Here is a 121,418-nt window from a genome sequence, read left to right on the forward strand (position 1 = left end):
ACAGCCCATGGTGCAGACTTATGTTGCTTGTCCCAGAATTGAGTAACTCCGAATAAGGTGTAGAGTTTTCTGTAATGCCCGCCTAGGACTGCTGAGCTATGTCAGCTTACGACAAGCCCTTAGCCCAAGAGGAACTCTACAAGATGACCCTGTTCAACAAATAGCATTGAGATGACAACTAATTTAAGCCTGTTTCTGGCGTACAGATTCCCACAAGGCATTCACATATGCAATTTTGTGTCAGCTTTTCCAGTGGCACTTTCTGCAGGACATGTTTACATCCAGTCGCTACTAGAAACGAAGTTTCCACCTCTCTAGTGGCATCACTTGGCATTTTTGGATATGGTGGTGTCACAAGTTCCTTGCTTGGCTGTTCCAGGTGTGGTATCGTCTTCTGCTTACCCTCCACCCCCTGCCTACGCCACCAAGAACAATGCATCAATGGGAGGGTGAGGTGTCTTCCAAGCCCAGAAGCTCCTTTACAAGTCTTTCACCAAACTGTGCGCGGCTATACCTTGTCACGTGGTAGGCCTCTGACATTTTGTAGAGGATGTAGGCATTGTTTATAGCGATGCTGATGGCAAACCAGAATACTTGTTGCCAGGTCTTGTTTGGTTTGTGAGAAATGAAATACCTAAAAAGCCAAGAGAGAAGGGGAGGGAAAAGCACTGTTCAGCCAAACACTTGCAGCTGGGATGCAAGAAATAACCCCAGACAAAGATTCTGCAGTCCCAGGATTTAATACCTAGTGCAAGTATCATCTTAAACTTTCTACAATGTATTTGACAGTCATTTACAGTAAAGTTGCATAAGTTTGGAAATTTCTAGTAGTGTCTAAAACAACAGACTTCCTTGCTCTCAGAAGCAAAACCTTAGCAACCTCTGTACCACTCCCCATAGGTAAGAGTACTGATACAGACTCCTCGAACTTACCCGTGACAAACATCCACAGGATGGGAGTTGTGGGTCTGAATCCCTTCAATTTGTAACTAGAAAAAAGCCTCAGGCACATTATGTTACAGTTTAGGGAAGACTGCTGATGCTTCTCCTCTTGTTTTTCTCTATTGCAAGCAAAGAATTATTTCTGCTGCTGTCAACAGTAGGTGGGAGGATGTGGGGGTAGAGCCAGAGTGTGCAGTGCTGGTATGTGCAGCACGTCTCCAGAAGACAGAACTAAGAAGGACTGACATCCTTATATTTAGGTTCTGACTAATTCTAGGACTGCCAGAATATTCACTCTTTGGTCATAAAATTTCCCACTTTCCTACTTTCATTTTTTTTAGTAACCATTTAAATCTACTACCTCACCTCTTTTTCATACTGATTTCGTCAGCTCAGATCCCAACATCGGTCTCCAGCAACCACCTCCTCCTCTTTCATCTCTTCTACTGAATTCTTGCTGCCTTGCCCAGAATTGGCTTGTAAAATCCCTGCTGCTTTTTCTCTCTCCTCAATTTTTAGTTCTTGAAATCTTCTGCACCTCATTGCTATTCCCACAGCCAAGCTTCACCACTGCTATTCTTACTCGTTTCTTTTTCTCCCTGCTACATTGAGAGCTAACACTGAGGACCCCAACTGGAATTCAGGAGCCAAAAGATCTACATTCTGCTCTCCCAGATCATCTAGATCAGCTTTACATCCACAACTGAACATCCTTTTCTTCGGGCTCTAGGTGACACAAATATCACCAGGACAGACAATCACCTAAACACCATCTGCTGATAGGGGTGGAAAGCTGAGCTAGCCTGGGAGACTTGTGGGGCTGGTAGACCGTTGTTGAATTCTTTAGCCTTCAATTTGATGTTGCCAAGAATATCAGCCTGCTGGCTCATCTTCCCAACACTTCTTAAAAGTCATTTACAAGATGCTAAGAACATAAGTCTCAAATTGTTTTTGACTGGTGGATGGGTAGATAGAGCCAAACCAACACTAGCAACAACAACACAACCAACACTAGCAATGCAGCTCTTACCCTTGTGCAGTTATTCTGACCTTTGACCAAAACAGGAGTTTCATCAGAGATTAATTCTGTGAAAGCAGGATTGGGCCCTCGGCTGCAGCTCGACATGGAGAATTCAAACATTGCAGCAGAGGAGGAGTGAAAGAAATACACTCACACACATACACACATACTTACTTGCTGTATTTGTCATCATATTTGCAGATATAGCTAAGGTGAGCAGCAAATGCTTCAACAGCCAATGGGCATGGAATTTCTCCGCTTTTTCTCTTAATTATAACTCCTGCATCAATTAGAAACATAACAGTTTTAAATCCACATGACAGGTCTAGCAATTAAAAGATATGGTTTCTATATACGGTTTGTTATAAAATAAACCTTATTGACAGTTTCTGCCCTAAAACTGGGAAGTTATCTGTAACAGAGATGCTAATTTTATTTTTTTTTCCATTGGTAGTACATTGAGCGAGTGGAAGGGGAAGAAGAGGGATCATTTTTCAGTTGGAAATGAAAAGGTGTTAGACACAAACACTTTTACCGTATGTGCAGAAAAAAATACCCATTGCTTTAGTCCCAGAGTAGCCACCTACAGACAGTGTATTAGTCTCTCTTCTGCCGGTTCACAATGAGTTTTGGTCACCTCTAGAGCTGTGACTTGATATTTTATGCTTTGAGTTCTGAAGGTCCCAAATGAGTCCTTTGAAATTAAATCCTTTGCTTCTCTCCACCCACGGGGGCCAAGAGCAACAGTACCTCCATTCCACCGGGTGCTAATTGACAAAGAAAAGAAAATACAGTAAGAAAGAACCAACTGGCTAAACCCAGTCAAGACAGAGGTGATGCTGGTGGGTGAGTTGAAGGAGCCACAACCACAGTATCTTGGAAATGAGAAGCAGCCTGATTCACTGCTGTGGGGAGCCAGAGCTCAGATGTACGCTTAGGTTGCTCAGTGGAGCTAAGCACACATTCCTCTGCCTGCGAATGATGTTCCCTGTCCTGCCTGGTCAGCTGGCTAGATAATTCAGCTCATCATGGGGGGATGATTATCCTGCCTGCTGCAGAAATCTGTGGTAAGGCAACAAGTCCTCTGCAGCTACCTACTAACCACTCTCTCCATAGACAAAGACATAGTGCCTAGAGCAGGTTACTCCAAGAACGGGCCCTGTTCCCTTTGACCTGGCCTTCTCCAACACTACAGCAGTATTTGAGTCCAACGCTCTCCCAAGAAACTCCCCTAGCTCTTCTCTGATTTATTCCTTCTCTACACTGTGTTTTCTCCATCTGGGGGGAGCTTCTTGTAGGAGGGAAGGATAAGTAAAACAGACTTGTAGTACTTTATTAAGGTGCCTGTTCCCTAACTTTTGACTTTATGTCCCCACAGGGTTTGATGGTCAGGTCTCCAGGGTATGGACCACCTCTTGCTCCATGCCTATGGCACACTGTCTAGTGAGGATCTCTGCACTCACCCAGGCACAACGCTATTTTTCTCCAGGTCTAGAGAAGTGCAGGCTTGGTTGCATCCTTTCTCAGCATCGTTTCAGTACAGGTACAATCCTGGGCTCTCTCATTTCTCAAGCCTTCAACCTCTCATTGTCTTCCTTCTGCCAACTGTTTTAAAATCAACCCTAAAATGCTCCTCACGTTTTGATTACAGACTTCACCATTTCATTCCTTCAGCTGGAAGTCTCATTCCATCCATTATGTCTGTCAAGCCCCCTGTGCTGTCCTAGCTGGCAGGCTCTATTTTGAAGCAAGACATGACACAGACTAAATGTCATGTTACAGCTGAGCCATGTAGCAATTTATCTGGGATCTTTGAAGTCTGATTTTTCAAGAGTCCAAAATGATGTCACCTCTAAATTGTTCAACACACTCTTCTTTCACCTCTGCCTCCCCAAGCTGGGTGTAAATGTAGCCCAAGGGGAGGGGAAAAACCCCAATCAAATAAATAAATAAATAAATAAATCCTTCATTGCCTTCACATACTTTTTATAGTGCTTTTTTGATCCTTCTAATAAGTCCTACAAAAATCTGGCCAGCATAATGTAAGAAGGGCTGATATACCACCAGCCTACTGCATCAGTGCTGCAAAATCACTTGCTATCCCACCTGGGCAGGTCAGGAAAGGGGAAGTATGTTCCTGGTGCCAGCATTTTACAAAAAAATTTCCTTCTTTCTTCTCTTGCTCTCTTCTCTTTCTTGCCCCTCTCCTCCTCTGGAGGACTTATATTTCCTTTGCAATATGCTTTGTATTCACAATCCTTTAAAAAATACATTGTGATGGCAGCTATGTGGGTACCATATACTCCCTCTCACTTTCTATTATATTCCATGTAACATTCCTCTGTTTTGAGAATATAAATAGCTTTATGTGCACATTATTTTTGTAGCCTTTCCTAGGCTTGTTTCATCGCCATAGGCCACCTCTCCAGGGAAGACAACTGCCGGAGCTGGGTAGTTCCTAGCTGCAGGTCTCCGTGGCAAGCGGTCCCAAGTGGTCCCAAGCCAGCTGACTCACCAGCACATCCGATGAGCTATTTCCACTCCCGGTCCTCCCCCAGCATCGCTGTGTTCCTGTCCCTGGCAGCACTCCAGGGAACACACCGCCTGTGCTGCAGCTGCAGCCTGCATTTGCCTGCATGCTGGAAGGGGTGCTGGCTGCTGGCCACGATGCTGCCACCACGGACAGGCATCAGCTTTTAACCTTTTTTTTTTTAAGTTTTTAAGCTGTATGCTCATTAAGCAAAGCTTGGAAAACACCACCCCAAATGAAACAAGCAGAAAGACAAAGGTTTGTTTCCTCAAACAGTTATTCTAAGCCAATCTGTGACTTTAAGAGCTAGAATCATGCTTTTTAAAAACGGAGGCTCAGTAATACTAGCACTTGCATCCACCTTGGCAAGCACTGAGATTTCATAACATAATATAACTGCATGTTCCAAGTGCTACATGGCTTTTTATCAGGACTTAGATTTGCTACAGTTCTTTATCAGAATTGCGGACAGTCAGCATTGTACAAGGTCTGATGTTCAAGGTCTTCCCATCAGAGTCCTCTGGCCCCATCCCCACCCTCACCATACTTGGACACAGCCCCCTAAATGTAGTTTCACAAAGGACATGTGGAAATTTAAAGTTAAAACCCTAAGCTTCCCTGCCGTAAGCTTCTTTCCCCAGACTTTCCAGTTCTGGGCCAATCTCACAAGCTGATTTTCTCAGGTAACTAGACTGTCACCAGACACTCCTCACTCCAGCTCCTCCTGGGCTAAGAACCACACAGGGACTTACACAACTGCTTCATACAATTACGATGTCTCCACAACATCTCCCATCTTCTCACAAGTCACTTATGAGATGCCAACACACTATCTGCAGTCCTTGCATATGTGGCCCAAGCTTTGTCTTCTATCCTTAGCTATTGTCCGTTTAGCTTTTAAGTAGAGCTGGTTGGTGAAAAGCAGCTGTGAAAGCTCTTCTCAGAAAGAAGCTAATTCTTAAAAAGATCTTGGGTTCAATAAGTTTTTGCTAAAGATGTCATTCTGGTCATCCTGCTGTGCAGCAAGTGAAGTTGCTGCCTGCTCCATATGAAAAATAGAAAAGATTGTAGTCATTTCTAGATCATAGTAGTGGAGATGCTGGGAAAGTGGGCACAAGATCTAGAGTGGAAAAACGAAAATGCAGCCTTGTCCCACAGATGAGGAGGTTTGGGCCAGCACATAGATCACCTGCTTTAGAATAAGGGCAACTTTTTACACTCTGGGGGTCCTAATCTCTTTTGGCTTCTCACTTCTTCCGTAATACAGGTACAAGGAAAAAAGCAAACTCAAGTTAAAGCTTAAGGGAAATTAAAAACCCCACTGAATTTTGTTCTAGGCAGAAACTTCATACTTGATAGCAGAGTAAGCAGGACATTTTTGCAAGACTAAAGGAATAAGACTCATCCTTTAGCATCTGAGATGATGTATTATGACACATTGGTTCAAAACATCTATAATAAATAACCTCCTGCATCTAAGAATAGTATTCATAGATCAGGTCTGACAAGTGTACTGCCCTCCTGGTGCCTCTGGCTAGGGTGGGATTTGCACTCCGAGTACAGGCAAGATTTACCTTCTTGACTTTCCTTTAAATTGCAATAAATAGCTCATTATTAACTACATCCACCTCTTTTCTGATCCTAAGTTTTGTTTTGACCATCTCTTGCCTTCTGTTTTTAAGGTTTTCTCTTCACGGCCTCCTCCAACCCATCAACATTTACACTCAAGCAAGTGCAAACAAGTACCATGCACTGTCAGTCGATCACACTGGCGCCAGTCTCTGTCCAACTACCCTGCATGGGTTTTATTCCCCTTTGCCCCTACCTCCTCTCCTGTCTAGCACATGTGCTTAGCAGTTCTGTGCTACAGGCTTGCCTCAAGGAGCATAGATCCCTCCTCTTCCCCCTCTATATTTACATGCCTTAGAGGAGACTTTGGTGGTCCAGCTTCGAGTTGGTTTAAACTGGCATTGCCGCACTGACTTCAGAGATGCCAAATTAGAGGCAGGCAATCTGGTCTCCTGCGTTCCTACTGAGTCTCCATCTGCTCCCAGCTCTCCACCAGAGACTCTGTTCCCCCCAGCACCACTCTTTAAAAAGCCAGTCTCTGATTCACCGTGAACTATGTCAACTGTCCCAGCAAGCATTTGGTGAGCAATGTATTGGGCATGTCTTGCCCACCACCACACACATAGGTCCTAATCAGTGGACCTTAAACTACCTCACACAGGCAACCCACAATCCTGTCTATGCCAAAACAGACCCAAGGTCAATCACAAGCATAACAGCTCACACCTCCGCGTGCTGCTTGTAAAGGACACTGACAATGCAGAGTCTGCTTTTGGCCCCTCTTTTAAAGGGGCAGTTAACACTGACATTTACAAACAGAGTATTTTTCTAGTAATATTTCCTTCACACACGTATTTTCAGCATTGGCACTCAGACACCAGTCCATCCGAGTCACCAAGTCCTCGCTCTGCTATGGTGCCCGGCAGAATTCCTCAGGATCAGCCACGCTTTTGCTTTTGGCAAGGCATTGAGCAAAACACTAAGTCAACTTCTCAGCTTATCATATAGTAAATCAAGGCCTTAACTTTGCTTCTGTAGCCTGTACACACATGTGACAGTCACTCAGGACTCAGGACATGAGTATGAAAGATACCTTTGAATTGGTGTCTTTACATTTAAAAGTTTAGGTTATTCTTGTTTGTCTCAGGTAGTTATACATAATTCTGAATAATAAAAATGAAGAGAAACTGAAGCAACATTTTCACTGAAAGATGAGTTTCAAAGAGTTAGCTAATCATACTGCATCTTACAGGAGTTCCCAAACCTTCTTAAAAACATGTTTCAAAAAGGAAAAGATTTCCGTATGAAAAACCTCTTTTCAATTATTTGAACTGTCCAAGTTATCTGTTTTTGTTTCTTTTCATCAACTGCTAAAATCAATTTAACATAAAACAGGAAGCCTTAATCATATTTACTTCCGGCAAAAAGACATTTGTTTGTGACTAAGTTTTTACTGGACAAGATAAATTAATTGTAGAATCTGCTCAGAGTTTTAAGTACATCATGACACTTATTAATTTTTCTGTAGCAGCAATCCTACAAGATGCTTTGCAAATGGGGCTAGTATAGTCTTATACAACAACCCTCTTCCCTTCTCTGACCATCAGCAAAGATATAATCTTTATACCTAAAAGGATACTGCCTCCACCAGCTCAGGCAAAGGAGGCTGCATTAGCAGTAGGCTTTTAACCTTCGTATGGGAAAAAAGAATAGCTGTAGGAAAACACAAAGGGGAAGTCATCACTACTGCTTATCTAGGATAATATGATCAAGCTCTTTGTTCAGGCTTATTATCAAACTCGGTGACTCATCTTGCCTTGTCACATAAAGCATGTTGACTTTCCAGATGAACAGTAGGAATATTGCTTACCTTGTTGAACCGGTGAATAGGCATTGGTCAGAAAACGGAAGTGCCCTTTATTGTACCAGCAGATCAAGGACATGTTTCCCTTCATCCGTATTCTGTACTGTCCCCTGGACTGGGGAGTTTCAGGGTTGTTCAGCATGGATGGAGGTAGGCCTGTGCAGTCACTCTTCCTGGTGCTCAGCAACCCACAGCAGTAAATCTCTGCATGTGAACAAAAACGTTCCCTATCAGCAAGCCATTGCATGGACCCAGAAAGCAAGAGCAGTGGAGCAAGTCTGAATGACCTGACTAGAGAAGGAGCTTGTCCTACAACTTTCTAGTCCAACAGATACATTACCCAGCTGGCCTTCTCCTGTAATACCAAAGATTTGTGTCCTACATGAACGTCTCTGGAAACAGACAAGCGCAGAAAGCCTGCTCTCTTGATGAAATGTATTGACACCTCCTACACAGTCATGATGAAATGACAAGGAGAAGAATTCAGGGTATATCTTCCCAACAATAACATCTATAATATGTGCAATAGTCTTCACAACATGTTTAAAATAGGACTGAAAAAAAAAAAAAAAAAGCAGTGATATGCATTGTGGAACAAATCAGAATTTACGATTCAAGAGAGTCTTTGACGTTTAACTAATAATAAATTGTGGAGGGAGCAGGGAGGTAGGGAAAGCTATAGCATCTCAGATGTTAACTGAAATAAATTCTCCTACATGACTCCCATGATGCTTTTAATCACAATATACATAGCTGACAAACTCTGGTTTAATCTACTGCTTCACTGTGCTGCCCAGTTCTTGATTTTCAGCTCCCTTCTCCTTGAACTTGCACCATCTGGTTTGTTAAGGAAATGCTGCTTAAGCAATTAAGAACCACTGAAACCACTGGTTGATTTAAAAAATGCATGTGCCAGAAGGATGGATAAGATGGAAATACAAGTTCAATGAAAATGGATTTTAGGGAAAGGAGAAAAACCAAATAGTGCCCTAGTTGAGTGAGCACTGATCTTGTCCTGCACAGACATCAGAGTCTCTACAGGTTACACATTCGGCTGCTCACAGCTTCTTGGCCTTTTCATATGTGAAAAAGGCAATGAATAAAATCTAACAGCACAAAACACATCTCAATGCAGCCAGGTGGGCACAAACAAGATTTGGAAAGAACATTAATAATGACAACGCTTGAATTTGTTATTAGGCTGTGAAATAATAACAGCCTGTTTCTGTTAGTCCAAGAGAAGCAGATCATCTTGGATGGAAATTTCCTCAGTCTCCCTTGGTTTTGCATTAACCCATCTGAGTGGAAAAAACGATGGTCATGGAAGCAGATGACATCTGTGCACATCTTTCATATGGCAGCTGAGGCTTGTAGTAGTTTAAAGCTCATCGGTCAGCTAAGTCTGCTTGATCTGCTGAATTTTGCACATTGGATAACTGGATAACCTTACAAGGGAAATGCTAAGTCAGATTACCATGTCTGGCTTCCCCTGAGCATTATCTCTGTTCTTGGGTTTCCATTTATGTGGCTCTTCTGCCTCTGTCTTTCTGGAATGACCTAAGCTCTTGAGTGCAGGTGCAGCCTTTGTCCTTGGTTCATATAGTGCCTGGCATGCTGAGCATCCCCTCAACAGCTCACAGATACTACAGGAATACTAATATAGTAATTGCTAATACTCATGAATTGGTCCAGTTTCTGTGGGCAGGTCTACAAGGCACTAAGGGTCTTCCACCAGAAATTTAAGACACTCATGTCAGAAGAAGGTCAACCAACACAGCAATGGGGCAACTTCATTCTGAAGGAGGAAATGTCCACTCCATCAGTTATTTCTAATGAATGAATCGGTCCCTGGAAATCCGAAAGTTCCTGCCACAAAAGACAACGAGAAAGGCCTGATGGCAACAGGCTAATAATCAATATAGGAGGAACTGCACCTCCAATGGAAGGCTTTTTTTTTTTTTTTTTAATGTCTTGTCTTGCTAAGAGGTACACAAACAGTGTAGGTCATGTACCTGCAAACTTTGGCATTAACATAGCAAACTTTTAGAAAGCTTTCTTGTAGCCAATATTAAGGTCTTCTTGCTTGATAACAAGCAAGCCTGAGAAGAATTTCCTTAGCTGCCTAAAGTTTATGACTCACTGAAGGGTGATACTTACTCTCTCCAGGAGACTGCAATGCTATAAAATCAAGCTAATAACTACATTATTTTGCTAGCGCTTCAAAATAGCAACAGCCATCTCTGAGATCCCATAATAATTAATTGTAGCCTTTTCTTTAACTCAGGCAATAAGCCTGCAGAAAGCTTCCAGCAGATGTTTCACTCCTCATACAGAATAATGGGAACCATTTCCTCTCTCAGGAACACAGTGTGTAACCTTCCTGCTGTATAGCCTAGAAAAGTGCAGCGCTTCTGCAGATTTACTAGTGTCTCTCATCACGGATGACACCCTTAATCTGTAGAGTTTTTTAAAACCACCCAGTTACTCTAACAATAGAAGCAATAAAAATTATGTCCATCTGGCTCAATGAAGTTTTTGTGTGTAATTAAATCAGAATCACAACAGGTGTTTGCCACATACACAGGAGTCAACGGAGACAGGTTGTCTTCCTCTGGTCTTCTTAAACTTAAAAAATGCATACACCTAAGCTAGCTTAGGAAAGATGAGGACATGTGGTGTAGTCACCCAAGATTCATTCCCAAGGTCTCCAGGCCCCGGAGCACTTGTGCTGAAGCCTGTTTCACCACATCTTTGTTAGTACAATTTGCAAAGGCAGCCAGGCTTGAGGTAGTTCAGGCAAAAATACACATTCTGAAATCATTTATCCTGCATGCAATGCTGAGTCAAGTCAGAGCTAGGGCAACTGGGCTCCTGTTGTGGTGGAGATGAGAGCTTGCTTTAGTTCACGTGCTGGAGTCGCAGGATACTGCAAAGCTTGTGGGAGTGCCATGGTCACCCAGGCTGGCAACTCCTGCAGCTTTGCCAACCCCAGCCACTCTGCAGGACAGAGCCAGCTGCTCCTGCTGGTTCAGAAAGTGCAAAAGGGAGTTTCGGGGATTAGATGTTTAAGGGAAGCATGCAACACAGGGCTTTAGGAGATGCTGTCCTCTGTAAGGGACAACACTAATACTTAGAGGGGGAAAAAGGGATGTGCACGATGAATGAATGCCACAGCAAATAACAATGACAGCTGTCTGCTCGCAGAACAGAGAATTTGGGGCATTTCAGTGCAGGTTTCCAGTTCTATTCACAGGCCAGAGAAAGAAATGCTTTGTATGTCCCCTGAAAAATAGAAAAGAAGTCTATTCAGGTTTTTGATTTTGAAAAAGATCAAAGTGCTCTGTTTTATTTTCTGAAGTCTTCTCAGCTCTTGGTATCTTCACAGATCTTAGAATTATGTTCACCGATACCTCTATATATTACTAGGCATATATTCTCTACTGTGGTACAGTGAAGGTGCTACACAGCAGGCTTTCAATAAAGAACACCGCAGTTTTTGCAGTAATGCATGTGCGGGTTAGGAAAAGCAAATGATAGTTAAGGTTCCACAAAAGTCTTCGTAGGATCACAGGATCCCATGGATTAAAGGCTAATTCAGGTTGGAAGGCAACTCGGGAGGTCTCTAGTCCCATCCCCTGCTCAGAGTAGGGTCAGCTGTGAGGTCAGACAGTGCTGCTCAGGGCTTTATCTTGTCTGGGCTTGAAAACCTTCAAGGACAGAGACTGCACAACCCAGCTGGGCATCCTGCTCCACTGTCCTCAGGAAAACCCTTACACCTAGTCTGAACTACTTCTTTTGTTTGTTTATGTCTGTTGGTTTTCATCCTTCCACGATGCACCACTGTGAAGAGCCAGCTCCATTCTCTCGATGACCTCCTCAGGGTAGCGTAAGGCTGCTGTTGGGTCCCTCTCAGGCTGAACAAGCGCAGTTCCTTCCCCATAGTGGAGCATGTGGTCCAGCCCCTGGTCAGGTTGGTGGCCCTCTGCTGAACTTACTCCAGTTTATCAATGCCATTCCTGTACTGGGGGAGTGTTGTCCAAAACTGTGCTGAGTAGGAGGCAATAATCACCTCCCTTGATCTACAGGGATGAGGCTACACTCACATTAACACAGCCCAGTGTTGACCATCTTTGCTGCCAAGGCATGCTGCTGATTCATGTTCAACTCGCTGGCTACCAAGACCCTCAGTCCTTTTCATCAAGAATTTTGAGAGGAAATAATACATTTTTAGTGGGTGCCTCTTTCTAGAGTTTCCAGAATTTCCTTTAGTTCCCTTAAATGTCAGTTTAGGTTCCCAAAAAATTTATAGTTTCTAAGCATTAGCTTATTTAAATCTCCCCCTATTTCTCTGTTGATAGTCACAAAAAAGCCCCCAAACAACGTAAAGCAGTTAAGGTCAGCACCAATTTTTCAACAGGATCTTTCTACTGCTGATCCTCCTTTAGCCCAGAAACTAAATTTTCTTGAACAAGAAAAGTAAATTCATCAGTTTAAGAATGGGTCTTGAACTGTAATGACCACCTGAGCATAGATGCTCTTCAACAGGCTCTCATGACACTTCTTGGTCATGGTGTGGCCCTGTTCAGATTTAGTTGGCTAAGCCACATACAAAAAAAGCACTGAGGTCATTGCTGAGGGTGACTGTCTGATACATTAGGAGAGATCTCTCTGCTCAGCCCAGGCTTCTCTGCTTGCCTCTCCCTAAACATACTGCCAATGCAGTAGGATACCAGCAGGTGCTGGCAATACATCAGCTGCTTTGCAGCAGAGTCAGTAAAAACCATCTCCTCCAGGGCTCTTAGTGACTTCACAACTGCTTGACATCTCTAGCATCTCACTCCTCCCAGTGTCTCATAGTCCTTCCAGTTCAACATCCCCCTGCAAAACCTCTGAGCTAGCTCCTAGTAACTGATGGCAAATGCAGACAATCCCATGCCCTTATTAAAAAGAAACACTTTCAACATTCTCCCCGTGATCTTTATATAGGAGTGCCACGCTATTTTGCAAAGCCAATAAAACTGCTATCTTGGTGTCCGCCCCCCACCCCATAGCTTCACCCCTAGGAAGGTGATGGCATGTATCAGATCTGAAATTTAGTTTTGGAAGCAGCTGTCAAATATAATAAAAAAGTCTCATGAAGCCATATAACAAACCATGAACGAAACTGAAATTTCAGTATAGCATTAGCATATTTGATCAGATAGTAAGTCAAAATTACATGCTTTAAAAAGACATTACTGAATTTGCTACCTGCTAGAAACTGTTAATTTGAATGATCTGTTCAGTGTAAAGAACATTAATAATTCACGCCTATGAACAATCTGAATTATCTGTAAGTAATACACACTTAGCTGGTTTAGTAGCCATGCATCTTTTTCACCTGCATTATGGACCAACAGGGTCATGCCATATTGTCTTTATCCTTCCCTAGCTGAGCATAAAGGGTGCAACTCAGCAGCCAAGTTTTTGCCTGTCAGTCTTTATGTTTACACCTGACACATCTCAGGTACTAGGAGTATGTGGGTTATCCTCTGCATTTTTTTGAACCCACACTTTGCATCACTGCTTTGGCAGTCTTAAAAATGTAATGCTTATAATCAGCTTTGAAAAGAGTCATTTACTAAAGAACAATCTCTGCTCAGAGTGCACTATAAATATGCTTGACTTCTTTCCCATTTGGCTATTTGCAGCATTTGGGAAACCATGACTCTTTTGTGAGAATATAGTGGTATTCCACTGTACTCTGTGAGCTTCCAACTTACCTAAAATAATGTAGGAGCTAGGTCCTACATAGAGCTTAGAGACAGCCCTCAGTGCCAGCACAGTCTGAAGTGCTCAACTACAGCACTGGTGCAGCTCACTGATGTTCTCATTGTAAATGAGAATCAAGATATTGTCTCAATTTCCAGCCTTTCCCCCTGCTTTGGGCCATGTTTCATTAATATAATGCCCGAGGTGGGTTTAATTTTCTGCAATGGAAAACATGCCAAAAGCAAAACTCTGTCGTCAGGGGTGTGTTGAAAAGGGAAACGTCCCCGTAGCCTCCTCCTACATGATTTGTAATGGCAGCCTCCAGTCTTACCGCTACAAAGGATCTATTGTATCTACTATATCGACTCTGAAAGGCCATGCTGACTGAAGAACAATCCGAGAGTTATGTTGACATGACTTATAAATGACTGTCAAGAGCGCAGGAGCCTGTAATGTAAGGGGAGTCACAAGTCCTCAGCAATTCTGAAAGCAAAGTAACATGTGGCTTTTCCACACACAAGGTGAGGGGGCATTTGACAGAGAGAATGGCCTGGGATTACTCTCCACACTAGCAAGAAACTGGCTGGGAGAGCCACACTGCTGTATTGATGGACATTCTGCTGGCAAGTGTGCTTTTGCCAGTGTAGAATTTATTATGCTTTAAGAACTAAAAACTGTCCTACCAAGGCATGTTTATACTGGCAAAAAAGCGAACCATGCTAGGGCTTTTGCAATGGCATACAATGTCATCTAGAGAAGTCACATCTTTAACGGATATTAAACCAGCAAGGACTTCTAAGGCACACCTTTAAGGATTCATCCCATCCCTAGTCTTTCACAATGGGAAAAGAAAAACCACAGGCAGCTAGGAAATGCCTTGAAAAGTCCTCCAGGCCATATAGGAGATTAGACCTCACATTTCTAAGGCAAAGAACAAAAGCAAGGGCTTTAAATACCCTTATTAGAAACGTTTTTACATCCTCATTTTGAACTTTAAGAAGATTTAAAGAGGATGATTTGAAGAGCAACTTAGAATGTCCTCTGCATAGTGCCTTTTCATGAATTAGATCTTTTCTTAGAGATGACCAACTTATCTATAGAAGGAATTGAAGTCTCAGTGAAGCCTTTTGGGAGTTTTTTAAATTCAGTGGCAGGAGGGCCCTGAGGTCCGTCATCATTAAAACCCAGTGAGTCACTTGATACGCACCTTGCTTCTCAAATTCTTCAAAGAGGTTCAGGCTGGTAATGCTCGGGCCCGTGAAGATGATGTAGTTCTTCCCAGAGGCGTTCTGACAAAGGCTTTTGGCCACCATACTGTGGAGCTGCGGTTTGTTCTTCAAAGCATCCAGCCCATCAGCACCACTCCCTTCTTTGAGATGGACATAAATCTTAAATGAGAAGTGGTAAGAAAAGTCAGAAGGTTATAAATGAGTCCAGAGGGAGCAGATGCAATTGCCAACATACCTGCTTAGCTCAACTGGCAACAAGCTGAGAAGCAAGGCAGCAGTTACTTTTTATAAAGTGCTAATATCTAAAGCCCTTTTCAAGGGGCTGTTGCTTTAAAACCACCTCAGGTTAGCTGGCACAGCTACTGATAAATACAGTGTCCTTTGCCTCAGTTTAAGGGCTTCCTGAGGTTCTTACCACTGTTGTGCAGTTTGAAGATTGTTTGCTTGGCAGGAAAAGACTCAAGTCATAACCAAAATTATGTGTTGTACCGAATCTGCACAGTCTTTAATGCTGCCAGCAAAAGGAGAGAATGGGAACTTCAGTTTCAAAAAAGGCCCCTACAAGATGACCAGAAGGAAATGGCTCATTAGCTCACTCCAGTAATGTTCAGATGTATTTCTGTTGACAGCAACCATTAGGCTGCGACACAAGTGCATGTGCACCCCCATAAATGAGAAGAGCCAGCAATACACGTACCCAATCAGCCAGAACATCCTCATCAAACTCTCCAGGCACAGCACTAATTCTTAGATCATTTACTTAGATCATGATTTGGAGACAACCCACCAAAACAGATTGAACCAGGAACGAGGGTACAGCACAACATCCTGCTCTTAATAGGGAAATGCCTCGCTCATTTGCAACAGGCTGCAGTAGCTTTAGTGTGTAGCCTGCTACTGTGCAGTCCACAATGCTATGCAGTTCAAGAGAGCTGTCACCATCATCTGTAGGTGGACATGCATGTTTATGTTCGAGTGCAGGAACATTTATCCCTTAGTAACGTGACTATAATTAACTGAACACAGTCCAGCTAGTACACCACCAACTCAAAGAGCACTGAAGTAAAGCTATTCCTTCCTTCCTACAAGTGATCCCTCTAGAAGAGGAGTCTTCTGCATTATCATGCAGAGGGAGAAAGCACATAACCCTTCCTTTGTACACAAGCCTTCGATTTGATTTCACTTACAGTATTTTACAAAAGTATAACTTTCATCAAAGTTGAACACCTATTAAAACCAACTAGGCATCTGACCTTCATCTTGTTCTAAAAGTCAGCAGAAATAACCTGCTGGAAAGAGAAATGAGAAGAAGCAGACACTGTGCTCAGTCTCTCAAACAGTACTGTAACACCATGGAACTTGCAAAGATTTAAAAAAACACACACAAATGCAAATTTTTCAAAAAATTTGCCCAGGTCTGCCTTCATGACTTTGGGTCCAAAATACTCAAGTCTTTTAGGAATTCCAGAAAATTTTACACGTCAGAGAAAAAACTGAAACTTGCTCAGTATTCAGGGAAGGAATTTTGCCTTGTTTGTTGGAGTGATGTATCAACAACGAGGTTTCGTTAAACTTGCTTGAGACCTCAACCATCCAGAACATACAGCACTGCCTTCCTGCATATGCATCTGTTTCTCTTACCAGCACACTCCTTCATAAAAGAATGCTCAGAGAACAAAAAAGCTCACATTTGCTGTAGTACTCCCAGTAATTTATATCTCAATGATCTTAGAGGGGAACAAAATTCAATTAAACAGCTTCTCCCTACTTTAGGTGGTGTATCTCCCAGCACTGGTATTCTAGACATATTAATGTAATATTCCGTAGCAATTCATGCATCGTGGAACAGATCCCAGAGGAGTGTGTTATGTATGAAATCTCTGAGAAATGAGACATAATTTGTATTTTGAAGAAGTAATTGACTTGCTAAAGAACAAAGTTGGTGCAAGGACGAATACACGCTAATTCCAAATAGAAGTACAGCACATATTAAAAGGAAGTCTTAAATGTACATTATTTATCTTTAAAAAAAAAATTTAAAAATCCCTTTTGTGATAGAAACAGTTTCCAGATGAGAACAAAGGCAGGAATGTTTGTAGACTCCCTGAGCCAATTGGTCCCTCACCGTGGGCTGGTTTGGGTCTGCAAGCAGCTACTATAAAGCGCATGCCCACCATGCAACCATCTACTGAGACATCACTATTTTCCTACTAGGATGCTACCTACTCCATAGGTTTTTAGCAGAGTTCCCTGTTCACCTGGCACCCTTCCTCCACTCTCCCCTCTATCTCAAGGACCCTTGTAATGGCCATCTTGTGATTCTCATCCCCCCTTGCTCTGTTCACCTCCTCAGTGCCCTTTACAAAAACATCCATACCCACTACTGAACCTTCCCTCCTCCTCCAATGTTAAATATATCCCCCTTTTTTCTCCTTGGGCATTTTCCTGCCTATCCAAGCACAGCCTTTGTTCATGGCACAATTATTCTTGTTTTGGAGAAGCATCATTCAAAGCTTTATCATGCTCAGCTCTATTGGGAAGATGGGTGACAAGCAGCATAATGTTGGAAGGCATCAAGGCTGCTGTGAAACAGCGTCTGGGTACAGACAATTGGCAAAGGCATAGCTTCAAATATCCTTGCAAGTGCCTAGGATCCCATATGGCCTTTATTTTCCCTCTCCCCACCCTCTCATCCAACTTATTTCATGCTACCTCAAATCATTAAGATCCTACCTACTGAAGCCTGCAGCGTTCCCCCCTGTTCTGTAATGCATTAGGAGTGATATTTAACAGTTAGCAGTCTGTAGAAAAAGCAGAGTTGCCAGAAATTGGCTGCAAGACCTTCAACAGGCACAGTCAGAAGCTGCTCCCCAAAAATGTTTGTTAAAACTATTTACCAGAGCTTCTGGTTTGCCCTGTGACAGCATTACAGCTTTGTGCCCTTTCCATGTGCTCTAACAGCAAATATCGTCAGAAGTACAGGCTTGACAACTGCTGCTGGACAACAGATGGAGATGTTGGCAGCAACATCCTCTGCTTCTGTGGGTGACAGTCAAAGCAATGCTTCTCGAATATCTGCAGAGATCACTTTTACTGTGTATCTTTTTCTAGTGGCTACTGATCCATTCGATCTACAGCACCAAATGGGATATCTTTTATAGATCACAGAATCACAGAATCACTAAGGTTGGAAAAGCCCTGTAAGATCATCAAGTCCAACCATCGACCCAACACTGCCATGCCCATTAAACCATGTCCCACAATGCCTCGTCCACATGTTCCTTGAACATCTCCAGGGATAGTGACTCCACCACTTCCCTGGGCAGCTTATTCCAGTGTCTCACCACTCTCTCAGTAAAGAAATTTTTCCTAATATCCAGTCTAAATGTGATGTCATCTGTCTTAGGAGACAATTACAGGCTGAAGCTCTTTATCCTGCAGTGCTGGGACAGAAACAGAGCTTTCTCTAGTCATCCCTCAATTATTTGTTTCTTATCAGAACAGCTACACATTCAATTCTGCCATGTCTCTATCTACTGCAGCCCTACTGCACCAGACACTTTCAATCCAACATGTTTTAATCCCGTGTGCACAATACCAGCTCTCTCTTCTCACACCATTTAATTCATCCCTCAAACCTTTCTCTCTTCTGCCTTCAGTCTCCATGCAGCATCCTAACAGTCTCTTCCCTTTAAAAGCCTGACAGTAAGAAAAGACCTTCACAGTCTCTGGCTCATCTTTCCTTCCACCTACAACTGATTCTGTCTCCTCCCATCACAAATGCAAAAGCAGGTATCAATCAATACACCTGAATGCCTGAGCGACAGGGTATGGGTGAAGACTGTGCTGAGCTCTTCCAAAACAGGAAAAACGGTGCCAACTGTTCTGGAAAGACCGTTTACCTACACAGAAGCAATCAGAAAAGACATCACATTCCTGAGCAGGAGATTTCACATGTTGACAGATGAGACGCAAGTCAAACACCTGTCATTCAAAAACTCAAACGAAGAGTAGTAGTTTGAGGCTACAGAGACAGACTGCTAGAGAGAGTGCCACCAGCAGACGGGAAGTCTCAGAGTAAATATCTGTGCTACAAGCCAACAGGAATTTCCTTGCTCTGTGCTGGCAATTTACTCTATGGAAAACTCAGGTGGAAGGTTTGTAAGGGATCGCTAGAAACTGGGTAAAAAACCCGAGCACTTAGGAACAAAAGCTGCATCTTGACTGCACACTTAGGAGTGCCCTAGAAACTAAAATATTGGCAATTCTGTGCATATTCAAAGCTCAGATGGCAAATTGAAAGCACTTGTGAATAGCACATCCCAAATACTCCACATTCATACATAATTGAAGCACCCCAGGGTACAATTCTCAAATGAAAGAGATGACATTTGGAAGAAAAAAAAAAGGGCGGGGGTAATAATAAACAGGAGGAAGATTTTGAAGGCTACATTGTGCAAAATATCTCACAAAGGGCAGACCACAAAACAGAAGCCAAGTTTTTAGATGACACAGTTATAAAAGCAAGAGAACAAAGAATGGTACTGTCATACTTTTTGGATCCCAAATAGCTATCAAAAAGATAACTTCATTTTTCTATAGACTTCACAGCCAAATACTCAACTGCTCATTCCTAGCGCCACTCTCTAGATCATGCCTCACTCTGTCTTCCTCTCCCATCCTAAACCTCATCTCTAACTGTTGCCATTACCGTCGCTGTTGGGAGATCCTCCCCTCCAGCCCCACCCCAAACCTTCTGCAGCCCATATTCCCTCCTCCTTTAATGCCCTCCTTTCAGTCATCTCTTAGGTTTAGCTCTTCCTCAGCAGCTGTTGGCACCATTGATGGTGCTTTTACCGAGACCGGATCTTTTAATTGGTTTGAGCCTCTCTTCACTCTCTTCCTACTCCTTTAAAAGCTACTTTGAAAACAGCATTCAAGGGACACGCAGCTTCCCCGTGCTGTTCCCATCTAGCTCTTGGGGCTTCCTGCAAAGCTCTTTCCTTGGTCCCCATTTCTTCTCCCTCTGCCTCCTATTTTGAAATAGTTCAATCTCCATTAACACACAGATCCAGGCAACACCTGTGTGCTGAGGACTGGCAAATCTCTTTTGTCTGTGCATGTTCTTCAAAGTTTCTGACAAGATCGTGGTGAGAATGGCAGGGAGATGCTGGTAGAGTTGACAATGCAAGTCCAGTATGGCTAAAAATAAAGTCCCTTGTTTTCCTTCCCCTGAAATCACCCCACCACGTGATTGCATCATACTGGGGACACTATGACATCTTACCTGCATGGTGAACCTACTATCTGTGGATCACCAAATACTGACTTCTCTCTATAGCTTCTCCTAGGTCAGCCACATCTAAGTCAGGCAGCTTCATTATGTGCAACACCTCTATGATAAAGCCTTTCCTATTCTTTCAAATACCTAAGAACTGCCTGGATCTCCTCTCAATTACTGCAATCAACTTTCTTCCCTTTGGCCTTGCTTACATGTATCTTGACATCCAGACAACACTCCGCCCATCACTTGCCTAACCTTTTGCTTCAATTATGTCAGGCTTCTGCTGGTTCCCTCCTCTTTGCAGCATCAGATGGAAGTGGGGGTGGAAAATGGAGACTAGCCTTTGTCATTTAACCCTCCCTATTGAGCTCTTCCTACACCTTTTCAGTATACTGATTCCTGCTTGTGTTTGCCCTGTAAAGCCAGGCATCCAACCACTAATGCCAAACAAGGCCACGGCTGCTTCTTTCCATGCTGCCCTTCTCCTGCCTGGTTGGAAATCAGCGCTAACCTCTGCAAAGCTCTTTCCTTTTGCTCTTCAATACCTCTCTTAGAAAGGATGCAAACCCCACAACACAATTGCTAATCTGTGCATTGGTGCTGCTACCCTCTTAACACTGCTTCGCTGGGGTCCCTCTGTGTAACTGGCAGCCCAGCTCAGGACTGTCACCAAGGCCTCGCTCCGGTGCACGCAAGTGCACAGCCTTGGCTCAGTTTTTCTAAGAAAATTACTGTTGAGCTGTGAGAAGGGGTATAAGTGAGGTTATATGTAAGTGAGAAGGTATATAAATGATGCAAGATAAGAAAAACTATCGAAAGTGCTGTAACTGTTGAGGGGACACCATGTAGTAGCTCAAGGAGGAAAATACTTACATAAAAAGCTATAAAATCTTAAAAAAACCCCAGAAGATGACAACTCAGCAACACCAAGGACCCAGCTCATTTCCAAGGAGCAACAAGGCTGATGATCGCCTGGCCTGTGCAGGCTCACCGGGAACAGGGAATATACTGGTGCCTAGCAGTGTGTTGGTCCCAGCTCTCTGCTGCGTGCATTAGCCAAGAAATACTGCTGTACACATCGTGCTTGCAGAGTCTCTGGGCAGCCAACTGGTGCCCGAACTAAAGTATCTTGCTGTGGGAGGCTTCTGCCTCCATCTTGCATTTAGATGCTAAACTTGCTAGGGCAGGGATTGTCTTTTTGTCCTGCATACAGCACCCAGCACAAAGGGATGGGATCAGTGAGGGGTGTTCCTAGGGCAAAACTACTAAGTGGGGAAGAGAGGAGGCTCTGGGGCTTTTAGCCTCCTTCCTCAGGCAGACCTGCACTGAGTGAGAACATCTGCAGAAAGGAGACAACTACGCAGGTAGTTTTATCTTCAGAAACGCCAAGCACCGCAGACAGGTACTAAAAAATAACCTTCATTCCCACCTGAAAATAAGACACTGGGACTGTGTGTAAACTCTGGGAGAGATCTTTGCATTAGGTCACATTTAGATGTTTGGTTTTCCCATTCATCTAGAAACAAGGTAAGACTGTAAACTCCACAGAAATGAATGGGGCTGGCCCATCACACATCTGCAAAACTACCTTCCCGCTTAATACCAGTGAGCAAGGGGATAACTGACTTTTAATTGAGATCTGAGATTCTCAGATGCTGACAATACAGAACCACATGCATTAAAAAGCCAGTGCCTGGTGGGAGCCAGAGGAAGCAAGCAGATAGGATTTTCCAGGCACCAGTGACTGACAAATGAAGGCGATCAGATTTCCTGGGATCCTCCCCCAGCCAAAGTCTGACCTTGAGAACCTCCTCAGAGCAGCCGCTACATCTGTGCGCTTCAGATGCAACTGTTCCAGCAACAGAGAAATTATCAGGGCACTGTTTAAAGAAACCCAAGGGCTCAGGCTAATCTCTAAACAGAACTTAAACAGGCTGAAACACCAACATTTCTGAGCAGCTTTATTAAACAAATGCACAGATGGCTAACTTTCCTGTAGCTCTGACCTTGAAAACAAAACTCACTCCAGGCTTATTTACCCCTCCCTTTCCCAGGAACTAAATGCACTTACGTGGTATGTTGTGAAATTATAAATTCTTTGGGGCACCATCTCAGTTTCTCTAAATTCTGGAAGTTCTTCCTCTGTAAAATCAACAGGGTTATGAAGTATTCGAGCTGACGGTACTTACTTACCTTGTTTGAAATCAAGAATTAACTACAGCATTTACTATAAAAGCATGACATTTACATTGCTTGGGGTTTTTTGCTGCAACTGACAGCTCTGCCACTGATCTGTGGAGTGACCTCAGACACTCCCCTTCACTGAGACTGCTGCTCTTCAGGGAGAGAGCCATTTCTTACCCTCTCATGCAGGGGCCACCCTGATCCAGGTTGCACTCTTCAAATACTGCTGTAGTGCAAGTTGCTGATTGTTCAGTAATGTGGGAAGACTCAGGCTGCAGAGACACAGTCCTTTTCCTTAACCTGTTCTGACTAATCACTTCTTCAGGGTAAGCAGTGGAAGGTGGAAACTCAAATTCAGTCCCAGCACAAGGATCTAAAGGACTTCATAAATCTGAGTGACACATTTCACAGGGATATTAGTGAAAATGAAAAGCATTATTGCAAGAAGTTTCTGCCAGTGAATAAAAGCAATCGCAGAACCCATATAAATGGGGGCAGGGAGGGGGTGTGGGAAGGGAATAGTGTCCAGAATAGCCTCAGAGAACAAATTTCATCCCAAGAAATAGGAAAGGATACACACATCCATAAAGTCATCTCTTCTCCACCATGATATCACAGTTTTTTTAAGTGAATAATTAGGTTGATGAGCTAATTCCATTACCGCCTATCATAGTGATCAATTTTGCCCGACTGTCCCTTTGCAGTGCTCTCTACCATCTACATACTGCCTTCCATTCTGTTGATTGATGGGTCTTTGGGTCAGGGACTGTCTTTAGGGTTACGTTTGTGCCATGGGCCTGTGGTTCAGGACGAGGCACTATGGGAATAGCTTGTCCTGCCTGACTCCCCATGGGGTTCAGGGCATGGCACCAGCTTCCTGTGCTTCCTTCTCCTTCTGCAAAATGACCAGAAAAACCTTCTTGTGCAGGAGGAGCTATGCAAGGACTAGGCATCACATAGTAACAGTTACTCATGGCCACGTTCATTCCTTATGAGCCACACAAGAAAAGGGAAGAGAACATGATGTGTCCTACCAGGACAAAATAACTAGCCCTGATCAGATATTTGGGACTCTCAGCAGTTTTTGATGAGCTCTGTTGCTATATCTAAAAATGAAAAAGAATCCTACCAATCATATTTATGAACATCTTTTACAAGCAAGTGTTCCAGACTTTTTGAGAGAAAGAGAAATAAAAACTGACACAACTAGAATTTTGATTTAAATAGGATGACTTACTCAGCAAATACTCTAAGAAAGAAAGAAACACTTCTAAGCTACTGTGATCATTTAAACTGCAATCAAGATATTAAAATATTGGTTTGAAAAGCGTCTTAGTGGTACCACATATATAAGGAAATATATTGGAGGGAAATGAGGAAACCAAAAAGCAGATGGAGCAGAGAGGGACACCTGAGGCCCTGCAAGCTGAGTTGCTGCTCCCATTGAATTAGAAAGAAAGAAACGAGAAGGCCCAAGCCCTCTTCTGCAGCAGTAGCTGCTGCCACCTTGATGTCCAGCATCAAGGATGGGTGAAAAAGGCAACAGTATCAGAGCAGTTTTGCTGCCTACTTTGCCAAAGTCAGCTCTCCTGGGGCCCTTCTAACCCTCTGAAAGTTTTTGTTCACGTTCCCAGCTGCTGTAGATATATATTTACTTTGTTTGAATGATGTGTCCTTCCTGCATGTTCCCACCTGGCCAGCTGACCATGAAAAGATACTCAGCAACAAAGCTATTCACTGCAACAAGATGCTTCGCTTGAGAAATTCTGAAGTAGAGATGTGATCTGAAATTGTGCATCCATCTTAAAACAGAGACTTAACTGTCAGGGTGGAGTCAGGTTATCTGTATTACAGAAGACAGAAAAGTAGTCTAATATATATACATTATTTGTATTATGCATATATAAGCCTAACCACCTTCTTATATCCACAAGCAATATTGCGTTTTTATGCCACTTCTGTTCCATGAATGGCTTATTGGGCTGGATTTTTAACCAAACACCATTTGCTTAAAAAAGCAAATGATGAGCCATCAAACAGAAGTATTTACTCACACCCAAGAAAGTGATTCAGAGTTTTGTTCATGAGAACAAGCAGACAGAGGAATTTGGGGAGTCAAACAGCTAAAACTCCTAACATTAACAACTGCCCTGTGAGCTGCCAACCAGGAGTTGTTCACAGAGTAGCTCAGCATGTGGCTTCAAAATGCTGATATAAATTTTACATTAGGAAAACAAACCAGCCAACTCTTTTCATCGCAGGAAAAGCAGAGCACTGGGAAAACTGGGATGTCCTCAAACGGAGATTTTTTTAACTTCAGTCTCATCATTCAGGTTCAGAGGACCTTGCTTTTAGCCAGGAGCATCACAGACCTCTTGAGGTTCCTTCCATTCCTGAGAGCCAGTCATATGTAGCTCACTTCCCTCTTCTGCCTGGGCTGCCTCACCTTTTTATAGATATATATTATTCAGACTTTTGAAACTGAATTAGCCTGATTTATGAAGTGTTTATAGTCATATTTTATCCTGAATACAATGACCTCGATGTCATCATGTGGAAACAATGAGGGAGGGAAGTCATCCAGACAGTATTACAGAATTTCTACACATTTCCAAGTGGGTGCTGTAAGGTTTTTCTGACAGCAGACAGGTGATAGACCAGTCAGTCCTTAAGTATCACGCAACAAGTCTTTCCTTCACGATGGCAATTTCTCAAGAGATGGAGGGGAAGGTGTGCATATGAAGGAGGAAAACATTGGGTTTTCTTCTTGTTTAGATCAATTCTCTCCAGATGTTAAACACAGAAAAAACACCCCTCTGTTTTAATATGGTAAATAAACCAAACAACTACCAAATAAGTGCTTTGAATTCTGCAAGATCCCTTGTGTGACAGAAAATTGAACGTAGCATTTCAAGCATACCATAATTGAAGATCCCCATCCTCCCCAGACTAGGTTTTTCCATTTTAGCACGAACATTCATGTTCCTCTATATTCTTTTTCACCCTTCCCTAAGGTCCCTCTCACCCAATCATTTTAGCATGATGATATTTACAGCCAAGCCATGGACTGAAAATAGAAGGTGGCTGGTAAGATGATCCTGGATGTCATCTGGGGGCAAGTGAAGAATGAGTATCTAATTCATTAAGGGAGCAGGAGGATTAGGGTGGTGCTGAGCATCTATTCTGTTTAATTTGACATTCCATTTATTTACTCTCTCAATGGACAGGAGGGGGGGTGCAACGTAATTATAGCTCAGAATCTGAAACCTCTGGCATGTCTGAAGACTTATTAGTTTGGTGGCAGTTGGTTGGGGAGAGCATGGCAAGAAAGATCAGCAAACTTTGTGCTCGCTGTACCCATACGCTTCAATAATAAGCTGCGTGTGGCACTGGTGGAGTTCACCTTGGAGATATAAGGACACTGCCTCTGTGTAGCAAATGACTTTCCAAAAGCCTTGAGAGTAGAAACTTCCAAGGATGCTTCACAAGGTGAATCTACTTTGTATTGGACAAAACAACTGCTTTAAAACCTGGATGGAAGATGTATGATCCTAATTTTCTTCTTAGAGTGAATACCATTGCTGAAAACAGAAACCCCTATTCCCAGCAAGTCTCTTTTCTTGCATACCTACTCAAACAGTCATAGTTATTCATGGATCAAATTTTACTGTGAACGAATGTTCAACCGCAGCAAATCCACAGGCCCTGCAGTTTTGATATGCATTCAGCCTAAGCAGGCAGTGTGCACGTCCTACCTGCACCTCCAAACCGCTGCTCTGGAACATGCAGGACATCACGTTTTCACAGAAGCTCTTGGGAAAAAGAAATATCAGAAAGTATCTGCCCCCTCACCTCTAGGTATCAAAATAAATGGCCAGATTTTTCAAGAGCTCTCAAAATACATCAGCAATTGGGGAAACTGAGAATTTGAAAAGTTGCCCCCACTGCTTTACAACACTAAAAACAAACCCTTTAACACGTCTCCCACTCAAGCTCATATCTCACCTTGAAGGCACATCAGATTTTATTTCTTTGGTAGAGAAGTAGAGGTGTGAAAATAGATGTAATAGGAAACCCCACTAATACGTTTCTTGCAGAAAAATGGACATCTTGATACCATATTGATTTAGTCTATTGGACACCACTGGCTATCACAGATGCAACGTTATACTTAGACAGAGAAGCTGACTCATTAAAAAATGCAGAAGTCACAGCACCTAGACATTTAGATAAGCTTAGGACGTACAGACAGACCTTTTACCTCCATTTCAATTTAATTAGCTTAGGGATGGCAGCCAGATGGACAGTATTAGAGACAGGCACCCTCAGTTAAATTATACAGCAAACGGAGCACCAGGAACTTGTCTTCACCATCCGTTGGATCTAGTATCTGTGGGAGTCAGAGGCCTGCTGCACTCAGATCGTAGCCCCCGGCAAGGCAATGAAGAGAAGTGACTGTTACCTTTGGTTCTTCGATACGTTTAAGGGCCTGCTGGAACTGAATCAAGACATCTGACGAGGTAAAACTAACCTGGCAGATAAAACCAGTGGATGAGCACTGCCGAACCCAGAGACTGAATTTCCTCTTTTTCCTCTTGCGCAGCTCCCTCTCCGTGCACGTGGCAATGAAAATGGGATCCTCATCAATCAGGGGCTCATGTAGTACCTGCAATCGAGAAGAAAAGGAGGGAGGGGCAGGGAAGAAACAGAAGAGTACATGATTGCTGAAAAAAATGGTGCTTTAAATTCTTCCAAGGAAATACAATCCTTGCATTGCGCTTGTGCGCATCACCTCATACAAAGGAGCAAACCCACTTTTGTTTAATGCTACCATCCAACAAAAAACAAAGCTTGGCCAAGCACACTCCATTGTGGATGGCTGCTCTACACATGGTTTGCAAACATTGCAAGGCATGGCTCTCAGTTCTCACTATCAGCTACAGTTCAACATCCCTCCAAAATGAAGTGGGGAGGCGGGGGGGGGGGGGGTGGGGGGGGGTGGAGGATTGTTAGCAGCATCCTTCTCCAAGCTTAATCATCGGCTTCATCTTGTTTGGCAGAATGTCTTCCACCCAAACATGCCCTACAATCTGTTGTAAGGTACACTCCTTGGTTACAGCAAAGGAAAACACACAGCAATGAGGGAGAGAAGTTAAGGGAGAAAAAGATATTTTCTGCTGCCAGTTAAGGAGGTGGTAAAGAGACAGAAAACATTTTTCCTGGTGGCAGCAGCTTCAGGGAAGACTCTCTTGCCTCAGGAGCTGAAAAATTTGACAAAAGGAGACAGAAAGATAAAGGACCAGAGGCAGGAATGGAAAAAGACAAGGCAGACTGCAGCAAGTAATGAAAATCTGTGAAAGTGAAGCAATTTCTGCATTCTGCATCCAGATGATGTAAGTGGTTCCCTGTTGCTTATAGCTGTTTTGTTACACTTCTCTCCATTAATTCTGTAGCAAAGTCGTTAGGTTTTACACTATAGAACCAACCTACAGAAAAACACTACCATCTCCATGCAGCTCACAGGTAGCTGTGCATAGCATACACATCCCTGACTGCACAGCGTGTGAGTTGTCTAGCAAGTCACTTGTGAGAGTACAAATGCTTGGAAACTGTTGAAAGGTCTCAGCTGATGAATGCTGACCAAATTCAGACAACTAAACTACATCTAAATCAGAGCAAGTCACTGCAGGCTCCCCTCCTAGTACACGAGGGGAAAGCAGTCCCAGCAGGCCATAATTCATACCCTTTTAAAGCCATGTGTAAAGTAAGTCAGATGGGTTATGATCTAAAGGAGCCCATTCTTTTCCAGTGACAATCATCCCAGGAGATAGGCTCAGATATAGGTATCCACAATGCAGAGGCTCTCACCCTCAGACCAACCCTTTCCATGTCTCCATATGTGCTACTTCTGTGCACATCTGCATGCGGTCAGTGGCGGAAATGAGAACAAAGCTGCATTAAACCTGGGAGCAATGCTTGTAGAAGAGATGTGGTGGGCAGCAGTTAAGCACCAGTGATAAGCAGCTGCTGGCCTCCTGAATATGAGATGTTTGTCGAACATCACTCTGTCAGCCCAAAATAGGCACCCGTGCCCTCCCCACGCAGCAGCAGCTGCAGACTTTCATTTATACACACTCCACTTCTTAATGGCTCATAAAACATTCACAGGACCATCTGAAAGCACTCTTGTGAAATGTTCAAATTATACACCAAAATGCAGATGCGAGTAAGGAGAGCTGCACACAAAGCTATTTGTTCTTAAAGCTGCTGCTGCCCCATTTCCCCACTGGAGCCAAATCCTCTTCCTCTCTCAATGCCCACATGGAACACCGTTCTTCCTTTCCAAAGGCCACCTGGGGCATTTCACACTTCCACCTCAGGGAATTCCAACAGTGTTTTGCAAATATTAAACATGCCCTCATTTGCTTTTGCCTTTCTGCCTCTTCCATGCAGAGGGGAGGACCACATCCCTTGGGATGGGGTTGGATACACCATTAGGAATTCCTCAGCTTCTGGAAAGGCCCTCTTACCTGCCAGATCCCACTGAGTGGTGTGGTTCAACTCTTACAATCTCCCCCGCTGCAGGACAGAGAGCAGCAGAAAGAAAAGGCTGTATAAGCATCACTTCAGGGCATTTTCTACCCTCTGTCATTAGCTCAGCTCCCTCCTCTGCACCACAGCATCAGCTCTCCTCACAGCAGCACTACTGCGTCCTGCTTCCCCTTCGCACTCTTTCTACCTTCTAAGACACAGTAAGGCCTGTCAGCCTTAAATTTAGAAAGCAAATCTGAATTTTGAAAACCTCTCCCCATCTTCCTCTTCTCCCTGTCCACGGTCAGCCCTGCCTTCCCCTAGGACCAAGAGCTTCCCCTCCATTCCCCTATCCCAAATGTTTAAGTCATTTCCATTTCTCCATAAGACGACTAATGCTCCACCAAAGTCCCTACTGAACTGCTGGGAAGAGGGAACAAAAACGGAAACAGAATAGGGCAAGATTTACTGTTGCTGCAAAGAAGGAATGTGGACAGGCAGGGAAACTGAAATGAAAACCCTGGAGCTTGTTCGTCTTCCTTCCTCCAAAGCGGGTGGGGAGACAAATGTTGTCACCCCTCCATATGCAATCACTGCTTCAACAGCTGTAAAGGCCTTTGCAAGCAAGCATGGGCTGTTCATGCTGCTGGAACAGCTGATCCCCATGTCATTTTCAAAGGGGCCAATTTTTTGCTTCTGGCACTGACATGATTTTCTTATGACAAAAGTTAGCCCTGTTGCCACTGGCCAGTCTAATTAGTTTGTTCACCCTCCTCCATTCTCGGTCTCCTTGCTCCTCCTGTAATCTCAAATCCATCTCTTTGCCAAATCCCCATGCAAAGTGGTATTTGCTCCCTCCCCATTCCCCATTCCTGCTGTTGCTGCAATACCTGCTTTTCCTGGAGTGAGCTTACTGCCCCCATGGCATATTCTTTCCTGCTTCTCATCTTCCTAGATAAAAAACTACTTTCAGGCTTAGCTGACTCCTACATGTATTCCTGGCCACCCCTTCACCATCTTTGACTCCCTCCCAAAGCCCTCCTCTCTTCCTATTCTGCCTTCCTTTGATGCAAGATATCTTGTGGATTTCTTCATAGAAATTGTCCCCATTTTCTTCTCTCAAACCCCCAGTTTTGTTCAGGTCTAAGCAGCTCCTCATCTAGTTGCTTCGCTCCCCCACAGCTATCCCATTGGGGTTTTTTTTCCCCTCTTCTTTATAGCCATCCTCATCCCTGCTAAATCTTCTTGCCAAGCTTTCACTCTTTGTTTTCCCCTCAGTATGTACATGCACTCCAAGCGTTGGAGTCCCATCTTGGAGTCCTGCCTCTCCAGCAATTGCTCCATCTCACAACATCTTTTACTCACTGAGTAAAACAGCTAGCCACTGTCAAGAGTGCCTTTCTTTCTTCTCCATTTTAGATATCTCCAAAGCTCTTTCCACTCCACAGTTCCACCCATCCTGCTCTCACCACAGCCCAAACAGGCTTGTAGGCAAAGCCCAGAGCCACTAACTCTTTTGTACTTCGACTTCCTGGACTCCATTGCCTTAGATAATGAATGGACATGTCTGAGATAGCTCATCTTCTCTGAGTTCCATGGCCATCCCCAACACAAGCTGTCTCTTCAGCCTCTCTCCTAGAGAAACTGACTCAGCTTGCCTTGTCTCTGGCTTTCGGTGGGTACCATCCACTTGCAAACAGAGTCCCCTCGGTAACTGCACCTGTATGCACAGATTCATCCATTGAGTAGCTCGTGCTTCTGCTTCTTAGCTCCAAAGATCCTCCTGTCTAAACTAAATTCTCTGCTAGTATCTGACATCTCTGCTTACATATCTAGCTGTCAGTTCTGATTTTATTATGCTGCATCTGAGAGCATCTCCCTCCCCTTAAGATAACCGCTTATGATCTCCATTTTTGGTCATTGCAGACATCCCTCTCCTCCTCCTGCAGATCTCACCGGCCAGTGAATCTGAATGTCAATCTTTACCTCCAATTCCTTGCAAGGTCTTCTAAGCCAGGCAGTACCTGCATTTTCCATGCTTTCTGAGTAACAGCTCTAAAATGTTACTCATTTTAGAGTAACAACCCACCCACCCAGTCAAGTTTTCAGCCAAGCCCACAGCCATCCTGCAGCAGTTTTCCTTTTGGCCTCAACATAAGGCAATCCTGCCCTACAGATTGCTGCTGGAAAGCCATTCTCCTAGTCCATCACGCTGGCCACATCACTTTTCTATTTCTCTCTGATAGCTCTTCTCCAATATATCAGACAGATTCTTTCTCTTCACTTTCAAAGTCCTGTTTGGCCTATCCACATTTTAGTCATCTTCTTTGTCATCATTCAAAGGTTAACTCCCACCACTGGTGGAGCCATGATTTCACGCTTTGCTGCCCATTTGTTCAGTCTTCAGTTGACTCTCTTTAAAGAAAAAAAAATAATCAGTTCTTACAGCACTCCATTACCATTAGGTAATTTAAAAATAGCCATAAAGGTTCATAATTTTCTGCTGCCAAGCTCTCCCTAAAATCTGGCTTCACCATAGGATCCACTTGCCAAGAGCTACAGGACGTCAGAAATATACGTTGCTGTTCAATATTCTTATTGCTCTTCTGTCTGTCTTTCTCTTGCTCCATGTCTTATACTTGGCCAATGTCCTCTGAATACTTACATCTTTGTTACACTCACAGAAGCCCTAAGACAGAACAGTCCTGGTTTGGGACCAGCACCCCTACTCACAAAGAATCATTTTGAAAACAGGAAAATGGAGATATAGAGGTGTGACTTGAGCAAGATCTTCTAAGTCGGAAATGACCAATACCAAATCAACATTTAATCATGAGGACACAAAAGACCTACGAGTTGATCTGCCTGGTTTTGCCCCTCTACATTTTCAGAGAAGCTGTTGTCTAATGCTGTGAGCTGTTTTGGAAGAACTATGTTGACACTGCTTAACTGTAACCTATGATACCACCAAGAGTGAAACACAAACAAGCCCCCTAGTAACTGGCCAAACTTTTGCACCGTGCCCATGGAGCAAGAGGTTGGAGTTATGTCTCTCTTTTTGCCAGGGAGTTCACTCCTTCCTGAGGTAAGGACTTAAGCCGACTGTTCTCAGCTGACATTTCACTGGGCAGACGCAGAACTGTTTGGTTCCAAGATGCCAAAGAGAAGGTACTTTGGAGGGAGAGGGAAGAGGAGAGTGCCCGGAGTTGTGCTCCTGACCTGTCCCACACCAGTCAGGGGCAGCCAGAGACAGCAATCCTGTCTAGTCGCATCCCACTGACAAGCATATAAATATTCAGCAGGCACAGAAGGATATCTGAGCAGTGATGTTATTTTCCGGAGTTCCTCTGGTTTCTGGAATTCAGTGTATATCCTTGGCAGATGAGCACCCTTGAATTTGTTGCATATACCTCCTGAGCTCAGGCAGGGCATCCTCCCTGTCTTCAGGCTTCCACTTGTAGACAGTAGCACAGCTACAAAGCTAAGCAGCAAAGAGATGACACTGATTCCAGGAATAGACCCAAAACTCCACCTCTTGTTGCTCCGGTAGAGGCAGCAGTTATTTATACAGAAGATGCTGGGGAGGGATAGGATGCAGAGAATATGCCTGTCATTCCTATCCAATCTAGGTCAGAACACCATTTTTTTTTACTTTGGAAATTGAAGCTAGCACTGCTAATACACAATTATAATGTTCTGGGCTTTCAATACCTTCATGAGCTGGAGAGTAATTATTTCTTTTTGTTTGCTCAGTATATTTAGCAAAATAATTATAATTCACTAGATTGTTTTCTTTGTTTTGGTATATTGGCATCGTTCTCTCTCTCCCTGTTTCCTTTCATAGAAACTGTGGTGTCATTTTTGCATGCACATTTTTTTGGGGGGGTTACACATGAGAAAAAAACCCTAAATATTTTCTGACAGAAATTCCACTTGGAGAATCTTTTCTAGCTCTCCAAAAAGAAAAGATCAAATCTATAGAAGAAATAACTGTGAAGGCAGATGTTGCACTGCCCGCTGGACGCAGACTGTCTGCTCTGTCCATAGGGGTGACTTTAAACATGGCATCTTCCTAACCCACATTCTGTGAGTCCACACTGCCAGAGGAAGAAAGTCAGTAACAAGTCTACCTACAAGTCCAAACAGCCTTGCTGCATTCAACAGCAAGGAGCCCAAGTCATTCCTCTGCTAGGTGTCACTTACAAGACGTTAGCCTAAAGCTTGAGCATAGATCGCAGCTCAGGCACAAGCCACCCGGGTACCACAAGTCTCACGTTTAAGATAGAGGTGTACCCTAACCAAAAAATCCATTTTGAACTTGGGATTCCAGGTATCACTGATTACAGAAACCTGGGCTCCTCTTCCCACCACACTTTCAGAGGCAGCATATCCAAAAGCCCATCTGAATGGGTCTTTCCCCTTGTCTTTTCCCTTTGCTTCTGCGCAACTGTGTTATTATTTTCAATTATTTCTATTTTTTTCTCACTGGGCCTGAGATTCTGGGTTTGATGTTTACTGCAGTCTGCTAATCTGCACTCAAGACAATATCCAGGGAGAGGTCTTTCCTGCTGTTTTGAGCAGATGGGGTCCATGTCTCTTGAGACAGGTAGTGTGCAGCCCTGCCTGATGGCACCCAGGAAGGTGTTAGGCACAAGGCTCCTTTCCAGAGGAGGCCTGGAACATCCCCCAGTAGGCTACTGGCGCTACACTAGAGTATTTTTAACAACAGGTTCAAAACCTTTTTCTTTCTCACAGAGTTATTTTGGAAGCTGTATTTTAGTGCTTTTTGTTCTGCTCAATACCACTGAAACACGCTGTATAGAAATCACTGACATAAACACTGACAAGGGAGCAGACAAGTGGAGGGGGAAGCAAAAGAATGGGGCTGTCACTACTTCTTCCTCCCCGTTTTTTTTAAGGTAGCATCTCCTTACCGAGCTCAGCACAAGCATACATTTTCTTTGTGGAGATTTAAATGGTTTGCCACTGCAAACAGGACGCTATGATTTTTGTCAATTCAGTTCTCGAACCTTGCTTGGGAGAGGGGAAGGGAGAAGGGATATACATGCAAATCAAATTTTATCCTTTAATGGATTTGCACTCACAGCATGTCCCACAGCATACCATTATAAGCATTTACATTAGACACAGTGATCACATTTCTGATGCCTTTATCTTCCACCCATTGAAGTCAGTGGCAATAAGGATTAGATTTCATATCTTAATGAGAGCTCAGCCCCAACAATACTGTGTCTCTCACTGCCTGGTTTGTCTTGATGGAAATGCACCTTGCTGGCATGGCTTAGTGAGAACACTCCTCCCTCCTCTACCATAACAGCTTTTTAGACAGCTGTGTTGTCCTGAATTATACTAGTATGATTTTTATTGTCTACAAAATAGAAAAAACCTGTAATCACTCCCAATTTATTTTAGGCACACTTAAATGGATGTGATGCATTTATGTATTCATTAATGTTCTGCAGTAGGCAAAAATGTGATGCTTCAGAGAGGAAACAGGAAGAAAAAGAGGACAATGGACACAACATCCTTTCCAAATATCTAGGTGAAATCTTTATATTCTGAAAACAGAGAGTTGATTGAAAAGTTATTATTTCAAGCAGTAACATATTTCATGTTTATTTTTATTCCTTTTTCTGTCCAGACTTCTGAATGTGACCAGTAGCAACAGCTCCAAAAGGAGATCATTTACACTGGAAGAAAGTTTAAATAGTGTATGATGAATATTAAGAAAATATTTCTTTGCACTTTAAAAAAAAAAAGTTCAACTGTACAGCTGTAGTCAGACAACCACCAGCTACATAAGTTTCTAGATTTAGTTCCTTACATTGTCTGCCCAGTCTACAGAGCAGTGTCCCTACACAGTAGCATTCTGCTGTACCCCTAATTGCATCTGGAAATGAAAATTCACTGGAGTCCTGTTTACTTTTATTCCTGGTAGTCTAGAAACATTTCCGGTTCACTGGCACTTTGGTTGCAAATCCACACATCAATAAGTTTTTCCATAGCAGCATCATCCATCATTAAAAACCAGGACTGGTGCAAGGCACAGGCAGCGCTGCTGAGGGCAGCTGACAACCGCAGCAAGTAAAGGCACCTGCCCCCCTGCTTATTTTCCCTTTGCCAAGTCTTGAGGAGGTAGCTGTGCTGCCAGACCATACAGCAAGCACCTACTGCTAAGGTCAGGGATGGTCATTCCTAGCAAACTCAGCTCCTGCACCCAACCCTCAGCCTGTAGCAGGAGCAGCTACAGGTTTTCCCTCCAGCCCAGCTGCACCAGCTCTGCCCTTTCCACTCTCCCTCACAGGAGCAGCCTGCAATCTCCCATCCTCAGGATAGCAAAACCCAGTGGTGCCATCCTCACTGAGAATTCTCCAGGCTTGTTTAGACCACTAACACAAACAGCCCCAGCTCAGAGAGCATCGTTCCTGTTGAAACATGCCAGGTACCTGCACTGCAGAGCTGTAAGTCAGACATTGCTGAGCACTCACATAGGACAGTGCTGCTTTCTCTCATGCTTCGTGGAGGCACCGCAGCATGGCTTCACACTGTGAAGCCCCAGCTCTTTCTTCAGGCAGCTGTGCTCTGTGCTTTCAGTCACAGTGAGACAATCTAGAGCAAGCAGGTTAGATGTTCCCTGCCAACAGGTTAACTCCTACCTGGGCTTGCGAAGGTCTAAAAGCGGAGTCAAAGCCATTCTGCAGAGAGTCCAGAAAAGGCTGGATTTTGTAGAGGCCATGCGTAGTCTGGCTTGAGCGGAAGGCCACAATGTGGAAGTACTTCAGGATCTTCTCAAACCGTGATTGTGTCATGATAAGTGCAATGCTCTTGTTGCTGTAGAAGCCGCTGCTCCAGATGCTGAGAACGGATTCACAGTGATGGATGCTGGTTGATATCATATAGCCTAAGAAGGCCTTCATTTCCGTCAAGGTGACATCAATCCAGGCATCGTCACTACCGAACCTCTCCTGGTACTTCTTGGCATACATGTTGGTTTGGACCACCATATTCTTTAGTACATTGTCAGGGACAAAGAGTTGAAAAAAGTCCATGGCACTGGCAGTCAGGGGCATTTTTCGTGTTGGACCTAGGACAAAAGCAAGAAGGGAAGATAAGCTCACTCCTGATCATCGCAAGGCACGTCCAACACCAGCAATTTAAAGCAGGATTAACTTCCCTAAAGCAGGAAAACAAGGCCAAAGTGATGGCATGTCAGCTAATTCCTTTGAAAGTGTACCCACTGTCTGACAGATCTCATCAGGAAATTCCCCCCTATATTCTCTCTCTTCCTTCTATACGATACAAATACAACACACTGAATAGTTTCTTCCTCTGCTCTGCACACTATTAGTTTGTAGCATGTAGGTCCGTGAGGCAGCACACGTTTAATTTTTCCACTTATACACTATTTGTACATTTTACCCTCAACCGCTGTTTTGGCCTTTTTCTGGACAGTCTTTTATTTGTTCATATGCATGTCAAAGCAGTGCCTTCCTCAAAACAGCCCAGAAGGAAGGTGTCTGAGCCCTCCAGAGAGAATGCTGCCCCCATCCCAGCTGACATGATCCCTGGGCACTAGAACCGGATCCCACCTTTTCTTTTGCACCTCCAATTCCTGTCCAGTTCATTGTCATTAATTCCACGACTTTCAAATCTGCTTCTGCTCCACACACAGAGCCATGCAGATCATGTCTATGCGCTTTTGAGTTCTGTGTCTCTGCCACCACATTGGAGCCTTATCCTACACTCTGACATCCCCAAGAAAGCACGTTACCAGAACAAGTCAAAGACACCACGTGGCTAGCGCCACTGTCCCATGTCACAGGGAGTATTTTTAGCATTACAATGCATACACTGGTCCTCTTCCTCCCATACTGTAATAAGCCTTGCAGTCCTATGCTGTCATTACTCTAGCTTTTCACTGATCTTGCACCTTCTCTGACAGTTTCAACTATTCCATAAGAAGAGGGGAAAAAAAAAGGGAGGCTGTAAGGGTTGGCAGCACTGTATCAGTGTAACAAGGTTATCCAGTCAGACACCAGATTACATTAAGTCAAATTAGGAACATCGAGCCTGCAATACCAGGGTCGCAGACACCAGTCCTTACAGCCCTTTCTCCTCTAATCCCTTCCATAAACTAATTACGCTTTATTTTAGAAGTAGTGTTTTTCATGCTCCCACCCCGTGGCAGCACTTTAGTCACCAGGTAAGGGCTATGGAGACAGGGGCATTCTCTATTATCCTACAGAAGCAGTGAAAATCAATACACCTCAGAGGGGCAGCATGGACAAACGCAATGGACAGGGCAGTGCTTAAGAGCAGTTCTACATCCCTGTGCAAAAGACAGTGTCATGATTTTAACCCCAAACTAAGAGTTGGATGTGATAAATACTGCACCTTAGTTTAACAGCCTTCAGCCTTGGGACTCTCTGAAAAACACTCTTCCTGTTCAAAAGCAGGAGAAACACAGCTTCTCTTTTGAAGTTTTGCCTAACAAGAGTGAGTCTTCCTTGTACTACGTGGCTGCTTGGATCTCAGTATCAGCTCTCCCAGCTGAATCGGAGCACGAGATTTGCCATTCTACAATCTGGCTCTGCAAACATTCACTACCGTGTTAGTCAGGTTGCACTCTCCAGCACCGCTGTATCTCAGCTCACATCCTTAGTTACAGCAACAGCTATAGCTTGCAGAAATTTTGCATGAAACAGTACCATGAGGAACTACAGAAACACTGTGGTTGGACTTGCTTTCAAACCTTAATGCTTGCTTGGGTGCACTCTGGTGAACTCAAGCTATTAGAAGGACATCAAAAATAGCACCAAGACATTGAAACAATGAACCTTCAGATTGCAAAGAATGCCAAAAGAGCAAACAAAAGTGGATATTTCCCCCACCCCCGAGTGCAGTGGGGAAAGAAACATATATTTAAAGATTACTTTCCAATTTTAATTTATGAGATTGAGAAACTGGAAGTGAACAGTTCCGTTGAAAGCACATTCCTCTATATAGCAAGAACAGAGTAAAGAGCCTCACACAAACCATGTTCTGGTAAGGACAGAGCAGAAAATTTCAGCTTAAATGATAAAAGGTTTTCATTATCAAGTGAAAAATATGGGGCTAGACTAGATATACTTACTTAACCTTAACTGCTATTGCAATAATAAAGCGTCTTAACAAAGACTTCTCTTCTTTTGATCAGGAGATTTATATTCTGCTAGCATCTGATAAACTGTTATAGCTGACATAAAATACTCTACAAACGATTCTGTATGAATGACTTTAGTACATCACTTCCTTCTTCCCCACAACTTAGTCAAGTTTTGACATTCTGCAGTAGATACGGCTTTCTGATAACAACACACTGCACAGAGTGTATTCCTAGTTGTACGTGAAGTCTCGAGGAGCTATTGAATTCAACTCCAGTGCCCAGGCAACCTTCCAGGTAGAGCCACAGAGGCCTTTAGAAGTGGGGGTAACATTTTAAATCTTGCCTACAGCAAACAAGATGCAGTCATAGAGCATTAAGTCTTATGAATTGAAATATGTTGGTCTTGAGACAGGTGGAGATGGACAATAGGTATGTGCTGGACTCCATCTTTAGGAAGTCAAGAGCAGTCAGAAGCACAAAAGGTACTTTTGATGTAATTAGATTTTCAGTAGCTGCCCAAGTTTACCTTGAAAAGTGATTATGGAAAACTGACAGGTATACTGGATAAGGACAATCCTTTCTTACCCAGCAGTCCTGCTCCAGCCGCACAGAATCTCCTATCTGCTCTCCTTCTTGAAATAAATATGCAAGACTTGTATCCCACTGGCTGTGCAGAACCCACACAGCTCTAAAAAAGTGAGCTGAATCATTTTCTGACTCAAACATCAACCTAATTGTTGACTAAATATGATTCTGAAAGCCCCTGTATAATCTCATTGTCTTAAAAAACAGCCTTTATTGGCAAAATGAGCACAATTGATTCATAATTTACTGATATGCAATAAAAGAAAAGTGACATTGAATTTCTGCAGGAAGAGAACTGAATTTTTAACATGAGTTGGGTTTTGCATAGTTAATGACTAGCCTAAAATACATTATTTAAATATGACTTTCTATTTAAGTACACAAACATATCCCATATAGAGAGCTAATTGCTTAAGAAACCTAAATAGTGAATTTGCACTTTTTAAGGATTTTTACATTGACTTAAATCGCACTTACCCAGAAAATACTGATATGAAAAGAGTTCAGTGTTCCACACATGCACCATTTACCTTTCAAAGCTTTGCTCAGTCAAATAAAATAGTGGCTTTACCTAGTCTTCCATCCTCAGAATGAATATACAATTATGACTGCATGTCAAATTCAGATTTTTCTCTCTCCTCTGCCCTAAAGTGCGTGCATGGAGAATATATTTATTTACGTAGGGTTTTTTGCTTTAAAAACCAATCAGGATTTCCAATATAAGTTATAGAGTCGGAGCACAAAAGCACTCTTGGAGTTTCCTACCATCCAGCTAGACCCAGGGGTCTGTGCACACCCAGGGTGGGGACAGAGCTTTACTGAGTAACCTCTGGCTGAGCAGCACGCACAGCAGCACTAGCACTTTGGGCTTGCTTTAAGTGACTTTGCAGGCTATGGAAAATAACATAAACTTCCTTTGTTATGACACAACGTGCACACACAAACTCTCCTTCTTCCTTCTCACCCTGTCTACCAGCAAAATCTTGCATGTGCAATCAGCAGCAATCACCTTGCATGTCATTACTGTTACTAGATCTTATTTTGACCAGGTTGGTCCCATTTTCTGTTTTGCATTCAGGAGTAATGTCTCCCCCAGAGCCATAGCTATTTAAATCACAAGAATAGACTCAAAATAAATGGAGAAGCTAAGCAGGGAAATCCATTTGTGTTTCCATAGTGGAGATATAATTATGGAGCGGAGAGCGGAGACTGGCACCTCACACTCAAGACTGCGTGCATTGCAGAGCCCATTTTGGCTCAACTCAGCTCAGGGCAAACTGCAGCAGTCTCGCTGGGTCCAATGCCTAGCATGAGAACAAGCTGCATGCTCAACATCTCAAACACACACACTGCAGAAAAACCAGAAATATTTACATGATACTTCTGTGTGACCATCCTTCGGGCAGCCCTTGCGCATCCTCCTACAACCTCGTCTTCTCTCTCAGATGGGTCCCCACCAGTCATGTTCTTCCCCCTGCTCCAATCCCACCTTACTGAGGAGGACTTCAAGACAAATAAGAACTCCAGGTGAATTAACTGCTTTTTCTTTACTTAATGGGTTTGCAGGACTAATTTCAGTGCACATTGTTAATAGGTTATTTTACCCTTTTCCATTTTTCCTGTTCTGATTACTGATCTGTTATTTAGTAGCTCAGCGTTCATAGGCTCAGAATAAAAGATGGAAAGTTTTGAAACCTACTGTAACCTATCAGTGCTTACAACATAACATACAAATCTTAAGGAGGTCAAAAGCATTGTCATTTTGGGCAGGATAAATCAGATGTGTAAGAAGAAAACGCAGTGGAAGAAAAGTCTCCTTTTGCTCTGCTGTGCAAAAGACTTAGTGCTCTCATTCAAAGAGTAACCGAGGTTCATGATAAAATATCCCTCTGCCTTGATAGGCCCAGGTATCAACAAATGTATGCCAAGCCAAATTGCATGGTTTGGAAACAAACCTTGTACAGAGCTAAGTCAGGGTTGACTTTGAAATTAATTTAATTTCATTAGCAACTGGGAAGACCCCAATACTCCTGAATCAGGCACTGGGAGAAGCATCAGTTTAAGAATATAGAAGTAATTTTATTGTCCTCTTTGAGCAAAACCCGAACAATTTATAGTCAGGCATGAGGATAGCACATTTAGGTGTATTATATACAGATACATACCTAAGAAGAATCTATTCAGAACCTGTTATTTTCTGGCAATTAGGAAGTATTTTCTCCTCTGACATATAGCACAGCTTTCAATGATCAGGGTTTGAAAAGTCAGTTAATTTCTTCTTCCTAAGTCCAACCAATTAGAGACTGCTTTATATTCTGAGAAGTTACCTTTCCAAAAGTACACAACATGATTTTTGGGTCTTATTTAGAGAACGTCAAAAAACGCTGATGGAAGATTTCTGTCAGAAAATACACATTCATCAAAAAAATCATGATGTTTTTATGGAAAGTGTCAACTGATGAAATATGACAGACAGTTTAAACAATTTTTCATCTTTCTCAATTAGTAGATACCAATACAAAGAGCTGAAAAAACCTGCAACAAAACCAATGTTTTACTATTTCCCAAGTGAGATTTTTCAGAATTTTGGCTTCACACTAAGTTCCCTCATGTAAGCTTTGGAAACACTGGACCTTATCTGGCTTGCCAGAAAATAATTTTTCATATCAGCCCTATTCTTAACAGCCTGGAAGAAATGTACCTCAAACCACAGCCAGTTTGATGGCCTTATGACAAGCCTGTCAAGACAGCCTGAAGTAAGTGCATTCTCTTCTGTGTTTTATTCCAGTTGATTTCAGATACTGCTCTCCTGTAGGAATTGAGCAGCAAGTATCCAGGTCTTTAATGTAGGATATTATGCTGCATGTACTTCATTCATCTTCATTAAAAAAAGCAACCAAAGCTTCAGTGACAAGTCTACTTTGTCAAGTCAAGGGAGTCACCCTAATTTACACCACCTGTGGTTCTGACCAATATTTTTAGGGCAAGTAGATATTTGCATTTGTTATTTTGGTAGATGAATCTTGCTTTCCTTTAGCACCACCTAGCACAAGAATTCTATATAAAAGATCGAAACATGATCCATATTGTAGAGTCACTTGGAGCTCAAAGCCAACCTATGAGGACGCAATAAATAAAAAACCCACCAGCCCTCAAAAAGGCACTATATTGGCTTTCTTAGATGAGAAAGAAGCAGCTGGACATAGTCCTTCCAAAGATGCCTCGCCTCTTAGACCGTAAGGGCTCTCTCAGCAGCCCATGCTTCTGGGTGAGTTTTAACTAGGACACCTTTCCCCAGAAACTCGCTTTGCACCCTTGCCTGGGCACTCAGTAGCATACACTTTTGCTCTACGTTTGTTTTCAGTTAAGTTTATTCCAAGCGATTTAGCAAAGTGTTATTTGACCTTCCCAAGCTCTGTAAGTAAGCACTTGACAATGCCTCCACGTAATAACTGTAGTCACAAAAATTGTTCCAAACAGTTTCCATGAAGCTTTCTCTTCCCTCTCCAGCATTAAAAAGGATTGTTTTCCTCACAGCATCAGCAACAAAGCAATCCACACGTTGCACTCTGACTTCTGTCCATAGAGAAAATTAAGAGCTGGGTCTAAAAGTGATCCAAGGACAAATGGAAAAGGACTGAAAACCAGCGCACAGCTGCTCTGTGCTGACTCTGGTCGAAAGAGTCCCTTGGCCTCCACACTAGACAGCGCTGAGTTATAACAAGTTAAATAAAGAAAGTATATATTTAGTAAACCGAACAGTAAAATTTAAACTGAACAGTAAAATTTAGCAAAGTATTTAGTAAACTAAGGGACTTCATGCAATTCAGCTTGTTTCCCTGCTACATACTGGATCCAGACTTTCATCTCACTTTCTTCAGCATTATAGCAAAACCCTTCAGAGTCAAGTCTAGCGTGTCAGCCTAGCATAGATCAGGGACAAGTAATGTACCTGTTCCCACCCAATACAAGACGGCCTTCCCACTGGATGTGACAGTGGCCTCCCAAGGCCCAGTGTGATGACCAAGGTGCTCTGCCCATTCCCCCTGCCCCATGCTGCTGTGCACTAGCTGGTAGCTCAGCCTGGACAAGGTGAAGAACTTCAGTGAGGCACCAAGAACAAGACTGGGATGCCAAGGGTAAAGGATTTTGGCTGTCACTCAACAGGTTACCATGTGTGATAAGACACTGTATGAAAATAGTTAAATTTCTAGGCATCTTCAGGGGACCAAGCAGGCAGGTCTCATACCCTTCCCCTTGACCAAATGTATGCTGTGCCACCAACAGCGCTGGTCTGAGAATGAGAACATGTGAGGGATGTTGTGGCAGTCTTCCATGGAGGTTCGGCTTGTTGTAGATTTAAGCCACAGTCAAAAACCAGTTAATGAGGAGAGTATTTCTTTGCGTTTACCATCCTGTTTTAAAGCTACAAAGCCTTCAAGCTACGACAAGTGAACTAGAAAGAATAAAAAGCCCACTGCAGGTAATGTTGACACCTTTAATTATATACTTACTTCATTTTTGTGGCAAGATCTTACGACCTACCAATCAGCATTATCAACATCCAGCAGAACCTCCCAAACACTGGTACAAGGTCTTACGGTTAAAATAATTTTAAAAAGCCAAACACCTTAAAGCAGCAGAGTCAATGCTGAAACAGTACCATATAGTGTCAGCATACATAATCCTTTGCGCATTATTCATTTGGCTGTGGGACTGACTACGTTTGTCCCTCATCAGGGGAATTCCTGCTGCAGCAGCTTCCATGGCAATAGTCCACTGCACTTTTTTTTTTTTGCCACTGCAGTTTTACATTAACATTTTATTGCACTCAACCATCAGAGTAGGTTGGCTCTCCTGGCAATCCAGCTGACACTGAGCATATCTAGCAGGTTAGAGACAACCATCAACATGCTGACTTCATACACCATCTGTAATACAGCTTTCGGTAGATCACAGACCAGTTACACATCTGGCTGTAGGCACAGCTATGCACATTTATGAAATAACTCTACAAAGCAGCATGGATAGTTTTATGTCAGCACAACTTCCATTACCAGCAGGGTGACCCTCATAGCTAAATCCCCGAAGGCTGCTTAGGGATGGTCCCATGGTGGGGGCCCACGCTAGCAACTTTTGCAGATGAAATCCACCTTCACATCTTTCTCTTCTGGGCTCCTGGTCTGTTCTAGTGCACACCGTTCACAAATACCATTACCTGCACGCAACTTGTTCCTTTCCAGCAATTTAAAATAAAAATCCACCTGTATAAGCATTAGCAATATTTGATGTCAGGACCCTGCCTCCAAAGGGAGGGATTTTGTGTTTGAAGAAGGGAAAATAGCCTAGTATGTTTTCCAGGCAAATCATCAGGACATTTAATTTATCTTTTGTAAATCAAAGTCAATAAGCAAGTGACCCAACTAATGAGATGCTGAAAGCCTTCACGTCAACTCCTGCATTTACATGCAACACACACATATGCCACTGAAAAATGAACCTCTTGTTTTTGAGCAAGTCTCATGAGGAAATGGTTTTCTGCTTTGTTCAAAAATCGATTATTAAAAAAAAAGAAAGAATATATCAACCAGAAATCCAGACAGTTCAGTAAAGCATTAGAGACAACCTTTTCATGCAAGAACATTCATTTCAGTACAGAACCTCCTAATGATTCATCTCCATCCCACATGAGCTAAGGTAGCTACAGTACTGGTCTCTGCAATTGTTTCCCGGCAGCTACAGCCTCTTCCTGGAGAAGACAGAGAATAGTTGTTAGGGTAAGCACATAGTCCCCAAAGCGTTCGACGCTACTTCGCATGCACAGAACTGAGCACCTACTGCTGCACCCACTTGGGAGAGGGTGATTGGCAGGGTACTTTTGCTGCAGCACAGTTAAGAGAGCTCAAAAATCAGAATCTGCCCAAGGAGGTTGGTGCCAGGAGCTCCACGGGGATGTTATTCAGACTATTTTTCCAAACCTGCTTCCTTTGGGCTGTACCAGCCTCCCTTGGATTTTACTGCTCTCTGTAGGAAAGTGTGCCCATGGATTTCTAGGTGAGCTTCACAAACTGCCCAGTAAAACAAGATCTCTCTGCTATGCTCACCCCAGACTGGGAGGCAAAGGAACTCTTGTCACTTTAGAGAACATAATAATAAAATAAATCAACCCTTCAGTCACAGGCACCCTCATTTGAAGGCTGCAACATCTCTATCAGAGAAGATCAAAACATATCTGCATTTACACAACTGTTTTTAAACTTACAGTTTTTTTAAACTTACAGTTTTCCCCCTTTATACTCCCCATGTTCCTCCCCAACACCCTCAAAATACAAACCACATGTCCCTTGCTGGTGCATTAGGTTTAGCGGCAGATGAAAATCTAAGTATTTTCTTAGGATAGCGAAGAAGATGCAAGTGGAAGTCATGTATTCGCAATCCTTGCTAGGGTCAGCGCTCCTTTACGCATGCACAGTATCACTTTGTGCGCGGTTTTCTTTTCACTCTCTTACTTCTGCTCCTCTTGTTAGACTGCCTTTTTCCATCCTTATTCTGCCTGCCAGAAAATGGTCAGTGCCACAGGCTGCCTGAACATCTGTACTAAGAATAGCCAAGCGGCTGGAAAGTTCAATAAATTACTTTTATATACCAGAAAAGGTGGATTTACTACTTCTACTGCCTATATTAACTCCACGGTGACACAGACACATTTACAAACCACTGTACCCCCAGGGACGGCTTTCAGGGAGTTGTATCTGCAGAGAGCAAGCCAGAAGCACAACTCGAAGCTAAGCAATGCAGTGAAGTCAGAGCAGGATCTAGATACAGCAATCCCTCAGCAACACAGCACGGCTCCTGCAACCTCTGCCCAGCTACTGTGTGCAGCCAGCGTAACTGCTCAGCACCCAGCAGCCAGCTCCCCCCACGGCCCGTGCCGTGCTGCACAGCTGCCAGGGCACAAGCAGGCAGGAACTGTGCCATGGAACTAGGTTTGCAAAGAAAAGCATCATGTGTCTTCCTCCACAGCCTTTCAGGAGAGATGCTTTGTCAATTTGTAGCCAAAGTCCATCTCCTCAAACACAGTCTTAGTATGCTGTACTCTGAGATTAGGCAGGAAAAATATTTGAGGTCACCAGACAGGCACTGCTTACTGGTAGCCATCCATCAGACCAGATCACAGCTACACTTGGAGGTCATCTTCTCCACTCTTCTTGGGGGCTGCCAAAATATGAACCAATAAAAGCTGAAAGAGTCTGTAGGATTTAATCACTGTAAGAACATACCTCAGTTTATAAAAGGATGAAGTAGCTTGTATTTCTCATTTTGGACCTAGCAGCAACAGACATTTCATACAGCAGAGATTTTCAAAGAACTTCACGGTGTGCTCACGTAAAAAAATTTTTTAAATGGTTGTTGGTGATGAAATCTGGGTCATATTAAGTAGTAGAGTGGCAGACAAAGCCAATAAATCTTTCTGCTATATAAAAACCAGGCCCAAACATCAGTTCCTTGAATCTGCAGGTATAAATTATACAGGATGCACCTGCAAGGTAAATTTAAATTAGTAACATGGAACAACCCCTGCAAAACGTGTCCTTCTGTTTGCAAAGTGCCAAGCACTTCACATTAAGGATTCCTGCAGAGGCTTCTGGGCATTATCACAACAGAAATAATAGCTTCCCATTCTGTAACCACAGATTAGGACATTTATAGCTCGAGACCTCAGTGACTGGAGCTTCACATTTCCTAGCTATATTCTTCTTCTTATAGAAGCACACAGTCTTCACAGTCGGGTTCAGAACAGATCTTTGGATTACCATACCAGAGCTAAATTCTCTATGATTTGGAAAAATCTGTCTAGAACAAAAGCCTGTGACTGATTAGAGGCCATAGGCAGAGTCAATGGCATGCTTAAGGTAATGTTTTACTAACATAGTAATAAGGAAGCTTCTGAGTACGGTTTTTCCTCTGTAAACCCTGGCCCCGCATCCTGTCCTGCATGCTGTTACCTACTTACAGGTTGATTTTCTTAAAGGGGAGAGATGTAAGCTGCTGTTTTCATATCAGGCTGGCTTGTGATTTCATGATATGGTGAAGGAGTGTATTTACTCAGTGAGAAGTAACTGGAAAAATTTCCATTTAAGTAAGGGCTGTGAATTTTGATTGCTGCTCAAAGACAAAAGTGGCGCTTCCCTTCCAAACTGCCTGCCCACCAAGCCAAAGCAAATACTTCCCGAGTTCAGGAACTGGGAGTCAGCCTCCCTGAGTGCTTTACTCTGTGACTGATACGCTCTGCTATCTTAGGCTAATCATGTCATCTGTGCTTCTGGCTTATCCATGTTTCAGGCTGGCATTGGGACCTATGCCCTGTTTTCCTTTGCTCCACTCTACACATTCCCAGCATTCCCCAGCTGCTTGCTGTTATCTGACCTTGACCATCCCTAGGCTTCACTTCTCTGCTGCATTCCCCACCCTTCCTCCTGCATTTGAGACACTGCCATACCTCACAGTTCCCCATTCTCTCGACATTTTGATTAAGTGATGAGATGAGGCTTATGTTAGTATGAATTCTTCAAGTCTACAACTGCTGTTTCTAAGGATACATGTTTTGAGACAAGGATTAGCCGTCAGATACAACTGGTGGTCGGCTGCGTCAGCATTGGTTAGGACGTGGCATTGTGGGACGTGGCTTGATGGGCATGATGGTGTGTTGTTTTTTTTGTGTGTGTGTGGTGTGGTGGTTTGGTGTTTTGTTTTTTTTTTTTTTTTATGGTTGGATTTGATGATCTTACAGGTCTTTTCCAACCTTAGTTATCCTATGATTCTCTGAGTGTGTCCAGCTGTATGCTATTCAGTTATAAGCCACAGAATAAAGATCTGCACCTGTGCCTCGCCAGCCCGTGGCTGCTCGAAAAAAAAAAAATTAGATGTTCCAACCCCCTCTGGTTCCTGTTCCAATTCTCTTCCTTGCTCCCAAGCACTGGCCCATGTGAATTAACACAGTACTGATGTCTACAGTCATACTTTCATGTATCATTTTTCCATTAAACCCTTTCTGGCAAGGAATACCTAATTAGCAGGTAAGCACAGATCAAATGCCGTAACTACTGGTGAAGGAGGTCTGCCACTGGAGACTTTTCTCTTTCATTTTGAAGACAATGTAATGTTACATGAAAGCATTGAAAGTTGTATTCCCTGCCTCTTTTCCTACAATCCACAGGTATGAGCATGCTGTATCTACCCCCTCTTCAATCATTCTCAACATAATGGAAGCAGCATTCAAAATATTTAAGCGTGGATTCAAGTTCTGTGGGCTTAAAACCAAAACACCAAAAAGGTGTGTACATACTTCTGCAAGTGAGCAAAGGCAGCGATGTACCCTTCTGTATAGCCCAGCCCACCAAAATCAATTTAATTTCATAGCAGATGTGAAACAACTCCCCTAGAACTGCTGTTACAAGTCCCTTTCTTGCCTTGGCCAGTCCCTGCTGGCAAGGAAGTGCTCAACATCTGTGTGGAGCACATCAGTGTTTATCTAGTACCACAACATTTTCTACAAGGAAAACTCAATTCTCTAGATGCCTCACAGCCTCCACTTAAATAACAAACAATTGAGGGTTATTTAAGCAAGTCACTGCTCTCACATGGGAAAACTCTTCTTACCTTCATTGCTATTTGACATCCAGGCATCTCTGCCTCTTTACCGCTGTGCTTTCTAGAAAGCTGAGACCTCCCTTCATGCCCTTACTGAGACGCTGCCTCAGTCAGTGTCCATTTATCAGAAACCCCAGTGTCATCTTGCTCTCCGGGAGAGATCAGCTTATGCTGCTGCTCCAGCCACTGTAACAGCACTGCACCTCTGGCTTCAAGAATGCTCATCTGTTTCCAAACCTTTCATTTTCTGACTTGGTCTTTAAGCACTCTTTGAATATGGAATCCCCCAGGAAAAGAAATATCCAAGAACCTCAAGTTTTGATTGCTAAGTCGCTCTCCGCTCTCTTGGCTCTATGTGCAGAATAGCAAGGCAAATACAGAAGAATATGTATCTCCACAGGGAGCCTCCTGCTTCCTAAGCCTTCCGGACTTAACTGCTAAAGCTGATTTTATATTATAGACAGACTTGCTCCTTTGCATTGCACTTCTACTTCCTCAGCTGCTTGTTGCTACATTCACAAAGGTCTCTCATTTAAGCAACATTCCTCTCCATTCATTCATTCATTCTTTATGTTGACCGCCTCATAAAATAAAATTAAGTAAAAGATCTGCATCTCATTCAACCCCATCAGCTTCTTCCATCATCTCTGATGCAGCTCCTTTCCTCCCCACTAACTGTGAATGGCCCTGAATAGGTAGCATTTTCCTTTCCACATCAAGAATTGATTACATTCCTCCCTTAGGACCTAGTTGAATCTGGCCCTAAGTGCTGTAACTCCCATCAAAGTTTTAGTGGGGAAAAAAAAGCCTTCAGGTTATTAGCAAGGCTGCGCCTGGAGTTTTTATAACCTGGTGTCATCAAAACCTCAAGCTTGCCAGGCAAGCTGCAATGTTATCCACTTGGGGAGGAGGGAGAGAGAAGACAGAGGAAGCAGGTGAACATACTGCTTTTCATCTCAGCTAAATACTAGATCTAGGTCTGGCAGCACACCTGGCTGAGGGGCAAGCCACATTGCAGAAATTCTCTCTCTGGGCCTGAACTAAAGCAGTCTGGCAGAGCTGGACACAAATGACCACAACCCTTCTTGCCAGGCACTGTCTGCCGGCCCACATATAAACTTCATATCAAGTTTCTTTCATAGCCCCTAGCGCAGCGGTCTCCCACGTGGGGTGTACCCACCCCAGGGAGTGCACAAGACAATCTATTGGGGTGCTGGAAGAAAGTGGTTTTTTGTACTGTTAATAAATAAAAATTTTAAATAGTGTTTATTTCATCTTTATCTCATCCTTTTTTAATTTCTACTTTTGTGTATGTTTTATACTGCATGTAGTATATTAGTACAGTAGTGCGTGTATTTAGTTTATAAATAAGTAAAGATCAGGGGTACCTGCTCAAAAAACTTCTACTGCTAAGGGTGCATGATCAAAAAATGTTTGGAGAACACTGCCATGAAGTTCTTCAGTAATAGCATTCAGGACTAAAGCAGCCTAGCAGACACAGTTCACCCTCACTTTAGCAGAGAGCTGAGTGCATGCTCAAATCCTGTAAGCTTCAGCTGATCTGCCTGTAGGTTTTATACCAGTATAATCAGTTTGCTTTGAAAAGGAGTCATTTCCCTTTGCCTGCCTAGAAAACTGTTCTTCTTGTAAGAACAGGGGAGTGGTGGTATCAGTCAGAGGTACTTTTGTGTTGGTGTAACAGTTGTCATGTCACTCTGCTTTTAGCATGTTACTGTACTATATCATTAAAATAGTATCACATATGCATTTATTTAAGCATGTGCTTATACGCTTCTCTGGATTCAAAGGATAATGTACTATATTAACATTCCTCAACACTCACCTTTGAGTTTAATTTGTGTCACTCACAAATCAAAAGGATGTTTAACAGCCTTGTTTTTCTCTAGTGGAAATAAGTTTTCAGAGCACACACTCATTGAGCAGTCAGCCATGCAAATTATTAATCCTATAAGCAAGACTGAGGCTGTAATATGCATAGTGGTAGGAAAGGATGGAAATGTCTTGTTATCATAAAAATCCTCTGTAGTCTCTCCTCCAGCGCCATTGTCCTCTCTTCAGGGCCTTACGACTATCACTCAACAGATTCTGGTTGACCTTCTCAAACCTTGGCAAGCAAATTGCAACTGATGTGTTCTTCAGAAAACATGGATTTTTCCTTTTGATCACGGTCTTAATGTTAGTTTCTACCACTTATATTCAGGTCTGATACCAAACTTATTACTGTTGTAAGTATATAAAAAGTTTATTAAAAGCTAATTAAATGCTATGTTTAGGGAGCAATCCAGTCACACAGCTTGCTATTCAGTTTTAGGCATGTAACAGTGTCAGGCACTTAAGCTCCTTCTATAGTCAAAGCAAACAGGTAGTACTTTTCAACAAACATCAAAAAAGAATCTTATAAGAAATTCTTGAGGCTACAGTTTGGGAGTTAACTGACAACACTAATCTCTTTTAAGGTCTCTTAGGCTTCAGTCCGGCAGAGAGCATTTGAGATACTCAACTTAAAGCTACAGTGATCAAATTATTCATAGGCACCAGTGCAACACTACACTGAAGTGCCTGTTTTTGAAGTGAGATTACACGTTTCTTCTAGCCCAGGGTTGCCCCAAACAAGTTAGCGGTAGAAGTACTATAATGTCAAGTGATACAGTCTGTACAAAACCAGGAAAAACTATAAAAGAATAAGTAGTGAGAAGTATAGTACAGGGTCCTTAAAGACACAAGAGGCACTTAAAGACTCTGCTTAGACAACCTGACTTTTTTACTTGAGTTTAAAAGCTTGCGTACTTTCTCCTCCTTCTAAATTACAGACAAGGCAACTTACAATGGCTGTCTACACTGGTGGTCACAGAAAGCAAAACTTAAAATGCATCTGTGTGTCTTCTTTCTTCAGGAAGCATTCAAGCTCCACCAGTATACAGAACAGTGAGTTTAGCTAGTCTCAAAGAGGAAAAGAAAAGCAATAGCCACACCAAAACTGCTTAAACAAACATAACATTTTGGTTTCGTTATAGAAATTATCACTTGGTTTTGGCCACATCCTCCTGCCTCTAAAACCAATGTCTGGGGGATAAGGGGCTCCAGTGTACACTGTGCAAGAGAGGGAAGGACCAGACATAGGCAACCCAATCCCCACCCACACCAACAGAGGTGAGGCAGGAGAAGGGGGAATATTCCTCAAATGCTTGCCACAAAAAATTGGGCCCACTACTCAGTGCATTAGCCTCTAAACTTCCACTAGTCTCTCCTACTAGGCAGCAGGAGCACAGTCCCAATAAAATGCTCACTCAAAACTCTATGCAGGGGTAGCTGAGACCCCCAAAGTACAACCTTCATCCAAAGAGAAGGTTGATTAATCAAACGCATAGATAAGCACCACTCCTATTAGATCTGAAACTCAAATTTTGTTGAGCTGCACACTGCATTCCTTCCAGCTTTTTAATGCTAAGTTTGATGTTATGGTGGGTGTGACAGTTGTTCGCATATCGCATCTCCTACGCACTCAGATCTGGAGCATCAGCTGTAGCGGGTGTGGGTGAGCAGCGTGATCAGGGGCATCTGGCCATGACTGTGGTATGTTAGAAGTACCAGCTGTCATCTTTATGTGACACTACAAATGCAAGAACAGGCAGAGTCTGGTTTCACATGGCCTTGTCTCTCAACATCAACTAGCTTTTTCATCGCAGGAGACGCTGTTAGAGCCTACAGGCTCTTCTCACTACAAATGTGCTGTCTAATAAGGATTGAACTCAAGCAAGCCATCTTTCAAGCAAGGGCAATTCTGTCTGTCTGTCACCCCCATCAGCTATTTTTGCATAAGGTAGGTAAGAACTCAATACCTGGAAGACCTTTACCTTCTCCTCCTACAGGAATGGACCTGGGCACTTGGGGCAGAGCAAAATTGCAAAAAGCCTGGCTTACTAAGGAGCAAAATTTGAACAATGAATCCCTGCCCTGGACTACCTGCAATTTTAACAGGAACAGTGGAGACATGGTGTCCAGCAGAGCCCAGAAGAATAAAAAAAGGAAGCTTCATAATGACTAAGAACATGATGTTAAAATGTGAAGTATTGGTAGGATCTATATTCAGACGTAAGAGAAACATTCGTTTTTATGACAGCAAAGGATTCTAGGAAGCAAAATATAATTAGAGAAACTAAATGCTGTAGCAGAGAAGAGCAGGTTAGGAAAAGGTTATAGTACAGATTAAAAGGATTCAGTAGAAACGAAAGCTTCAAAGTAAAGTTTTGAACAGCTTTTGTTATATGTGTTTCTTGCTCCTTTTCTGATTAAAGTATTGTGCTGAAGCATTCTCCCTTTAGCTGCCCATTTCAGCTTAAAAAGAAAGAATCCCATCTCCCTTTTATCTTAGGAAGAAAGCTGACATTAGAACAATTGGTAGTGCACTGCTCCATGTCAAGCCGCTCCAGGTCAATACTCAGACCTCTTTCGAGTCAACCTTTCAGCAAAAGACCTGAAGAAAAGGCACACTTTGTATTTTAACATTTCATTTGCTCAGCTGCAATATCTGCCCATAAAATGCTATCAAATGTTTCTGCTTCAGCATACAATACAAATGGCTGCTTTTAGAAAGAAGCTAATGCTCACTTAGTTTCTTTTCATTGATTCAGGGAGTGATAGCCAACAGTCAAAAAGAAAGGGAAAAAAAGAGTTAAAAACTAGTACAATCTCAACAACAGCATTAACAGTGTTGAGTCCATTTCATATTCCTAGAACAATTTCATATTCAGGACCCACTTTGACAATACCAATTCAAAAGTCATAGAATCATTTAGGTTGGAAAAGACCTTTAAGATCATCAAGTCCAACCATAAACCTAACCCTGCTAAGTCCACCATTAAACAATGTCCCTAAGCGCCTCATCCACACATCTTTTAAAGACCTCCAGGGATGGTGACTCAACCACTTCCCTGGGCAGCCTGTTCCAATGCCTGACAACCCTTTCAGTGAAGAAATTTTTCCTAATATCCAGCCTGAACCTCCCCTGGAACAACTTGAGGCCATTTCCTCTTGTTCTGTCGCTAGTCACTGGGGAGAAGAGACCAACACCCACCTCTCTGCAACCTCCTTTCAGGTAATTGTAGAGAGCTATGAGGTCTCCCCTCAGCCTCCTCTTCTCCAGGCTAAACAACACCAGTTCCCTCAGCCACTCCTCATAAGACTTGTGCTCCAGACCCCTCACCAGCTTCGTCACCTTTCTTTGGACGCATTCCAGCACCTCAATGTCCTTCTTGTAGTGAGGGGCCCAAAACTGAACACAGGATTCGAGGTGCGGCCTCACCAGTGCCGAGTACAGGGGCACGATCACCTCCCTGCTCCTGCTGGCCACACTATTTCTGATACAGGCCAGGATGCCCTTGGCCTTCTTGGCCACCTGGGCACACTGCTGGCTCAGCTTCAGCTGTCTGTCAACAACACACACACACCGTCCACCCCCCCACCCCAGTCCTTTTCCACCAGGCAGCTTTCCAGCCACTCGTCCCCAAGCCTGTAGCATTTCATGGGGTTGTTGTGACCCAAGTGCAGCACCCAGCACTTGGCCTTGTTGAACCTCACACAATTGGCCTGGGCCCATCGATCCAGCCTGTCCAGATCCCTCTGCAGAGCCTTCCTACCCTTGAGCAGATCAACACTCCCACCCAACTTGGTGTCACCTGCAAACTTACTGAGGTTGCACTCAATCCCCTCATCCAGATCATTGACCAAGACATTAAACAGAACTGGCCCTGATACTGAGCCCTGGGGAACACCGCTTGTGACTGGATTTAAGTCTATTCACCACAACCCTTTGGGCCTGCCCATCTAGCCAGTTTTTTACGCAGCAAAGAATGTACCCATCCAAGCCATGAGCAGTCAGTTTCTCCAGGAGAATGCTGTGGGAAATGGTGTCAAAGGCTTTACTAAAGTCTGGGTAGAACAACATCCACAGCCTTTCCCTCATCCACTACGCGGGTCACTTGGTCATAGAAGGAGATCAGGTTAGTCAAGCAGGACCTGCCCTTCATAAGCACATGCTGACTGGGCCTGATCCCTTGGTTGTCTTGTACGTGCCACGTGATGGCACTCAAGATGATCTGCTCCATGACTTTCCCCAGCACTGAGGTCAGGCTGACAGGCCTATAGTTCCCCGGATCCTCCTTCTGGCCCTTCTTGTACATGAGTGTCACATTGGCTAACCTCCAGTCCACTGGGACCTCCCCAGTTAGCCAGGACTGCTGGTAGATGATGGCAAGTGGCTTGGTGAGCACTTCCGCCAGCTCCCTCAGTAGCCTTGGGTGGATCCCATCCAGTCCCATAGACTTGTGGGTGTCTAAGTGGTGTAGCAGGTTGCTAACCTCTTCCCCATGGATTGCGGGAACTTCATTCTGCTCCCCGTCCCTATCTTCCAGCTCAGGGGGCTGGATACCTGGAGAACAACTGGTCTTACCATTAAAGACTGAGGCAAAAAAGGCATTAAGTACGTCAGCCTTTTCCTCATCCTTTGTCACTATGCTTCCCCTCGCATCCAGTAAGGAATGAAGACCTCCTTAGCCCTCCTTTTGTCACTACTATATTTACAGAAACATTTTTTGTCATCTTTTATGGCTGTTGCCAGGTTAATATCCACAGCTGAATAGTTTACATGCACCATCTGTCCCAGAGAGCAAGTAGGTGCTTGCACTGTAATTTGCACTTCACAGAATCACAGAATGATAGGGGTTGGAAGGGACCTCTGGAGATCATGTATAGTCCAAACCCCCGCCGACAGAGCAGGTTCACCTAGAGCAGGTTGCACAGGAATGCATCCAGGCGAGTTTTGAATACCTCCAGAGAAGGAGACTCCACAACCTCTCTGGGCAGCTTGTTCCAGTGCTCTGCCACCCTCAAAGTAAAGAAGTTCCTCCTCATGTTTAGATGGAACTTCCTATGATCAAGTTTGTGTCCATTACCTCTCGTCCTGTCACTGGGCACCACTGAAAAAAGACTGGCCCCATCCTCCTGGCACCCACCCCATAAGTGTTTATAAGCATTAATGAGATCCCCCTCAGTCTTTTCTTCTCCAGACTAAAAAGACCCAAGTCCCTCAGCGTTTCCTCATAAGAAAGTTGTTCTGGTCCCCTAATCATCTTTGTAGCCCTTTGCTGTACCCCCTCCAGCAGCTCCCTGTCCTTCTTGAACCGGGGAGCCCAGAACTGGACACAGTACTCCAGATGCAGCCTCACCAGGGCAGAGTAGAGGGGGAGGATAACCTTCCTCGACCTGCTTGCCACACTCTTCTTGATGCACCCCAGGATGCCATTGGCCTTCTTGGCCACAAGGGCACATTGCTGGATCCTGGTCATCCTGTTGTCCACCAGGACTCCCAGGTCCCTTTCCACAGAGCTGCTCTCCAGCAGGTCAGCCCCTAACCTGTACTGATGCATGAGGTTATTCTTCCCCAGGTGCAGTACCCTACACTTGCCTTTATTGAATTTCTAAGGTTCCTCTCTGCCCAACTCTCCAGCCTGTCCAGGTCATGCTGAATGGCAGCACAGCCTTCCGGTGTGTCCGCCACTCCTCCCAGTTTTGTGTCATCAAACTTAACAGAGCTCAATGTAGTTTGTACTTACCCCAGTCTAGTGAGATTGTAGAATTAGGTACTTCTGGCTATACTCCCTCCTCTCTTAACCAGAAACAGCTGTGCCTTGTACAGGAAGAGCCAAAAGGCTCTTTAACCAAATAAAATGGGGACAAAGGGGAAGGAGGAGGAAGCGTGGCCAGTACAATTTTCAGGACACACAGATTCATGATAACCTAGGTGTGAGTCCGCTGTCAAGCATTTTACCTTCATTTTCAAAGCAGCTAATGAGGTTCAGAAAAGAGTAAGTTTCATGAGTTTGAGAACAGGGACACCAGAAGCTGCAATGCCTGTGGCAGAGACAAAGACATAAAAAATTTAAATCTTGCAGCTTAGTACATATTTTTGTTTCTAATCCTGAAATACTAGGAGCCCCATAACAAGAACCTAAGTGAACCCAAGTTCAAGGTAACACATTAAGGTGAGAAAACAAAGACTTTCAAATAGAAATAAGAGACTTAGCGACTTTAAATTTGTTACTCTGATCTCAATACTCCTCAAAGACTGAATAGATTTGGAGGGAAGACTAATCAAGGACACCAAGATAAATGCAGAGCATTTGTATCATAGATAGGTCACCTTAGAATCATTTTTAGTGGGTAAGCTTCTAAGATATTACTTACAGGATAGTCAAATTTATCTGTTCTGTTTCTAGCTAGGTACTTGTTAACTGGCAGTAACAGGGATGAGTAAGAGTATTAATGCCTCCTCTTTACCCAGATCCTTGACTGAGAGAGGAGTTGTCTGGATGAAGTTAGGCAATTTCTGGAAAGAGATTGTTTCATTTAGCGCTAGAACATTGAACTAGAACAGAGTGTATGATCAAGCCACTAACGGGCAATGCTGGGTTGATCATCCTACTAGACAGTAGCTGGATTTGTTGGCCAAAATAAATCTGAAAAGGAGTATATGCAACAGAAAAAAAGAGCAAAGTCATACACTTACAGACCAATAATGAGAGTTTTTTCTCTAATTATCTGCTTAAATCAGAGACAAGTCTCTTATGTTGCAGAAAAGTGATGCACAACTGACTTCTAAAACAGTGGCTTTCTAGGTAGCATTAGGCAGGTTTTTCATTATCTTCAGTGGAGATAGTGATATATTAGTACCTTTGAACAGGAACTGTAAGACCTTACTTGGAACTCTGTGCAATTTGCCACTAAAAAGTTGATCCTAAGCTGGGAAAGATAGAGAACTACTACTAGAAGTAGGGGTGTATTCTTGCAAGGGAAGATTGTGAAGAAACCAGTTACTTTCTCATTTTTAGCCTGGGCGGGGGGGGAAAGGAAGCAAAACTCTTCAATATACTTGAGGCAAATATCAGGAAAAGAGAAGACCTAAGTGCCAATAGTACTCTTTGCAAGATTAAAGAATTTTGCAATGCTCACAAAGTAGTGAAGAAACAACCTTCTGATACCCAGTCCATGAACTGGAGAAACATGGAGTAGACATTCAGTTGTCCTTTCTTGCCAAGACATCTGTTACGTGGTCATCAGTTACTGCAGATGTCTGGACTATGACTCAGCTGGGCCTATTCCAGACCTGTGCCTGTCTTCTTCCACATACCCATCCTCATGGTCTACAGCAGTTTGTGTTGGCATTCAGTTGCAAGGAGGCTCTTCACACCTCACAAGAGTCATGGACGAAGGCAAGTACAAACCCAGGCTTCACCGGATGATGCAGCAACTAAATGCCTCCAAAGTGCAGTATTGCTAGTCTCACAAGTATTTGGGTAGTACTGTATCAGGCATCCCTGGCATAACAAGACTACTGTTTTTAATACGCAGAGGAAGTTCACAGTTAGTCATTTGTGTAGAGACACAAGATTCACGGACGCACAACTCATTACCATAGAAGTGAGGGTGAGAACAATACTTAAGTAACAGTCAAGTGTGTCTGGGCCACTATACTGGGGTGAAGGGAAGGAGGGAGTTTCACATTAACGGATCAGGAGGCTTTCTGCGAGCACACAGCTCCTTCCTACAAGCTATACAGCTTTCTCCCTGCTCCCAAAGCTGAGGCAGGAAATGCAAGTGGCAACTCTTTTGCCCAGCCCTCCAACATACAACTTGCTACTGAGCAGCTTCCCTAGTGTTTGCATTTATCTTAACCAATCTAAACCAGAGAAGAGCTCTGGAAGGGACCTCAGGAAGTCCTTTAGTCCAGGCCTCTATCCCCGTTCAGCACACATACTGGGTGTCAGTCTATTACAACAGGCTAGCAACACTTGTTCTTAGGTCTCCAGTGACTCACCTCATTACTTCTGCAGCACTGCCCTGAGAGTTTGATCATGTCTGATTTAATTATCCCATCAATTCAATTTACACCTGTTATTCCTTATATTCCGTTTCCAGAGCAAGAAGTCAGATAGTTACCTATCCTACAGTAGCCTTTAGTTATCCATATGGCTGCTTAGCTTGAAAACAGAATACTGAAAGGTGGTGCAGTTGGTAGATTTTCTGCTTCTCAGTCCTTTCTCTTCACATTCAACTATTTGCTTCTCACCTGGGTTGGAGATCCAGACTACCTCTCCTAAATGGAAAGCCAGTCTCATTGCAAGTCTTGTACACTCTTCTGTTTAAATATCTAGAGAGGATATTTGCCTTTTCACAACACCATGACACTGAGTCACATTTGTCTGGTGTTCAGCTTCGACCTCCAGTTCCTTTTTCACCTAAACAGTTCTTCCCCTTCCCCTCCATTTTCCACTTCTGCTGTTAGTCACTGCTGCCTTCACACGAAGCATTTCTCTCTTGTACCGTGCCCCTTTTTCCCCCCTGGGCTATTTCAGGTTGTCAAGAACCTTGCAAATTCTCAGTCTGTCCTCCAGTGCACATGGAGTCCCTCCCAACTTCATGTTATCTAAAAGTTTAATAAACAAATTAAGTAAGTCCACCTCTGTTCCGCAAGACAGTTTCAAATTCCAATCAAATAAAAAAAATTTTTCCATCAGAACATTTAAGCTTTTGCCAAATCTTTATGCAATGCATTTTTGGAGATACTGGGCCAGACCGTATCAAATTCAAATGGAGGCAGAAACAGACATTTGCAGTAATGACAATTTTAGTGAGAATACCTGATGGGGTCTAGATTGTATTTATTCAGTCAGATGTTTCTGCATCTGCCTGCTTCTCTCTCACATATATTTTAACCTCTGCAAGAAGGTGTTTGTTGCAACAGATATAGTGTAATGCAAAGCAGAGTGCAAAACTCAGAGCTAATAATGCAGAGATGGCTCCTGCCTCAAGAAGTTGCCTCTGATTCATTACAGGGAATGAGGAGATAAATCTGACTGACTGGGAACGCAGCAACCATGGCGGGCCTCTGCAAGGCTCAGGTAGTGCCTAACCACGCACAACCTCTCCAGGCACCAAAACCAACACAAGCTGGTACCTTGTTTCATACACAAGAAATAAACAGCAAAGGTAATTTGCACCAAAAGGGACTTGCAGGGCAGTTATGAAATAGAAAGGTAATGAGAAGACAGCGCTATCCCCCAGTCGCTCTGTGGAAGCAGCCGGGCTCTCCACGGCTGAGGGGAGGGCTGGCTACCAACAGCCTGAGCTGTAGGAACAGGGAAAGGAGAGCCCAGAGCAAGTGGGAAGCGGTCTGGAAGAATGGCCCAAACAAGCAGTGCCAAATCCCTTCTCAACACCTTTTTTGTTGAAAGGACACTATGGAAAGTCATGGCTTTTGCTCCCTGTAGCCCTGCCCAGCCATGGGCTCTGCTGAGCCAGGCCCACATCCCAATCTGGCCTTGGCCTGTCCCCATGGAGGTGCCCAATGCCCAGAGCTGGAGCTGCCCCAGTGCCCTCGGCTGCCCTGCTCACGGCCGGGGCAGCGGGACAGGCCCTGGCTGACAGGCCCCCATAACGCCCAGCCCCCAGGGAGCCCCCAGGCCCCATGGGGCACAGTGACAGAGGGCTGCTGTAGAGGTCTGACAAGCTGGTTTAGACCATCTCTGATGTCAGTTTAAGTGTGAGTCATTACCCAGTAGTACAGAAGCAGATGAAGAAAAGCCTTTTTTGAGAGGGTCATTCCTTATTTATCAAGTACAACCCCGTCAAGTGGAAAGAGCAGGATGTCGTTTACTCCAAAACCCATCACTCTTTTCCCAATGGGGAAGATTTGTGATACGCTTAAAGCCGCCTCCTTTCCTTACCCTTAAAAGAAAGGGCTGAGACTATTTGCAGCAATGTAAGCACCATGAGAGTAGCTACAGATCACTCAAAGGCACTCCAAGTCTTACTGCTTAATCTCAAAGCCAATGACAAGAGGGAATTAATGCAGATCTTACAAATATAAACCTTCAGATGTTGTCTTTTACTTCACCTCAAACCAACCAATAACTATGTCACAGGACAAGTTTATAAGTAAGGAATAACTGTTATGGCCAAGCAACAAGGAAAAAAGTCTTCAGTTTAAGGAGGTCTTGTCATTTAGTGATCCCATTCAGGAATACAGTCCAGCAAGCTAGAAGCCTTTTGAAAAGCTAAATAGTAATTTATATCCACATATGTATTTGTATGCATAATGCAACATATCCAGCATGACAGATGCAAAAGCATCTTACATTTTTCAAGATCATCTTGGCTTGGGGTGAGGGATTCCCAAAGGTGGTTCATTTTCGCTAGGCCACTGCAGCAAGCAAAGGTTTACGAACCACCACTCTGCCCTCTGGGGAAGGCTGGCCACCTCTTGCCTTGCAGTCCAGTTGAACTGTTTTCCCTGTACTGGGGCAGAGTAAGTAAAACTAGATCCCCATCCCAAATGCCATAACCCATACACATAAGTGCATACATGTATGAGTTTCAATACATATAACCTCTTTGAAGTAGTTTTTCTGGGCATGAACTGACAAGATTACCATTGCTGAAGCCCTGTATCAGCAGGGTGTATCCAGCAGCAGACAACACCACAACATCAATGGGAATAGCCACATGCCCACAGCTACACGCTGACCCCAGACTGCACACCTACAAGTGCTACCCACTGGGAAGTTAGCCAGCGTCTACCTTACAAAAAAAGCAGACATGACTATACACACTGGATAGGAAAGTCACGGTTGTGGAAAGTCTAAGTAACTTGAAGAAAGATATTCTCATTTTTTTCTCCAATTTAATCTTTCATACACACCCACCTCTCTGACATATGTAATCAGAGATTAATCACAGTTATAACAGCAGCTGCTTTAAGTCTTTTTGCTGCTTTTTCTTCAATAGAAATATCACTTCCATTTGTGCCCACTGATGGGCTCACTGATCTTTTATCTCAGTCCAGTAATCTTCCTGTCCAACACACAGCTAATTCCTCCCATCCATACAGACATACACAATATTCTTTGCTTCTGTGTCTCCTGTGTATCCCTCTCTGACACGATTCTTGCATCCTTACAGTGTGCCTTATCGACTACACTTCAGTTTGCCCAGTTTTCAACTGCACAGCTATAGCTTTGTATTGCTTGCTGAATGGAAGTTGCTTCAGTTTATGCTTTGTCCTTAATGGCAAATACAGTTTGTCAATACAGGTCATACGAATCCCTCATGCTGTCCAAGAAAGAAGAATCAAAAGCATGTTTTCTATCATGTGCCATTAATACCAGTTGCCTTCACAGAAATCAGGAGATAATCCAGGAGTAATTTACACAGAGCCAAAATAAGCTAAGGAGCCTTCCAAGCCTATTTCCCTGCAGTACCTCAAATTAAGGAGCTCTGGCTTTGTTTAAAAGATCCACTCAGTTATGTGTCTGTTCATCTTCAGATAGAGCCAATGACTGATTAACATCCTGTTCTTTAAGAAATATGAAGTGGGAGCTTGGATAAGCTCCTAGAAAGGATGCCTTGCCACAAGGAAGGGAGACGTCAAATGCTAGTATTCTCATGCATTTGTCTTAGCCATGCATTCCTTTTGAGTCCATCTGTTCTGTTTTCTAATAACATGCCCAATTTTTGGCAGTATTCTGAATGATGAGGTATTTTAGGGATTATACTCCACTGACCTCTAGTTAAGATGTGTAGTTGTATCCACGATTACCTTCCCTTTGGGAAGCACCTTATATTTCCAAACTGCTAAATCCATCTACTCCAAAATTTTGGAAGCTTGAGCATGGGAGGGAAACAAAACACCTACATGAACAAGAACACCTAAGAGAAATTTTCAGCTTCTTTTAAGTCCATGGCATCCAGGACAGCTTCCTGTGACCCAGCAGTCTCTACAGAATTAGCAAGTCAACTCCACTATTAGCATCCTCATTAGACTCAGAGAGGCTAATTTCTTCTCCATGTTGACTTAAAGGTATGCAGACAAGGAAATTGTTTGCTGTACTGTTTCTGTGATATTGACAAAAGGGCATGAGTAGCTGTGGGAACTAATCTACTTCTTTTAAATGACCCCATCAATACCTGCAAGGGGAAAAGACTCATTTTATGCAGTAACAGATACAGGAGTAAATATGCTTTTTCTCTGTAAAAGGCTAGACGGTGACTATGGAGAAAACCTGGATCTGCAGTGCTTCTAGACTTTCACGTCTCGAGTACTGACCAAAACTGGTTCTCTGTATAAAAGCATAGAACAAACTTCATGGAAAAAACTGTTATCAACACTAGGTTATTCCCCAAATGCAAGTTTAATAGCAGAGGTATGGGCAAAGGAAGGAAGAGAACACGGATAGCCAAGTTGCACTAAATTTTAGACTCAATAAGGCTGTCATGTCATGCACTTAATTCACTTCAGTGATGATGGAAGCAGGAAAATGTGCTCTAAACCCAGTAAAACCACCTGAAAAGTACATTTAGATTTCGTAAGACGGATGTGATATTAAACCTTTGCATAATTCACTTATTTAGCAAAACTTCAAACCTTTAAGTCATCGTATAAAGGCTCTGTGAAGTAGTAGTGCACATCTTTGTGATGTATTTATCATATCTTCCTAGAAGTGTTGTGATGCTGTCATTATAAGTAATTTCTACTTAGAATGCAAGAACAGATTATACAGATATGCAATTTTTTCCAGTGTTTTCCACTGTTATGCAAGTCAAAAGCAGCTAAAAGTAAGCAAGAACAAGTCACATCAGCAGCACCTTATCCACTTACAGTCAGAGAATTTGGCCCAGATATTTCTGAAGCAGAATCTGCCATAAGCGACTAAGTAGCATTCATAGCTTTTCTTCCACCTCTGGAATCTTTTAAGTATTGACCTCAATCTAATAAGACTAAAGCCTTCAAATCCTATTCAGGACTTGACACTGTTAGATGGTGGCATGTACCTGGCCCTCTTTTATGGCCCAGCCTGACCCAAGAGCTCTTCTTCCAGGCTCCCTGCTGCTGGAATGCTGCCTTCCCATCTGCCTTTCCACACTTGTGGGAAGAGTATGTGCATTGGATCTCCCCCTACATCCTGCAAAGTCTTTCCACAACTCTCCACCCAGTTACGATTATAGCCATTCAAATAACAGCTACAAGCCTTTCTCCCCTTACCTGTACCACTTTCCTCTCTTTTGATTATTTAACTGAATTGTTTAGCTCTGCTAAAACTATTTAGAACACAGGTCAAATGAATATCTACATGCTATATCGATATATATTGTATTGTATGGTTCACTGGAGACTAGCTTGAAGGAACTAAATTCATTTTGCTTATTTAGCATTCATAAAATAACAACACTACTGAAAAAAATCCAATCAAGAGTGAAGCCTTATCAGCTGACATGCAAACAGACACTTGTGATTAAACATTTGAAAAGCCTTTTTTACTGTGAGGGCAGTCACAACCTGGAATTTAAAGTTGTGCCTTGCTTCCTTAACTTTAGCTGGAACGTGCATGCTCATTTCATCTCTAACATAACACACCCTCCCTTGTGCAGGAGATCATCTCTGATGTGGCAGCCATGATGGAATAAATGACTGTTTCCCATAACCTGGTTCTTCTGGAAAAGAACATTATAATTAAAAAAAAATACTAAAAACTACTTTAAATATTCATTTAAACCTCTTCAAGGTGAGAAGGAGAGCCTGATTGCTAGACATGGTCTATGCAACTTCTCCCTCAGCGCATGCTGTTCTACTGCAGCATGTTCTTCAAAGATGGTAACTTCCAGCACATTTAGCGTTTCAGAGAAATACTCTGGAAATCCATAAAAAGATAGTTACACTCTCTAAATGCAACTTGAAGAGGAGCTGCTATGCTCTTTCAGCAAGGAACGGTCTTAACATTTTGTCCTCGGGTCTAGGCTTAAGAACAGAGTTTGGAGGGCATAGAAAACAAAGAAAACAGTATTACCGATCGGCTGTAATTTTTATGACTTCAGCATTAACTTTTGCTCAAACTTCCCTGCTATTGCTGCCACCCTAAAACATTATCACTAACAATCGGAAGCACTCTTACATCTGAGGTCCAATTTTCTGATCGCTGAACTATATGGATAGAGGGAAGCATTGGACCCTAGGAACAGAACGCCAGCTACCCCAATTCAGGAACGTCAAGCTGCAGCAATACCGGGATATTTGCACCTTCTAAGAACCTCCACAAAAAAAAGACCAGAACCAATAGTGCCTCTATGTATTATGGAACATTTCCTGGCCAGATTACTGAGCTAACAAGGAAAGGCACCACCCAGAGCCACACTACCCTTGAAGGAAGGAAGGAAGAGCACACCAATTAAGACTGAGGCAGGAGCGACCAGAAATTAAGGGTTTGCATTGAATTACTGGAACTTACTAGCTTGTCACTAAAGTAATAATAGTTGCTCGCTCTCTTCATTTCAATTATGCTTTCCCTAGCCTAGCAGCAGCAATTTGTTCTCTTACTCTTTCTGCACTTCCACAACTAGCTCTGCCCTGCCCTCAGAGGAAGGGAAGCCAGAGGAACCCCAGCTATCCCTCCTTTCAGAATTGAAGTACTCTTTGGGCAGAGGTCAGACCTCCATTCCTAGGAGCCTATCTATTTGTAGGTTCACTTCCCAACAAATCAATTCTGCTTTCCCTTCACAGCGAGGTTTGGAGAGAACGAGAAGGGAAGATGCCAAAACACGCCTGGATCCAACATTTGATCATGGATGCCACCATGCTTTTAAAACACACGTGTTGACCTACCCACAGGCCTGCTGTAGCCAGGCGCTCTTTGTGAAGGGAAGGCATTTCAGCAACTGCCTCCAAGACCACCTGTCCACTACTCATATCCCAGTACCTCAGAACTCACATTACTGCTTTGATATTTGTGACAGGCACTTGAGCTCCCTTGTTTCCTCAACCTATTTTCATCAGAACTACACAATGCCACTAGTTATGAGTTTAACAATCAGGGCACCACAATATGGTTGGGATTTTTCTCAGCAACTAAAGAGAATGATTTTGCAGAGTAGCTTAACTGGAAATATCACAAAGTGCCAGCAAGCCATCTGTTCTAACCTCTGTGTTAAAGTTAACAACTATCTTGGATTTCCACAATGAAAGTCAGTTAAAGCTATTCATGGGGGTTTTTTTTCCCCTCTAGGGAGTCTAAGCACCCACTATTTTTATTAAATGGAACAGAAACAACACTAACCGGAGATCTCTGACAAAGGGGCAGAAAAAAGTCAGGAACACAAGCAGCACAGTGTTGCACAGTGATGCCATCCAGTCACTTGTCTCCTGACACAGAAGTCAATCCAGACCTTTCCCAGTTTGTCAGAACCTGACACACAGGCAAGGCAGGTGTCACCACACACACACATGCAGTGACTGACTGCAGATTGAGAACATACTGAACCATCTAACGCTGCCAGCAGCCCCCAGCACATCTGTGCCTCTAGTATATTTTTGAGTTGAAGTATCAGTTAGCCTGTCTGTGCTCAGGACTAATTCTAGGGATGGATACAATACTTTAAGACATCAGTTTAATAGTGAGGCTGGGGAAGGAAAGGCAGTATTGCATAATTTACTGAAAAAAAAAGAGAAAAGAAAAAAAGAGAAAAGGAAGTGATAGCATTTTCTACTTCTAGTTAAAAAGGCCACAAGAGTTTTGTAAGCAGCCTTTCATTTTTTTTTCTTGGGAGCTTTAGCTCATTCCCATTAACTAACTTAAACCTTTTTCTCCTCCATGCTTTCCCTTTCACAAAGGGGCAGTCTCCCAAACCAAACAGCTTGGCACTAGGTTTGATCCTAGTCTGATTCAAATATTTATATCCAGCACTGATGTAGCTGAAGTCTCATGAGACTTCAGTCCACAAGGACATTTGTTTTCTGGCATCAGATGATGTCAAGTACTTGCCACTAGGATTCTTCTCTTGAGATTTGACCAAAAGGCTGCACTTGGAAGTTGTGGTGCTAACCAAAGATAAGTTTTATCTCAGTCTCATGAAAACCTCTTCCTTTTAAGCTCAGAACCTAAAAAGAAAGGATTCTTACATCCAACATACCTGAACTGAGACTACAGTTTTGTTAGTGCTCTGTGTCTGACCCTGCATTTCTTGCTTGTACTCCATTAGTGACTGAAAGATGTGCTGTCACTGCAAGGGACAGCTGTCTTCACCTCAGTGAAGACTTACCTCAGCAGGTATGGATCCGAACTCATGGGTCAGAATGGTGTCCAATGAAGTGACAATGGTGCCAGTAAAAGCGTGCTTAGTGTGACTCCAATTATGACATATGCATGGCCTAAAACCAGCCGATCTACAAACTACAGTTACAGGAGCTTAGTTATATACAATGCTTGGAATTTGAGTAGTCAAAAAACCCATATGGTGGATGGTACATGTTTCACACATATCAAAGCACAGCACTAACTGAACTTCAGTCAAACCAAATCACCATGCTATGAACAGCATGCAGCATCTATCATCATCATGGTCAACAGAATGAAAAGGCAGCAACAACCTCTTCTCCATCTATTACTAGGAGGAAATATTCATAGCAATACCCATACACCTTCCTCAAGGGACATCTGCATCTATTTCTGACAACCATAAATCAGACTCCTTTATTTCAAAGGAAATAAGAATTCCTGATTTAATAGGTCATCAACTTAATTCTCTTCCAAAACAGCATTAAAACGCTAATCCCAGTTCTGGCTACATTAAAAAGGATATTGTTATAAAGTAATGACATGAAGAAATAAGCCAGCAAAGGCAGAGAAATTGATAATTGATGCTGAAATAGCATCACACCATGAAGCCTATAGTCCAGAACCTCATCTTAAATATGCTTATGAATAAGAATAATCAATAAAACTTGCAGAGTTCTTTAAAGAAGCACATCAGCTTGATACTTAAATATTTTGCAGTGTCTAGCTAATTCTAGAGGTAGATGCAACTTCTAGTTGCACACCTGGTGAGAAGCATGACAGAACTTTCTCTGGGCTCCAGTGCTAGCTCCACCTTACTCCCCCATCCCAAGCTGCTTCCTCAGGTAGGTTTCTACCTGTCCCACTGCACGAGTTTCAGCACACTACACCAAGTCTAGCAGCACTCTCTGTCTACCTTTTCATAGCAAAATGAAGGAATTAAACACTACACGAAAAAGCCCAGTGAAGACAAGCAATGTTAAGATGGGCAAGCCATCAGCTCAGCTGAGGATGACAGCAATCATCACATCCGGTTCTGAGATACAAATGTTTTATTTCACATCCCAGCTCTTCATAACCATTAATCTTTTTTAGCAAAGCCTTGCTACTACATAGTCAACTTGGTTGCTGAGGCCTGCGAACAGGTAAGTTATAACGGCTCTGTAGGAAAACCAGTGGTGCAACTTGCTGCACAAGACAGTCCACGGAGATCTCAGTGCTCTGCACTGCTGCTGTATGTCATGACATGTCAGTTCACCACTCTCTTGGTATTCACTCTGGCCAAAAGCCATGCAAGAAGGGTTAAGGTTAGGGACGGCTGCACAGAGGGAATCCCAGTCCCAGAGCTCTTTTGCACAGCACACAGCAGGTCACCCGCCATCGCCCAGATCCGCGGCTTTCCCCACCTGTAAGCAGGGACGAGGAGCCACCTGCCATACCTGAGCACAGCCAAACACGGGCCCTGCGCAGCATACCCTGCTCCGGGGGAAGCCTGCCCGCTTCCCGCGGGGATCCCCGGAGCTGCTGGCACCGCTACAGCGCCGGGGAGGGGATGCCTGTGACTAAGCACACGCGGCCTCCCCTCGCCCTCCCGCTCACTGCCTCGGCCAGGCTCTCCCCGCACCAGCGCGCCCGGCCCCGGGCACCAGCGGCCTGACAGCAGGGCCGTTCCCGGCAGGGCGCCGGGCAGGAGGCACCTGCCGTCCCCCCGTGAGGCCAGGGGCCGGGCACCAGCCCAGGGGCCGGGCACCAGCCCAGGCCGGCAGCCGGGCCCGCAGGGCTTCCCGCCCTGGCGCCGCCGGGCACGGCTGCGCCGCGACCCAGGCCTCGGCGGCGCGCTCCGGGCACCCCCCGCGGGCACTCCTGCTCCCAGGGGCCGCCCGGAGACGCCCGGCCCCGCCGCCCCCTGCCCCGGCAGCCCGCCCTCCGCCGTACCGCTGCCATCCTTGAAGCGAGGGGGTGGGACGTCTCGCAGCGAGCGGGTCCAGCCCCCCTTCTCCGCTTCCTCCTCCTCCTCCTCCTCCACGGGGCCGGGGCCGCCCGGGACGGCGCTGCCGCCGCTGCCGACCTGCCGCTGCCGCCGCCGCTCCGCCGGGGTGGCCGCCGCCCTGGGGGCGCGGCGTCGGGCCGCCCTGCCCCGCGCACCCGGCCCCTCCGCGCGCCCCTCGTCCTCCTCGTCGTCCTCCTCGTCCTGGGAAGAGGCGGCGGAGCGGGAGTCAGCCGAGGTGCTGTAGAAGGGGTTCCCGCTGCTGTCCTGGCCCGACTCCCCAAAGACGTCGTCGGAGATCTGCAGGCTCTCGTAGCGGGAGCGGGCCGCCTCCAGCAGCGACAGCGCCTTCCTCCGCGCCGGTCCGCCGCCGCCCTCCGCCATCATCTCGGCCGCCGCCAGCAGCCGCCCGCGCTCCCCTCCGCCCGGCTCGGCCGGGTCCTGCGGCCGCAGGCAACAGCCCAGCAGCAGGAGCGGCTCGGGCACGGCGGCGGGCAGGCAGGGAGTGCGGGGAGCCCCACCGCCGCCGCCGCCGGGGCTGAGCCCTGCCTCCCGCTCCCGCCCGCACCACCCGCCCCTGTGTGTGTGCAGGGACATGGGGGGAAGGAGCCAGCTCAACATCTCCAAGTACCACATCCAGCCAATTACCGCGGCAGTCCGCGCCCGGGAGGTGGGGTTATATGGGCGCCGCGGGCCAGCGCGGGCCGCCCACCGCCCGCCCCGCCGCCCGCCGCCGCCCCGCCCATTTAAAACCACAGCGCCGGCTGCGGCGGGGCCGCCGCTGCGCGCCGCCGCCGGAAGGGGGGTCCCTGCGCCGCGCCCGGCCCCGGCCCCGGCCCCGGCCCCGGCCCCGGCCCCGGCCCCGGCCCCGGCCCCGGCCCCGGCCCCGGCCCCGGCCCCGGCCCCGGCCCCGGCCCCGGCCCCGGCCCCGGCCCCGGCCGGAGCTGTCCGCCCGCCCGCGGTGCTGGAGCCGGCTAGGGCAGAGGCAGGAGCGCCAGCCTCGCTGCCTGCAGGCTCGTCGGTAGCGCCCGGCGTGCGGGGAGGGGGGTGAAGGGCTCCCGCGGGCAAGGGGCCGCCGGCGGGGGCTGGCTGTGGGGGCCCTCGCAGCCGGAGCCTCCCCAGAGAGAGGAAAGGTGCTGAGGTGGGGCCTGGGTGGGTCGGGGCCTCGACGGCGTGGCTGAGGCCTCACCAGCTCGTCATGGCTTCGTGTCAGGTGGGGGAGCGTGAGCAGGGACATGGCAGTCGGGGCCCTGACGTCGCTGCCCCAAAATAGGGCACAGCGCTGGGGCGGCCCTTGAAGCAAAGCAGGGAAGGTGCTGGAGCACAGGGCTGCAGGACACCTGGCACCTGGGCCCCACCAGCCAGGTGCTCTCTGGCTGCTGTGCCTGCCACCCGGCTCGGGCTCCGGGGAGGCTTTGCATGGGCCTGGGGTGCTGCGCATGCTCCTGCCCATTGCTGGATGCAGCACTGAGCACGATGCAGGTTGTGGGGCTGAGCACCTGCAGCGTGTGCTTTGGTTTCCTGGGCGAGTACGGTGTGAAGTAACCATTCTTCCAAAATTGCCGCTGACTTAAAAGCAACATGGCGGCACAAGAAAAATTAGGGAAGTGAAAATATCCATGCCATGACTGGGTTAGTTAAACATGATTCAGAAGTATCCCTGGAGTAGTCTAAGGATTTCATACAGCAGCTGAAGCCCCTGGTTGTGCAGCAGTCAGAACGGTCTGGTGTTACAGGAATGTTTGAAATCTCTGATCAAGGTTTATTATTATTACTATTGGCATCCCGCTGTGCTGGTTACTGTACAAACACTCATTAAGAAGACAGTCCCTGCCTTCCTTCTCGCTGACAGTGATAGCAGCTATCGAGCCTACCCTTTCACAGCAGTGCTTTCAAAATAAACAGTAATCAGATTCTGTTGATTGATTGTATGCAACTGGGCATACACCTACAGTGTAGGTTGATCTGCAGATCTGTTAGTGCTACAGATTTTACAAATTTTATAATACTGAATGTTTCCGTCTTTAAAAAATGAAGATGAATGTCCTTCTGATGATTCTCAAGGACTCTAGCACAACCCAGAATATGATAAAAGCTGGACTGTGTACGTATTTAAAAGACCAATCTTATGTTCTATTCAGATATTTTTAAATTGCAATGACTTCATTAAAACTTTAAAGTTCTATGTAGTGCATACAGCCAAATCCAGAGAAAAGAATCCATCTCCTGTGCGTCCTTAAGCAAACAGAAAAGCCCAGTGTAATTTGAGGGGTGAGATTTAAGCCATATTTCTACTTTGAAACATCTCATAAGTATCTTATTGATTATATTAAAAAATTACTAAGTTTATATACAAACGGATTTTAATTTCTTTTTTTTTCTGCCAACTTAGCCTGGAACTTGGGCATCACACTGGGTTCATTTCATCTCCCTGCTCACCGGAAATCATATCTCTGTAGGCCAAACTATCCTTTTAATCACATCCACATCACCATGTGTCTTCAAAATACCCTGATGGGAAAGCATAACTGGACTTGCAGATTTTTCTTGCTGGTAATGATAAGTGACCAGCTTGAACCTCATGAATCCAGTTTCCTAGGTTGGCATGTAGAAAACCACAGATTAGTCTTCACAAATGTTGTCTGGTTTATATGCAGTCCCCATGAAACAAAAAATAGTGGTACCCTGTGTTGACCTTCTCACACAATGGTTTTTAAGACTGAAAAAAATACTTTGAAGATGTTGACAGGTTCTTTGTACTAGAGTCATTGAAATAAACTTTTGATTTGTGGATGGATGGATGGATGGATGGATCTCTCCATCCAGATCATGTGGAATTCACCTCAGCATCCAGGTTGTATGAGAGTGTCCATGGACAATGAAATGCCTTTAAACTTGCTATTTTTCAGTAAAATAGCACACAACAGTGGGAAGGACTGGTCTGAAGTCCAGGACAGAAAAAAAGGGTTTATCAGAATGGGCTCCCAGTAAAAATATTAATGGAAACAGCCCAGAGACTGAAGAAACCCACCCAGACTTCTCTAGCTGCTGGTTGCAGCAAAGACAATTTCTCCAAACTCTTGCACACTTCACTCCAAAAGCATCACGTTTTAGAGATGGAGTCTCCTGCCATGCACACTTGTGAGCCTTTTGTTGGTGGAACCTTCTGCTCTTTCGGCCTAGTCTATACAAAGACAAGTCGCTCTTCTGCCTGTCCCACAACCAGAGACTGCTTTAGCCTCTCATGCATGGGAGGATAAGGTCACTTTTCCGACACAGGACTATAGATGCTCCCCCACAGGGCTGTGTGCCTAGGGTTTTGGCTTGCCTTATGGTCTAAGACATAGCTGTGCATGTGTTCCTCTCAGACCAGTCATAGAAACTGCTATTTGGATTACCGTAACCCGAAATGAGGGTTCTGGATTGTGAAAATTTCCATGTGTGACATGCTAGTAGTCATTTGATCCCAAATGATTCTGGAGAGGCAGAGATAGGACAGGTAGTTCTAAAAATGGTCTCATGAGCCCACTGGGTTTTTATCAACAGTCAGGAAAAGGTCACCAGTGGTGGTTTGCAGTTGAAAGAACTAATTATATAAACCTAATGGAACATTATAAACATAGTTGTGTTTTCTCCTTAATCACTTATACTTGTGTTTAGCTGATAGAAAACACTACTAGAGTAAACGGACTTTTGTATCCATGGCAACCTGTGGATCCACTTTTAATTTGCCTACAGAGAAAATGTTTGGGGTTTTTTTCCTTGAAGTTTTCTGTATTTATTGCAATAGCAATGGTGCCTTCTGTACGCTCCTTCTGACCCTGCCAACCTTCAAGGTTAAGACTATGATAGGCCTGAGCCTCTCATCCTGTGCAAGAGGTCACTGAAGTCTTTAACACTTCCCTTGCAGCCCCAATGGCCGACTGTCAGTGGCTGATTCCTTAAATTATCTTTCAACCAAGTGATAAAATATTTTGAGGAAGATGCATGTTGGATCACATCATGCATAGCAGAGCCCACTGAGCAGTGTCAGCACTAGTCGTCAGATGGTCCTTTGTATTCACTTTGCACAGTTTCAAACCTCGTCCTCTTTCTGCTGCAGCCAAAGGTATCAGAATCCCATTGACTTGATCAGTGTGGTCTCTGCTGGGACTGGGATTAGGCCCTTATTTAGTTTCTCAGTTGGGTTGCTGAGGTTTCACCTTCACCGAAGACCACTTCGGTTTCACATTTGGCTGCTTTGCTGGTTCTGTAGCTCCCATAAATCAACTGTGGGCTGTGTGAAGAGCTCTTGCTGAGAAACTGAACCACTGAAAGACGGCAAATCATAGGTTTCTAACTCTCCTCCTCTAACCACTTCCCTTTACAGTGTTTAAAGATAGCTAGAAATGCATCAGGGTTTTTCTTGCACTGCTCTCCCATGTGTTTGAGGAGGTGGTAATCTCTCAGTGAAGACACACATGCTATAAGAAAAGGATTTTGGGCTAGTTTGAGCAGGTCCGTTAAACCTACATGTAATATGGTGGGGTTTAAAACTTAATAGGATAAGAAAAGTGAGGCCTTGTGCCTGTAGCAGGAAGTCCTGAGTTTCTCACTTCTCAGTAACTTACTCTTCATATTTAGACATCAGGCTCTTTGAGGAAGGGTCTTGTCCTATCTTTGCACAATACTTTGCACTGTCAAACTCTGTCCCAGATCCAACAGAATATTGACATTTGTATCTCCTATCTAAGTTTCCTCAGTTCCTATTGATTTCACAGAGTTTGTAGACCTAAGCCCTGGTGTGTGCCTGGTCTTTTCACAGCACAAATACATCGAGATGGACTAATATTTAATCAAGTTACAGAATTATTCTTTTCTAATCCCCTGTTATGCAAGCGCAGCCCAGAATCTGAATTTCAAACTGTCTTCCATCTCAATGCCCTTCTAAAAGGAGTCTGTAGAGTCAGAGTCGATTTGTTCATCCAGCATGAGATCAATAGGCTCCAGTTCCCTCTACCGTCATTACACCGCCTCAGGTGAACAGGAAAATTTGGGAAGAAGGCTTCATCAAGACTGAAAACAGCGATGACTTGGAGCCAGTATACAGTTTCCTCCCCAGCCCCTAAGGAGAGGCAGGGAGGACCTGTCACATCCCTGGGAGAGATCGCAGATCAGGTTGTTTCTCAGCACATCACCATGTGATGTCCCTACTTCGCGGGGAAGAAATCCATACAACCACAAACAGTCGTCTTGCATTGCTCTCCATACTCTGCAATGAAGGATTCTGTTACGTGTCTGGCTACATGGCACAGGGAAAAGCGGCTCTGCAGGGCTTGATTTGCCGCTGCACTGCCCTGCATAATATATTTACTCCACACAGAGAGTTGTGGAGTTCTTCCTCCTCCCTACAGTTCTCCTGGTGGAAGTAACACTGATAATAGGTGGGGTTTTTTTCTTTTAAAGTCATCAGGTATTTACAGCATATGGGATGTTGACAACAATAATAACGTTTGTCTAGATATTTCCTTTTTGCTTTCTGGTTTTCAACTTCTCAGTAGAACCCTCTGTTTCTTGGATTGATATTTTACATTGCCCAAATATGATGTTAACTCAAAGATCAAGGAAAAAAGCAAGTTGCTGTTTTCAAGTGAGAGAAAGGGAACAAATATATTTTTCTCATAATATAAAAGGGAGAGGTGATTTTTGACACTTCTAACACTGAAACAGGTGCGGGCTGAAATTTAAAATTTAGCAGAGAAATTTAAGTGTTTCAGTGATGAACATTTTTTATTTGTTTGGCTTAAGAGCCTTTGAAAACCATGTTTTGTGCATTCACGGTACATTTTTAGAAAAAGCTGTGTTATGAACAACTCTCAACTAAGCTCCAAAGGGAAAGATAAGGTGTGTTGCTCATGCATGCATGGAAGATTAGCTATTTCATCAATAATTTATCGAGGGTCCATAGAGTATGCTGCAACGGTCTGCAAAAGCCCTGTCTTGCTCTCTGGTGCGTGCATGGAGCAGAAGCTATATCCAGTAGGCCAGAAGCACAGAACTGTGCTGTTTCTTAAAAATCAGAGTGCTCTAATGCTGCACTTATTTTTCCACTGAAACCCACGCAGTTTTGAAATGCACTTTTTGAAGGGCTGACCCCATGCACACACTTCACAGTAAGACCTGATCCAGTAAGGCAGAGCCTCATGGGAGCGCTGTTAAAGGCTGCAGTCATTAAGCCAATGCTCTACAACAGCTTGTGTCCCCAACAGTGTAAATCACGTTCAGCTTTTGATCAACATGGGAGTGGAACCTAGAAAATCCCTGGGATTGGGAATGGGGTAGCATCTGGAGGTTCTTTGTTTAGCTAGTTAATTCTATTAAAACACACTAGAGGATCATTAAGTTTGCAGGGCATGATGCCCAAAGCTAGTGATAGGAAGTTTGCTCCTCAGGACCTACAACACATAGTCAAGTCTGTGATAACATGTTCACTCCTTACTATGCAAATAACACATTCAAACATACCTGTATTTCTACCATCTGCAACCCTGTTTGCTGCAAATGATAATTTCAGGTCTTATTCTATTTGTTCATTAGCCAGTAAAAGCGTAAAAGCTTTTTCAGAGAAAGCCATCCTGGGGCAACACATGAAAGGGATGACTAGAGAACAGGATCCTATCCAGGTTGGCTTCTACTTTACCATCTTGCATAGCATTTCCTTTGCCACGGCCATCCTCACCACTGGTCTGCAGATTTCCAAGTTCATGTTCTTCAGACCTCCCTAGAAGGATGCTTCAGCTGCCAAGTCAGGTGCCTGCCTGCCTCCCTGGCTGAGCGCACAGGTACAGCCATATTCTGGTTATTTGCTCTACAGGCTACACCAGCGTCTATTCTTCCCATTGCAGCTCAAACTGGAGGGTTCTCCAGCTGCAGAATTTGCTTGTTCTTTTTGTCTATCAGCTTGTAAATTTACCTTTCCAACACTGAAGTAGAGCAATAATATCATTAAATACTACAAACATTAAGCATTGATAATAAATATTTGATAATTAATAATTAGTTAATAATGGTCTTATCAATATTATTAATAAACCATTAAACTTTAGAAAAATACTATAATAAAATAAGTATAAGATGCTATTGAAAAGTGGCCCTAAAGATGCACTAACATTATGAATACCTCTTCTGGGAGACAGAAAATACAGCCCGTAAGTGGGTAGAAGACCCACAGTGCCCCAAACCAGTACCTCAAGTTGTTTGTCACAGAATCACTAAGGTTAGAAAAGACCTGTAAGATCATCAAGTCCAACCATCAACCCAACACCACCATGACCACTAAACCATGTCCCACAATGCCACATCCACACGTTCCTTGAACACCTCCAGTGATGGTGACTCAACCACTTCCCTGGGCAGCCTGTTCCAGTGTTTCAGCACTCTCTCAGTAAAGAAATTTTTCCTAATATCCAGCCTAAACCTCCCCTGGCGCAACTTGAGACCATTTCCTCTTGTCCTGTTGCTAGTCACTTGGGAGAAGAGACCAACACCCACCTCTCTGCAACCCCCTTTCAGGTAATTGTAGAGAGCGATAAGGTCTCCCCTCAGCCTCCTCTTCTCCAGGCTAAACAACACCAGTTCCCTCAGCCGCTCCTCATAAGACTTGTGCTCCAGACCCCTCACCAGCTTCGTCACCTTTCTTTGGACACATTCCAGCACCTCAATGTCCTTCTTGTAGTGAGGGGCCCAAAACTGAACACAGGATTCGAGGTGCGGCCTCACCAGCGCCGAGTACAGGGGCACGATCACCTCCCTACTCCTGCTGGCCACACTGTTTCTGATACAGGCCAGGATGCCGTTGGCCTTCTTGGCCACCTGGGCACACTGCTGGCTCAGCTTCAGCCGGCTGTCAACCAGTACCCCCAGGTCCTTTTCTGTGGGGCAGCTTTCCAACCACTCTTCCCCAAGCCTGTAGCGTTGCGTGCGGTTGTTGTGACCCAAGTGCAGGACCCGGCACTTGGCCTTGTTGAACCTCATACAATTGGCCTCGGCCCATCGATCCAGCCTGTCCAGATCCCTCTGCAGAGCCTTCCGACCCTCAAGCAGATCAACACACCCACCCAGCTTGGTATCGTCTGCAAACTTACAGAGGGGGCACTCAATCCCCTCATCCGGATCATCGATAAAGATATTAAACAAGACCGGTCCCAACATTGAGCCCTGGGGGACACTGCTTGTGACCGGCCGCCAACTGGATTTGACTCCATTCACCACAACTCTCTGGGCTCGGCCATCCAGCCAGTTTTTTACCCAGCGAAGAGTGCACCTGTCTGAGCCACGACTCGCCAGCTTCTCCAGGAGAATACTGTGGGGGACAGTGTCAAAGGCTTTACTAAAGTCCAGGTAGACAACATCGACAGCCTTTCCCTCATCCACTGGGCGGGTCACCTGGTCATAGAAGGAGATCAGGTCGGTCAAGCAGGACCTGCCCTTCATGAACCCGTGCTGGCTGGGCCTGATCCCTTGGTTGTCCTGCACGTGCCCTGTGAGCGTTCTCAAGATGAACTTCTAATCTTCCCCAGCTCCGAGGTCAGGCTGACAGGCCTGTAGTTCCCTGGATCCTCCTTCCAGCCCTTCTTGAAGATGGGCATCACACTGGCAAGCCTCCAGTCATCTGGGACCTCTCCTGTTAACCAGGACTGTTGATAAATGATGGAGAGCGGCTTGGTGAGCACTTCTGCCAGCTCCCTCAGTACCCTTGGGTGGATGCCATCAGGCCCCATAGACTTGTGAGTGTCCAGGTGGCACAGCAGGTCATTAACTGCTTCCTCCTGGATCATGGGGAGTTTATTTTGCTCTCCACCCTTGTCTTCCAGCTCAGGGAGCTGGATTCCCTGAGGATACCCAGTCTGGCTATTAAAGACTGTCCTTGCCATCTACGACTGCTTTCCTTTTCTCTGATGAAATGCTTTCTGGTTTTTGAGTATCTTTTTCTAAAATGCCCTTTGAAGCCATCATGGAATACAGTATCCCATCTAGCAGTTGCCAGGATGCATTGATTAGTGTTATCTAAATAAGCTCCAATCTGTCAACAATCCAAGCTAAACCTTCTCATAAGAGATAACCTCTTTTTTTTGTGCTAGTAACTTCTTGGACAATTATAATCCCATTGAAATGGGCAGTCCTCACAAAGCAGTACAGGTTAGCAAAGTAAGCTTAGACTGACACTCTGTTGCATTTCATCAGACACCAGACTGATTTATGTTTTGGTCAAAAGCAGCCCCCTCAATCGCATTTTTTAGGGGATTCAGAGAAAAAAAAATAGAGGCTGAAAAGGCAAAATATCTTCTGTATAGGTGATTTGAATTGCTTGAGGATCTGAAATTGAATCACATCTTCCCACAAAAATGCAATAATTTTAGTCATAGAGTATAGCAGATGGCTGTTAGTCACCATTAAATTCAGAGAGTTTAGCCACTCTGTTCAATCAATATAGCCGCGAGAGAGACCAGTTCTCAATTAGCTCCCGCTAAAGAAGTCTTTCAGAAGTCAAAATTTGATCATAAAAGGGAGCAATATTGAAAATGTGTGAGGGGACAGGGAAGAAGAAAGAGAGAGACTATTTTAATTAACAAAAATAATTGTTAATCTCAAAAATACCTTCTGTTTGACATCTGTTACCCCGTAGGAGATGATTTCTTTTTCCAAACGAAAGCTGAAAGTTCAACCATCACAAAATAAGTGGGCTTTGCTCTTGAGGGCAATTGAACATCTGCAGCAGTGAATGAAACGTACAAACACGTCCCAGCTCTCAGGATTTGGCCCATCAAATGGTCCTTTCAGGGCATGTCAACGACTGCTGGCTCGGCACACTCCGAATTTCTATTCTGAGATGCACCACTGGAAGCTACCAATTCCAGAAGCTGTAGTCTCTAAGTAGCTTGTAATGTTGTTAGAAATAGGATATTTAAAAGACATCTGGAAAAAATGTTTGTGATCCTCTGTCAGAAATGGTTTATTTGTGTGCCAGTTTTTCTCCAAATATGCAGTCAGGATTTGAAAGAGGAACATTTACAAAAAGCACTGTCAAGATAAAAATTGGACTTCTTGGTACTGCAAGATGGAGAAAACTATTAACTGAAAGGAATTTTTTAGAAGTTCCCTCTATGTGATGCTGAAAATAGTTTTACAAAAGGGAAAAAAATAATACAAATCAGCTTTTATGTCAGATTTATGTTCTTTTGGTTTTTTTTTCCCTTTGTGTAGCTTAGATAATTTGGTTAAGGCCTGTTACTTTCATTCAGATGGGCATGCCCTAACAAATTCCCTTGTGTTTTCAGCAGGTTTTGGCAACCATGTTGTGTGTTGCGTTGATTACATTTCAAGGGAAGCTTAGAATTTTCTTCAAAAAGCCTATTCCCACTATCTTAAGAAAACACATGAAAAGGTTCTTATGTGATGGAATCCTGCTCTGATCCTTCTTTGCAGGGAGATGATGTGGTCTGAGAGACTTTAAAGCAATGCTGGTGACCAGCTGCAGCTAACTCACAAGCCAGAGCGCCGCTCTTCCATGTGTGCCGTATCATTGCTACATGGTGGATCACTGAATGAATCACCATTGCAGAGAGCTGCCAGCAACACCCCAGCTACTGCATTGTCTTCTTCCTGACAGTACCAACCTACAGATTAAATCCAACATATGAGTTATAAAGCCACAGTTTCTTGCTGTACCTCAGCTTATTGCAGCACGTTGTATTATGGTATGGAGCTACTTTCTGCCTGCTCACTGGGACTTCATGGCAGAGCGAGCAGTCTGGTCCTCAGACCTTGGAACATTTCCCAGTGGCTTTGCTGGAGGATTACTCTTCTTGAATCAGCAGAGACTGCTTGTAGGGATCACTTCAGTCTTTGTACTCATTCTGTCACTGGTCAGACACTCGAGTTGTAGTTTGTCTGGAGTATCACCACTGTGTTTCAGTCAGAGCATCAACCAGCTACCAGAACTCTACAAAGATCAGGCACTGGCACATTGGCCTGGATGTGAACAGGCACCTTCTCTGACATCAGGGTATCAGCCACCTCTGTTGTCTGCTTTCTCAAAAAAGGGACAAAGAAAACATGTCTTTTTTCACGTTATTTTTTAAAAAAAAATTCCTGCTAGGTAAGCACTGCTTTTCTGAGATTGTTTTTTTTTGCAAAGCTATGTATGATGAAAGCAGCAGAATACTCATGGAAATTCAGCTACTACTGTAAATCTGACAGTGCTTCATGTGTCATGCCCTAGTCTGATTAATTTCATGAAGTAAACGAGAACCACAGTGGGTAAAGGCACTGGGTCTTCACTAAATTCTGGAGTGACATTGATATTTGTCATATACTTAACTACTAGTCCTTCAAAGTTGCTCTGTAAATACAAAGAGTCTAGTAAAAAAGAAAGAGAAAGAAGAGAAACCCTTCTGAAGCTTAAAATAGATATTATGCAAAATATTCTGGTTGCTTGCTGTCAAACCATTCATTTGTTCTCTGCAGTGCCCACTTACTTTTTCTCACTTGGGTCACCTGCCTTTTCAAAGCTCCTTATGTGTAAGATGAGTCCGTGGAGGAGATGACACAAATAACATCTGGAAATATGGTGTTCCTCTCCTGATTTACACAACATCTGCATCTTCCCCACTGTACAACAACCATTGCTTGTTCCTCTGGGAAGCCTGCCATCACAGATGATAGCCTCCGTCACAGTCTGTAGGCTGAGAACACGCTGGCTCCCTGCATTTCCCTTACACACAGCCCTGAGTCGGTCTCCCTGATCTCATTTGGCCCACCCATCTCATCAGGACCAGTAGGAATTTTTGTCACTGATTTAAATGAGCATAAGTTCATGGACTTCATCGTTCTTGTAAGGTTCCCCTGGCTGATTTTTTGATTTTAGGAGTCTTTTCCCACAGTGGCTCACTGTGGGGTTTTTCCAAATTCTATTCCCCTCCATGCTCAAAATATAGAAAAGAAATTACAAATTAATATCACTGCCTGGTATCTATTTGGGGAGCGATGAGGAATCAGTGCATTATGTTTAACTGACTTAACTGACATAAAAATATCTTCTGGTTTTTTGGATTTATAATCATTAGTCTTAAAAAAAGGTTGCATGGCTTGATTTTCACCCTGGTCATCCTTATTAGTGGATTGCTACAATTACAGAGGGAACATTCTCTTCTGTCTACGATTCCTTACGCATTAAAGAGAGGAAACCATGCTGCTCTGTAGACACAGCCTTCCTTCACAAGCTGTACTGTGTAATAGCTTACGCTTCTCACAGGTATGGACTGAATAGCCACTGGGCCACCAAGAAATGTCATGGGTATGCTGTTAACCTAGTGATTTGGCTATACTCCCTGTAGCTTCTCTCCTTTCTCCATCCCTTGGTAACTTTGCACCTGCCCTTCCTGGGGCTCTGTTTCCCTATGTTTTCCTACATAACCTATGTCATTGCCTTCCAGAGAGAAGTTAATGATTTTTTTCCCATCCTCAGTTACTGCTGCTAGGTGTCTTCTCTGACCTCTGTCTTCTCCAGGAAAACTTCTCAATTGCTTTTGCAGCCTGGACATCTTCAACAGCATCAACACCTACTCAGGTGTTGCAGCTCACGAACATACTGCCAGAATTATACCCCCTTCCCAAAGACAATTAGTCTTAGTAGTACTTAAAGATTGGTGTGTAAATTGTGTTTCTCTGGAGCCTTGAACTTTGTAAAATAGACATTTGCTGCAGGCAGCTGCAGCACAAGTCAAACCAATTTATTTAGTGTAGATTAATAATTTGATACAATTATTTTCCAAGGGCACTTACTAGGGTTATTTTTGAATGTTGAGTCATTTCACAGCCTTAAATGTACTGTATGATGAATGTAGCTGGGTTTATACTTTTAAGTCGGCATTGTTTCATTTCAACTCCTTTTTCCAAGCAGACACTCTACAAAGATGAGCAGAGGTCAAATCATCAGTTGTTGGCTGTAACGCTGTCCCCTTTCTGCTAGTTCAGTGAGCTCAAATCCCATAAATCTCCTTGATCTTGAAATACCCAAAAGCAGACTGAAAGCCAAAAGAAAAACCTGAGCGTTTAGCTGTCTTGGAAATGTCTTTCCAAATATATATTCTGCAAGATTTATCTTGCAAAGCTTGTTAAACAGATCTGTTCCGTACTGGGCACCTTTTTCTGGTGGTTTAAGTAAAGACACATTGATTCTACTGAGAGAAAATAATAAGTAAAGGCTACTGATAAAATAGCTGACCGTGTATCTGCACTTCTTCAGGAATAAGGGTATATATTTGAATTTATATAATTGTGGAAAATGCACTCATGTTTTAAGGAAAGTCTGGCTACTCCTTCATCACATAAACATCCTATATTTATCATTTGCCATGTCAATGAATGGTTGCTTGTTGATGAGGATATGTGTTTGCAGCAGGTACTAAGTGAGATCAATCAATAGGTTAGGCCAGATAATCTGGGGCTGTAACTGTCTGATTTAATAATATTCAGCCCTATTAGCTTTATCTGGCCATAAGATGTATGCTGATCATGTTGAGGAAGCTCTCTGCCTAATGGCCTTGGTAGGCTTTATTTCCAATCATTTTTCTAATTGCTTTCTGAGCAGACTTGTACTTTCGGCTTTCTCAACACCCTTCACAGCATGCTGTGGCAATGAATTCCACAATTTAAGAACAGCTTGTAAATTATTTCCTTTGTTTTTAACCTGCCACCTGATCATTTCATTTGATGTCTCTCAGTTCTTGCATTGTGAGAAACAGTCAATAATTACTCCCCATTCATTTTCTCTGTGGTGTTCATGATTTTTAATATATCTATATAAATTATATTTTATTTTTATATGATTTTATATTCTTTTGTACCTTTTCTAGTTTTACCATATCCTTTTGAAGACTGATTAATCAAAACTGCGTGACGTTTTCAAGGTGTGAGTGCATTGCAGACTTTGGCAATGCCAATTGATGTTTTCTGTTCTATATTCTACTCCTTTCTTACTAGTTCTTAGCCTTCTATTTTCCTTTTTCATGGATGCTGAATATTGAACCCATGTTTTCAGGAATTATCCAGAAAAAATCCAATTTATCTTTCATGAATAATAGTTGCTGATTAGAACATAATGAGATGCAGAACTTCAGAACGAAGGTGTTTTGATCTAATGTAAAAATACAGACAAAAGTGTGGAAAAGGAAACAAGGATGCATAAACTCATATGAAGATGAATGATACAGACTTTTTTTCCCTCAGCTCATCTTCGGAAAGAACAGGTAGCCGGATGAAAGGAAGCTACAGAGAAGCACGTTGCAGTGTGAGAGGTAAGAGTTGACCAAGATGTGGACCATGCAACCTCACTTTTCACATTTGGATGAAGGAGACATTATCAATGAGGAAAAACAGCATTTAGTGTAATTCTTGATGAGGACAGAAAATAATCAAAGATGTCGCAATTGTGAAAATGATGGCATTTCAGTGGAGACAGGAGGAGATGGAAAGATGAGAGAAGAAATGATGTAGCTATTCAGCACACAACTGCACCAGGGACCACTTGTCAGAGGAGCCCAGGTGCAGACTAGGAAGACAAGGGAAGAAAGGGGTGAATGTCAGCAGCTGGTAGGATAAACAGCCTCATTTCGATTATTGCACTGCTGCCTGTACTAAGCACACAGTACCACTAACAATAAATGCAAAACTGGAAGACTAGTCCCAAATTCCCTTTCTGTTATTTTTTAAATCATGAAAAGATGAAATGAATGAATTAAAAGGATTCTTTTGATTAAAATTTTCCACACGTTTAGTGACAGCAAGATTCTTTACATGTAATATATTGGCTCTGTTAATGAATTACATATGAATTTACAGCCATTATTGCCTTAAGAGGCTTCCAGCAGTTCTGTCTTAGAATATTTCATGTGAAAATTCATGTGCTCCAAGCTTTATTACTCTTTACTGCACCTAGGGGATTATGGTGCACATATGTTGGCTTTATACTATCTGAATAGTTAAATCGTTTCAGTCCCTTGCAAGATGACCATCAGTCAAAGTGATTTTTATACTTCTCTGTTGACCCCATGAATATCTAGATGGCTAAACTAACCTGTTTTTCTCCTGATTACTCTAGTAAAAAATGTTACTTACTAGACTAGGAACAGGATAGAGACCAGACAGTTTCTCCCTATTTAGTTATAAATCTGATTTTTCCTCATTTATTATTTTTAATTGACTAATTGATTTGGCTTCAGTTAGTTACTCTTGGTTACTTGGAAGTCTAAGAAAAAAATTAAATCTGGAAAGCCTGAAGAAAAACGGACAATCTTATGGAAATAAATGTCTTTTTTTCCATCTATCTTTGCTTTAAAAGAATTGTCTAGTGTAATGTGGCAATTTCCAGAATGGTCAAGAAAAAAATTTAGGAATAGTGATGAATATACTCAATTAGCAGACATAAAAAGCATATTAAAAGCAGACTTAAATGGGGGAAAGAATCCAGTGCTGAAGAAATCCAGGTATTAACAGCATCTTTGGAAACTGGTTTATTCTGTCCCTTTATATAAACAGGTCAGAGTGGAAAAAAGGCAGCTTCTTCCAAACAAAAGCAAAGCCCATGCTGTTATCCAGAAATGATGCAGAATTACAGCAAGTTTCCCCAGAGTTTGGAGGGCACCTGACTTGTCCCACTACTTCACTAGAGGTCTCGCACAGAGATAATGAATGGCCCTTATAGTCCTCTGTCTTGCTAAGACAGAAAATCTTAGAAGAGGAAAACCTATTGTGCCTTGCTGCAATTTCTCTTCTTTCTGGTGAGAACAACAAAGACAACTTCATGCATCTTGTTGTCCCTAAGCATTGAGAAACACTAGCACTGCACCAGCGTAGCAGTCCACGTGGCTGGCCATGGCTGGCCGCAGATGGGAGCTTCTCCTCAGGCTTCAGCAGAGTTCCACTCAGGACAGGTGGACTGGGCTGGTGTGTGCTCAGCTCTGCCAGTGCTGAGGCCACCCAGTCCACCCAAAAGAGATGTTGGGTACCTGGCTAAAGCATCCAGCAAGCCTGGGTATTTCTGCTTCCCCTTCGGAGAGCCCTGTCACCCTGCCAGAGGGGGCATCTTCAGACCAATATATACATATGTCTGCGCTGAATGAGTCTGATCTAGAAACCAGGCTAGCCTCCATGTTTAACTGATGTTGTAGACAAAGTTTTTGATACCTTGGAGCACTAATTGCATGCATACTATTATGAATGGCAGTGAAACAGCAGAGAAAATCTGCCTCCATCTCCTCCAGTGCCTGGGGTCAGACTCTGTCTGTGTCCAGAGCAAGGAGCTGTTGCCACTTCCAGAAGTTCCACTACGTGAGCAGAGACCCTGGAGAAACTATGAAGTCTCTTGGGCCTCCATGAATTGGAGTGCATAAAATAAAATGCTAGGGAAAGTCTGAAGTTCAAGGCTTTCTTTTCCTCAAGACAGCTCTGTTTCCACTTCACTTGTTATTTGAATCATGCCTTGACTACTTTTAAAATCACTTCTTGCACAGCAACCTCTTCTCATACTCTGATTTCAGACATCTTCTAAGGTTACAAAAAGCTAGTGGCTGCTGGTTCAGGAACTCACAACCCTAATTACTGTCCCTAATAGAGAGGAATTTGCCTTTTTTTTTTCCACATGGATGCACTTGGAAATCACAGCACACTTACATAAGACAGTTATTATCTCTGAAGAGTAGATCTCTCAAGAAGTCATGTCAAAGACTGAATCAGTGTGAGAAATCACATCATCTTGAATTGTTCTTCGGTATGGCAAAAGTCTCTTCTAGACCAACCCAAGAAAAAATGTCAAATCAGACAAGAGTTGTATTGATTTTATTTGGTACACTGACAGCTCTGACTTCGTGTATGGAATTTAATAGCTATTTACTTCACAGATCCAAAAGGTATGGGCCAAATTATCACCGATGTTAGTCCACTGAAGTAATGGGATTAAATCAGGGTAAATCATCTGTGACAGTCTAACAGAATTCATTAATTTCAAGTATTTTTCTCATTCATTTTGTTGCAATGTTCAATATACTGTGGACAGCCTTTTCAGATTTTAGGGGACAGGATGAAGTCTGGAGAAACTTTGAGCAGTTATTCCAGGTGATGGTGTAGAAATGAACACAAAAATTTCTGACCTCTGAACCAGGAGTCTTATTAGGCTTATTTGGCTGAACAAAAGGATCAAAAGAGCATCAAAGCATGGCAAGAATTATAATCTGGGCAATGCAGGGCAGAGTTAGAGAAGCAGTCTGCCCTGGGATTATAATTGCTAACCGATAGGTCCCTGGGATTACAAATGCTACCTAAGGTTTCTCATCTGGTGCGAGACCTGGAGAATGGGTGCCAAAGTGTCCCAGGCAGCCTCCATATTCTGCACCAGCCCGGTGATGCTGGCAGCCTGCTGCCCAACAACGAAGCCAAAAGGTCAAGGTTTGCAACTCAAAGGAAAAACTAAAGACTCTTTGTCCAGGTGTCTGCATGCTCAGAGGGACAGGATCGAGTGCAGAGACAGTTGCATAATGTGGGATTTGTCCTACCTTAGTCTCCTTGCCCTACCCAAAAAGGAAGAGGTAATCCACTCCAGAAACAGACAGCCCCTTCTTAACCTGGTAAGTCTTACCTGAAAAATGGCAAGAACTATCTTAGAGCAGGAGAGACTCAAACAGGTGGCCGAGCTGAGACAGCCTGCATTTACTACACTGTCTTCAGTCTGAAACAGAACGGCTCCCAGAGATCTTATACATTCTGTCCTAAGCATATTCCCCTTGCTCTTTGTAAAGAATTGTATGAGTGTAAAGCCCTACACTTGTCTTACATTACTATCTAACCTTTGTTTCCCCTCCTAACTGTCAGAAATACCTGTAAATAAGTTCAGAATACCATGAGGAGACTCCTGCAGGAGCTGGGTCAGATCATTAATGCTCAGAAACACCCACTCCAGTTGCTTTGCATGACTTCCTTGCTCTGTTCCCACTCCTTGTCCCCCTCACTCCCACCCCATGCCTTTCCTCCTTAGCTGTTGCTAGAAGTTCAACACAGGCGGGCAGGAGCTGCCTGAGGAGCATGGGAAGGGAGGCAAAGCTTGGTTCCTCAGGCCTGCTAGCTGTGCTGACAGTCTGATGTGTTTTTCAGATACAGAGACACATGAGCAAGAAGAAGTGGTGGCTCAGGAGAGTGATTGTGCTTGACAACTCTTTCTAATGCCCTAGATTTTGCTAGGGCTTGGGAGAAGGACTCTGCTCCTTTCATGTAAGACATCGGTAAACAACCTTGGTGTGTAAAGCAGGAAAGGGATATGACGTGCTGGCCCCTGCTTGCTCCCTGCCAGCCAGGCTAGCATATGGTCCTCTATTGTATGCTTTGGTTTGTAGGGTTTTACTGCTCTCTGGAAAGCAGCTCTGCCGAACTGCGCTCCCCTCCCTCAGCCGAGCACGCGGCTTCGGGGTGCAGCAAGTGCCCTGGAGACCCCCAGCTCACCTGGACGAGCCCTGTCCCTTCTGCTGATCTGAAGAAGGGATGCTGAGAGCCAACCAGCCAGTAATTAGCACTTGGCTAAAATGCCTCTGTACTGAGCAGCGACCCTGCTCTCAGTGGGCACAATTACACCAGCAGTGCAGCGTACAGCCACAGGATCTGGCACTCCTTTCACCACCCCACCGTTCATTTCTCCTTTCCCCCTGCTGCTGGTCTGGTCATGGGCACTCTCGCCTTGCCTTGCCATGCCACTCAAGGAGAAGCTGCAGCCACCCATGCAGCTGTATTTTGGCTACCATGGAATAAGAGCAGCAACTCAGCAAGCTTTTTGAGAGTTGGGCTGCAGACCCAGCTACTACCAGGCAGGATCCAGTACTCCATTTAGCCAATCTCAGGTACGTGATGTTCACCCACATCATCCAGTTTTATGCAGCGCCTCCCTGGCTCAGTCAAGACCGTGGTCCTGCAGCGCCATGTAACGCGCCTCTGGGCACAGCAAGGATCGCTCCCTTCCCGGCAAGTATTACAGTGAAAAGCAGTCTGAGTGACGGTACCAGTGTCCTGGGGAGCACTGCTCATGGCTCTGAACTCCCCACGCACGCACACTCCCTCCTCATTGGGGGTCCACCTAACCAGAGATGGTGCCCAGGATGAGAGGCAGGTACAAGAGATAATTATGGAATGACTGGCCTGCTGAAAATATTCTCCCAACAACTATCAGTCTGCTTCACCAAGCATAATATTGATGTCCTATATATGCATATATAAAGATCGTGCCTAATCTACATTCTCCATCTGTGTTTATGGTGAGTTTGGTGCAACTCTGATCACCTTGGTCTCTCACAGGTGCAGCACCTCCACCCTTCTCAAGTGAGCAAAGGTTTAGCTGCAAAGGGCACATGATGTGTTCATTTTTCTTCTTGTTTCACATGCCTCTTAATGGCAATTTGGTTTAAGACTTTTAAACCAGGCAGGTTGTGCTATTGTATCTTTGCAGAACGTAAGAAGGAGGGAGACCTCTGCTCTATGTTTATTTTATTGGAAGGAGTAGGAAGGTTGTCATAGATCAAAATCTTCCAGCTGCTCTCCTGGGAAGGCACCACGGCTTCTGCTGGGTCTGTGGAGCTGCAAGAGCACCAGGCATACAAGTAAAAATAAATAATATATAATAATTACGGGTGATTACTTTCAGTAATGCATGGTATAAACTAAACTCTCAACTGTCATCAGACAGTGAGCAGAGCATTACTTAAAAATGCCTGCTGCCTAGTTGAAAAAACATCTATATACTCATTTCCCCTTAAAATGTGATTTCCCCAAAAACAATTTCACAGAAATATGCCAATTTCTTTCACAAGTTCAACCGGTAACAGTCATAAATAGCTTGGGTTTGTCTTGTCTTGATAATTTCTTTCAGATTGCATTGTTTTCATTCACCTGATTTTGACTCTCATTAAAATGTTAATACTATGCTACATAGAATGTTATATTTACCAGTACATGTACTAAATATACTTATATTTTATAATGTTTCAACATTATTGAAGTGTTTCAGTAGAATCATAATAAAGTATTTAACATTTAAATTAATCTAAATTCTGAAATTAAGTTTTTATTATTTTAGTTAAATTTCATTTTTATACAAAATGCAACCTTTTTTTACAACTTTGTATTACCTGCCAAAAGAAACTGAAGTTCTGGCCAATTTTTATCATTCATCCTTTCCGTGGATGTTGGGAACTTTCTGAAAAACTGCTTCCTCTGAATATAAGTCTTTACATTTAGGACCTTCATCTTCTGAGGAGCCTTTACCTGTGGCAGAGAGGCCCCTTTTAGGCTGAAGCCATTTATAATAACAAAAGCTGTTAGTATTTTTTTAATTTGTTTATTACTGCTCTCTGTGACTTGCACATCTGTCATTTTGGAGTCTGGGCTCAGACACATCTAATAATAAAGAGAAGTCTAATCCCATACACCTACAGCTGTCTCTCTCCGTCTTCAGCATAGGTGATGTTTTCCACATTCCAAAAGTTACCATACGCCACACAAAAAAATATCAGATTTCCAGTCCCTGGACCCCCCTAACCTTCCCAGCTAGTCCAGCTATTTTTAAAATTACTTCCACTTCTATTCTGTTTCAGATTTGACTACAGTTAGACCCTTTCTTTCCTCTTCTTTTCTATGCCTATAATTGAAAATCAGAACTTCTCACTTCTTTGCTCAACTCCAAGACAACAGGAATGCTGAAGCCCGAAAGAATGGAAATTGAACTCAGAAGAAATTTCTGTATATGGTCACCTTATTTAACAGGGATTCAGCTTTTTAATAATCCATCATGTGATTAGAGAATTAAAGAGCAAGGAAAATTGGAAAAGGCAAACAAAAATGAGAGAGACCAACTATCAAAATGAAACAGACTAATGCACCCTCAGATGAATGATGCTTACTTAAAAATGATATTTTATTGAATCAGGAATAACTTGACCTATATTGGAAACAGAAGGAATTATAGTGATAATGCTGGGATAATGCCAGAAAGGCGCTTGGCTGCGTTATTAAGCTTGAATGAATCAGCTTCCACTATAAAATGCATCACTTAACAGACAAGGACAGTAACAAATTATAGAATGGAAAGTGAGGGAGTCAGGAGGCTGTTTTGTCACTGCATTGTCAGTGTGCAAGCATTGATCATCCGTCTTCCTGAGGACAGTCCAGGGAGGTGGGGAAATACCTGTACTCTCAGGAAACCAAATCAAGCCTTGGCACAAGGCCACTGTGGAAGGATCATATCTGACCATATTGAAACCCAGGTAGCAGCTCGCCGATCAATATGTTTAACAGAATACTGGGGCTGGACTGAGGTCCCTCAGGACGAGACAGGTCCTTTTCACCTGCAGGGGTGGTCTCACGTTGGCTCTATTTGCCATCTTTCTGTTTCTAACAAGGCAAACAGATGAATGCAGATGTTGTTTGTTAAAGATGCTGAGAATACAAATACACAAATACAACACAAAATATACTAGCATAAGGTGCCAGGGTGAGAAGGGCAATTACAAATGGAGATGAATTCAGTCTTGGTTACACCTTTCTTACCTCTGCGATGCTAGTAGAGTTGCTCAGTTGTGACTAAAATTAGTTTTTAAGCCAAGAGAAATGAATACTGCCTTGTAGGCCATAGCAGGAACATATAAGTGACTGTCACATGTGCCTGTCATATATGTGTCTGTATTTTAAAGTTAGTGGTCTCAGGACCAAGAGATGCTAAACCAATAAACAACGATACAAGAACACACTCCAGGCCATCTTTTGCTTCTAGAAGGCAGATGCACATAGATAGATACAGCCAAACTATGATAACTAGTCCTCAGGGGGTTTAATGTGCCCATGTGCATAAGGGGGTGGAAATGACCTGATGCTACCTTGGAACAGAAGATGGTTGAATGACAAAACCTGATCCTCTAATTGCCAAGATGAGGATGTGCATCATCATAAAAAATAACTTGTTATTAATGAGTTATGTTTAGTCAGTGAGAGGTCTTTTGGAGGTACTATACAGTATGACCACAGATACTAATATTTAACAGTAGAACTTGATACTGGTCTTGAAGCTCTCAACTGCAGAAATTTCCATTGTGCTAATTTTTGCTGGAGGGTTGAGAACAGCCTATAGAATTCACACTGGAATTTTTAGACCTTAGTTGTGTTTTTATAAGCTACAGGCCCATTCCCTTCTCTTAGAGAGTCTCTCATGGGCTTGATTCACCATCTGTGATTTCCTTATGGTGCTGAACTTTAAGATATTGGTTTCTTTTACAACTTAATCAGGCATTTTTGGGGGAAAAAAGGTACAAATGGATCTATTAGTCAGTGTTTTGAAACTGTTGTTTCTGGCTAACTTATATACTAGATGTAGATAGATTTGCCTGGACTTTTCCTAGGAAAAACAAAGCAAATAAATTTTATTTTTCTATAGATGAAGAGGTGTAATCCTGGGATTTGTGGGGCTTTTTAGTAAATCAAGAAAGAAACTCAATTTGTGTCAATTTTTTTGTTTGTTTCAAAAACTTTGAAATATTTCCACCCAATTTTGACAATTACCTTACTCAAATCACGGACTGTGTTTCAACATAGGGAAACCCTCTAAACACAATGGAAATATGCTGAAATTAGAAAATTAGTTACGCTGAAATTTTTTAATCACTTTTGAAAATTTTTGATGGTAAAAAAATGTGAGAACTGACACTTTCCTGCAAACAGTTTCAGCTTGAATGAACAAGCATTATTCCATAGGAAACCTGCTTGCTGAAAGCTACATTGATGGTCCAAAGATTCATTCGCAGGGCCAAATACATCACAGGAGTCATTTATTGTAACTCCTTGGTGCAAAAGAGTTGTATTATCTTTCACCAAGAGAAAATTTGGCCTGAGAATTCTTTAGGAGAGTTTACTTCCACATAGTCCCTTTCCTAAATGCATACATTTTTACTGTTAAACAACTCTCTGAGGAGCTCCATTATATGTTAGAAAAATATTTTTCTTATTTGATTCAGGCAATCACAATTTTGATCAACTAATTTTTGGGGGTTTTGAAATCTGATTTCTCAGTCTCAGCTCAATTTGACTTTTTGTTTTTAAGCTTAAACAGAATTTCTTTGGCCATCTGAGTCCTTCAGCTATATGTAATTTAAGAGAAATCAATTTACAAATTAGATGCATGAATTACTCAGCAGTGGATAGAAAAGAACTTGCTTTTTTGTGCTTCGTTGAGACCAAATATCTCTTTTAAGAGCTAAAGCACTAAATCTACTTGGAGGGGGATTAGATCAGCTTTTCAAAAACACCAGTAGTTTTTAGTGGAAACATTCCTATTTGTGAAGAGCTGTTTGTTTATGGTTTTAGGTTGATCCACATTTAGACTGATCATGCACGCTGCTCTGTAAAATGCTAGACATGAAGGTAATTCCCTCTTTTGATGCAAAATGCCCCTGGGTTCACAGAAGCATGAAGGAAGATGAAAGGTAAGGAACCCAGCCTCTGGAGGGGAGGGAGACGGCCAGGAATGACAATCAGAGCTGGTCCTTCCACTGACTGTGGCACATCCAGGATCCCATGCTTGTTTGTAAAACCAGGAAAGCGGCATGATTTTTCTGTTCCTTGGGTAAATGCTGAGGTTATTTTATGGACATTTAATAGCCATTTAGAGTTCACACAGTGGAGGGACTGCTATAGCTCAATGTTTTATTAAAAACCTCAGGATTAAGGCTGCTGCAAGGTAACATAATCTTCATCAAGGGCAGTATTTAAAGAAAAAAAAATCATTAATTTTTTTTATCTCAAAATCAAGAAAAAAATTACTTTCTTTTAGCACTTTGGAGGGTTTTACAGGTAGCATTTTTGTCAGATTATGTATCTGAAAGTGGAACACTTGAAACTCACTAACCAGAACTTTTCCTGTATTGACTTTTTTGTTGATCTCCCTGAGAGGTACACATATTGCATACAATAAAGTCTTAAGTCAAAGCTGCAATGGAAGTGGTAGTCTGTGATACTCTCTAGTGCATTGCTCAAGAATGTGTGGGAAAAAGCGTTGGCCATATTCTGTAAGCAAATGGATCAGTGTTGTCCTTGGGTTACAATAAAACTAATTTTATCAGCTGCAGATGTGGCCCACTGTTTTGAATCACATGCTAGTAAAGAGAGCGAGTCTGCATTTCTGATTGCTCACCCTTAATGTTCCTTATTGTTTGCTGTAGTTGGCCACTGTCCTGTCTATACCCAAAATATGTGTTAAAGCACCAAAATCGTTCATTATTATAGAGTAAGCAAAAAAAGATGTCCTTCAGTCAGCTTAAGGTTAGAAATCTCTTCCTCCCTTCAAGATGCAAGACAGAGGCAAAGCTGGTTTCACCTCGGTTTGATGTTAGGCATATCTGACGTCTCTGGCAAAAGCACCTGTCATATTGCATTACTTTTGACTCAACTTTGCTCCTTCAGCTTCTCCCTTAACTCTCCATGTTTAAGGAGAACATGGAGCAAAGCCTCAGTTTTTAGGGTTTTTTTAATTTTTTGCTTCTAAGCTGTTTTGAGGACTGTAAATTGGGGAAGGAAACCAATCATGCTGAGCTATAGATCTATGTTTTTTCATTTGGAGAACCAAGAAAATATGTTCACACCAGAAGCCTCTTCGAACAAACACCCCTGCAACAACTGTTTGGCATCTGTCTGAAAAGATACTGATATGGTGAATGGATGAAAGGCATTATAGCACGAGGTGCACATCAGGTGCATTTGTATTGCACAACTTGGAGCTGTTTGTCAATAATTTCCTGCATGACAGAGATAGTGCTGGAAATGTTAGGAGCAGTGTCATGTTTGTCTCCTGCACGCACAGGCAGCTTAGACATTTCTGCTGCAGGCAAGGATTCGGAGATTACTGTTGCTCCCCATCAGTCTGCTGACCTAATATGACTTATGCTTAGGATCAGCTCAAGCACAGTAAAGAGCCAGCACCCTCCTGTAATGGCCATGCATGGGCAATACAGCGCACCGCCTAACCCACAGCCCCTCTTGGGGGAATGGTAGTTTGGGGAATGGCTGACAATATGTGTGTTTGTTGGCGGAGCTGTTAGTCCCGATGTCAGTGGCGATCCCAAAGTCTCCCCTGGCAAGCTTGCTACTGAAAAATTGGGCAAGGCACTTCCAAAAGAAACGTTGGTGAGTTGTGTTCCTGGGTGCACAGAGAAGGCTGGGTCCGGCAGCGAGTTCTGTGCCGGTGACAGAGTGAGCTCCCAAAGGGGAAAAGGCCCTCCCAAAGGGCCCTCTGCCAGCCTCAGTGACAGGCATGGACCTATTCAGGGTGCTGTCGTAGCTCTCAGCCTTTTCCTCCCCCTCTGCTCCACATGAACGAGTCCCAGAGCGTCCGACAGAGCAGCAGCGTTTTCCTCCCTGGAGTCAGATGATGATCGTTTCCACCCCTCAGCGGCCTCCAAGGGGGTAGGAGCATACATACATTTTCAACAGATACCACAAAAATGCATGAGAAGTGTTCCATGGGAAGAGTTCAGAATTCACTTATTTGTATGTAGAGACTGAAATTATGAATGAGTGATAATTACCAGAATCCGGACGCTTTTTTACCTTTGTTACGCAGACAACATTTGCTCCTAGTTCCTTGTACTCTTAGGAGATGTTGCTGCAGAAATATAAATATCAAAGGTAAATACTATGGTAAAAATGTTGGACAATATTCCTGAGTGCAGCAACTAAGGTGGGGACAAAGTAGCTTTTACAACCTTATTCCACTGTTTCCCCGTTGCTGACGCAGCCCGGGGCGAGCTCAGTCCCCCACATAATTCAGAGCATCTCATGGGCTGCCCTATCTTTCCCCTTCTTTGGATCATCCCAGCTCTCCCATGGGCCGTTCGACCCCAGCAGAGGCATCTCCGGCTGACGGCAACCCCCTGGCCATCACAAGGGGAATGGCACGGCTGCCTCCAGCCTGCTTTCCCGGTGGAAGGCCTCAGCTGGGCTGCGGTGGCTGCAGCCCCCGGGATGCCATTACTGGCCTGTCTGTCATGTTGCTATTAGTGTGACTGAGAGGAACGACTCTAGCCAGGAAAAGGCATTAGCAGAGGTCATTAATGAAAGGTTCTGGGTATTCTTAGAAAATCACAGCATTAGTGGGATGACTTGAAATATTTATTAACGTGGGGAATTATGTCAGTTTGCAGATTTCTCTCATTACCCTACTTTTGTTTTTTTAGCTTCTTGCAAGGCTACCAAGCAGGCCTGTGAGGAACCCAGCAGCGGTGTCTTCAATCACAGAAAGTGCTTTTAGAAAACATTATGGTAATGCTCAGCACTAAATGCTGTTTGTCCCCCAAAACAGGAAAAATCACTCTGAAGGAAACAAGAAAGCAGCACAGAGAGAGGAAACAAGAAAGTAGCACAGAGAGAAGAGTGTTCGCTGCAGGAAAAGCGCTTCTGTGCTCCATCTGCAAATGTTTTTCGAACACAAAATCAAGATGGCTTCAAGCAACAAAATTCAGATGGTGAACAGTCCCCAGGCTTGAGCACAGGTAATGGGCTAGTCAAATGAGAAGGCAAAATCTTTTTTTTCATCAGATTTCCTTTTGCTCACCAGGGATGTTTCGAAAGAAAGCAGGCAAGCATAGTTAAGGAACAGATATTTGGGGCAAATTTTGAGCTAGTATTTAAAATGAAGACCTAATATTCATTTGCAGGTCCTTTGTAGGTGCTGATGAGTGGATGCCACAAAATTTGAGTCCTCTCTTTAGAGATTGTTTACTGACTTTCAAATGTCCTTCCTAACTACTTGTTTTGCATCATTTGGGGTCATGACATCCTCTGCAGACACTACTGATGCCTGCCTCAACCGTAGGCTGGAAAAGTAGAGAAAATGTACAGAATCATGTTAGAGGAGGGACTTTCAAGCTATGTTCTCAAGGCCCGTGTAGAATCTGACTCAGGTAGGAGAACTGCTACCAGAAAAATCCTCTTTGAGCCTTACACCCACATCTCCACCTGAGCACAGGCGCCCACTCAAAGTGAGTCTGAGCACTGATGGGCGAGTGTGCTTGTTTGAATTGTTTTTGTAGCAATGCAGAGGTTGTTAGCGTTACCTAATGAAAGGAAAAATTATGATAGCCCTCAAATTGGTGAGAAGAATTTAGGTGATTAGCATAAATAGGCAAAAGAGCATTTGTTATTCATATACGATGGCAGGGAGAAATTGCTGTGTGGGTGTGTAGCTTTGTGTATGTTTGTTGTGGTTGATTTAGCTTAAGTCAATAATTCTTCTGAGATAAGTACCTGAAATGCCAGAGGCAAATCAATGAAGGAAAAGGCAGGTATCTAAATTTCTCCAGAATAAAAAAAAAAAATTGGCAGTTAGTTTTGAGCAGAATTTGACCTACACTGAAAATATAAGAATTTACTACACTATGAAAATAATCAAGGGATTTTGTTGTTATTGTTGGTTTTAGCAACCAGTGTAACGATTAATCATTTACCTTCCCTGAACCTAAAATAACCAAGGGTAATAGAGAGTGAACAGAGTTGTAAATAATTGTATAAACGTGGACTTTGGAAATTTTCTGTTAAACCTGCCACATCCATTCTTCTTGTCAATGGGGGAACACATTGAAGGCGGAAGCACAGTATGTTGCTGTTGTTGTGGTGGTTAGTAAATAATATTATTAATATAATTATAAATATATAATTATATAAACATAATGTGACTATATACACATATAAATATTATTAAATAATATTAATATTATTATAATAAATCTTATTGTTATTGGTTTTATTATTTACATGAAGGAACACAGAACCTATAACATATACTGACCATTTGAGTCACTAAGGGAACTCTGAGAAGCTCAAAGTCAGAGGGAAAACATAGACTCAGGATTATACCATGCAAATCTGATACTACATGGCAATTTCTCACTAATGCAAGGGAAAGCATTTTATTATTGAGAAGCAGAATGCGTTCTGTGTTAGTAGCTGGAGTCAATAGAGGGGCTAAATTAACAGTCATGTTTACCATGCACACCCCAAAATTGGATCAAAACCAGTAGAAGGTGAGTTTAAAATCTTCATTTCAGACATTGTTTACAAATCTGGATATGTAACTTATAAATGTTTTGGTCAGCCATCCCTTTCGGTTACAGAAGAGACAAAGCATTGATAAGATTTCTTCCCAAAGTTATGTGTAATTATCTATGGAAGTGCAGAAGTTCCACACTATTCTCTTATTCATTTAAGTAGGATTCCTCACATGACTAAGTGCTCATTGTCAGGAATAAAGATTAATAAAACCTGCCCCTGAAAGATCTTCATGCTATTGTCAGATGGATTTTATTCTTGTACAGTTTATTAAAAATATAAGATATCTGAAATTGGAGCACTGTTGCCTAGATTTAATTAGATATATATGTAACATGGTAAGTGCATGTCCCTGGACTGGAAGAATATCACTTTTGGAAGCAAATTTCTAGAGAAATTATACCTTTGTATAAAAGCAAAATATATTTCTTCATTTTTGCCATCATTATTATTATTACTATTACTATTATTATTGTTGTTGTTAAGAAAATGCTCTCCAGAAAGTTTCTTGCTGGCGTATTCATGCACAAAGAAACTACTACACTTTTATCCAATTATTATTTTTTTTCAATGAAACTTTTCGCGCTGTTGTCCCACCACAGATTTTGATGTTTTACAGTGTGTGAGGAATTACGGAGTTTTTTGATGCTAAACATATTAGTCATAGGGTATCTTGCTTTCAGATTAGAAGGAGGACTGACAGACAGCACTGTGGCATATGCAGAGTAAAAGTAAAGCTCACCCCTTCTTTCAGGGAGCTCTGGAAATGGGCTGTTAAGCACTGTGCAGCTGGAAATGCGAGAGGTTTCTCCTTTCTTCGGTTAAAACTTTATTTTTATTCCTTATGCCAAAAAATTATTTCCAAACTGCTGCTCCTGTTGTCCTTCTGCACAACATCCTGTGGCCTTAGGGAGACCTCTCCTCTGAGCAACCTCAGGGAACAACAGAGTACTCAAGTGCCTAAATGGAGTTCAACTGAAATTCATCTTAAAATGTCCATAACTTTCAGGGAAAAATGATGCCTTCTCCAGAATTTTAAAATGCTACAGAAAGCACATCACCTTCTCTGAAAAATAGTACATTTCCAACTTCAAGGGCTAGACAGCAAGAACAATCCCCCAAATGAATAATTTCTGAAGACCTGGCTTGCAGTAATGCCATTTGAGAACCTGTCAGCAGTCGCAAAGATGAAGCTGGACCCTGACCATTTGGTTTTTACACAGAGGAACGTGTGTGGGTGCTGAAGAAGCTTTGTCTAAAGACAGCCGTCATCTGTCCTGCTTTCCACAGCGCCCACAGCTTTCCATCCATGTCCAGTCAGATGCTGGTGGCATGGCAGGTCATGGTTCCCAGAACTCCAGTAAGACAAAAGAGACTTACAGCTGTGCTCATGAAATGAAATTGCAGCTGAGACGAGAGGAAAAGTGCAGTGAAAAATGAAGACAAGTTGTAAGCCCTCAGAAACTAATTGGCACCATAGCCAACTTCATTCACTAACGCACGGGCATAAAACCAAATTGCTTTCTCATCATGAAAATACCAAGGGCTTTTAAATACTGTTCTTCTAGGCTTTCATCCCTTTTATTATTTTTCCCCTCCAGTTTTATTCTTTCCTTCTGTCTGAACATTTATTTTCCTTTCCCCCTTTTCTCTCTTAGTTCTAGTATTTTTGCTTTTCTCTGACCTTTTTCTCAAATACATAAACTCACATTTATTTTTTCCCCTTTAAGTAGTCCCTTTGTTACCCACTGTTTCAAACATCCTTTTTTCCTCTGTCAGTTTGTCTCTCTCACCTTCCACCTCCTCCACTAACTCACACCCACCCACACCCACCCAAAACCAAAGCGATTTTTTTTTTTTTTTTTTTTGCCTGGAAAGTGTGAGTGAATGGGCAATGGGTTGGAGCAAAAGGGTATTCCCAGAACGGATGTCTTCAAGTTCAGCCATCAAGTTCCCAATGAAAACTGATCAGCAAATGTGTTGGGGTAAAGGCAGAGAAGATGGCAAGGAGGTTTTTGAAGGACTTTTTACTGGTCTAGAATGTTGGGGACAAAGATATTCTAGACAAAAGTTTTGCTTGGAAATACAGCACCTTCAGCTGAAATTATGTCTTATTATGGAAAATCTTTTTTCACTGGAAACTCAGTTTTCAACCAACTTGACTCCACATGGGAAGCAGGTATATAGGACCAGAGGACAACTTGTTCCCTGAATTTTGAGGATGATCTATTTGATCTCCAGTCAGTGAGCAAGGCAGTGCCCTGCCTCACAGTGAGGCATCCACGAGCTGCTCCTCCTGACCATGCCACAAAGTCTTAGTTAAACAAAGTGAATTTATTTTTGTAAGATGTTTGGTTTTGTCCATTCTGCAGTACTGCTGACTGTGGACTGGGGTACCCAGCAGCCATCTGCATGAGCGACTAATTTGGGGTGATTGGACCAGATCAGATAAGGCTCCTCTACCTACACTATACCTGAGTCAGAGGGTTTACTCTGAACTGCCTTTACTCAATGGACTCCTGGACTTGATGATCCTATCATGTCTGTGGTTCAAAGCTGTCCCAAGGACCAATAACTGCTCCAGACCTTTATGTTTTCCAGTAAGGATGGGAGGGCATTTGGTGCACAGCTGGAGCAGAGCTTCCCATTTAGTTTTCTCTGAAGCAAATCCAGTTCCTGTGCACAGATACCACTTGGTGAACCAAACCAACAGGTTATGAGTGGAGACAATCACGGAATTCTCTTAAAAACCTCACTACTTGTCTGAATTGAAATGTTAATTTAGACACAGGCAGTGAAGACAACTGCTGAGAGTCATGGCTCTATGTGTCTGTCTAACTTTTCAAGCTAATAACCCTCTGGGAGTTCACAATAGTCTAAGAAGAAGAGATACACACACACACACACTGTACTATCTCTGACATGGAAATTTTCTTTTTTCTTTATTATCTGAAATTTAAATTAAAGTCATCTAAACTGAAAGAGTTTTTGGCTGTGTGCATGTCATAACAAAAGTCACCACTAGCACAGCACAGCACCATATCATAATGAACTGTCTTCTCATGCAGCAAAACCATTCCTTCAGTGATGAACCAGGTGCATTTTTGTGATGAAACATGAGAAGACGCTACAAAGAAATGCTAGCTCTTTTCCCTGTAATTCTGTTGGTCACATAACAACACACATAGAAGGAATTTTCTGATATGTGGTTAAAGCCCTGTCTCAGTCTACTAAAACATACATTTTTTTAATAAACTCAAGTTCCCTGTCAGCCATTATTTTGGTTCACATAGATCATGTGCTATTTTTGTTTCCTTGCCTTTTTAAAATATATATTATCACTGCAGAAGGAGCAGTTTGAGTGAATGGAAGTCTGGGGAATAACAATACATTTGATTAAATACCACAATTTTATTACTGAGAAGGACAATTTGGTGGCAGCAGGCTCCATATACCCTTACAAAGATTGATTGGGTATGCAGCACATCCAAAAAGCCAAGGCTGGGGAACAAAGAGGCAACTCCAAATATTTTCCAAAACCAATTTTCAACCTCTCTCTCAAAATGACGTAACATGTATAAATCAACTGGGTCAGAGGTAAGCAGTGGTATAAAGAGAAAACAGAGTAGGCTGAGTGAAAAATCTCACCAACCAAAAATTGTGTGTCTTCAGTCATCAGTACAAGCCCATTGGAAATGGATTTGCTGGTGGGCTGGGAATGAGGTTTTTCCTTTTACCTAGTCTTTGGCTTCTTTGCTGGCATCCTTCATCGCTAACAGACTGGTGAGAAAACCAGCTTTGGGCTCTGACTCCTCAATATTTGTTGTGGGACAAACTAAGATACGGTCCACTCTCTCTCTGAAGAGCTATTCCCCCTCTGAATTAATTGCCACCCAAAAAGGAACAGTTTCTAATATGACATTTTAGGACAAAATGCCATCTATACACAGTAACAGGCTTGGTCGTGAGAACTGGCTCGGGGATGAAGCAGGCATCCAGAGGAAATTCTGTGTTGTCCCCATTTGAATGACTAGCGCTTGCAAATAGAGGTTCATACTGTACTCAGATGGGCCACAAGATGCTGATAAGTCTTGAGCAACACAGCCCTGATCTGGATTTAAACTGACAGTCAAATAGGAATGAGACATACAGCCTCTCCCTCAAGTCATCCAATCCTTTTTCTGTGAAATGATTTTAATACAATTCTTTGCATTCACATAGCGTAGCTTAATCTGAACTAGCTTTCTGAGCAAGACCTGATATGGTCTGATGATTTAGCCTCTCCAACCTGTTTTCTCTCAGCCAGACCTAATTTTAGGTCTCCTTAATATTTTCTCCAGCTGTTTTGTTGTGACCTTCAGCAGCTCTAGTTGCCTCCAGCTGACCCAGATGCTTTGCTGCTGTGATCTGAATCCCCAGCTCTCAGAGGTCACCCCTGCTCCATGGCTTCTTTCTAAGCTTTCAGTAAGCTCTCACAGAAAGCTCTTAAAGGAATATAGTTATCGTGACATGGAAAAGAAGGAGCTTTTGTGATTAAAATCTGCTTATGACATAGGGGAAAGAAGATAGGAACAAACGGTCACTTTTCACGAAGAATCCCAAAGGTTATGTGCTGGGACTTGTGAAACAGTTACAGATGACGGGAAAAGGAGGTGCATGCGTAGATGACGAACTTTTTGTGATGATAAAAGATGATTTAGTAAAATCAGTTCTAAAGCTGACTGCAAAAAGTGGCTGAAGGATTTCACAATGCTGAATAGCTACAAGATAAAATGGCAGATGAAACATAAGGTTAAGATCATTGTATCACATACAGGAAAAACACTTCTAAGTATACATAAAAGTGAATGGGCTCTAATTTAGCCGTTGACATTGGAGAAAAAAAAGAATGGAAATCACAAATAGAAACTATCATTAGAGAAATACACTGTGTGCCCACATTTTTTCAGTGAAAAAATTCTCTCTTTTTTTCAGAAAAGGTATGGAGAAGGGAAATAAGTCTATTCAAAGCTACGGAAATAGCTTAGAGCCTTTTAACTTGGAAAAGAGATGACTGAGGGAAAATATGATTAAGGTTTATGAAATGATAATGGTTTGGAAAAGGACAACAGATCTCCACTACTTCTCATAATGAAAGAATGAAAGACCCCCAAAACAAAATAGCTGGCAGCAAATATAAATAAAACAGAAAGAAGTGCTTTTTCGCACAGCAGGTAGTTAAACTATGGAACACTTTGCCACAGGTGTTGAGGAGACTAAAGCATGAATGGGTTAAAACACCTGCGAGATGTATTCATTAATGTAGAAGTTGACCAAGGGTTATTTAACATGTGCTCCAGTTAAGTCTTTGAGGTGAAGGAAACCTCCTGGTCCAAAAACCTCCAGCTGTTGATGCCTCAACAGCTGAGGCACCAAGAAATAGAGGAAAGATTGTTTTATATTTGCCCTTTTTCTTACTTTCTTTTTCTACGTATCTGCTATTGGCCAGTATCAGAGACACAATGCCAAGTTAGAGGAGTCTTTGTTCTGACTCAGTATGGGCACCCTCCTGCAATTAAGGAGAAAAGGCTATACAGAAACTGTTGACCAAAAAAAGTGCCTTTATACATTGAATGAAGAGAAGTAAACACAATGTCCAGCTCAGATACTTCCAATATGCAATATCTGATATGCAATCAATACAGCCTCCAAAGAGATTACACAGATGGCAATGATATTTGGAAGTGTAAAGTGCATTTCCAGTGCAGAAAATTCTAGCCAAGGAAGACTCTTTTCAGATCTTGCATTGCCCAGATATTTGGAGGCAGGGTTAACGTAAGCGCCTGTGCGAGCTATCCTGCTCAGGGCAATTCTGTGAACCAGCTTCCATGATCAAATACTCTTCTGAATGAGGAAGGAGCTGATGATGATTTCAAATGAGCTATAAATAAACTGAAGGGCGGTTAAATAAACAAGTCACATGATGGATGTGATTGAGATTAGCTATTATGAAGAACAATGACAACTTCTCGTGGAGGAAAAATAGAGCAAGTACATGCAATGATGATTTTGCTAATAGACCAGGCTTTGTGTCAGGTGTAGAAAGCAGATGGCAACAGAAGAAAATATGAGCTACATGTATTTATTGCCATGGGCATGCTCTGAACACAACAAGCCAAAACCACTGTAAGAGACAGGCCATAAGCTGTTTACATAACTACAGGGGGAAGAAAAAGGAAGCAAGAAATGATCCAAACAGGATGCTGCATTTCAGGACATAAGGTGGGAAGTGTTATTAACAGCATCAGGCATACATGTCTTTAACCCAACAAGAGGAACTGTGTGAGTGAAGGCATTGGCTCTACTTTCCAAAGCTGTCTGGTACAGTGTGTTTTGAAAGAGTGCAGTGAAAGATCATGAAATGAGACTTTGAATGGTGGGGCATGTCATGTCAGATAGAAAAGTTAATCTTCCCCTTTGCTACTGAATCACGATAAATAATCTCTCTAAAACACTGCAAAGTCTGGAAGTTTCATCAACTACCCTCTTATGAAAATATCGTTCAGTTAACTTCCATTCACCCAAAAAGTTAAGAAGCCACAACTTTTTCTGGAAGGAATGCTACCAGAAGCTTGGAAATTTATGAGGTTTCTAAGCACCCAATAATAACAAAAAATCTAAGAAAATGCAGAAGTAGGTGACATGTAAATTCACACAATCAAAGTTACAGATTAATGTTTTTAAGTCATCTATTTAAAAGTTTTTATGTCCCAAAGTCCTGTATCAAATCAAGATTTGAAGGCAAAAGCTACAAAATTATTAAAAATCTGGCAATTCTTACCACTCCTATCATTAACAGAAATTTCATCTCAGGGTGTATTTATAGACCAGCATTCTGAATCCAGCTATGACTGACTGATTTTTCAGTTTTACTTAGCTGATTTGGTAGAACTGGCATTAGTATGCATTCAAGCAAAGTTTTACCACTGCATGTCATATTAAAAATATGACTTTGACCAGGGTATCAGAACTTAAAAAGGAAATGTTTTCTACATCATACAAGGACAAACCTGAGGTTTTTGACTTCCAATTGTTGCAGAAGAATTCCTTGAAATTGCAAAAAGAAAGCTCAGCATCTCTTTAGCTTCAGAAGTCATGCTTAGAAAAAGTAGTGCTTTAGTGAGTTCATTTGTGTCATGACTAATTTCCTCAGTTTTTAATAAAACTGAGATGTGAGCATCTCTTCCAAAGGCAGTGTGTCCTTTATACACTTTTATAACCCATAAACACTTCAGAGAAGGGAGGACCAGTCCCTAAGGCAGCTGTGGATTATCTCTGTGTTGCGTGCCTCAGACTGGTCCATTGGGCACTCTCTATTCACTGGAAATGAGGTATGGGTCTGTCATATGTTGCAGAGCTGAAGTTATCTTGTCAAGTAAGGTCACTGATCACAGATCCTGGGGCAAGTATTTTCGTTGTTTGCTTTCCGCAGAAGGAGACGAAGCTAAGGGGTGTGGGTAGCATTTACAGCAACAGGAAGGATCCATCCTTCACAATGAACCAAGAGTGGATATGGGTGAACAGAAGGATGAACATGAACCTTAATGAATGTGAGTATACATGCAAGTGACGGCTGAGGAAAGGTATGGAGAGGCTCAGGGTAGAGTGACAGTCTTTACACAAGTCATTCTTCTACATAGGAGAGATTGGATCTGAGCCTCGACAGGTGAAGTCAGAAAGCACTTTTGGAGCACTGGTCTTGAAGCACAAAGGAACAGTCACCTTGTAAAGCTAACATGCAAAGACTGGCTGCCTCCTCAACCAAAGATATGCTACTGCAATTGCAGCTCCCAACATTGACTACAGCTGTCTCTTGCAAGGGTGAAAATACATATAGAGGTTTAGCCTCTCCTGTTCAATAGTGGCAAAGCTGCTCACCTTTGCTTTTCTCAGTTTAAGAAAAATAGATCTGATGTACTGCACTGCCTTATGAAACTGAGAAGTTGTCACATCCCATCACAGAAACAGTCATCTCTTAAAACAGGTAGGTCACTGAATGAGGCTGAGGTTTCCAAGGCCAGGGCATTGCTACTCAGGTTAAAGAAGCAGGCAGCTTTTCTGTTTGCTTATGCCCATAGCCACATATATCATAATCCATTAAGGAGACTTTTTGGGACAGTCCTGGTTCACAGGATGCCACTCCGGAATTTACTGTTCCAGATGGTAAATATCAGGGAAAGCTTCCCCAGGGTTTCTCTTCTGTCACTGAGTATTTAGTTGGCATACAACTACAACAAAAAAAAAAGGCAAGAAGAAATCTATCTTGCAGCAGACACCCAGCAAGGCAAGTTTCATCCGAAACAGCTAAAGAGTTACACAATTACAGTCAACAGAAAGCAGTCTTATCTGGGAAGTGTCAGACAGCCTTACTTACAGGCAGTGATAGGAACTCAGTCCCTGCCACAATATGCTCTTTCATGTTTCTTCTCCTTTTTATTATTGCTTTGTGTAACTTTGTGCCCTGATTTGACACTGGTTGCATTAGTCCAGTATTAGTCTTCTGTAAAATCAACGGGGATGCTGAATTTAAAAATATAGATTAAAATGAAAAAGAAGGGTTTTGCCAACATAATGTTAATGACTTGTCAAGAAAGCCAAGCTTGGCATCCAAAGGCAGCTTTCTTTGGCTGTCCAAAATAATTTCTACAGTAATTGGCTTCTTTCTCACATTTTTGAAGGATGTATCCATAGCACAGTACCATGCAACTGACGATCTATGCTCCTCATCAGAGTAAGGAAACTGCAGGAAAAATAGTGGCTAAGCCACATTGGGAAATAAATGTCTACAACATAGCTACTAGAACTTTTATAAGCCACTTTACTAAAAATTAAGAGGTGAGGATACCGCAATGAATCATTCAAACCAGTAAAGCCCAGGCTTCTCACAAACTGCAAAGTCATTACAATAGTCAGTGAATAGAGAAGTTATTTCCCTAGGTGATTGTAAAATAACTCATACAAAACAATCTGTAGCTATTGTGGAGGAAGTGTTTTTAGCAGCTGTATTGTCCTAAAGGGACACCAAAGAGCTGCAGCTCTGGATTTTGGCATGCCACCCTTTGAATTTGGCCCTATGTGTGCATTGACCTGAAAGGTAACGTCCTCTGGCTTTGAGAAGGAGTGGGAAATGGCGACAACCAGAACAAGGGTTCAGGTATTTCTTAAGCTCTTTTTGCTGGTGGCTTTGTGAGGGATTAATCAACTAGACAGGGTGGAGCATGGGTGGTGTAAGTGCCTGTGCAAGCAGGCTCTGTCCAACCAGCCGCTGGTGTTATCTGCAACCTCTGCACATACTCACTGCCAAGTCCTGGGTATGGAGCATCCATTCAACGCAGAACTGCCTGCACACGCAAAAGCAATGCTCCTGCCCACCTTCCATGGAGAAAGAAGAGAGCAACCCAATCAACCTTTCCAAAGTAAGTAAGACTTGCCTGATGTTCCCTCACATATGGTGGGACCTCCGTTCCCTTTCACTCCTGCAGAATTTGTCATGACATGTGTTGACACCGTAGAGTGGTACCCTCCAATGCTCTGTTGCTGGAAGAGCTCTTCAGAGTGACTTAAGTTCCTCCCAGCTTGTTGACTGGCTTCCCCATTGTGCTCTATGCAGCTTAATCACATGCAGCCAGACACTAATGGGGACGTTAATGAACTAATTAACATTAATTGGTAGCTGAGCTTGCTGGGGATGCAATGGGAGCTACACCAGGACAGCCTCTCCTCCCAGCTTAATCAGAGATTTCCAGCCAGTGTTTTTTTCTCTTTGGCAAACCTTGATGGAATAAAGGATGATGTGAACCAAAGTTGGGAATAGATACACTGCACAGTCCTTCTCACATCACAGAACCCAAGAATGTGCGCCCCTCAATGGGACAGGCAGTGGTGGGGAAGAGAAACAGAGGATCAGCCACCTGAGTACAGTCATGCATATCCCATAAATAATCCTAAGAAACTGGGTTTGATCCCTGTGGTAGCGAGTTTTAGAGGAATGATATGTTTCTCTTGCCTGTTGGCCACAGCAAGAATGTGGAATTAAATGTCTGATACATGAGATACTATAGACAAATTAATTGAGTGTAAAAGGACATCTTCAAAAATTTATTCCAGGTTTTAGGCAAGACATAACTTGTCCAAGAAAACCAAAAATGCAATGGATATTATCTTCAAGAAAATACTGCTGTAATAAGACACGTTTAAGAGAGAGTCTGGGTGTTAAAATTGAAAGAGCTCTGGCTAATTCAGAAATGGGGAAATGTGCACAAGGCCTACTAATGGACTGTATCTCTGCAAAGTTAAAAAACAATTTATGGGACAGAGCTGCCAAATTCCAATGTGTGATCTGTGCTTTGGAAGAAGACACCAGATATGCCAAACTCCAGTTCTTGTTATGCTGTTTTTGTCTATAGCTGAAATGGAGAGATTTCCCCTGGTTAAAATGGATTTTAAATCCGGCCCAGTATTCACAGCATCCATTGGGATATATGGGACATTCTTCTAGGAATCTTAAAGTGAAGAATTGGAATGGAATAGTGGAGAGAAAAGGGAGTGAAAACTGTTAGAAAACAGATAAAAGAAGGGGAAAAAAAAGACCATTAGGGAATCTCAGAATATGTATGTAGGCAAGAAATGCACTTCACAAAAATAAGTGGAGAAAGGCAACATAATGAAAGAAGAGAACATTTCTATTCACCTCTCTCTCTGCTTTCTGATAATGTTAGAGGGACAAGGCATTAGCACTAGTAAAACTGTATTATGGTTGTAGAATGGAAATATGTTGGTGTACTTCATTGAATATTCAAAGAATGACAATATGTTTTGCGTGGTTTGAACAACTGATGGTTTGATAAGAAATATTGGAGATACCCATCCAGCTATGTATTAGCTTTCAGGGCAAGGGAGACAGGAATAAAAGTGATGTGCTTTGGCATAGTTGCCACTTCTTTTGAGCGTCATGCAGTTCTGGACCTAAGACAGGACTGCAATTTGTTTAAAATGTACTTCTGTCTCCTATGTGGCAGTGTCCTATCAATCATTGCAGCAGTGTGAGGATTTCTGTGTGCAGGTACAACACTGCCTTGTCACAGGGTGGCCATACAACTTTGAGAAAAGGACAATTCCGAAGCAGGGACGTTTTTAAGGAGATCATACATAAACTTCAGGAATCGGTACCTTAAAATCAACCCTAGTTATCTGCAAAGAAGGGGACTGAATAAAATGAAAATAGTAAATAATATTTTAAACAGTAGATTTCAATATTACTAAACAAAATCTGAATTTTTTCCCCGTGATTGGATTTTTTTCTGAATTATTTTGTTACTGGGATAAACCAGGAAGGTAGGGAACTGGTAAACCTGCATGATACTAGGGATCAGTTCTTCACTCTACCATTTATTCTACGCACAGCCATACACAGATATCATTGCAATTTCTGTGCCTCAGTTTCCCTATGAGGTAAGGAATAGGTATTCCTATTAATAACATCATGATTACTTTACAGGAGTGAGACGAGGCTTAAATAACATTAGGAGTTTTCAGATCCACTGATAGTAAATGCTAAAAAAATTTCAAGTGTTGTTATTACAGTAACTGGGTTTCCACAGAAGACACTATACAAGCTGAGAGAAAACAGTAAATGATAACACTCTTGAATGATTAACCTGACTTCCCCAGATACAATTCCTTCCAAGTAAGTTCGGACTGCTTTTTTTGTTTCTCTTGAGCTAGTATCGCTTCTCATCTTTGCTGCTGCACATGTTATATCCAAACTGTGTTAGCTGCATTGCCAAAAGGGTGAGGGGAGCGGGGGGAGCTGCACTGCTTCATCCCATGTTACACAAGCAAACAACAAGCCAGCTGATGCTATCTGGACAGCTGATATCCCTTCATCTGCAATGGTAAATCTGTGTTTTCTCTTTGCATTAAAGCTGTGGAGATGCAGAAATAACTGGGGCAAAGTTCTTAAGGGCAGGATCGCGCACCTTTTATTCCCTTGTTGTATAACAAGTTATGTGAGTTTCTGAAACACCAAGTTAAGACTTATCTTGAATTTAATGATGCAATTGCCCCATTCCATAGCAAACTGCAGGAATCACTAATTACATGTCTTAGAGGCCAAGCTATTCAGCTTACATCAAAAGAGAGGCTGGAAAAAATAATTACTGTTAACAAGTGAACTGAAACTATTATGCAGACTTCCCCAGTGTGCAGAAGCTGCAAGCCATAATCTGAATGACATGGAGGATAACAAACAGCAAATGTTGTTAAAGCAAGTGGAATTTGCTGTGTCCTCTCTTAAAAAAAAAAATAAAAAAAAATCTGAGAGGTCAATGCAAAAAATAGGAGCACGGATTTCTGACCTAGGGTCATAAAGACAAATTGGGATGCTGATGAGATGCTGCTCTCTGCAGAGCCTCTGAGCTGAAGGAACAAATTAAATTATTGCCATCAACCAGGTCAGTTGAAGACCAAAGTCCCCCTTCCCTTTTCCGCTCTGTCTACTTCCAGCTGGTCCTGTCAGCTCAGATGTTGTGAAGAAAATTCTCCTCCTTCTTTGGTGAGGAGTGAATGTGTGCTGTAAAGACTGGCTTGAAATAAAACTGGGCCACGCGCCAAACTTGGATTCAAGGCTCTAAGTTGTTCTAAAATAAGCACATTTACCTTCCCCCACGTAGTGAGAGCCCATCCCATGGCTGTCTTCATCTTTTCCACCTCTCCACGTTCTCTCTGCTCACGTCCAGTGCCTCACTCCATCCTGTATGCTGCTTCCCAAGCCTCACCAGTGCTTTCATAGGGCAGTGCTGGTCCTAACGCCGGCTCAGTCTTTACACAGGCTGCTGTAGAAGAGATCTGGGAGCTGCAAACCCACCATCTCCCACAAGAAAGCATCTGTTGCTCCAGCATCACTGCTATCTAGTGCCACAGTGCCCATGAAGCTGCCTTTTCTTCAAAGGGAAAGAGGCCTTCAGTTATCCTGAATTAAAGCCTGCACATCAGCAGTTGCTGCAGAGGGGTGGCTTGGTATAGGATGCAGGACTGGGCAGGGTGGCACATGGCAAGTTCCTTATAAGCACACAGTCATGGCTGTCATCGATGTATTTATGCCTGAAGCTGAATCTAACTGTAAGTCCTGGTCTTTTTATTCATTAACGGGGATATTGCAATCACTGTTTGGGATAAGAAGAGATTTTTTTGACGTCTCAGGTGGTTAATTTGCTTTGAGGCATCTGAGTCCTTTTGAGTATTAGCTAGGGAGACATTTCAGTAGAGTATCTTTCAGGGATTTAATAAATATCCTTGTTGTTTTTAGACACCATCAAAGACAGAATGTGGGGCCAGCTGAGCTGTCAGTCGGACTTTCTGTAGCAACTGCTATCATCTTAAAAAAAAAGAACCCAAAAGCCGAATTGGAAATATTTTTAATTTACAGAGGGGACTAGAGAAAACATTTTAGGAGAGAGATGTTGCAGAATGGGAGAGAGCTGGAACAGTAAAGTGGATCTGAAACCTCACCTGCCATACTTTATGAGACAATGAGAGAAAATAGCAGTGAGTTATCTTAGTAGCAAGGTGACCCAAAGTGCTTTCACGGTTGAACTCACAACTTGCACAAAACAGTCATGGTTTAGGGCCTGTGAGCCAAAAATAAATTTAAACCTTGTATTTTTTACACTGCCAGAAGTACTCCTTTCTTTCTTCTGTATTCTCCTGTCCTTGCTGAGTGTGACACTTAGAGCCTGTGATCTGTGGGACTGTTAGAGAAGAGATGCAGGTGTGATGATAGCTTAGTCTATTTATATCTACTCAAAATGTACCTCAACCTTGAAAATTCTCCCAGGCTTTTTTCTCTCTTTTTTCAAACAATGTTGTTGTTGTGGACGACAACATACCCAGTCAGAAATCACTTACTATAGCCATGTGAAATACAGCTTATGAAACTTCAGACGGATACAAAACCAATCAGGCAATGGAGATAGGTTTAGAGGTACCTGGTCAAGTGGAATCAAGCTGTGGACAGCAAGGGAGGTAGTCATCACAGAGCACCAGATGACTCAGCACTGCCAAGAATTTCAAAAGCATCAACTTGGAGGTGGGCTTCAGAAAGACTTGAGCATTATAGCCTCATTGTTTTCCCCACGAGCCTCTCTCATGATTCAGAGAGGAGCTATCCCTTCTCTTGAGTTCAATCCACCTTCTCCAGCATTCCCAGATGTCCTGGAGCTCTTCCAGCTTCATTTCCTGTGGTTTTTTACTTCAAATGCTTCACACAGCACTCTTGGGAATCTTAGCAGCACCTGTATATAGGTTTACTGGGTAAGTTCAGACCACTCTGGCTCCTTCATTATATTTCTTCCTCTGTTTTTGCTCTCTTGATCTCCATAGCTGAGATGCAAATACGCTAAAACGCATAGTGCTCTGGGGCTTCCTCAGTGCCACAACCTTTTAAAAAGAGTAACCCAGAGAGCACTCTCAAAAACATCTGCCAGCCCACCTGTGGCCTGCACCCCATATCTGAGAGGTGTCAAGTTCTGATCTCAGGCTGAGAAGTGCTCCTAACTTCTCTAATTGTCCATCAGATGTCTATGCCTGGTCCCCTGTATGTGCCCCCAAGGATTCATACAACTACTGAAAAACAGCTCTTGTACTTTCTGCCATTTGACTATGGCTAAGAAAAGTGACATAGGAACTCAAGGAAACAAGTGATGTATTGTGAGACTTATAATAAAAATTACCAGCAAGCAGCATGTGTGGGAGCCCTGCGAGCAGCTGACATCAATGCCTCCCTCACACTGGCAGCTCCCCCACAGTGGGGTGACTCAGGGGTAGCCAGCTCTGTTAGTTTAGCAGATAGGGCCACTGGTAATGTGTATGCACCCCAGCACCCTGCCCTCAACCTTTACATTTAACGTGGGTGTGTGGAACCCCAGCAGAGTACACTGTGTATCCAATGCCACTCATGCAAGACTTACAGAATAGGACCACACGTATTTGCTCAGAAAGTGGAGAATAGCCAGTAACTGATCAGTAAGGGAGGAATGGGAGAAGTTCTTCACAGCAAATGGTATCTATCGCTCCTGTTTCTAATCAGTCTCCTCAGTACATCTTTCCCATGTCTCCCAAGAACCACATACTCAAAAGACGGCAGAAAAGATGAAACCACGGTTTTTGCTTTTCAGAAACTGGGTCAGGCCGGGTATTGTCTTCTTGGTACAATGATTCTTTTTTTTAATAACAAACGCTGACCACTTCATCAAGGCAAGTCCTTTTAATCTGTATAAAGAAGTCATATCTTGCTTTCAGTCTTCTCCATGAGAAATTTAACTTATTTGAGCTATTTGTGTTCTTCATTGCACAGCAATTACCCTGCTGTGAAGGGATGGACTTAATGACAGAACAGGTAATTTCTATTGCTAATTTCTTTGCTTATATCTCAGGAGGGCGCACGCTAAAAATTCTTTTTAATAAAAAGAGCTTTCTTAACCTGGTGCACATAATTACACCACTGGTAAAGCACAGATACGTTCTACTTTTTTAATAAATGACTCATGATTTTGCCTGCCTTGCTTTTCAGACACTGAATGTGATCCAGTGTGTAGGGACCTGATTCTTAAGAAGCCTCAAGCATGGCTTTCGAATATGTGGTCCCTTCAAAGTGTTATAAACTATCTAAACCAAAAGCACCATAAAACTACTTGATTGAAAATTTCATCTGCAATTACAATACCTTTCTACACCGTAGCTGAGGTCAGGGGGAACTTTTTTTAGCACAGGCACTTGGCTGCATAAGTGTCCTGAGAAGAGCCATTCATTAAGTTTAGATGGCAGAGGACAAGCAGAAAATAGTGGAATCAACAGAAAATATGAGCTCATGTCTGATCATTTATTGCCATGTGTAAATTAATTGGTAGCCTAAGTGAGAATCTGACAAAGCTGGCCTAAGGACAGAATGAGGATTGCAAATCATAGCCTTGTTTCTTTCCTAGCTCTAACTGTATAGCATTAGACAGTGACCCACAGCCTGCATATTATATGTAGTTTGGGTTGCCGTATGTCTCAGATAAGGTCTCTTCCCATTTAAAAATTCTGCCTGGCCAGAATGAGAGGATCTTTCACATTTGTCTATGATTTCTGAGCAGCTGGCATCATTTCTCACTAGCTCCAACCAAGCTATTTTATGTCTGGAAAGCTGGGATATTTCCACAGAGCATCAATAGATCAGATATACAGTGCTTGACCTGCAGGACCAACACATGAACATGTGGATGGTTCAGTGCATGTGCCCATAAATCCTACCCTTCTCAGGAGCATCAGCTGATTAGCACATGTGTACACACTCAGTAGCGTGTGACATATCATTGAATACTCTATATGGCTCATTGCTGTTAGCTGAGTCTCACAACTTACAAAGCATCACGTGTTAATTTAACAAATCCAATACACAGCCAGAAAAATTTTCTGAGCAGATTAAAAAGGTTGATTTCCAGTGACTAATCATGCCAACACTCACCTACCGGCACGTTAACTGGAAACTGTAGCATGACAAATACTAAAAAGGAATGACGCATACAGTATTTCTATGAGGAGTTCTTGAAACTGTCAAGATGTGCAAATTTTTTCACAAATATTTGAATATAGAGTAGAGAGATCTTTCCCCTGGCAGTGAGTCAAATTCAAGTCCTTTATCTACAAGTGTATTTTTGGTGATTTCAGGGCAAAGATAACATTTCCTTATATAGCTGCATCTGAAAGATGCTTTAAATGACTTCTGAAGACTGTGGATTTCTATCTTGTGAGAGTGCATATGAATCTGTGATCTGCACAACACTTCAATTAAGGGCTGCCTGAACCTGGTCAAGACCTTGTGGACATTACCAACAAAGAGTGCCAATCAGGCACCGTATGAAATGGTGGAAAACACAGGCCATTCTCTTGTAAAATCACCTTGTCGCAGCACAGGAGAGGGAGCTTTACATGGAGAGATGCCATGCCAAGTTAATGACAAGCGTCTGCTCAGACACCTGCTGTCCTAAACTTGACATGCTGCAATCATTGAGTAGTCCCAGGGTGGAGCAGGGGAGGAAAAGGCTGATGGTTGGGTGGGGAGGCAAAGGGAACCCATGGTGCAGCCATGGGTCCTGCCAGGGGAGGCTAGGTAGCAATCGAGTGCCTCACTGGCCCCCTTCCCCGTCAGCAATGCCCCCAGCAGACAGCTTTAAATCACCTCTCAACTGGTACACAGCCCTCCCCTGCTCATCCTCTTTACTTTTTGGGCTGGCTCCCAGCACCTAGCAGCCGTGAGAGGTTGCCAGCATTTCATGATATGCTCCCACTCCCCCAGAAGGAGCTGGGAGCCGGAGGAAGGTGGGGTGAGGAGCAGAGGTCGGCCTCTTACAGCAATAAAATTGTGGGGTTGGCAGAGACGGGAAGGATCTCGCCAGGAGGGCAGTAAGAAAGATTTTTCCATTTCTCATTTCCACTTTGTTTCTGATCACTTGCTCTGTTACAGGCTGAAGTGCCAGTGCGTACTTCAGCACAGAAAATGGGAGCCTGAGACGGAGCCTGATCTCACTCGTTGCTAAGAGAGTAACCTAATTTGCGGCAGATGGTGTTTATTGTTACTTCCCATCTGCATGAGGATTAAGATTTCTTCTCAGAAGAAAACGATGCACCCTGACAGCGTCCTGGTAGGAAGGGGCAAAATTAATTCCAATCAAATATAGCTTTTCTCATAACAGACAGGTTTCTCTGAACCTTTGGGTAAGCTTAACTTAAATAGAGTTTAGGATTTTTTTGCAAATAATATCACTGTAAGTTTCTAGCTGTGCAGAGTCATTTTTTAAAATGTGGAGGAATTGAGTCAAGTAAAGGTTAAGCACGTTGCCTCTGATCAAAAAGGAACTTAATGTCAGAACTGAGATTAAAGTTTCAGCTCTCCAAGGTCTTAGACCAGGATACAGTCCCACAAAGGAACTGACAGCATATCTTGTAAGCATCTGTCCTTGGCTCAAGCACTGATAAAAGCGAGCTATGGGTATGCTGTCTATGAATGGTCAGTCCATTAAAACCGTAGATGTCTCTCTTGCATTCGGCTCCCATTGACCGATGTTGCATGTCTTTTTTGTTCATATTAAGAAAGTAAATTTTTGTTTTATTGGTATAATCCCTCTGAAGTCATAAGAGTTATACCAAGGTGATTAGTACATTGAGCCTCATTAGAGTCTGCCTGGGATTTTTTTGTATCCCATACCATGAAATTCATACCTTGCATATACCACTGCCACTATCACTTTCAGTTGTGCCTGGGCTTTAATGAGCACACAAACATTAACATGACTACAACTTAGAAACAGGGATGAAGACAGTAATGGAAGGAACTGACAGTGGACAAATCAAAAAGTAATAGTATTCAAAACAGAGATAGCAAAAGGACAAAGAATGAAATGATAATTTGATAAAATATGTGTTCATGTATAAGGGCAACTTGCCTTAACATGTGAGCCAGTCCCCAGACTGCAATGGTTATACTGTATTTATAGTGTACCTTTACTTCTGCTCTCTGTATGCTTGCTTATAGATTCATTTTTTGACTGGCATGCTCTCTTTTCCTTCCTGCAGTTTATGTCATAGAAGAAAAAGCAGAGTCTGGCTATTTTTCTGGCATTTCTAGAAATCAGGCAGCCCCTGGCAGATGGCTGGTGGTGCATGAGCAGATTGACTGGGTATGTCAGGAAATTCGTGGCATTCCAGGCAACGGGAATGTGTCTGAGACCAGTGGACCTGACCAAAACACCCGCCTGGACAACAGTAGACAGCTGTCCCTTGCATGGCGACTGCACAGTTGATCTGTACATTCACAGTAAATCTGAAGCAGCTGGGGTATGTCTGATACCTGGCATATGTGCTGCCTAAACAGAAATCTCTCTCTAGGATTTCTTGAACAGAAGTCTGGAAGTCCTACATACACCTGTAGCAGGTATGCTAGTGGTTGCTAATTTGAAGCAAAAATCATGGCAGCATTAAGTCATTTGGTATGCTGTCTTCTTGAGACTTGCAGTGCAAAAGGCACAGCAGTAGTGGCACCTACGGTGACGTTGGCCAGAAGATGCTTTGCCATCTTAAAGTACATTTATTAAAATCCTCAGATGTGTATTTTTCCTCTTAACCGGTTTATACAATAATGGTACATCTAAGCCTTTTTCATTATTTCCTCTCTTGTGGTGTTATTAGGTGGACTTTGTGTGTGTGAGTGTACACTTATGTGCAATATCATCATACATATGCCACAACTCACACTTACATTTTCCCATGCAGAGTTTCTCTTCCAGCTTGGTTATGCTCATGTCTCTTAACTGAGCTATGCAAGAAACCTTTGCAGGCTTTGTTCTCCAGAGTCTTATAACGGAGGATCTGTTTGCTACCTAAAAAGTCATAAAGTTTACCACAACTTGGCAATCCCAACCAGATCTACGCTTACTGCACATTGATGTAATTTGCTCCCATTTCACATAGAAATGCTTCTCCTCCAAACCTTGTGTTCTTTAAGTCATTTTTTTACCACCTGGAAAAAGTGCACAGATTTCTATGTTTCTGTGAACCCTTAGTGACATCCAGTGGCTACCAACGCAAATGCTAAAAATACATAACCCTATTGTCAAGGGACACCTAAATTTCTTCCATCTCTTTCTCTAACAGATAGCTATTAGGAAAAGGAGAAAGGCGAAAAATTTGTGTTTCCTAGCTCTTCCACAACACATTCTTATCATGGATTTGATTAAACCTCATTGAACTTGCAACATACAACTGTTATCTTTCCTTTGTGATAACTGTAAGAAACTATAGAGTTCCCTTAAGAAACCAAGTGGCTGAAACAATGCCACCTCCAAACAAAACACAGATACAGATCACAATGCAAAATAAACAAACAAACATGTGAAACCACTGAGAAATATATAGCAGATACACATAATAGTTTCACTAGGTAGCCTTCCAGGGAGGTATGTGCCTGACAGAGTGAGACAAGTTGAAGAAACAATACAAAATGAAAGAAAAGCAATAGCAGTGATCTTCTGGACAGCCATAGCATCACAGAACCACAGAACTAAAGAACGATTTGGGTCAGAAGGGACCTTTAAAGACCATCTAGTCCAACTCCCCTGCCATGGGCAGGGATATCTTTCACTAGATCAGGTTGCTCAAAGCCCCATCCAGCCTGACCTTGAACACTTCCAGTGATGGGGCATCACTGGATGGGGCAACTTCCCTGGGCAACCTGTTCCTGTATCTCACCACCCTCATCATAAAAATTTTCCTCCTTATGTCCAATCTAAATCAACCCTCTTTCAGTTTAAAACTGCTGCTCCTTGTCCTGTCACTACAGGCCTCGGTAAAAAGTCTCTCTCCATCTTCCTTACAAGTCCCCTTTATATATTGAAAGGCTGAAATAAGGTCTCCTGGAGCTTTCTCTTCTCTGGGCTGAAAAACCCCAACTCTCTCAGCCTTTCTTCACAAGAGAGGTGTTCCAGCCCTATGCCCATTTTCATGTCCCTCCTTGTGAATAATGTAATCCTGATGAAAAGCTCAACAGGCATTTTTTGGCAGAACACTGGCTAAAGGAGGTTTGGATCCACAAACCAATACATTGTGCTGTTGTTTGAATCCTCTTGTCTTGAAAAAGGTAGGCTTTTGTACTTTGTTGTAATAAGCACATTATCAAAGAAATAAAGAACGCTACCATCAGTTTCTCCTCCTGATGGAAATAAGTTGATAGTCCCTGAATTTTGTGTAAGAGTCTGCTGAATCAGATAGAGGCAGTTATCTCAGTTCCAGTTTTGCTACTTTTGTGCTGCCTCGGATATCACTGAACTCCAATTAGCCAGCTAACAAGTCAACAATGCAGAAGAAATCTTCAGATGAACTCAAAATAATTAAGTCCCGTTTTGAGAGCTTTCCTCACTGTCATCATGAGCATGTCAGGAGGAGGAGAAGGCAGAAACCCACAGCCTTTTCTTCAGTTATTATTTGGGGCACTGAGGCAGGATGTCGTGAGTTAAGCAGCTCCTTTATGCTATGATCTGTTTGGGCACAGCAACTCAAGCATGAGAGAGCTGAAGCCTCCTCCTTCCTCGCCTCCCCTCCTGCCTCTCTCCCTCCTCATCTCTCTGTACTCAACATCTCTTTGATGTAAGGTAGCAGTCTATACTTAGTACATCAGGAAAAGGGGACAATTCTGCAACATTTTGACATGGTATATGTTCATAACAGGTTTTAGGCCGGTCCATTTTCATACTGCAGTTCTACGTTCTACAAACATTCACTACAGATCTTATAGTACATATCATAGAATCATAGAACAGCCCAGGTTGGAAGAGACCTCCATCTGGTCCAACGCCTCATGGGAAGGGGAGCCTAGATGAGACTATCTAGCACCCTGTCCAATTGCGTCTTGAAAACCTCCGGTAATGGGGACTCCACCATGCCCCTGTTGTTCCAGCTGTTCCAGTGGATGATTGTTAAAAAAAATTCTTTTTTATGTCAAGATGTATATCATACATATAAAATCACATTTTAATATAATCACAAAACAATGGCATTATTGTAATTTTATAGTTGGCTTCCAAGACCCATCACCCGAGGAATTTGCAAACAACTTCTTTACCTTGTTCATTTAGGACCAAGGCTTTTTTAAGCTACTTACTGATATTAAGCATGACTGCAGCCTCACTGGCTGAAGTAGGATTATTTACATCTTTGGAGTTAGGCACTTGTTGAGGTGACTGACAGTTAGTCACAGAAATCAGCAGCATTCACTCACTGACTTCAGTGTTCAGGACTGGAACCAGGGATGTAAAGTCTTCTACCTTTATTCATTTATTCAATTCTATTCCCAAAAGAAAATAAAATAAAGGCACTCAGTAAGATGTCAATATTAGGAAAATACCCTTTTGTGCCTTGAACTTATATTTATTAATTGGTGTTCATTGTTTTTAAGATTGACTGAAAGCAGCTAACACAATTTTGCGAGAGCACCAAGTGATACATCGACGGAGATGTCATTTTAGGAAGGCAAGGTACTCAACACATCAGCACTGGCACCTTAGTTTGTGTAATACTATCTACATTTTCTGAAGGTTCTTGGTACCTGGAGTGTCTACCAGAAATTAATTGTAGTATCTCTGTCCCTGCATGTTGTACACTGTCACACTTTTCTCCTTTACCATAAATCGTACATGATGCCTTCAGCTTTTTAAAATAATAAAACCAGACAGAAGTCTTAAGAATGTGGTGGGAGGTAAAACTAGCTGCTTTCCTTCCCAATTTAACTGGTATATACTGGAATGGAAGTATTTCCAAGATAGTGGATTAGTCATTGGCAGCTTTCAGGAAAATGATGATACAATTACACTAAACATCATTTGTCATATCATTATGCATCCCTTGAAATGTTCTTTATTTGAGAATAAGAAGCGATACTGAAATCTTTAAAATTCAGCACCCACACAAGAGCTAAAAGTAGCTCTTCTACTCTCTGGCACCTACACCATCCCTATTCAGATAATAACAATGATACTGAGACAGACTTTCAGATGCTCTCTCTTCATTCAGATGGGGTATCAGATAATGGGTCCGTTAATGATATGTTATCCAAAACCTGCAGATTAAATAGTGATTACAGTTTTCACAAGAAATTATTAGGTGTCATGTCTTCGTCGTTGGGAAAGGATGATGGGAAAAAGAGTTTAAAACTGAGTTTTCTAAACCTGGAAATCCTGGAATGACGGTGATGAGAGTCAGAAAAGGAAAGGGATGAAGAAGAAGTAGAAATGTGCTAAGCAATCCTAGCACAAAAATAATGGAAGGGAGTTTCTTATGACTCTTTGGAATGGCTAATTCCCTCACTACTTTGCTAGTCTCTTCTGTCTTGGAGAAACTGTACTTTGTGCACCACTGCCCCAGGTGAAGATGGCTGTTCAGGGACAACGTGTGGAAATAACCCATGAGTCCTAATTCTGGTTTTACTGTTAACTTACTGAAACTGCTATATTGCAGTTTCCATTGGCAAATTATTAAATTCCATAATCTTCATATTTAATTTACAATGACATCAATAAATACAAACAGTGTAAAGAGCTCATCAATAAACAAATTCAAGTGCAAGCATACTTTTTATTTCCTCAAGGAAATTCATAATTAGAGCTTCATAAACAAAAACATAAATGATAACAGTAGGTCTTTTTAGAGCAAGATTTGTCTTAGCTAATACACAAGACCTTAAAAAAGTAGGTCTAGTTCTTTTGTTAAGGACTTAACATTAAAAACTGGTTAGAATTTTCATTTCAAGCATCCAGCTCATGAAATTAAAAAGACAGCTGAGCAGTAATGTGGCTTTGTTCCTGTACCAGAATGTAGGCATTTAAATATCATGACGTAAGGAAACCTTTTTGATCTGATACATATAGTCATAGCTATCGCAAAAAAGTGCCAGTGTGGATTTATGTGGTGGGTGTATCTTTTCTGCTATCTAGCTGACAACACGTGACAGCTATGAACCATGCCTGCCAACATTTGAGATCTCTGAGAGGGTTGGACACCGTGAAATATGTCAGTTTGAAGAGCTTTCCAAAGGGACAGGGTGAAAGCAAGTAGGGGCAATAAGCGTGCAAGGACCCAGCCAGCGGCTGCACATGCCCACCGTGGTCATCACTGAACTGCTCAGCTCTTCATACTTCTAACAACTCAGGGAATTCCTAACAAACTCATGCGCCAGCCATGAATCACTGGCACAAATCACTGCTGGTCACAGGCCAGCTGGGCTCTGCGGAGGCGCTGCTGGAGTTAGGTGGGGATGTACGCACTGGCCCTGCGGAAACTGCCCAGGAGATCTGGGGGGCTCCAGCTCAGCATACTGCCGCAGCTCCACTGAACCCACGTCCATCGGGCCCGGGGAATCTTCTCCACCCTTGTCAGCGGAGCAACCGGCAGAGCTAGAGCAGATGTGCCCTTACAACTGTTTGGTAAGGTGCTGGGCTCGCTCCTCATTTGAGCTCGCTGAGTCAAAATTAAATCCATAAAATGTATGTGTGAGGAACGAGAGCATTTGCTGTCTTCCATCCTGAGGCGGCAAACAGAAATGCAAGTGACAGCAGGGAAGCTTTTTAGAGCTAAATTTGTCTTTGCTAAGGCATAAGCGACCTTCAACAAAAGGTTTTGAAGGAAACAAGACCCTAACAGAAGAGTCTACTGAAAAGCAGAAGGATGGAGGAGGTAAATTATGCTCTGACTCAACTCCTGTCACTCAGGGCCACGTGGGCACAAGCTGCAAGAAATTTAAACATAAAGAAAAGCCGTTTTGGCTGTTAAGCGCAGTCAGACCCTGGCACAGCTTGCCTAGAGAGGCTGCGGGGCCTCCACCCCGGCGATACCCAAACCCCAAAGTGACGTGGCCCTGAGTCACTGTCTCTGGGTGACCTCGCTCAGGGCTGGGCGGCTGCACCGTACCGTCCCCTGGAGCCCCTTCCCACCTCCGCAGCCCTGGGTCTCCATGGCTTCTTCCCTGGCTGGTCCCTGCAGCTTTCAGTGATTGGGCCAATTTCACGTGCTGGGTGCCCACCGTGGAGCACCAGGCACCCACTTCAGCAGCGCAGCCCAGCTCCCCTGACTTCACAGGGTAGCAGGAACCAAAGGACTTCCTCCGAAGAGGCTGGGTAGGCCAGCTTTAAAGGCCCGTGCCCCACACGCCAGCACATAGTCGCTCCCG

The 121,418-nt window shown here is 43.1% G+C and overlaps 1 protein-coding gene across 1 annotated transcript; it reads right to left on the reverse strand.

Annotated features, from left to right (window-relative positions):
• Nucleotides 1-438: 438 nt before the first annotated feature.
• PGBD5 (piggyBac transposable element derived 5) lies at nt 439-68,854 on the reverse strand. Its single transcript, XM_059835800.1, has 8 exons — nt 68,646-68,854; nt 68,419-68,534; nt 35,583-36,010; nt 26,906-27,040; nt 14,883-15,065; nt 7,933-8,128; nt 2,138-2,243; nt 439-634 (listed from the first exon to the last, which is right to left on the reverse strand). The coding sequence occupies exons 1-8, from the start codon at nt 68,852-68,854 to the stop codon at nt 439-441; spliced, it is 1,569 nt and encodes a 522-aa protein (XP_059691783.1).
• Nucleotides 68,855-121,418: the final 52,564 nt, after the last annotated feature.

Source organism: Gavia stellata, chromosome 2 (genome assembly GCF_030936135.1).
Source record: "Gavia stellata isolate bGavSte3 chromosome 2, bGavSte3.hap2, whole genome shotgun sequence".
Taxonomy (NCBI): domain Eukaryota; kingdom Metazoa; phylum Chordata; class Aves; order Gaviiformes; family Gaviidae; genus Gavia; species Gavia stellata.

Coding starts and splice junctions, on each gene's coding strand:
- PGBD5 (XM_059835800.1), bottom strand. CDS start 68,854: ATGGCGGAGGGCGGCGGCGGACCGGCGCGGAGGAAGGCGCTGTCGCTG. Junction 68,535..68,645: donor GACGACGAGGAGGACGAGGG/GCGCGCGGAGGG, acceptor CAGCGGCGGCAG/CGCCGTCCCGGGCGGCCCCG. Junction 15,066..26,905: donor CCACTGGTTTTATCTGCCAG/GTTAGTTTTACC, acceptor TTCTCATTTAAG/ATTTATGTCCATCTCAAAGA.